The sequence below is a fragment of the Meles meles genome, chromosome 9 (genome assembly GCF_922984935.1).
Source record: "Meles meles chromosome 9, mMelMel3.1 paternal haplotype, whole genome shotgun sequence".
Classification (NCBI taxonomy): Eukaryota; Metazoa; Chordata; class Mammalia; order Carnivora; family Mustelidae; genus Meles; species Meles meles.
The window spans coordinates 26,035,245-26,179,423 of record NC_060074.1 but is presented as its reverse complement, the minus strand read 5'-3'; the positions used below and the strand labels follow the sequence as shown (position 1 = coordinate 26,179,423).

Genomic DNA, 144,179 nt, shown 5'->3' with positions numbered 1-144,179 from the left:
CCTCAGCAATGCTCGAGTTTTCTCTGCATTTTCATGGCAATTTGGGGAAAGAGAGGATCCAAACATACGTGCTCCAAGTGCCATCTTGAAGCAGAAGCACTGTATTTTTTTTTTCTGTGAAACAGGCTTAAATAATATACTCAAAAATTATTATCTGAGAAATAAATTCCCTAACAAGCAGTTGCTCTCTTCGGTTTTCTCCTACATTTCTCTCCTTATCTCTTGGAATTCATTATACACCAACAAGCTCTAACACTTTGGTTCCCTGAAAATAGGATGGAAGATATCCACCTGACTGGAAACTCAGGGTGATCGGAGACTGTGGTCTTTGTACCGCTAGCATCTCCCATAAGAATGGGTGCTTAATAAATATTCTTGAATTACTGGAAGGAATAGCCATGCAGATAACTGCTTCTTTAATGCTGGATGGCACGCAGAGACACTGACAACTCCAAGAAACATCAGAGCTAATAGTCACCTGCAGTGCTACTTATGTCCTTTCCAAAGGTAGAGGGAAAAGTGATATTCTTCAATTGCACAGGCAGAAAGTGTGATACCATAGACCCAACCTGGGACTCGGGGTCATAATGATAAAAATACATGAGGCAGATTTCATTAAAATCAGAATATAGCACACTTTGTCATTTTCCTCTACCTGAAGTCTCAAAAAGACTAAGGTAATAGTAAGGAAGGAGGGTGGGTGGGAGGAACGTCCTTATTCTAAGATGATTTGCTTCCCCTAAATCCATGAGAAACATATTTTGGAATTTTCACGAGAAGACTGAGATCCTTAGATTTAAAGCTATTTGAGTTCAGGAAATTGATACTTGGCCAGGAATTTAAAGACTGCTTTCTTTATTAGGTAAGAACATAATTTCTGAATTTACTAATGCTTTTGGAACATGAGTCCTTTTTTAAAAATCTAAAATGTGGAGAAAAAATTTCTATTTCAAAACATTTAAAATGTGAGGGCAAGCTTTGTAAATGAAACCATTAATATTCATCTAAAGTAACTGTAAAAAAGTCAGTAGTAGATTTCTGCCAATTGTCTTACATTTGAAAGCGCTGAAAATGCAGAAAGGAATTCTTTATTATAAAGAAAAATAACATTCTTACCAAAAATTTTTAAAAAATAGAACTCTAGGGGCGCCTGGGTGGCTCAGTGGATTAAGCCGCTGCCTTCGGCTCAGGTCATGATCTCAGGGTCCTGGGATCGAGCCCCGCATCGGGCTCTCTGCTCTGCGGGGAGACTGCTTCCTCCTCTCTCTCTGCCTGCCTCTCTGCCTACTTGTGATCTCTCTCTCTGTCAAATAAATAAATAAATAAATCTTTAAAAAAAAAAAATAGAACGCTGTTTAGAAAAACAACAACAACAACAACCACAACTAAGACTCATATGATGTGATACGATTTTTAAAGACAACTAATCCTTCCCTTTGGCAAATCATTATTGGGGATCTGGTATATGACAGGGACTGTTCTAGATGTTGGAGCTTAATGACAAAAAAGTTCCCCACCCTCATGGAATAACATTCTGGTAGATAGAGGCAGAAAGTAAATAAAATAAGTGAATAAAACATTTCCTGTGTCATAGGGTGATAGGCGCAGGTGAGAGGAAAGAACACAGACATGGGGAATTGTATTAGCTTCCTGTTGCTGCCATAACAAATTACCAGGTGGCTGAAAATAACATAAATTTATTATCTTCCTTTCTGGAGGTCAGAAGTCCAAAAAGGGTTTCACCAGGCTAAAGTTAAATTGTTGGCAGGATTGTGCTCCTCCTGAAGGCTCAGGGGGAGAATCTTTTCCTGGCTTTCTCCAGCATCTGGAGGCCGCCCACATTCCTTCACTCCTGGCTGCCTGCCAGCAATGGCATCCCTCCAATTCTGTTTCTATCATTTACCCTTCTCTGTTCTCACCTGCTTGCCCTCCTCTTGGAAGAATCTTTGTGACTACATTGGGCTCACAAAGATAATCCAGGAACATCTCTCCATCATAAAATGCTTATCAGGCTATGGACTCCAGGTACCCAGTAGCGACTGCCGTGTATTTGCAAGGCTAAAACCAAGATTTTCTTCTACTCTGTTTTCTTCAGACGTCTCTAAGTGTCTGTCTTCAGTCTCTAAGTACTTGGCAACGCTAAGTACTCAGTTCTGGGTACATCATTTTGCTGGGGATGACTGCTTTGGAGGGTGGCATATTATCTTGTTTCCTACAAATGATACATGTGAGGTCAGTGTTATAGAAAATCTTGTATGTCCTATTAACACTTTGGGTTCCTTAGAAAGTGAGAGATTTAGCATTAAACTAATTCAGGCTCGGATACAAACTGGCTCTGGTGTGAGTTGAATTAATCTATTTCTCTGACCCACTTCAGAGCTTTCTGGCATCAACACTACCAGCCCACTGGAGGTCTCAAAAGGATCCTCAATGGAGGGGTACTTGGTATTGGGAGGGGCCCCATCAAGGAGGAAGCAGGACTGTCCTGCAGGGGGGCAGCCACACTCTTGGCTGCCAGTGGGTTCAATGATGAATCCAGTGGGTTGACAGAACTAAGACGGAAGAAAGACTAGGAAGGAACTTTCTCCACATCCATGACATTTCCTTTCACATTGAAGTTGCTCCACTAGCAGTGGAGAAGTCCTGGTCTTTCTTCCTTCTCCTCAACCCCCACCCACGTTTTCAGAGGAAGAGTGACTTACCTGGTAAACTTGAGAAGAATAAATTGACACATTCACCAGACTAGCCTGCTCCCCGAGGTCCCTTTGGGAGGACCAGCCCCAAATGTACCCAATCCTATGGTTCATATTAGAAAGTCCATGGGGCTTTAATGCCAATGGATAGCCTTTGCCAATAATAAAGGTGATATTTGGGCCTCTTAGTGTTCATCTTATTTCTCAATTGACTCAGAACCTATGCATGAAAGAACACTGCTATTTACTGAGCCCCGAAAAGAGCTCATCAGTGGGGAAAGAGGCGTTCTTTGTGCTGGAGTTACTAAGTTAGCAGAGGAGAAACCTGGAGTTGCTGACAGACATCTCATTACCGTATTTGGAGATAGGGAAAGTCCTTTCTGAGAATAAGCCGATTTGAAGAAGGCAGAGTCAGGAGTGTTGGAAAGAGAGGGATCCTGATGCCACATATTAAGCATCTGTATCCAGCTGGATCTGAGGCCTGTGTATTTTTCAGTTAGAGGAGCCAACACATTCCCTCTTTTGCTCAGGCTAGATAGATTTTGGACCCTTGCATCAAAAGAGACATAAAAAAAAAGAAAAAGAAAGACATGGCCAATATTGTTTAGGGATGCGCTGTTTGTCTTGAATCATGGTCATGAAAACATCGGCTTTTTAATTTGTTTCCAAATTAGACAAAATGTAAATTACAAAGTTGCAAACCATTAGCACAAGCTTAAGAGGTTAATGGGAACTGAAAGCAATGTGATAGAAAAATTAAATATGCGTCCTTCAAGAAGGTGTCTGAAGAAAAGGCACATTAATTAGAAATTAATAGCTTTAAGAGTGTAAAACTGATTTCGTGTCTGTCTCCTTAACATTTGGGGAGTACCACTGTGCCTATCATCATAGGAAAGGTTCCTAATGACTGCCTTATCAAGACTCAATTGTAAAACCGAGAATTTTGCTCTGGGCAAAAGAAAATTGAATGGCACAGCAGAGGATGGGGATTCTACTAGAAATGTGTTCCACCAGCATCAGAGCCACTGAGTCATTTCTCTGAGATGGCATACCCACCATGGTACGTAATTTGGTGATCACAAGGGAAGAAGACAATAGGCCTTAAGAGACCAGGAAATCTAAAGACGGACAACTCACTTAACTGTGAAATTCGTTGCTTAATGGGTGGTATGTCTAGACTGAATCCACGCGTAATCAGGCATAGGAACAGGACGAATAAACAGAAGATGGGGATGAGAAATAGGCTACCTTTATGCCCGAATTTATGAGAAGAAATCATGTGTAAATCACATAACCCCTAGAGTTCATAAATTTTTATGTGCTTTTATAGGTTTTCTTTCTTTCTTTTAAATTCAATGGATTCTTAAGGCTATTTACACATTGTTGATCCTACCTCTGAAAGTCACTGTCAAAATTGAATGACTTCACTTCATTAATTTTAGTCAAACCTTTTCATGAATGTGCATAGTAAGAGATTTTTCATAGGGATGCTGCCATTTCGGTCACGAAGTGGATAAAATGGAAAATTAATCTACTGGAGTAAGACAAGTTGATACGAAATTGATTTTTTGTATTCCTTATCACAGAAAGTGGGAAAAACTCAGGTAGAATAAAAATGAAGCATGATGTTATACACCTGAAACTAACATAACATTGCATGTCAACTATACTCACATAATAAAAGGGTTTTAATTTAAAAATTAAAAAAATAAAATGCTGTAAGCCATAAAAGAAAAGAAAAGAAGCCAAGTAAAATGATATTAAGTACCCTGGGGAGATAGTCTGGCTAATTTGTGTTCTATCCATACCTATCAAATATTAACTGATGGAAAACTTTCAAAATTAACTTTAAAAATTAGATTCCCAAATCTCATTAGATACTCAGGGGAAAGAAAAAAAACCCTAATGACTATAAAAATGAGACAAAAATTTTGATAGCTTTTAAACTGTATGTCGAATATATGTGACTTGATATTTCACAACAGTTATTTCTTTTTTTTTTAAGATTTTATTTATTTATTTGACAGACAGCAAACACAAGTAAGCAGAGAAGCAGAGAGAGAGGAGGAAGCAGGCTCCCTGCTGAGCAGAGAGCCCGCTGCGGGGCCCCATCCCAGGACCCTGGGATCATGACCTGAGCCGAAGACAGAGGCTTTAACCCACTGAGCCACCCAGGCGCCCCCGAAACAGTTATTTCTTTAATAAAGTTCATGCCTAGTGTTAACACTAATTTTTTCCTACAGAATCTGTATTTTTTGCAACTTTTATTCTTAATGACAATGAGTATGATCCATTTTGGAGAGAATATTTTACATTTCATTTTCCCCTGAAGAATGTGCATGTATAATCTTTCAACTGGGCATCGAGGCCTTGAAGGCCAGGCGGTTCAACATACTCACAACAGGGGCACAGTGTCAGTAAACTCTCACCATTTTGCGCTGTTTCTTTATTCAGTAAACTAAACTGAGTATCTATCTGTCTTCTGTGAATTGACATCATCCTCACTGTTCTTGTATACTATATCCCATGAGTTTGGGTTCTTCCATTGCAAGCAGCAGAAACCAACTTGGGCTATTGTAGGGAAAAAGGAAAGTATTGAAAGAGTATCAGAGTTTCCTAGAATCGGCATGAAGCTGAAGAACTGGGTTTGGGGTCAGACTTATCTTTGAGCTCCAGACCTGTACCACCTACAAGCAGATTTCTTAAAGGTATCTCTGATCACTTCCTTCCTTTTCCAGACAAACGTCTTTCCTGCTTAAAACTCTTCCATGGCTCTCCATTGCCCCTAGTATAGTCAGGTATCCTCAACAAGATGTCTGTGACCTTGGTTGACCTTGAATGTGTGGCCTGCGCCAGGACTTCCCCTTCTCACCTCCCAGTTGCCACCCAGCCCTCTCCTGTCCTCCCCGTCTTTACTTTGTCAGCATCCTTTCATGCCAAGTCCTCTGTTGAATGCCAAGCTAAAACTTCCCAACTGATTTGCCAAAGTCCAAAGCACTTCTGCAAATGGATTGTAGATATGCCAAAATGGACTTGCCAGAGGCACGAACTTGGCCCATTTACACTTGCAATGGTATAAAAAAATACTAGTCAACCCTGCTCTACCCCAGCTATGCTGATCTCCCCTTTCAATTGCCGAATGCATCAGCCTCTCCTCCACCTCCAAGCTTTTACTATTCCCCAGTTCTTCAACTCTCAGTTCTTCTAGGAGGCCTTCTCTGACTTAGCACACCCTATCATTTAGTCCCGCAGACCCTTTTCCTCCGCTTTTTGAAATATTTGTGCACTTAAGATGAAATTACTTTCCTCTGTGTCTAACTTTCCCCTCTCTACCCAGTACAGCAGATCCCCAGCAGCACACTAGATCCCCAGCAGCAAGAACAATGTATTGAATGGACAGTCAATACATTTTGTGGCTTAATGATTGTTGGCAATCTTGATTTCCCAGATTTAGGCAAATAAAAAGAACAGCAATTATCGTCTTCTATGTATGTGCTCTTTTAAAATTGTTTTTATGATTAAAGTCCTACCTTATTTGACAATTTTAAGAAGTGAGGCACTGAAAACATAAAAATCAGCAACACGGCCAAGTGTAACCCACCAGGGGGTGATAAGTACTGAGAACTTGGGTTTCCTGACTTTCCTTGGTGTTAATTAGAAGTTAGGGAAAGCTTGGGGCACATCTCTGAGATTTTAAGCCTGAAATCCTGTAAGGCAACTTGAATTCTTTTTTCAGAAGACATGCGTGACTTCCACAGTCAAAGACAGACTTTTGGTAGCATGATGTACTTATTGGCCTAACAAATTTCACCAGGCCGCACATGCTCTTATCACTTGCTGTTGGTCTGTCTGAAATTTCAAACACTTAGGAGAGATTTGGTTATGAAAAGTCTTGATTATCTGTCATCTATCAGTCTTGTGTTTTGATTTAAAAAAACATCTCAAATGTGTTAATTAACTAGATGGGGGGATCTTTTCATAAATGAATATGTATATCAAATTGCCATGACGTACGCTTAAACATCTTACCCTTTTCATTGTCAATTGTACTTCAATAAAGCTGAAATTTAAAAATAAATAAATAAATAAATAAGTGCTATCAGCAAAATTCTTCCAAAAATTTAATTACTTAACTGATTAAAAATAGGAAAAATATGTTGAAAAAGGTGAGAGTTTCAAAAATAAGCTATTGTGATGGTTAGACAAAGATTTTTTTTTTTTTCTTTATAATTTTATGAACTTGCTGGCTCTCCCCTTAGGCTTTTCTCTAATGATTCCTCACAAATGGTAGAAATAACCAGTTGGGAAAAGTTTCTAGTAGGAAATATGAGGAGGTAAATATAGCAACCAGTGTAATTCTGATTTCTTCTTAATGGATCATGTGACATTTCAGATTATTAATATATGGTAGATGAGCACTGGTATGAAAACTGTGCTATTATGTAAAATGTAATACACCAGATAGAAAAATGTGAGCACTTTGACTGGAAAGTGAATTATTTGGTCTTTCCATTTGTGTTTATCTTCAAAGGATAAATTAAAAGCAGAAGAGGTACTGTATGGATTTAGGATCTAAAAGCCTCTACTGTTCTCTGGAAAGCGTTCAGTGATGTGAAAGGACAGCATCCTCCACTGACCAGACAGACTATTCTATTCTCTAGTACTGTTGTTGTATGTTGAGAGGATGGGGTTAAAGAAAAATGTACCCTGAAGTGAGGATTTCCAACTTCTAAATATTCACCATGAACCCTAGGGCTGACAGGGTTTCTTCTAATTTCTGTTCACAATGCCCTGTGAGGTGCCTCATGCTGAAAGTTTTCTCATTCAGAAAATATTTCAATCTTTCATGGTTTTGCAGTGTTTGTATGAAAGAGGACTTGATACGCAGAGAAATGATCTCTTATATGGCCATTTGAAATGTATTTATTTATTTTCATATCACCTGAATTATTTATGTGATCTATTTTGCTACTTATAGAGACAAGGAACTCAAAGGCAATTTTTTAAAGCTAAGAAACCTTTTTTTTCCCTCCCATAAACATCAAGCTAGTACTCAGAATGTCCTTATGAGCAATATAATAAAATAAAAGATGAATATTTAATATATAAGTAGAAATAGAAAAATTCACACTCACATTATTGCCATACACCTCAATGAATAAAAGAATTACAAACCGTGAAACTGAAATGTCAAGATGACAAAACCTCCAAAAGGGAAATAGCTCCATTGGCCAAGAATGTATAAATTATTTCTACTTTCCATACCAGCACAGAGAACCATACAGCATATTTTAAACTTGGAAAATAGGAACTAATTTTAAAGTTTTATATGTGATGACAGCAATGGGGAATATGAAGTACTTACCATGCCCTGTTCCTTCTAGCCCGTCCCACACATAAATTTTCAGAATCGTCTTTCTAAAAAGCACAGTCTTGAACATGTTGCTTCCCAGGTTACAAATATTCAAAGGCTTCCTCCTAGCTATAGGATAGTTAAAAACCTTTTGTTTTCCCCCTTTGGAGATATATACTGAAATATTTACAGATAAATTGATGTTATGGCTGAGATGTGCTTCAAAATAACCTGGGGGCATGGAAAGGAGGGAGATGTAGAGACACAGACTGAATAAAATTGGCCAAGAGTTGGTCACTATGGAAGATGGGTGGTAACTACGTGGGGTTTGTTATCAGGTTTTACCCACTTTTGTATGTTTTATAAAGTTTTTTTAAGGTTTATTTATTTATTTGAGAGAAAGTAAGCACGAGCAGGGGGAGGGGCAGAGGGAGAAGCAGTGTCCCCACTGAGCAGGGAGCTGGATACAGGGCTAGATCTCAACATCCTGGGATCGTGACCTAAGCCAGAGGCAGAGACTTAACTGACTGAGACACCCAGATGCCCCCAATGAAGTCTTTTTTTTTTTTTTTTTTTTCAAAAAAGAAAGAAAAACTCTTTACATTGACTTGGAAAGTTTTCCATAACTTGGACCTAATAATTTATCATTTCTAAGTTTACAGTCCACTTCTCAAGCCTCAGAAGTCACATTCAAATTCATTGTCGAAAATGTCCCTGAGTGTAAACTTTCCTCAAGTTGGTGCCTTTGTTCAAGTAGTTTTTCCTTCCTGGAAAGCTCTTCTCTTTTAACTTCACTTTTTAGACTTCATTTTCTGAGGCTGGGTCCCCTCGTCTGTAAAATGATGGAATTAGAAAAACTTGCAACGGCTCTTCCACTTTGTGATGACTCAGCTTGGTTGACGACTCACTCCCACAGAAAGAAGATGGACTTAGGAATAAAGGGCTGAGAACCCAACTAGCCACAGTCTGCATTAGGACTGATAAACACCTGCCATACCCAGTTGTTTGGCAGTTTTTTTTAATCAAATTAGGTTTCCTCCCTTTCTTATATTTCATACTTATTAACTTCTTAGAAACATATGAAATCTGTTTTAAATAGTCTCTAAAATCTACTTAGCAGCATATCAGATGAAGTCATGGAATGAGTGTGCCTTAGGGAGAGAAGTAGTTAGAGACAGTCAGATCCTAGGGACTGGCTACCGGAATTTGGCCCGAGAGCATGAGACTCAAGAGACTTCCACAGAAGGGAAGAATGACTAACCTGACTTTGGTTCTCCACATATGATCTCAGGACTATTCCCCTTTTTTCAAATGACTTAAACGTTTTTGCTGCATGAATTTCCATTATTAAACATTAACTAAAATTATTTGAAAAATAAAAACTCCTAACCACCGGATTTAACAAAAAGAGCAAGATTTTTTTTCCCTTTTTAAAATAAATGTTCTTATCCTCTGATTATAAAAGTCACACACATTTTGCTTGTTATAGTTTCATGATAATTAGAGAAAATTCCCTTTAATGATTACTCGTTTCCGAAATGTTCTTGGACAATGAACCAAATGACTTTTGATATATATCTCTGTTCCTATTTGATGAAAAGTACCTCTCCTTACCCACCCACTGGGGTAAGCACTAACAACAGGCAAGTTTGTGCTCTGAGAGCTTGTCTGATATTAAACATCACTGATCAGACCAGGAGATAAAGATTCTGTCCACCAGGGTTCTATAATTGGGACTGAAATTAATTAATCAATCTGGATGGGTGATGCAGCCATATTACATTTGAATTAGAACATGTTTGGTTGATAGTAAAAGAAATGAAAATTCAGATGTGCTTAAACAACATGAAAATAACTTACTGGCTCAGAAACTTAGAAGTCCAGAGGGATGATATTAACTGCATGGCTGGATACAGCCATCTTCAGGACTGAGTTTCTCCATTTCTGAGTTTGTTTTCTTTGCGTTGTCTTCATTCCCAGACAACCTCTTCCCCTATAGAGGAAGCTACCCACCAGGAGCTTCATTCCTATATTCTACCATTTTAGTGATTTTAAAAGAAAGCACAATTGTTAATTAATTCTTTTAAAATTGTCTGGAAAGATTTTATTGACCTAGTTCGGATTGTGTAAAATTCTCTGGAAAGATTTTATTGACTTAGTTTGGATTGTGAGTCCACAAACCAAGAGCAAAGGCTAAGGTATTTCAATGCTCTGATTACCCAGACCAAATCAAAATCCCACACTTGAGGTCAGCTACACCTGAAAATTATGGATGGAAAGCGGGGAATCAATGGTTCTACAGAGAAAAGTCAAGGTGCTTAGTCTCATCATAGGGTTATATATAAGAAAAAGAGATGATTGTTAATTGGTTAATTAGCTATTGGTTAATTGGTCTATGGACTGGCCACCTAGGGACAGTCTTGGATTAGTCAGTTCTTGAATAGGAAATATACAAACAAAAGGTTCTTAGCAGAATGAATACATTGGATGGTTATAAACTTAGGCTTTTTGTGATCTAAATGGCTGTGATGTTTTCCCAATCTTTTTTTTTTTTTTTAAGATTTTATTTATTTATTTGACAGAGAGAGATCGCAAGTAGGCAGAGAGAGAGAGAGAGGGAGGAGGAGGAAGCAGGCTCCCTGCCGAGCAGAGAGCCCGATGCGGGGCTCGATCCCAGGACCTGGGATCATGACCTGAGCCAAAGGCAGAGGCTTTAACCCACTGAGCTACCCAGGCGCCCCTGTTTTCCCAATCTTCTGCCTGGAGGTTGAGCCTTACTGAATGGTCATTGTTTATCTTGACTTAGATTTTGTTGGAAGGGAATGACTAAGGCATTTGGGCCAATAAAATGATGAAGAAAAACATATATAACATTCCTTCATAGTCTAGATAAATATCAAAACTTGGTTTATCAATTTCCTGGCTTAAGTCTCATGTACTGGGAACAAGTCTGCTTATCCAATATGACATGGTAGCCCACTGATCCAGTGGGCCTTATTGATTTATTTGCTTGTTGCTATGGTCTGAATATTTGTGTCTTCCCAAAATTCATATGCTTAAATCCTCATCTCCTAATACCATAGGTAATGGTATTAGGAGATGAGACTTTTGGGAGGTCATTAGGCCCCACTCTCGTGAATGAGATTAATACCTTATAAGAGACCACAGAGAGATTCCTGGTCCCTTCCACCAAGTGAGGACATAATAAGAAGCTTGCAGTCTGAGATGGAGAAGAGGGTTTTCACCAGAATCCAACCACACTGGCACCCTGATTTTAGAATTTCAGCCTACTGTGAAAAATAAATTATTTTGTTTATGAGTCATCCAGTCTGTGGTACTTCGTTATAACAGCCTGAATGGACTAAATAATTGTTTACTTATCTTTGAAGAAAATGAAATTATACAGCCATAGTATAATGTGTGGATTGCCTCTAGTACCATTCAGTGTCTAAAGAAGCAGATATACTCAGTTTATTTCTGCAAAATAAAAACTCTTTTTGGTAAACTTGAAATAATTTAGAATATAGATCCCTGAACAATATGGGGGATTAGGGGTAGCACCCACCACATAGTTGAAAATCCACATATAATTTTGACTCCGCCCAAATTTTATTAATATCCTACTGTTGACCAGAAACCTTATTGATAACATAAACAGCCAGTTATAACATATCTTGTATGTTACATATATTATATACTGTATTCTTACAATAAAGTAAGCTAGAGAAAAGAAAAAAATTTTTAAGAAAATGTTTTTAAGAAAATTATAAGGAGGAGAAAATATATTAACAGTACTGTACTGTATTTATGGGAGGAAAATCCACATAAAAGTAGACTCATACAGTTCAAACTCAAGATGTTCGTGTTCAAGGGTCAACTGTATAAAAATTTAATTCCATTCAAGTCAAGCTTCATCTCCTTTATAAATCCTTTCTTGATCACTCTACTGTACTCTACTGTATCAATTTCCTTCCACTTTTTCTTCCACCTTCTTTTCCTCCAAAAATTTATTAAATGTGTTACTCAATGAACAATTGTTAGGTACCAGGCACTGTGTTAAATATTTTTCATTGACAGATGATCTAATTTAACCCACTCCACAGGTAGGTTTTTGAAGATGAGGCTTATTTCCCCAAAACAGAGAGGCTAAAAACCTTGTCCTCTATTACATAACTGGTGATCAAGCCTAGCTTTGAACCCAAACAGCTTGATTCCTGAGCCCACACCTTCAGCCACTTCCCTAGACAACCTCTCACAGAACTTTAGTCTGTGCCCCTTATCTATAGCCCAATGTCCGGTATGTAGTAAGCACTCAATCAGTGATTGTCATTGTTTTCTTTATTATTACATTACAATGTTAGGCTCTCAAATGTCCTGTATTTTCTTCCTCCCATAGCACAGCTCCCTACAACTTGTGAGGCATGCATAACCCTTCATGTGTTATTGAATTTAATCTCTCAAATAAACCAGAAGTGGAAATCTGCTAATTATCATTTTGTCTACCAGTAGGAGTAATGCACACTATTTTCAAATTTAAGAAACAGAGATCTTTTGTAATTTCTTCAATTTCATAAATGTACTAATTATTGAACCTCTTGGCTACTTATTTTTTTTACTGTTAGAATTGCTCTTATTAATTATTGCATACATGTTTCCTCCCTTGCTCAACTCTTCCAGTTCTTTTTTTTTAAGTTTTTATTTAAATTCCAGTTAGTTAACATACATGTAATATTCATTTCATGTGTACACTATAGTGACTCAACACTTCCATACAACACCTGGTGCTCATCACAGCAAGTGTGCTCTTTAATCTCCATCACCTGTTTCACCCATCCCCCCTCCCACTGCCCCTTCTGGTAAACATCAGTTTGTTCTTTATAGTTAAGAGTGTGTTTCTTGGTTTGTCTCTCTCTCTTTTCCCCCCTTTGCTTGCTTGTTTTGTTTCTTAAGTTCCACATCTGAGTGTAATCATATGTTATTTGTCTCTGTAACCAACTTATTTTGCTTAGCATAATACTTTCTAGCTCTGTCCATGTCATTGCAAAAGGCAAGATTTCATTCTAGCTCTGTCCATGCCATTGCAAAAGGCAAGATTTCATTCTTCTTTATATGGATAATATACTTGGCTATTTTTTTTAATTTTATTTTATTTTCAGTGTTCCAAAATTCATTGTTTATGCACCACACCCAGTGCTCCATGCAATACATGCCCTCCATCATACCCACCACCAGGCTCAACCAACCCACACCCCCTCCCCTCCAAAACCCTCAGTTTGTTTCTCAGAGTCCACAGTCTCTCACGGTTTGTCTCCCCCTCCGATTTCCAGGTTACAAATATAAGATGGATTCTCTAGAACACATTCTCAGATTCTCATCAGATTTATTGTCATTTCATTTTATTTTATTTCCAGCTATATCAAGATATAATTGGCATACAACATTGTGTAAGTCTAAGGGGTACAATGTAATGACTCAATACACATATATATTGCAAAATGAGATTTTTTTATTTTATTGAGATTAATTCTATTTTTACCATAACATTTTCCAACTATTTTTAATGCTGACTTACGGAATAATGAGTATTATTCTATAATTTAAAGTAGAACTAAGATTAAAATTGAAGTGTGTTAGGAGAACACTGACTACATTTAATGCACTAAAAAAGTCTTTCAAGCTTTGTCATTTTTGAAAATATACCCCATCCTCTTGTGGACATCTTGTAGACTGAGAAAGACCCCAGGTTACAGATAACACAGTTATGGCCCCTGAGGACTTTACTTCTAAGACATTTGGGGGTCATTTTTATATATGTGGTAGGCAAAAGTCTAAAATGATTCCTTAAGATTTCCCACTCTAATACGATGAGCCCTGATTACTTATGTTACATGGCAAAAGGGGTTTTGCAGGTATTGTTAAGGTCACTAATCAATTGACTTTGGGTTAATCAAAATGATTATCTGGGCAGGCCCAATCAATCACATGAGCCCTTTAAAAGACATGCTTTCTCAGGCTAGTGGCTTAAGAAGTCAGAGATTTGAAGCACAAGGATTCAATACACCCCTGCTGGCTTGAGGATGGAGGGGGCCATACCCAGGGACCAAAGAACAGCTTCTAGTTTCTGAGACCAGCACTGGCAACAATCACAGGAACTGGATTATACCAATAACCTGACCGACCTTGGAAGCAGAATCTTCTCTAGAGCCTCCAAAAAAGATCCATGCCCCCACCTTGATTTAGGGCTTGTAAGACCCGAGTCAGAGAATCCAATCAAGTACACCCAGACTTCTGATCTACTGAACTGTGGGATAATGTTTTTTTAAGCTGCTAAATTTTGTGACAATTTTTTTTTTTAATTTTTTTCTTTGACAATTTGTATACAGCAATAAAAAACTAAGGCAGGCTTTTTCTTTTTTTTAATTGAATGACCCATATAAAATTGCCAGTATTCACTGGGTTTTATCCACATAGATAATAATTTCATTTGATTCAAACTAATACTATTTGTATGTATTCAATCTGATATTATTTGGCTGATGGATTCTTAAAACCTTGACATCTTAGGAAGACAACGATAAATAAATAAATAAACAAACAAACAAATAAACACACACACATATATATCTCACTTCCTATCCTTTAATCTCCAAAATGCACACATCAAAACATGTATATATGTTGATCATTTCCTCAGTCTTACACCAGAGAAAAGGTCTCCTACCTCTATTTTGAACTCATTACCAATGTTGAGACATAGTTAAGCTTTTGTCTGTTCTCAAATGTAATCTTCAAGTATTTGAGGTCAGAAACTGTATGTTCATTTCCAATATAATTTTTTTACATAATGCTCTCTTAATAAATGAACATTTCAATCTTTAGGTTTCCAATGATGACCCTTTAAAATTCAAAGGGTATATGACTCAGTTATACAAGAATGGGATGGGGAATTTTTCGTGTGACCTTGGTTGGGCATCAGATGTTCATAGATTGAAAATTAATTTTTTTGTTCTAGGAAGCAAAAGAGCAATTGAGGAGTGTAGTAAGTTCCCATGCACAGAAGCAGGACTCCAAAGAACTGTGGAATGAGCTGAAAACTCAGCAGAGCAGACCAGCCTTTCGCTACAGCTCATGAAAGCATTTAAGAACAAAAAGGGGCAGAAGAATCTTCATTGGCGGAAAGAATCACAGCAATTGTGTTTTCTTTACAAAACATGTATTTTTCTTTACTCTTTACATATGCAGACCAAAAGACTCAAAAGGAGAACTCAGGGCAAGTAGAATGTTCTGTTGACACAGTGAGGATTTTGAGAAGAGTGAAGACCAAACAGCTCCTCCTAGTTGTCATTGAGGGTGTGGCATTTATTATCGAATGAGGGAATGTGTTTCTGGTGAAGCTTAACTCTGAGAAGCTGTGAAGAAAGTTGTCTGTGTTCTCACCATTGTTGCCTTGATGACTCTAAATCAATGTTGCTCCACCCATTTAGACAAAAAGGAGCTGTGGCTAATTTATAAAACGTATGGCCAATACAACAGAATCCATCTACTTACCAAATCCTCAGGACCATACTTCCAAACAGTAGTGTCCATTCTTTGGGCAGCTTTCATACATGAGTTTCCTCTTATAAATTTTAGAATCTGCCAGGTAATTTTACCAACAAAATTTTGATCATTTCAAGTATTATTTAAGAATGATACATAGAAACTATTTTCAGAAGTAATAAAGGTATACTAATAGAATAAGATATTTGTACTTGCAAGAAACTTTTTAAATCTCATTAGAAAATGGATATGATTCTCAACACTTTAACTTGTAAAACTTCATTTCCAGTGGTCTTCTTCTTCCCCTAACCTATTTCAAATGTTCCTGATTCTTTTCTACTACTGTAAGCAGAGGCATGATAGTTTTCATATATTCTATTAACTAATAGAAAAAAAAAACTTTGAAAGAGTTGACATCACTACGTATTTCTGTAGCTCTTACAGAATATTAGAATTGGAAAATAATTTGAAAGTCACCCAACACAAGCATGAATGATTCTCCTTCAAGTATCCTCACCAAGTGACTGTACAGCCCTTTTGTGACTACGACAGCCCATTTCAGTCTTGGATAGCTCTTATCATCGAAAAGTTCATCCCTATGTTGAAATACAACGCTTTTCCTCCCTGTAATTTCTATCCGTTGTCATGAAAGTCAAACTGTACTTAAAGTTGTAGCTATTTTGTTCTTAAGTTGTTAGTTATTATTTCATTATGGGTCTCTATCTAGTCACTGAAAATTCTGGCCAACACACTCATTCTATCAAATTACATTCTACATTGTACACTGACACATATTTCCAAAGAAGCAATTCCCATAAGTAGGATTTTAATTTCCAAGTGGTATAGTCTTAAACATTGTCTCCAAAGCCATTTCATTCTTGAAATTCATGCAAAGCCATTTCTCAAATTTCTCCTGAAACACTCACATGAACTCAGACTGTGAAAATGAGTTATATAGTGCCTTTGAAGTCAAGGGTGTTTTAATTCCTCTAAACAGAAATGTTAAAACTAAAATGTCAGAATGAGCAATAGTAATGCTAATACAGTTAATACGGAAGATAAATGTTAAACATGTGCACACATTTCTTTGCAAAGAGCATCAACAAATGTAGAACCAAGAGTGGTTTCGTGAGAGACAAATCTAACTGGAAAGTGACATTAAATTGTTTCACATGCCATATATTGGCATTCTCTAAGATTTAAAAAAAATCACAAAGATTTATTTCTAGAGAATGTAGCTAGTAATGACTATGGGTGTAGATTTAGAAAAGAAGCATCTTTACCCTATTCCTGATGGTTTTCCATAAGCACAGTCCTGGTAACTCTGGTTGAATTTTTCTCATTTTTTCTCTCCTCTGGAAAAGTGGAGTGACTTATCGAATTGGAATCAAATTAATTTTGGAAAGAATAACCAGGCAAGCCTACTGAACTCTGAACCCCTAGGGACAGAGCCTGGTCATTGAGAGCTTTACTGCTTCTCGTTCCTCCATACATCTAGTCTTGCTGGGACACTCACATGCCCTCTGTGGATCACTCTAGTCCAGTGGGGCCTTCAATGGGCAGATGAGTCTCCCTAATTTCAGGCACAGTTAGCAGACCTATGTCAATCCCATTGTGAATCACTTCTCCTGTCTTAGCCCTCATTGGCCATCTCTTTAGGATGCAGGCTGGGAAGAGATGGCTGTTTTTTTTTGTTTTGTTTTGTTTTGTTTAAGATTTTATTTATTTGTTTGACAGAGAGAGATCACAAGTAGGCATAGAGGCAGGCAGAGAGAGAGGAAGAAGCAAGATCCCTGCTGAGCAGAGAGCCCAATGTGGGGCCCAATCCCAGGACCCTGAGATCGTGACCTGAGCTGAAGGCTGAGGCTTAACCCACTGAGCCACCCAGGTGCCCCCAGATGGCTGTTTTATGAGCTGCACTGCCCACCTCCAGGGAGCCCATGGAGAGGAAGTCACAAAGTAGAATAACAAAGATTTTCCGATGACTTAAACAGAGGGTAGAAATGAAGTTTCTATTCTTGCTAAAGATAAAGCTTTATTTCCTCACCTTTTGTCTTAGAAACAAAGCAAGTTAAGATACAAGCCCATATCCCTAATATTCTGGGTACATGTAAAATATGTACATGAATACTTAGCAAGTATAAATGTGTTCTTACTTTATGTTCAGCCATATTGAAAGTGAAGTTAAAAAATTGTAATTGACAAGGGCTGCTTTGTAACGACGTAATTGTTAGCCCAGGAATAAGAAATAATCGAATTCAACACACTCGTTTTACATATAAGGAAACTGAGGACCAGAGATTTTTTTTTCCTTAAGTGTAATCAAGGTGACACAGATATGTGTACTGATAAATCAAGGACCAGAGTGCCAATTATATAAAGCTGCTAATTGATAAATATGAAACCAAAAGCTACCTTACCTACCACCGTACGGACCACTGTTACAGATCTTTGCAAAATACTAATGATGTAGACAGATATAAGTTTATCCAGTTTTTACAAAAGAGAGTGATTCAGTAATAAAAATCAGTACTTCTCCTGAACTCATCAGGCAAATGAAGACTAAAATTAATAATCTAATTTTTATCAGTCCTTCCTACACCAGATTCCACATACTTAACATTTGACAGCTCGTAACTTATTGAGTAATTATCCATTGAGATATATGCCTTGTATATATATAAAACGTTGGGTTAATTTCCAACACAAAAGCATTTTCTCTTTGACTATAGATTCTTAATCCCTTGCCCCAGTACATAAAAATAAACATAATTCTAGCATAATTGCAAGAATTATGCAAATTATATATAACAATGGACCTTCAACATAGTTTGTTGTAGCTGTTGTTGTCAATATTAATGACATCTTATAACTCAAGCTTTAGGTAGCGTCTAAATTCTCATCTCACCGTAACTGAGCGAGCTTTCCGCCGCATCGCCATCCTGGTCGTGAACAGTAATAAATAATGCGCCCATTTTCACTCACATTGTTTTATGCGCTATGAACATTTGAACCCTACGGTCTTCTTTCACATTAGCAATTCTGACAGGAGACTTTTCTTCGAATTTTGCTGCTTAGGCAAGAATCCAATATTGAAGCGGCAGACGCCAAAGCATACAAATGAATCAGGAACGCTGCAGTGTCATTTGGGAGAATGGCAAAAAAGAAATACAGCATCGCAAGTCAAAACAGACTGAGGGCCTAAATTCAGAGGGTGAACGGACCTTTCTATATGGCTGTGAGAACTGACTTACCCCAGGACTTGTCACCTCTGGCTCGAGGGAGCTTCGATGTCTAACCTTTCATCAGGGGACTCTGCCTGAACGTTGGCGCTGAGCTCCCTTCAGCGCTCCATGCTTGGGGAAAGGGTACAATGGAATGCAAGGACCCCCTGCCCTTTTGGGGTTTTTTAGATGGGGCGAGAAAACTAAACAGCTGAAATAACCAAACCACAATTTCAATGTAAAATCTCCTAAACAACTTCCACTCAATCCAGGCTCCACGTTAACTTGCGCTCCGCTTTCTCTCCATAGAACATAATGGTGATGCCGCGCATGCCAGAAGCCCATGGTCCTGGCCAGCCATGGATGCTCTTCTGCTCCCATCAGTCGGGCTGTGTATTTATCAGGGGTCAGTTGTCGGGTACCAAACTGTTTATTCCATTTGTACTTGTCCTTATAATCATGCAATTTAATTAAAAGTGGGTTTTGTTTTGTTTTGGTTTTTAGATTTTATTTATTTGACAGAGAGAGATCACAAGCAGGCAGAGAGAGGCAGGGAGAGAGAGAGAGACAGGTTGTGGGCGAGGGGAAGCAGGGTCCCCACTGAGTAGAGAGCCCGGTGCGGTACTCGATTCCAGGACACGGAGATCACTACCCAAGCCGAAGGCAGAGGCTCAACCCACCGAGCCACCCAGGCGCCCCTAAATATTTTTGAACCTTTGAAATCGAAGTGTGAAGAAGAGCACTTTCCTTGAAAATTAATGTAAATTCCTTTGGAAAACCACAATAAAATGGAGAATATTTTTGAATTGGGTGTGAGCAAGACAACTAAAAAAAAATTAGAAAAAATAGTATAGTAATCTGGAAAGATACTTCACTCAGATGGTCTACATCACAGGTCAACAAACTTTTTCCTAAAGTGACAAATAATAAATGGTTTCAGTTTTGTGGTTCGTATGGTCTCTCTCACTACATAACATTGTCACTATACCAAGAAAGCAGCCATAGACAATATGTTAAAAAATGGGCATGGCAGTATTCCAGCAAAATTTCACTGAGGAACACTGAAATTTGAATTTCATATGATTGTTTCATGTCATAAAATATTATTCTTTTGGTTCTCAACCATTTAAAAATCTGAAATCTGTTCTTAGCTTACACACTGCACAAAAACAAAAGATGAGCTAGATTTGGCCCCTACGTTTGCTGATTAAAGGGAAAAAAAAGACAGGAATTTGTGATTGCTGCATTAAAAGGCATATTCATTTTGGTTTTAGTGTTTATTTAATTTCATTTAATGCAGTACAGCTATGATATAGTTTTGAATATTTTTCCTAAGTATACATTAGATCATCAGCACATTCTAGAAATAATCACAAGTCCTGCCTTTGATTTCTGACGTAGTGTCTACCATCCCCTCGTTGTTCAAACTTCCTCTTGGTCAGGACATGTTGAGGTATCTGAGCTCTAGGACAAGACTTTTGTTTCCTTCCCAAGGAGCTGAAATAAATCTTGTTTGCCAAAGACAGTTTGCGGTTTGGGCAGTGGAATTCTCTCTCTTGTCCTGCCTTCTCATTGTCCTTCTCATTTGGAAAGCTACTGAATTAGAAAAAAACACAACATCTATCTCCAATACTAGAATAATTAAGAACATTCAGTTTAAATCAAGTGTTTTGACTGTTATTTTCCTTATTATTTTACTTTTTTATAACTTTATTCTGTATCAAGATGTAATTAGGTCAAAGTCAATAATGAAAAACAGCTCTTCTTACCCAAGCACTCCTCATCTTTCCTTCTTCCGTCACGCTACCCACTCCCTCAAACACAATTCCTTTTCTCTCATCTTCTCAATTCCACCATAATTTCTAGTAAAATCAGTAGAGTTTCTGCTACCCTAGTTTTTTAATTTGAGTGTTACTTCTTGCTCTCTGAATGCCCATACACATATAAATACTTTTTTTATTCATACAATAAATCTTTTCTCTCTCTACAGTCACTGATTTTCAGGTTTTCATCGATTTTGTTTTTCATTTTCTTCTACTTTTTGCACTGTCACTCATCTAAATCTTTTTGTTTGTCCTCTGTACGTCCATTCTGATCGTTCTTCATGTCAGAGGTTTTCCTTAAATGTTTGGTGAACTTTGGCTGTTCATTTAGATTTAGAATCGAGGCACCAAAGATCTAACTGGAAGCTCTGTGCCCATGATGGAGCTTATTGATGGACTGGCATCACTGTAGGTAAATGGGTTGCCGTCTGGCTATTTCATTGTATCTACAGATCACCCTTTCCAAAGAGACTCAGTCCAGAGAGAAAGTCTCCCACCTGCCACATGGAGAGTAAGCATGCAGACTTTCAGTCAATCCTCTTGTTCCAGCCCTGGGTTTCACCTCTACCACTCTTCCTGCCACTGCGTTTGGTGTTTCTGGCTCTATCCATACAGTCAGTCAAATTCCTGGCTCCTGCCTTGATGAGGTGAAGGAGGGGTGGTTTGGTCCTTGGCTGGGTGGAATAAGGGAGAGATTGAAGAGGGTGTCAAGTTCCTGCTTATAGAGAGACGTTCAAATACTTTTCAGTCCTTTTCTTCCCCACCTTCAGAGGTATCTGGTGCCTCTACTTATTGACAAGTGTTCTTGAATGTTTCTTGAATATAACTCAGTTTTCTTCTTATTGATGCATAGCCATTAGTTCCGTGACTTTAGTTATCACTTCTCCATCTGCTTTCCTTCTTTCAAAATGTTGATTTCTTTTATCTGCTGTCTTCTTTTTAGTCTCTTTATTCTTGCAGTTTTTCGTGGTTTTGGTTTTTTGGTTTTTTTTTTTACTGTTTTTCTCTCTGAAATATGGCACTAGTGTGGTTTCAGGAGTGTGGAGAAGAAATACACATGCTCTGTCTACCATGTTTTAGTTATGTGCATTTTGAGTGTTACCAAAATGCCCTTTGAAAAGAATGCTCCAATTTATACTTCCTAAATCTGTACACATGCATAGCTTTTTTTAACAAACACACTTGCCAATAGTTTGCGAATCTTACTTTTTTCATCCCTGCCAATTTTTGTTTGAAAGATTTTATTTATTTGAGAGAGAATGAGTGAGAAAGAGCATGAGAGAGGAGAAGGTCAGAGGAAGAAGCAGACTCCCCAAGGAGCTGGGAGCCCAATGCGGGACTCGATCCTGGACGTCTGGGATCGTGACCTGAGTCGAAGGCAGTCACTCAACCAACTGAGCCATCCAGGCACCCTCCCTGACAATTTTTTACTAAACTTTATGTTCCTTAAGAGTAAGACCTATGTCTTGCCTGCTTTTGTCTCCTACACATAATGCAAACATTGTTTCCTGCACAGAACCATTTGCAGGAAAGAGCATGGACCAAAAAGTCAACCACCCCATCTCTTCAGTGACTAAGAATTTGCCTTTGGCCATGTTTTGTCATTCCTCTAGAGCTCTGGCTATTAATCTGAATTCAATGCTACATTCTTCATAGTGTTGTTATTCTAGGTGTGTGTGTTAGTTTGCTAGGGCTGCCCTCACAAAGCGCGCGCACACACACACACACACACACACACACACACGAGTGGCTCAAACAACAGATATTTATTGACTCCCAGTTCTAGAAGTCCAAGATAAAGGTATCATGGGGTTGGTTCCTTCTGAGGGCTGAGAGGGAAAAATCTGTTCCAGGCCTCTCCTCTAGCTTCTGGTGGGTTGACAGGAATCTTTGGCATTTCCTGCTTATAAATGCATCACCTCAATCTCTATCTTCATTTTCACATGGTGTTCTCCCTGTATATGTCCATCTTAAATTTCCCATTTTTGCAAGGACATCCATAGTATTGGACTGGGGCTTACCCTAATGACCTCGTTTTAAATTGATTACCTCTATAAAGATCCTATTTCCAAATAAGGTCACATTCTGGGGGACAAGGGGTTAAGATTTCAACATTTGAATTTAGAGGGAAACAATTCAATGCGTAACAGTGCACTAGGTAGAGGCTCAAAAATATTTGATGGATGACCTGAATCTATTATTTATAAATAAATGGTAAAATATCAGACGAGTTTATCATAAAAGTGAAAATTTCCGTGTACATATGGATAGCCAGAATAATAGAAGAAACAAGCCAAACTGAAAACAGCAGTGCAAAGCTGGTAAACCAAGCCCATGAAGTCACCAGCAACAGGACAACTCAACTACTGGCCATGTAAGGAAGGCTGAGACAGACCCCACCATATCGGTTAATGCGAACTGGGCTACTAGAAAAAGATGATCAACCACACTGAGGCTTAAAGAAAGGAATGCATTTCTTTTTCATGCAATGGTCTTGGTATGAATGGTCCAGGTCAGTGGCCAGGCTGTGGTCCTCATGATGATTCAGGCCCCAACCTTTTTCCAAGAGATTTTCTTCATCTGCATGATGAAATCTGGATGTCTCCCATGCCTGCATTTCAGCTGGTGGGAAGGAATAAAAGAATCTGGAGGAGGTATGCCCATTGAATTAAGTCCCAGACCCCACAGTAGGGACACGTCATTTCTCACATTCCACTGGTGAGAATTATTTCCATTGCAATTCTTAACTGCAGAGAAAGCTATAAAATGTAGTCTGGTGGGCGCCTGGGTGGCTCAGTGGGTTAAGCCGCTGCCTTCGGCTCAGGTCATGATCTCAGGGTCCTGGGATCGAGTCCCACATCGGGCTCTCTGCTCAGCAGGGGGCCTGCTTCCCTTCCTCTCTCTCTGCCTGCCTCTCTTGTGATTTCTCTCTGTCAAATAAATAAATAAAATCTTTAACAAAAAAAAAAAAATGTAGTCTGGTTGTGCACAAAGAAAATGGATCTGGATGGACAATCTCCACCATATTCCTTAGAGAACTTCAAATAGTAGAAATTTATTTATTTATTTTTAAAGATTTTATTTATTCACTTGAGAGAGAGAGACAGAGTGAGATAGAGAGCAAGCAAGCATGGGCTGGGAGAGAGGCAGAGGGAAAGAGAGAAGCAGACTCCCTGCTGAGCAGAGAGCCCAACACAGGGCTTGATCCCAACACCTGGAGATTCATGACCCAAACTGAAGGCAGATGCTCAACCATCAGAGCCACCCAGGTACCCCCAAATTTTAAAAGTCTTTTTAGTGGGAGTGAATTCAATGCCTACCATCAAAGAGTTCACAGTGCTATTGGGGAGAAAAGAAACTTATTTTTTAAGGAGCCAGTCTACTTGGAAAAGAATGTAAGCATAACCAACATGAGAAGAAAAAATCAGATTGGGTTAGAGTAATCAGTGAAGGTCTATAATTATTATCATTGCAACTAATAATCATCATTTTCTCACTGGTTTTCTCACTTGCACATAAAGACAATAATCATCAGTAACAACTTCATGCAGAACACAATTTATATCACCTTACTTACACGCTAATTATATTAAATGATAATAGATGCCGAGATGATCAGTCAATTAGCTTAATAACCATTTAATTCAACACCTAGAGAAGCCATGGTTATAGCGTTTGTTTCCTGTGGTGTCTTTTCCCTGGATTTGAACTTAGACTTTCTTCTGATTTCAGTCTTTGACATCATGTTCCAAGAGAAATAAAATTTGTTTTCAAGGAGCAAACTGGTAGAAAAGGAAATAATGTCTTATAAGCTAAAAGGAAATAATAAGACAATAGTGAAAGAGAATATGTAATATGTAATATTCTCTTGTGCTCACTCTCTCTGTCAAATAAATAAATAAAATCTTAAAAATAAAGTAACACCTTTATTGGGCACACAATAAAAGAGACACAAAACTAAAAAATGAATAATAGAACTTCAAGCTATATTTGAAAGAAGGCATAGTATTTTTTTTCAACTTATTAATAGATTTAAAATCTCTGAAAACTGAAGAGGACTCCCCACTTTCAGCTAACACAGGATCAGAGGAAACAAATTTACAACCTCACCTGAAACAAACAAACAAAAAAGGTAGGGAGAGAGGGAAATTGAGAGAGAGGGGGGAAACGTATATGAAACCATGGTCTTCAAGACACTGGGCATCAGGCAACAAAAGACAGTGATTCTTAAGAGACCCAAAACAAATGAAGTGAGAGGGAAAAAAAAACACTATAAACTGTACTTAAACAAATTTGAAAATTTTGCAATTCAAAAGACACCAGTGTAGAAAAAAAGACAAGCTAGACACCAGGAGAAAGTATTTTCAAAGCATATATCTGATAACTTCTATCTAGAATACATAGAAAGTTCTCAAAACTCAATAATTAAAAAAAAAAAACTAAACTAAAAATAAGAAAAAGATTTGAAGAGCCACAAGAGAAGATATATAAATGGCAAGTGAGCACGTTGAAAGGTGCTTCACATCACTAGTAATTAAGAAAATGCAAATTAAATCATAAAGAAGCCACTATATACTAATTAGAATGGATAAAATGTAAAAGATGGATCATTGTAAGTGTTGACAAGGATGTTAAGAAAATGTAATCTTAAAAAAAAAAAAGAAAGAAAATGTAATCTTCATTCATTGCTGGTGGGAATATAAAATGGTGCAACTAGTCTGGAAAACCATTTGGCATTTTCTTAAAATGTTAAAAAGTACACTTATGATATGATCCAGCCATTTCACTTCTAAAGAAAAGAAAGTATATGTCCAAATGGTTACATGCAAGTATTTTTGACAGTTTTTATTTCTAGTCATTAAAAACCACTCAAATGTCCATCAGCAGATGAATAGATGAATCTATCATGGTTTATCTATTTAATTGGATACTATTTAGTAATAGAAAGAATGAAGTATCAATACAAGCAACAGGAGAGATGAATCCCAAAATAATTACACTAAGTGAAGAAGTCTGGTATAAATTAATATATATGTGTATATATTGTATGGTTCTGGTTATATAAAACTCTAGAATATGCAAACTAATCCATAGTGACAGAAAACAGATTAGGTGGGCAGACAAGGCAGGAAGCGTGGGATTGTTCAAGGGAACAGGGAAACCTTTGAAGGTGATGGATATGTTCACTCTATTAATTGTGGTGATCATTTCTTGGGTGTACACATACACCAACATTTATCAAATTGTACATTTTAAGTAAATGCAACTTATTATATGTTAATTATACCATTAAACTGTTAAAAAATCTTAAGGGAACATTTTAAAGAAAACACTATGTCCATGTTTTTTTAAATTTTTAAAAATTTTGGGGGCACCTGGGTGGCTCAGTGGGTTAAAGCCTCTGCCTTTAGCTCAGGTCATGATTCCAGGGTCCTGGGATCGAGCCCCACATCAGGTCTCTGCTCAGCAGGGAGCCTGCTTCCCTCTCCCTCTCTCTCTGCCTGCCTCTCTGTCTACTTGTGATCTCTGTCTGTCAAATAAACAAATAAAATCTTTAAAAAAAAGTTAAAAAAATTTTTTTTTAAATTTTCTCACTGTAGCTCTCTCTAAATAATCTGTTATTATTTGGGAATAACCAAAATTGCAGTTTGCTGGAAGTCTAGGTTGTAACTTTAGGCAATTTTAATTAACCCACAATTTAACAATAAATTTGATAATGAAGAGACAATGGGGGTACATGGGTGGCTCAGCTGGTTGAGCCGTTGGCTCTTGATTTCAGATCAGGTCCTGCCCCATGGTCTGTGAGGATTGAACACACCCCAACCCATTCACCCTCCTCACCCTCCTCCCCCACCCGCCTGGATCTCCATGCTGAGTTGGCTTGGATATTCTCTCCCTCTGCCCCACCCCGTGCTTGTGTGCTCACACTTTCTCTCTCTCTCAAATAAATAAATAAATCTTAAAAAAAAAAAAAGAAGAAGAAACACACAATGGAAAGGCAAAGACTTTTATAAGTAAAGGAGAATACCTTTTAATTTGATATATTGTGCGCCTAAACTGAAAAACACTTCCTCAGAGAGGTTAGAAAGTACCAGAACAAACTTGATGTTCTAATAATTCATAGTACTGCTCCCTTCCAAACTGAAATGAATTTATAATTTGGGTCTGTAAGCATATTATTTTTCTTCAAAATTTAATTAGACAAAGGAAATGCGAAGATTAATTGTGTAAGTGGGTAAGCTATTGGGAATCTTTCTAGAATTGTGTACAACTGACAAAAATGTGACCACTATGCTGTAAAAAATAGAGGATAAACTACCAAGGATCTTTAAAATGAGCTGTAATGGATCACACAGAGCTGACGAGCACATTATAATTACTTTTAATTTCCAAATTAACCTAAAAATAAATGGATTTTCTAGTTTTTAAAAGGTAAGGAAATTGAAAAATCAACAAAACTTTATAGGAAATGCAAACCATTTTATGAAAAAATGTGTTTCTAAATATCATGTTGTATTCTAAAATTAAAGATATGACGGACTATTGCTTGTTTTTGATGGAGAGTCTCTGAAAGGCTTAAATGATTGCTGATCCATCAAGTCTGCCCAAGACAGTTTTGTTTCCGCTAAGGAATTTCTGTACACTAAATATTGAGAAGACCTTGGAGTTTACTGCTCAAGGAAGTAGAGAAATCCAAATAAGCTTTCCTTGACTTTGTAAGCTCTCAGCTAAATTATTTCAGTATCAAAATGAATTCAAAAGCAAAACTCATCTTTACATATATAAAAATGTGTAAAAATCTTTAGCTTTCACATATATGACATTTGTAGATTCACAAGGGACTTTTAAAGATAAATTTCGGTTTCTAATGTGGTAAGGCTCTTGAGTCTTCTTTGTATGAACAAATTTCTTGGTGGATAAATTATTTCCAAGGGAGTCAGGAAGTTACCACATGTATACTTAAAAATAAAATCTCGTTTTGTTTTCTTTATAATTGTATAATCATTAGATCATTTGTTCCAATCATGAGAGCATTTTGCTCTGGGAAAGACAGAGTAGTTGAGGGCTACATATTCAGCAGAGAGAGACCAAAAAGAAAAAAAAAAAAAAAAAAAAAGCCAAGACATGGAAAATGCGAGGAGAAAGCACTGAGTCATATTATTTGCTAAGTTTGGAAAAGAATTCATGTTCCCTAAATCTATTTGGCTATAATTTACAACTTAAACCATAGCTTATGTGAACTATTCATGTCATCGTTAGAAACCGTTGGAATCTGTATTGTCAGAGTTCATGAGGAAACAGAATTCAAATGATTTGCCCTGAAGTCCTTCAAGAGAAAATCCCTTTGGCAAAGGCCCTGGTAAAGAGGTGTGGGCATGGCCAAGGAATGAAGGGCTGTCAGAGACTCTCAGGGACGGGCAAGGAGTGAAGTTTTGTCACTTCTAGAGCTACCATCATAGGAGGAAGCCAATGAGAGCTGGAGCCTCAGAGAACAGTCTGGCAGGAGATGTGGTTCCAGACGAGTGTCCCTCCCCATTTCTTTTTAGTTATTACCTCTACCCCAACCTCCCCCCTCCCTCCAAAAGTTAAATCTAATTCGGGGCACCTGGGTGGCTCAGTGGGTTAAGCCACTGCCTTCGGCTCAGGTCGTGATCTCAGGGTCCTGGGATCGAGTCCCACATCGGGCTCTCTGCTCAGCAGGGAGCCTGCTTCTCTGTCTACTTGTGCTCTCTCTCTGTCAAATAACTAAATAAAATCTTAAAAAAAATTAAATCTAATTCAAATTCTACCTAAAGAAATAAATTAACTGCGACGAATGAGCTTTTATTAGGTAGGGTTGAGTTGTTTTTTGTTTGTTTGGTTGGTTTTTTAACTCCTACCCACACCTCAAGAACAAGTTTTCACTCTCTTGGGGCACTATTGCCACAGTTGCCAGGAGGCAACTGCCTCCTGAACTGTGGACCTGAACTGTGGTGCGGGCTTCAAAAGAAGCAGAGGATTCTGCCGTACAAGGGTCAGCCCCCAGTGGCAAAGCAGGATAGTGAAGGGCACAGCATGGAGATCTGAGGGGACTAAAAAAAAGTTACTATCCAAGAATGTTTCCAAGTCTCTTAAAACTTGTACGAGGCAAATGTCTTTGGGGGAAGCCCAGTGCGTCCTGGCCAAGAACATGGATTTTGTGTCAGGAAGACCTTGACTGAGGTTCCAGCCTTGTCCCTCCTTTACTGCGCAAGCTTAAGGACCATCTTCAAACTCTCAAAGCCTCAGAGAGAAAAATGGGGCTATTTATATCTATTTCTGGCAGTTGCTTTGACAGTAAGCTAAAATAACATGGGCAGAGCACTTCGTAATGTGACCGGCTGGATAAATAATCCCTAAATGTGAATGCAGGAGCCCTTCTCATCTGTCCCTCCTCTCCTTTCATTCATACGTGCCAAGTAGTTACCCTACGATGCCTTATGCTCTGTGCTGGGCACACATTAAACACGACAGAGCTTCCATCCCACCGTGCTTGGAGTCCAGTGGCGTCTGAGGTAATGGTCCTCCATGTGCTATCTGGAATATCAAAACATAATCAGACTGTTTGAAGGAAATCGGTTCATGAAAGAATGCCTCTGGATGCCACAGGTGACGTATCAGGGAAGAGCATTGTGTGAGACATCTTCTGAAGAAATGACTGTCATGCTGAAGAAATCATCCACTCAATTCTTGAGCCACTTGCTTGACCCATACCTTTGTTCCAGAAGGGGATCATTCAGTGATACCACAATTTCAACAAGGCTGGAGATGCAGAACATATCACTCTAAGCCTCAGACCCTTGTGTGTAAGAGTGAGTGAGTGGAGGACAGTATTTACCTCAGAGGGTTATTGATGGTTAAATGGAAAAAAAAAAAAACAACACCCTAAAAAACCGCATACAAAAACCACTTAGTACAGGGTCTGGCTCAAAGTAAGTGCTTAATGAAACCTAGCTAATTAAACATATTTCTCTTCAGGTGCTAGAATCTTTATGACCTGATGCAGGCACTTCAGCTTGCCTTTGTTTTCCATGTTTGACACAGGATAATTTTAGAATTTTCTTTTTTTTAAGATTTTACTTTTAAGTAATCTCTATAGCCAACGTGAGTCTTGAACTCACAACCCTGAAATCAAGAATCATACACTCTTCTGACTGAGCCAGCCAGGTGGCCCAATGTAGTAATGATTTTAAATATTTATTGTATCTCAATAAAATTTTTATAGTTAATGAGAGAGTATCTTAAGTTTTTATTTTTTTTATTTATTTATTTGACAGAGAGAGATCACAAGTAGACAGAGAGGCAGGCAGAGAGAGAGAGAGAGAGGGAAGCAGGCTCCCTGCTGAGCAGAGAGCCCGATGCGGGACTCGATCCTACGACCCCGAGATCATGACCTGAGCCGAAGGCAGCGGCTTAACCCACTGAGCCACCCAGGCGCCCCGAGAGTATCTTAAATTTATCTAGAAAATGATTCAGATAGATTTAGAAATATATTTATACTTTCACTTTCATAATTCAGTTGCATCTCTTTATGTATATAACTAATTAAGCAATAAAAAAAAGTCATAGAAAGAACATTAATTGACTATCATAGTATTCTGTTGTTAGCTTGCAAGTTTATTTCAGAAGTAATGTGTACAGTTATTTTTAAATATCTGACAACATTTCTGATTAGCTGCATATGAGATACTGAAAGTATATGAATGTATGAGGTTAGAAAATAATTTAAATAGTGGAAATCCTTCAAGTGTTTGAAAAATATTTTAATTTAGTAAAAAAAAATTTCAGGGGCGCCTGCGTAACTCAGTGGGTTAAAGCCTCTGCCTTCGGCTCAAGTCATGGTCCCAGGGTCCTGGGATTGAGCTCCGCATCCGGCTCCCTGCTCAGCAGGGAGCCTGCTTCCTCCTCTCTCTGCCTGCCTCTCTGCCTACTTGTAATCTCTGCCTGTCAAATAATAAATAAATCTTAAAAAAAAAAAATTCAGCCTTTCAAAACAAAGCTTTAGGGGCGACTGGGTGGCTCAGTCTGTTAAGACAGTGCCTTAGGCTCAGGTTATGATCCTGATGTCCTGGGATCCAGCCAGAATTGGGCTCCCTGCTCAGTGGGGAGTCTGCCTCTCCCTCACCCTGCTCTTCTGCTCTTGCTTCCTCCCTCTCTCTCTCCCTCTCAAATAAATAAATAAAATCTTGAAGGAAAAAAAAATCCCACAAACTTTAAAGCCACCAAACTAAAACAAAACTGGAAAAAGGAGCAATCTACAAAAATAAAAATTTTCCCAGAAACTGTCACCTGTCTTGGTAACAGGTCTTGGGAAGCTGAAATGTTCTCTATCCTAGTTTCAGTGAAATGTTACAGTTGCACAGGGGTTAGTTAGCTCCATTTTACTGGATGAATTAGACTCCTTTGCAAAGCCTTTTGGGAGTTTCTCTAATGAGAAAAGAGTCCTCCTGTTAAAAAGCAAAGGGCATAGATGAAGGCTTTTAAAAGTGCTGATTAAATAACAAAGTAACTTAAAATATAAACAAAATGCTTATTATGTAGAAACTGGCTAGCTTTCAAGGTACAAATTAAAGCCCTTATCAGGTATTTCCCCTGGTTGTAGGCGCCCTGTCAATTGCAGACAAACTACTCAGACATTCTACCCAGGAGGGCTGCCCATGGGGCAGTTTACTTTTCCTTCTCACACCTGTGTTTAATGAGTAGCAGTTTTGCAAGCTTGGCCATTTTCAAGGGAAGAAGATGGGAAGGATTTCTTGCTGAAAAAATACAATCAAGATAAGAAACAAAACTAATGCAATTTATCTCCATCCAGCCTTCCCATAGAAAGCCATGAGATAGAAAAAGACACTACGGGCTCTGAAGGCGGAACGTTCCAAAGGTCACTAGTCAAGGCCTCCCTTCTAACCAGACCCAAAGAGATTAAGAACAGGATAAAAGCCGAAGGTTTTCAGAAAAAACAGCCTGCCTTCCTTTTAAGTAAACTTTGGGTCAAGGAGTTATTTCTTCTCAGAGGTAAGATTTTTTTTTTTTTCCCCAATAGGCAAGGGTTTTGATTAGGAAGAATATTGTCTACAATGTGTGTGTTACTCAGAAAAGAAAATCATTTTTACTTGCAGAAAAATTGCCTTTTAAAATTTATTCCTTAAATTGTTTTAATTTCAATCCTTGTTAAATGACTAGGTCTGGGAAATTCTTTTTGTGCTTCACCATAACCTTGCAACTAATGAAGTCTATTCAGTTCAGATTTCCATAATTGCTCATAATCCTCAATAACCTCCTCTATTAACAAAACATCCAGAGAACAACTCCACCCCCCTCAACACACACAAATACACGTGCACCTTTGCAATACTGAAATTTTAAGTTCTTCTAAATTCTAGGGAAATCCTATCACCATGGCATTTCCATGGAGAAACAAGACATAGGTCTAAGTGAGGATTTGTTCAGTCTCAAAACACATGTTATCACACAAATACTGGGTTTCATAAGGAGTTTCAGGTGTAGAGGAAAGAATCCACTACTTATTAAAGGTAAACTTGCTCTTAAAAAAGAGAAGAAATGAAGTTGCTTTGTGTGCGCTGCAGCCTCTTGGCAGTGTGTCTTTGAAACAAAATCAGAAGAGGTACAAATAAAAAGAATGAAGAAATACTACTTTTTAATCAATTTTTTAAAACGCACACTTGGTCGACGTATAAGTTACATACCATAAAATTTCACCCATTTGAAGTGTACAACCCCACTAGAAAGATTTTTAGTAACTTTACCAAGTTGTGCACGACCATCATAATCTAGTTTTAGAACATTTATTTTCATCACTCCAGGAAGATTTCTTGTGCCCATTTACAGTTAATTCCTGGGCCCACCTCAAGCCCCAGACACCTATGAATTTACTTTCTGTCTCTTTTGTCCCACTTCCCTCTCCAAACCAAGAGGAGAAAAAGAAACTGACTCCAGGACATAATGCATAAGTAGAAGAAGACTACTTACTAAAGAGCTCACCTGTCAAAATAGTCTCTAGCATTCTTAAGAAATGCAAGGGAGTCTTTTTGTTTGTTTGTTTTTAAGATTTTATTTATTTATTTTGACAGAGAGAGAAATCACAAGTAGACAGAGAGGCAGGCAAAGAGAGGGGGGAAGCAGGCTCCCCATTGAGCAGAGGGTGGGATGCGGGGCTCAATCCCAGGACCCTGAGATCATGACCTGAGCCAAAGGCAGAGGCTTTAACCCACTGAGCCACCCAGGCACCCCAAGAAATGCAAGGGCGTCTTGAACCCCAGGCGTATCAGCTGAATTTGAAGTCAGTGGGGTATTCAATATTTAGTTATCTCTCCAGGTAGGGATAATAGACTTACATAGTTACCAGGGATTTTGATAATGAAAGAATACCAAAGTAAGCCTTGTTACCTTAACTAAGGAAATGTCTCTGTCTGCAAAATTTAAGAAATATAGAAACAAAAAATTTCAAGAAAAAGGATAAACTTCCACACAGTCCTATAAAGCTCAGTCAAATGTTTTTATATTTTTGCTTATAATTTATAAGAGAAATGCTGTTTCCTTAAATTATTTTTCAACAGGTTTGAAATAGAAAAGTTTCTTCTGAAATGTAAGGTGGTCCTTTTTCCTCCAAGCTTTCATATGTATATTATTCTAATATATTTTGAGTACAGTAAATATATCAAACTATCATGCTTTTTGTTGACAAAATATTTTTCTAACCACTTATTTCCTTCCCCCTAGAATATGTATTTTAAGAAGGCTTTAGCTTCAGGTTTATCTTGCTTACATCCTGATTTCCAGGTATCCTTCCCTCTGGCTTCCCAGAAATTTACTAGGAATTTTACAAGGGGCCCTTTTATATTTGAAAAAGAAAGGTGCTTTGTCAAATGATGATGAGAAATTTTTTTTTTTAATTAAAAAAAAAAGGAAAAAAAAACTCTAACCCAGACAGGACTCTAAATTTGGGGAAATCCATGGCACTCTCTCAACTTGAAATGTTGGTCACAAAGATTACTCATGAAGTTATTTTATACTATTTGTAAGAAACTTATATTTGCTGTGGGTTTTTTTTTAATCCGTGCATTGATAAAAACAAATGTTATTTTGTGTCTTTGATGTGTTGAGCATTTTGTAGACCATAGAGTTCTTTACCCTGTGGCGGTTACTGGAGGTGGAACTTCTGGAGAAAACAAGTACATGCAGAAATAAACATTTTGCCAGCAGCTTTCATAGGTTCTCAAAAGAAACAAGAGGTCTGTACCACTAACATAACTGGAAGGCAGAGCTTTGAGTTGGGGTCTCGTGGGAGTCGCGGAAGAAAATTGTGGAGTCCTCGTCTTGAAGATCTTTTAAAGTGTGACTTGTGTCTGTCTGAAAACAGACTGATGTGATGAGTTGCTAAATGTTCTGAGTCTGCTCAGATTCCCTTTCAACCCCCTCATTTAGAGGGAAAGAGGGAGAAACCTTAAATGGGAACTTTCCACATTCTTGGAATACAAAACAATTAAAGTATTAAAAAAAAAAAACTGGCAGCAGGGGCTGGGGGAAGGGCATTGTGATGAAACTGATGTCTACCAAATGAAAACGCCACATAAAAGCAAGTAAGGGACTATGGGAAGGAAGGCTCTAAATGGTCTTTTCTTAGCTTTTAGTGAGTCAACAAGATCTCTGCTTTGTGTGTCACGGGAATGGTGACCATGGGCAACGACATGAAGACCTTTCTCTCTCTACGGCCGGGCCAACTTTCCAAGTTTCAGATCGTCCACGACTGATTGCGCTTTGAGTGGGAACAGGCACCCCATCCCGAGGACAGTCTCCCGCACGCTTTAGAAAGCAAACTGCTGCTTTGTCCTTCCAAAAAGAAAACCTGTTTTTTGAATTTCCCCCAGATCCTCCAAGCACCCCCGCAGAACTTAGTAGAAGCTCATTAAAGAGACTTAGTAGAAGCTCATGAAAAAAAACCGCTTTCCTCCCTGTTCCCCAACTAGCCCTTCCTCAGAGCCGGGAGGTACAGTGTTCAGAAGGGGAGAGGTCTGGAACGGGAAGCTGTGAAGGCACGGAAAGTGAGTCCCCAAGCCAGTGCACATTAAGACCAAAGAAAGGGAGCAGGAGGAGAGCCAGCCCCGCCCTGGGACTGCGAAGTCTACATTCCTACAGCTGCAAGGTGGTGGCTACTTTATGGTTTTTCCTCCCCCCTCAAAAACACTCCAGTGAGCAGACTTTTTTTTTTTTTTCCAGAGGTGACGCAATTCCTCAACTGCCCTAGCCCCCAGTAAAAAAGGAAAGGAAAGGAAAACCGGGGCGGGGGGGGTCTTGCAAACCCCTTCGCCTCGCACAACTCCAACCCCTCCCTTTCCTCCCAGTCTACCCCTTTCCAACCGCTTCCCATCCCTCCCCCTCAGCCCCAAGAAAGTTTGACGACCGCAAAGGAAACCGAAAAAAAGTTCTGCAGCCCCAATCCTGGCGGGCGATCAGCATCTCTTTTGTTCGCGGCGAACCCACAGTCCCCCTGACGTCACCCGGAGTCCGGGCCAATCCGCGCGCGGTCGGCGGCGGCCCGAGGGTGGGGGGAGCCGGGCCGTCCCTCCTCAGCGGCGCCCAGGGCCTCGCGGGGGGCGGGAGGGGACCGTCCCATATAAACCCCGGCGCTCGGGGCCGTGCCGCCCGCGCCGGCTGCGCTCTGCAGGGGGAAGAGAGGGAGCCCCAGGCGCGAGCGCGGGAGAGGGGACCGGCAGCCACAACTTCCCTTGTCCTCTTCCTCCCCTCTGTCTCTCTAGCCGTCCCCTGGCCCCTGCTTTCTGGGGGGCATCAACTCGAGTCTTCCCGCAGGTTGCAAAGGGAACCAAACTTGGTGGCAGCTTGCCTTCTGGTGAGGGTGTCTCTCCCCGCACCGTCTCAAGATGCTCAGGGGTCCGGGGCCCCAGCTGCTGCTGCTGGCCGTCCTGTCCCTGGGGACAGCGGTGCCCTCCACCGGAGCCTCGAAGAGCAAGAGGCAGGCTCAGCAAATCGTTCAGCCCCAGAGCCCAGTGGCTGTCAGCCAGAGCAAGCGTGAGTACTGACCGCGGGCTTGAAACAGGCTATCGCGGGGATGGGACCTGAGGCCAGCCAAAGTTGGGCTGAAGTTTTGAGCGCGCGCGTGTGCGGCGTGTGTGCACGCCTTAATGAGAGCAACGCGCTCAGGACACAAAAGGCTCCTGGCTGAGCAGGCTAGTTTCGAGGACCTTAGAATAAACGCAAGCATGGGAGGACAGGGGTTTTGCAATGTCCCGCAGCGCTCTTGTCAACTCCGCTTATTCAAGTCGTCCTCCTATGCATTCATCCAAGCTTACTTTAAAGAGGGAAGTGATGTATGCCTTCAAACTTTCCATTTGAGATTAGTGCGGCTCTTAAGTCTCGGATTTTCTTTGTTACTAAATGATTGGTTAATATATATATATATATTATGGGGGTGGGAGGAGGGTGGCTCCATAGCTACGTGGTTCCTAACTAACTTGAAGAGATGTAATTGGTTAACAGTGCCTTGGGGCTCTTCAGGATACTTCTCCAAGAACAGAGATTGGAATTCCTCTTCTAGTTTTGCAAAGACACACCCTCCCTTAGCCTTGGCTAAAGGAAACTGCTTAAAGTCCATTTTGATTTATCCACCCCCCCAAGCATTGAAGGTTCTTGCATATTTTAAAAAGTAATCCAGGTATCTCCTTTTCAAAATGTTTCTGTTTGATGTAGACCCCTGGCCAGATGGAAATGACATCAGTTAAAAGGAAAAAAAAGGAATACCTAAATATCTATGTGTACAAATTATGGTTAACTCTAGATAGCTAATTTCTATATATTTTCGTGGAATACTGTTTTTATTTCTGATGTTTTCATGATTAAGTTATTTTTCTAGGTTTGTTGCTTAGTCTCATCGGTTTAGTTGTGCATGAAAATTCCATACTTTGGAAAAAGGAGATGCAGATGTAATTACTTTTTTCTTCAATCCTTTATAGCTGGTTGTTACGACAATGGGAAACACTATCAGATAAACCAACAGTGGGAGCGGACCTACCTGGGAAATGCCTTGGTTTGTACCTGTTACGGAGGGAGCCGAGGCTTTAACTGCGAGAGCAAACCTGAACGTAAGTGGTGGGAGCCAGGCAGTTAGTATCTTTGAATATATGGAGAACTGGTGCCTGATAATTAAACTTAGCATTGGTCATAAATTTTTCCAATAGAATTATCTGTCGTTTCCTCTTTAAACACTGTTAATAAGTTCTTCTGTTCGCCTTCCGCATGTTACTTCTACTGTTAAAACAGAAGAACCAGTGTGTCCCAAGTAGTTCCCAGAGTCTTCTTTTTGTTTTATTGTCCCAAAGCCATTGATGAGAAAAGGGAAAATTTTGTGTTCTCCCTCCAAAAAAATTGCTTATAAAATTTTAATTTATTAGAAAGGAGTTACAGATCTTAAACTGGAAGATTATGGGCCAGGAAAACTCTTTGGGCACTAAACTGTGAAATGATTTGTCAGCTGCAAAGAAAACCACTAGCCACTTAGTTCAAAGTGCCCATTCTTTTAGGACCATTGTTCTGTTTCTCTTGTAATTACAGCCCTGATGAGGCTAGAATGGAAATAGTAGCATTAAGAAATGACAGTGCCTGGTGGGCGGTGGGGCTCTTCAAATTGTTTGCTTTTCATGTGGACCTTGGTTTGACCATCTGAGTCAGAGATCAGAATCTGAAACCTTCCTTCGCAGTCTAGCCAGTCCTAAAGTAGGATTTAATTTGGCTTTTTCCTAAGGGCCTGAGAATCCTTTACAATAGAAGTTCACTTACCAAAAAGTGGAGAACTGGTCAAAATTCGAAAGCTGAGCTTTGTTAAAGCCTGGGGTAGAATCCAGATCTCCCGTTTAAGTTAGTTACATACTTGGTTGTACCATGCTGCCCAGAAGGGAAGACTGTGAGTGTTCCTTTGGAAGGGACTAACGGGATATAAAAGCTTTTACATCCTTGAGGCTCACATGGACTTTGCTTGTCTCCTCAGCTGAAGAGACTTGCTTTGACAAGTACACGGGGAACACCTACCGAGTGGGGGACACTTACGAGCGACCTAAGGACTCCATGATCTGGGACTGTACCTGTATTGGAGCCGGGAGAGGGCGAATAAGCTGCACCATTGCAAGTAAGAAAGCCATTCTGTGAGCTGATGCTAAGATAGCATATATGTGAATTTCTCCATCGCCTTTGCCGTCACTTTCTGTTATGCATGACTGGTTTACGCCCAGGGGACCAGTTGCTCTTTTGTGGTCACCCAGCTGGTCCCTGTGCTTCTGGAAGATGGTTCTGTGCACAGGGGGAAGCAGTCTGTGTGGAGTTAGGAGTACCAATGGATCTCTTGAGTTCCATTTCAGTAAGAAATGCTCAGAGGAGTTGTCCGTTACATATTATCTCGTTTTATATGTAATATAAATTTATATTTATGTTACATTATTTATAATCAAGCCAGACTGATTAAATGATTATGTGCAGTGATTAGGAAGATAGTCTGGAAGAGTGAATTAGCCATTGCGTGGTCGGCTCTTGCCTGTGAGTGAGAGACCTGTTGCCATCTCATGGATACAGTCTGGTTTGTTTGAAACCTATAGTTTTTACCCAGGAAGCTAATCTCTCTGTCCTCAGGGGAAATATAGAATGATTAGCCTACTAGGGTTTCCAAGGACCTTTGGGCACTGTGCTGACTCTTATCAATTCTAGTTTAGTCAAGGCAACTTTCCACTGTGATTCACTGGATTACCAATGGACTCTATGAACAAAGCATTTCATTTGTTTAATCCACCCTTTAAGTGTAAGTTACTTGAAAGGCTTCTGTCCAAAAGAACAAAGCAGTCCCTTGTGAACAGACCCAATCAGCTTTTCCCATATTTAACGTTAGGGTTTATTCAAATGTGTTGGCAGTCTGAAGAGTCCGTGGTCCATAGTGTTTGTAGTCTCATGGGCATTCAGCCTTTGGATGTGCCACTGTGTTAAACAGCTTAGAAGAGTACCCAGATCTCCTTACCTGAGAGGTGAGCATCTGTTTGATTTCCACCAATACGACATTTTTAACCTCTGGTAAAATATGGGCTGTCCCACCCCAGAAGGCTGGAAAGCTATGCCCGATGTGAGGCAGCCTTTTCATTCAGTCAGGCTCAACCTGCTGTGACTGTGGAGAGGGGATGCCTGCCAGCCTTTCCTTTCTGCTGCTTTAGGACCCAATTTCCTGTGATCTCTCTGAGGAACCAGGATTTATGACCTCTGGCTTTGCCATTCAGTTTTCTGTGTGATTTCCCATCGTGCTTAAACAAGACATTTAATTGAATGACCCAAAATGACCAGCCTATTAACTTTTCCCCTGCCTCTGATGGGAAGGCTGTCCTCTGTGTGCTCACTTTGTCTAACCCAAGTACCTGCTTAGTACGTGGGTGAAACATGAGACCTTTTCTTTTCTTTTCTTTCTTCCTTTTTTTTTTTTAAATATTCTCTGTCTCTGTCTCTAACATTTGCTTTTTGTCTTGAACAGACCGTTGCCACGAAGGGGGTCAGTCCTACAAGATCGGGGACACCTGGAGGAGACCGCATGAGACCGGTGGTTACATGCTGGAGTGTGTGTGTCTTGGCAACGGGAAGGGAGAATGGACCTGCAAGCCCGTAGGTGTGTGTCTCTGAGAGACGAGTGAGAGGTGGGGAGGCACAGTCACAGTGCTGGGTCAACCCAAAGCCGCGTGGCCACAAGATCCGAGTTCCAACTCAAAAAAGAATGAAATGGAAATTTTCAAATACCGAAATAGTTTATAATCCTGAAGGATTAGGATTCTTCGTAGTCCTGAAGTCCTGAAGGAATCAGATCAGAAAGTACTAAGCATTGATGGAAGTCTTAATTTTGTTTCAAAAGCACAAGATAGAATTGAAAGATTTAGGAAAAAGTCATTTCTTCTGTCTGATATCTGATTTCCCCTTGGTCAAGATGTAAATTATTTGAAAGAAAAAACAATGGTGCTTTAAAATATATATATATATATATATATATATATATATATATATATTTGAGAGAGAGTGTGTATGTGAGCACTGGTGTTGGGAGGAAGGGCAGAGGGAGAGGCAGACGCCCCACTGAGCAGGAAGCCTGTTGCAGGACTTGATCCCAGGACCCTGGAAGGCAGCTATGCTCACCACTATACCACCAACGCGATCCCAGGACCCTGGGATCATGATCTGAGCTCAAGGCAGATGCTTAATCGACTGAGCCACCTAGGAGCCCACAGTGGTGTTTTTGACATATTTCTTTCTTGGAACATGCTGGACCGAAACAATGCTATGTGCCCTCTGTCACACCTTAGGGATTTTTTCTTCACAATGAAAATTTTTTTTTTTTTAATATTTTATTTATTTGACAGAGAGAAATCACAACTAGGCAGAGAGAGAGGAGGAAGCAGGCTCCCCGTGGAGCAGAGAGCCCAATGCGGGGCTCAATCCCAGCACCCTGGGGTCATGACCTGAGCTGAAGGCAGAGGCTTTAACCCACTGAGCCACCCAGGCGCCCCCACAATGAAAATTTTTGAGCTGCTTTAACCTCAGTCTTCAGTTGAATTCTATGAATACAAATCTGAGTTTCTGCCTATAACTTTTACTGTGTTTACTTCTTGTTCATGAATTCAAAGGCTTTTATTTTGCTTTATGTTGTGGCTGTTTTTCCAGAAATCAAAGTTTCGACAGCTTTGTCTCTTTTTTTACGCATTTATAATTAAGATTAGAATGGTGCGCCCCCGGTCTCCCACAGACGAACACATGCATACATCGTTTGCACCCCAGTAATGGTGTGAACAGTGGTCCTAGCTGAATGTACCCAGTCCATGTACTTATTAGGAGAGCAGGAATTCTGCCTGCCAGCTTGGCTTGATCTTTCTTTCACTTTGGTTACTTACTGTGTGCTTAGTTACAGGGCGTGCCTTTCTTTTTGAACAGAGTACCACTTAAAAAAAATGCAGCTGGATTTTTGCTTACACGATACACTTTAAATTACAAGGAGGCTGTACAATTCAAAATAACTCTTTTTTTTTCCCCCTGTTTTTCATCCAAATTTCCCTACAGCTGAAAAATGTTTTGATCATGCTGCTGGGACGTCCTACGTCGTTGGAGAGACCTGGGAAAAGCCGTATCAAGGCTGGATGATGGTGGATTGTACTTGTCTGGGAGAAGGCAGTGGTCGTATCACCTGTACTTCTAGAAGTATGTTTTAGCTCTTTATGCTCAAGATGAGGCCAGGTATTGTGTTGTGGATTACTAGAGAGACTTGTAATGTGGTATCACTTAGCACACACCTGATACACCAGCAGGTTTTGGTAACATTTGGATGTCGAGAAAAATCCACAATCAATTTATTCTGCTTCTTCAAAGTAAAGACCTTTAATAAGGTCTTTGGCTATCAGCTGCTAAGAAAGAACCCAAATATTCATTCAAAGGCCGGATGTGCTGTGGACCTGAAGATAAGTTGCAAAAGTTTGATCTAAAGTATCACTGAGCTCTTTTCCAAGTATTAAGAGCAAAGAAATCATTAAAATAACATGCAAAGACCTCTTTGGGCATGTCGATACTATTGACATAGAATGGAGCCAAGCTCTGAAGTCTTAGGTCTCCTTCTGTGTTTGAAATTTAAATAAGGCATATTCATCGACAAAACTGATAAAAAGTACTTACAGGTTAAAACTATGTGTCTACCTGGGGTTAAAGACGGTGTCTCTTACCCAAAGCTCCGATATAGGCTTATTAGTGCCATAAAGAAGCTGGCTTCTGGTACCTCTTCTTCTTTTTTTTTTTTTTTAAGATTTTATTTATTCATTTGACAGAGAGAGCACAAGTAGGCAGAGAGGCAGGCAGAGAGAGAGGAAGGGAAGCAGGCTCCCTGCAGAGCAGAGAGCCCGATGCGGGGCTCGATCCCAGGACCCTGAGATCATGACCCGAGCCGAAGGCAGCGGCTTAATCCACTGAGCCACCCAGGCGCCCCTCTGGTACCTCTTCTGTTCCTTCCAAGTCTGCCTCTAGGCCCATGTTGCTTTGGGGACCCAAGGCTCCTTTTTTGAACTTTCAAACCAATAGCAACTATAGAATTTATTGAAGCAAAACAGCCATGAACAATTGGTGTTATAAATAAATCCTAAATCAAATCTAAATACATTGAACCTATTTTCTTTATTGAGTTTAAAGTATTTAACCATCTTAAAAGGTTCATCATCCAAATTTGAGTTCTTTGCTAATAAAAAAAGTAAGTCTTTCACAGAAAGTGATAATAATTCTGAGAGAGTCTTTCCCAGAAACTTGCTGGTTCATTAGATCTTTGGCATTTAAAATGATATTATGATCGTCAGACTTTCAAGACCTTGGTGGCAATGACTCAAACCCTCATCTATTATTCAAAGCTCTTCTAATAACAAGTTTGAGAAAAGTTCCTCAAAGCAAAGTCATTCATTCCATGAAATTTTGTAAGTCCCCACTGTGTACAAGACTGTATAGGACCACAAAACTGAACTGGACATTAGCCCAGCCTCCAAAGAGCACTTAGTAAGCTGGTCAGGGAGATGAGAAAGGCTTAGACGTATTCATCTCCTACAAGGTCTAGTATTAAGGCCTTCAAGACAAATACTGAAAATGTGCTATGGAGGTTCAGTGAAGACCATCCTTTTAGTTAGGGATTTGGGGAAAAGCTATAAGCAGCCATAATATCTTCATCCAGACCTCCCTTCTGGTGATAGATCAATGTGGGTGTGTATTTGTGTAGACTTACTTCAACCGTCTAATTATTTTCTCTCATCCAGGGCAGTGACTTTCTGATTCATACACAAATCAGATCCTCCCTTCTCTCACTGTAGCATATGGGCAAAACTGGATTATGACTGAAACAATCTATTTGCCAGATAATTGAACACATAGAATGATGGCAGTTTCGTTTTTTCCATTCCACTGAGCAATTCAAAAGAAACCATTTTATGGGTGATTTTAAGTAGGTATGTGTTGAGAAAGGAGAGAAGAGAACATTTTAGTCAAAGAAGTGGTAGTCTCCTGAATTTTCTTACATAGGAAATGAAGAAAGAGATGCTGTTATCTTTTCATAGCTTCTTTAGGGAATTGGGGGAGACCTTTTGAAACCCAATTGCCTCTATTGTTTCTTATTTTCTAAGGAGGGACTCCTGTTGAAAGGACAGTCATATGCAGTAATTACCAAGAGAAATCGGGAGAGCCTGGGAAGGAAAGAGAGGGAAAAATAGAAAGCCAAAGAATGAATTTGATCAAAGAACCAATGTGAAAACAATTTTTTTTTTTAAATTAACAACTGAAAGATGACGAAAAAGTATTATGGCAAACAGAGAAGTGAAACAAGACTAAATCAAACAAAATCACACCTCTCTCTTTCTGCGGGAACAAATGGAATCCTGTGACACCAAGCCCCGTATAAACGTATCACCAAAGTATAGCTCACCAAACTTTAAACCATGACCTTCTTCTTTTTGGATCAACCCTGGTGCCTATCCCAACTCCCCAACGCCCGCTTGACCTGATTTGCATATTTAAATGTTTCCTTTCTGAAACAGACCGATGCAATGACCAGGACACCAGGACATCCTACCGAATTGGAGATACGTGGAGCAAGAAGGATAATCGGGGGAACCTTCTCCAGTGCATCTGCACGGGCAACGGCCGAGGGGAGTGGAAGTGCGAACGCCACGCGTCTGTGCAGACGACATCCACCGGTGAGGCGCAGAGCTAGTAGGGCTGGAAATGGGAAGTCATTCCAAAACGTTTTTCTGTGAATCCATCTTTCCTTTGACCTGCCCTTTGAGGATGAGTTGCTGGGTTTCTTCTAATCATCTGAGTTCATTTACAGATTGTTGGTTGTTAGTTAAGACTTTGTTTAGTATCAGTTTTTAAATTTAAATAAAAATTAGAAAAACGTCTTGGGAGGGTGGAAGCAGTTTTAGCCCCAACAGAGTAAACAGACCTTTAAGGAAATGCTAATATTTTAAAACCTATGTGTATAAAAATACACATTCCCATGCAGATACATTTTTAATAACTAAAGGGGATTTTAATGGAAATGAAGGAGTTATGATGAGTTACATGACTACATGATTCCTCTGCTAGGACAAGGGAAAAAAGTACATTTGTTCTTTTTCAAAATGGGATATATTTCCTTGTCCTGACATTCAGCTCTCTTTGCAGCGGAAACAATCCTTTATGTGTGGTTTCCATGCTCCAGCAGACTTTGTTGCATTCCATAAAATAATGCACAATCATTTTCTTCATGTATTGGCATTCACAATTTGAGAAATTCAGAGGAGGCCTAGAGATGAGAATGAATGACACAATGTCTCAGCATTTAAAACAAAAAAAGAAGTTTTTATTACTTCTAGTGCAAGAATAAGATCTTTGCATTGTAGCTTGTTTTCTAAGAGTCTGAAGACAGAAATACGACAATCGAGGGTGTGTACTTGTTACCATTCCTAATATGTTCTCATCAGGTTTTCACTACATAACGTACTAGCATTGTTGCTTAGTGCTTTATCAGTCAGTCATTTAACTAAAAATATTAATTATTTATTTAGATTTTTCTCCTTTTGATGAGTTTTCATCTTGTTCTGAGCACTTCCGAAGGCGAACAAGATTACATTTGATAGTCTCTTTGAGTTACTCGATTATTATCAGTGAAATTACTGCCATGAAATTACTGCCAAAGAAAGAAACAAATACAACTATCAATCTCCTGAAATAGTTTAAGAGGGTAGTTCAGGTTTGACGGGGTAAAGATTCAATAAATGTTGTCTATTTCTATTAATATTATGAATAGTGTACAGAAAAGTTTCTGTTATTCAAAAAGTTTGATAAACACTGGGATTAAAAAAAAAAAAAGGAACGTCCTCCTGTAGGATCTTTACGTTCCCTTGCATTATACCTCTTCAGTGGAGTATATTTTAAAGTAGATTTTTTTTTTAAGATTTTTATTTATTTGACAGACAGAGAGATCACAAGTAGGCAGAGGGGCAGGCAGAGAGAGAGAGAAGGAAGCAGGCTCCCCGCCAAGCAGAGAGCCGGATGGGGGACTCGATCCCAGGACCCTGGGATCATGACCTGAGCCGAAGGCAGAGGCCCAAACCACTGAGCCACCCAGGTGCCCCTTCAGTGGAGTATATTAATACAAATGCCATCTCCCCCATGTGTGTGGCCTTGGGACCTGTTGTCTGTGAAGTGTCTTTGGTTCTTGTGTTGAGCAACACTTAGGTAGATGGTGAATTCAGTCTACCCATTATCCTGGCGTCAGTTCTGACTCTTCTTCTGCAGGCCTGGCCTTTGGAAGAACAGATTTTCAAAAGCTTAAAGAAAAAAAATCAACATATTCTATTGTCTTACTCTGAAAGAAAAGCTATGTTAAGAGGACTGATTCGTTTTAGAAACACACAAATTCCCAAATAATCCTGGGGAGAAACAAAACGTGGAAGGAGGGGCAACTTCTAGAGAATTCCGGGGTATTCTCTGATGAGCTCGGAGTTAAACAGATGACCCTGGGTCTCATACAGAGTGGTAGGCACTTCTCAAAAACAATATTGGGAAGAGAAATATTCAGTGATATTGAACTTAAGGGAGCTGCTAAGAGAGCAAGGGTGAGGAGAAGGGAGAGGCATGAAGACGGCGCAGGGTACATGAAGGAATGGGGAGATGAGGCATAGAGCAGAGAAGGAAGTGGAAGGAGCTTAGAGGTGGAAGATTATGAGGGAGTGGACCATGAGCTTCCTGGACTGAGTGAGGAACTGTTGAGGGCATTGGCTCTGTTGAGTGACAGGATAATGTCTGGGATTTAGAAATATAATCTCAATAGCTCCAGATGAGCTGGAAGATGGCGACCATTTGGTGGACTCCTACAGATTATTTCCTAGGCTGAGTGTAGAAGCTAATGCAGAAAGGGAGGGGCATTTCTTTCCAGTTCCAGGTCAGTAACACCATGGATTTCAGAGTGATCTGCGTGGGACCCTGAGGATCCCAAGTCCAGAAGAGGTTATTTGTTTTCTCTTATCCAGGTTTATGACTGTCCTTTCTCACTCCTAGGATCTGGCCCCTTCACAGATGTCCGGACAGCCATTTACCAGCCCCAGCCTCACCCCCAACCTGCTCCGTACGGCCACTGTGTCACAGACAGTGGTGTGATTTACTCTGTGGGGATGCAGTGGCTGAAGACACAAGGAAATAAGCAAATGCTTTGCACTTGCCTGGGCAATGGAGTCAGCTGCCAAGAGACAGGTCTGCATTGACTTTTCAAAAAATAGTACTGATAACTTCTTATTACTTCATTTTTGAAAGGTAATACATTCATCTACCAAAAAAGAAAGAAAGGCAGAAAGAGAGAAATACTAAAACCAGAAAAGCTTATAATCTTTCTACCCTGTGATAACAACCAGGGTTGGCATTTCATATATTTTCTTCTAATCTTTTTAATCTATGTAGTTTCTTTCCTATCGTGGGAATTCAGCTGCTGTGTATTATCTTTATTTGTCTAAAATGTTGTTACAAGAGGGTTGCTTTCTGAATAGCAAATCAACCGTATTTTAGACTCTTTAAATCACCAATTTCTGGAGCTTCTCAGTGTAAACTTCCCTCGACAACCTAATGCATTTTCTCTGGGCTACAACGTGGTAATAAGGATAACAGGAACAAATGGGACACTTGACTTTTTCCCTAGAAGAACCTCATGTGTTAATTATTAAGGTACCAACAGTGTCGTCGGTATATTGCTTAAGGTATACTGGAGGGATTCTTAATGAACCTGTATTAACATACCTTTACACATGGGGAAACTGAGGTATGACAGCAGAGGTGTCAACAGAGGTCATTGGGCAAAAGAACTCAGGCATCCCTCTAGGTGACAAGGTCAGGGTTCCTGAGTAACACGTTTTGACTGGCATTAACTAGGTGGTGATCTCTACTAGCAGCTTGAGGGCACACACTCCGTCTCAAGCTGGAAAGCAGCAGCTCCTGGCAGGAGATAAATGTAGCCTTATTTACCGAGAGCCTTTTGGTTATGCTTGTAGCCATCACCCAGACTTACGGTGGCAATTCCAACGGGGAGCCGTGCGTCCTACCGTTCACCTACAACGGCAGAACGTTCTACTCCTGCACCACGGAAGGGCGACAGGACGGCCACCTGTGGTGCAGCACCACCTCCAATTACGAGCAAGACCAGAAATACTCCTTCTGCACAGACCACACCGGTGAGTCTCCTCAGGGGAAAACAGAGCAGTGAGAAAAAGCCATTTCTCCTATTTCCATTGGCCAGGCTTCCAGCCGTTCATCTTGAGGCTGCCGAAGAAGTAGTGCTTTTGTTCCATCTGGACCCAAGAGATGTGAAGCTAACTTAGCTGCTGAAGACCTTTCCGGGTTCTCCAGTCCTCCTGGGAAATGACACCCAAGGGAAAGCCCTCCAGTTCAGTTCTTTTTGACACAGTTGGGATTCTGATGTGATTAAAGATACGGTGCATTAAAATCCATAGGCGACCCCACAGGGCTCAAGAATACACACGATGGACGCCTCAGAGCCTCTGCTGCTCTTCTGGTTAAAACCGTTTTATTCTCAGCAACGTTTGATCTTTTCTCTTTGGGCTGGGAAAATGAGAGTGGAACTGGATTTAAGTCTATTTTGCAGGTAGAAGGAGGATACACTAAGGCAGCCTGCGGCTCTGTGATCAGGCATGCTTGATTCGGGGGGGTGGATTCCCTGTGAATTAGCTCCCGAACCCTGGCTTGCTCGGAGCCTCCCTGTTGCTGCGCCCCGCTGTGCTCTGCTGTAATATTCGTCTTCCTATTTGTGTCCTCTTCCGGGCAGTTTTGGTTCAGACTCGAGGTGGGAACTCCAATGGTGCCTTGTGCCACTTCCCCTTCTTGTACAACAACCACAACTACACGGACTGTACTTCTGAGGGCAGGAGGGACAACATGAAGTGGTGTGGAACCACGCCCAACTACGACGCTGACCAGAAGTTTGGATTCTGCCCCATGGCTGGTAAGATGAAGCCCTGTAGGCACCCATTTACGGAGTAAGAAGAGTAATGGCCCGTTTACTCTCAGTTCGCCCATTCAGTCTTAATTTTCAGACGGCACAAAACTTCGTGAGGTATAGTTACATATCTGTGTAAGTGTATGCATTATTACATAAATGGCATGTATATTATATATGTATAGTATATATAATATATATTGTATGTAGTACATATTTAGTATATAATTATTTATGTAATTGTAAAATCCTTTCGATACAATTTCATATCCAAAAATATATAAATATATTAAAAATACTTTTTAAGACGTCTGGAAATGCACATTTTTCACAGGTTTGTCATTTGTAAGGAACACACAGCTGCGTATCTTAACACATTTCATGTGTAACTGCTGTAGTCAAAGACCTACTATATTTACACCTAACTGTGGCTCAACTGGAATACATTCTCTCACTTATGAAATACCAAAATGGCCCAAACGCTATGTTTTCTGACAAGTATGGGATCTTTTCTGGTTTCAAGAGGGATATAGTTGTTGTGAATGGCGAAAGGGAAGCCAATACCAAAACCTTTTGTTTTCACGTCTCAAGAACCCCACAGGTTACATTTGATCTCCTATTTGTAGAACCCCACTTGCACTGTCATCAAGTGTCTGTATAAGGCAATGAAACCCAAGAACACTAATTATACTCACTTGTATTTCTTTCAACAAAGAGATTGTTGGATTAAGAAGAAAACCATGCTTTCACTTGTAATTCTGTACCCAAATACATAGTTTCCCTTTGGGATCAAGTAAAGCAGAACTAGAAAAAGTTATGGGGCAGTAGTCAACATCGGTCTTCCAGAAAAATGCAGACCTGTTGTGTGCATGTGTAGGTATTATCATGGTTTAACATGCCCCCACCTTTCCTGCAATTATTCCCCAAAATATACTTCACCTTTGGACTAGGTTTGCTCTCTTTAGGACTCAAAACTCTACACATACATGCCCACAACGGCACTGAGACTTCTTTGAGGCACACCAGACTGCTTTCCAAGTGAGAGTTCTTAGGATAACCAAGCTAGACGGATAATAGTGTGTATGTTTTTAGACCTTGTGATCATTTCTCCATCCATTTCCACACAGCCCATGAGGAAATCTGTACAACCAATGAAGGGGTCATGTATCGCATTGGAGATCAGTGGGACAAACAGCACGACATGGGTCACATGATGAGGTGCACATGCGTCGGGAATGGTCGTGGAGAATGGACTTGTGTTGCCTACTCCCAGCTCCGAGGTATGCTAGCTCATTGATGAGAACATTTGCGAGGACCAAGTTTGTAGGGGAAAACTTTTACTTTACCAAAAGTAGGAGAGAAAGTAGGCATTGCCATGCCATGAGTCTCCTGTGCACGGTGAGCTGCTCATGTCCGGCAGCCAGTGGAGAAAAGCTGGCGAAGCAATTCTAAAATTCAGAAGCATTCCTAGGAGGTAAGTACTTAAATTGAGGTGAGAAGATGACTCCAAAGGCTGGAACACAATCATCTGATCCTTTTAGCTTTTCGTTAGGCCATTGGAGTCATGTCTAGAAAAGATTGGATAATTTCTCTGAAGAAAAGAGACTTTGCTGTTTTTTTGAAAAGATTTTATTTATTTATTTGAGAGAGAGAGAGAGAGTACGTGCACAAACTGAGGGAGGGGCAGAAGGAGAGGAAGAAGATGCAGGGCTCGATCCCAGGACCCTAAGATCATGACTTGAGCTGAAGGCAGATGCTTAACGAACTGGGCCACCCAGGTGCCCTGAGACCCTGACGTTCTGACATCAGACCCTTGTGGGTTCAAACGGAAGGTGACAGAAACTTATTTCTTTTGCTCAGAGCATTTTTTTTTTCCTTTGGATCCTAGTATATAATATAGGGATGATGATTTATTAAAGCCATTTTAGTACTTCTGTTTCTTTGACTTGAAAACTAAGATTTAGGTAGAACTCTGAGCTAATAAATAGTTTATGTAACTGGTGTGTTGACATTGGCCTGAACTTGTTCTCCCTTTATGAGTAACACACTCCAATAATAATAATTCCATATGAGGTTGCCGAACTGAAAGGAACCCTAGAAAGACATATAGACTAACTCTTCACTTCCCAGATGAAGAAGCTGAGAGACCTCAGGGGGAAAGTAATTTTTTCAGGATCTCTCAGAGAGTTAGGAACAGAGTTGCCCTAATTTTCTTTTTACTTTCACAAATGCCATAGACGTTATTTTATTTCCCAAATCCAAGTATCTCCCTACCCCTGCCATTCCAAAGATCAGACCAGCACGCCATGTTGGGTGTTCCATAAGTACGTTTGATCTCCTTCCTGATTTCTCAGAGCAAGCAGAGATCCGACGGACATTATCAACAAAGCAAGAACTTCTCCAAAAGTGAAATACGCATTTGTTCAAAAATCGCCTTTCCACAGGACGGGTATTTTACCACATTCTGTAGCTGTATGCACTTTGACCTCTGATACTGAAGTTTTAAGAAAGAGTTTATGAAGGAGTTATTTTTTCCAAAAATTGTATTTCTGACTAAGCTTTAACAAAGTGTTCGTTCTATGCTAGTAGAATAGTAAGTTTAGTGGGAGGTATTATAAATTAGTGGAAACAACTGTATGCTTTGAATAGCATGGTATTTTGAGGGCACCTGGGTGGCTTAGTTGGTTAAGCATCCCGCTCTTAATCTGAACTCAGATCATGATCACAGGGTTGTAAATTTAAGCCCCGCGTCAGGCTCCACACTCAGTGTGGCGTCTGCTTGAGATTCTCTCTCTCTCCCTCTGCCCCTCCCCCAACTTGTGCATGCGTGCGTGCTCTCTCTCTCTCCCTCTAAAATAAATAAATCTTAAAAAAAAAAAGGCATGACATTTTTTAATTTCATCATGAAACTTAAAAAAAGCTCTTCACCTCCCCACTGTTTCCTAAACAGATCAGTGCATTGTTGACGACATTACTTACAACGTGAACGACACGTTCCACAAACGTCATGAAGAGGGACACATGCTGAATTGTACCTGCTTTGGTCAGGGCCGGGGAAGATGGAAGTGTGATCCCGTTGGTAATTAGCCCTTGTGTCTCTAGATGGTTTTGGATGCTGGGACTAGTTAACAAGTTTCAGATAAGGAGAGCTAGTTCATGACTTCAGACTTTGATCAGTGGGTTGCTGAGAGCTTTGTAAAATCTTTTCTCTAATCATGACCCAGTATATCAACTTGATATTGGTAGTTATCTGTAGTTATGAATCTAGTAACATGCAGGTTTATTTTAATGGAATAGAATCCGTTTTTTGGTTCTGGATCGTAAAGAGAATCCATGTTATGAAGGAGAACCTTCTTTTGCTGACTGTGCAGATTCTCGCTCCAGGAAATACCTCCTTCCAAAGACTTTATTTTTCTTGGCTGCCCTTTATAATAGGTCTAAGCAAATAGCGAAGGTTGAGCCCTAACAGAGCTGTGGGCCAGCTTTAAGGTAACCCATTAATATTCCTTTACTAAGAGAGACCTGTTGCTCACTAAGAAAACAAACTAATCAGGTGAGTTTGTTTGACCTTAGATTATCAAAGCTGAGACCGAGGCCTGAGAGGTCTTTTCAGAAACTGCTCAGCAAGTATTCATAGTGAAAATCTAGTTGTTCATCCACTTACATGTAAAACTAAGCCCTCCAAAATTTAAAGAGGTATATAAAGTGATATTTTGTCCTTACTATTCAAATGGTAAGTCAGTTGCGTTCATGTTGGCAAAATATATCTAAGTTAGTTTTCTCAAATTGGTATTCAGAACGTCAGGATATCCTGAAATCTAAATTATAAAACTTTTATTTAGAACTACTATCTTTTTAGAACACTAAACATTTCTTCCAGTGGGTACTTATTTACTGCTAGCTGTCCTGTAAGGTAAAAGACAGGAACAAAATATTTTGTAACCACATATATCTGTGAGGACACCTGCAAGTTCCCATTGAAACTAAGGACATATGCTCCTTTGCCCATGTGCTGGAGCACACTGAAATTCAATTTGTAGCTCTCCATCTTCGATGACGCTTCTTTTACTTTGTATACATTTTAGACCAATGCCAGGATTCAGAAACCCGAACATTTTATCAAATTGGAGACTCGTGGGAGAAGTACGTGCATGGTGTCAGGTACCAGTGCTATTGCTATGGCCGTGGCATTGGGGAGTGGCATTGCCAGCCTTTGCAGACCTATCCAGGTAAGTAGCTCGATTCATGCAAACTGACAGCTTCCAACTGAGTTGTAAAAACTGAGCAGGATCCTTGTTTTTAATACTCTGGTCCCTGAATCAGCCTCTCTTCTTTCCCCTCTTTTTCACCAGTCACTACAATCAGATTTTTGACTCAAATGATTTTCCTTCCTCCCCAGTCAAGTAAAAAATGTGCGAGGCTGGGAAAATATGCCTGTGTGTCAATTTGTTTCTGAACACTGTAGAACATTCCATAAGGTTAAAACCTCCAGCTAATTGGATCTCCCATTGGCAAATGTAAATAAAAACCATGCAGTGAGCTACCCTGGGAGCGAAGTGTTGGGATTATATTATGACTCTTGACGGAGAGGTTGCATACAGAGATGACATGGAATATAATGCAGGGTATGTGTGTTCACTCAGCATTTCAGCCAGGGCCTTTCTGTGTCAAAACTTTCATTTGTTTGATCAACTGGAGTCTAGAACAAAGTATTCTGGGTCAAGAGTTGAGTAATTCGGTCAATTTTCTGCCCACACAGTTCAAATACTCCCAAATGATTATTGCTGGTATTTTGCTTTTTTTTTTTTAAAGTCATAGGACATAATGCCTAGCTATAGGTGTGATTAACTCATTTAGAAAAAAAAAAAAAACAGATTAATGGAGCACCTGAGTGGCTCAGTGGTTTAAGCCTCTGCCTTCTGCTTGGGTCATAGTCTCAGGGTCCTGGGATCAAGTCCTGCATCGGGCTCTCTGCTTGGGGGGAGCCTGCTTCACCCTCTTTCTCTGCCTGTCTCTCTGCCTACTTGTGATCTCTCTCTGTCAAATAAATAAATAAAATCTTAAAAAAAAAAACCAACAGATTTTTTAAATTTAATAATAATTAATTAATAATAATTAGGAAGCTTTCTTCTTTAGGTACCAGTTATTTGAGCAACTACTGAGGTGCAAAGCCTCCTAGAACTCTGTTGATTTTAGACTTGAAACATGGCCCACATTCAGAAACAAAAACAGGTTTTCAGAGCATCAGAACCTGCCTCTGACAGAAATTAAGATGAAGTAATCTAAATCCCTCCATAGTGTAGTAAGAGATTCACTATCTTGAGAACCAGATATGGAACAACTTGATCAAAGTTAGAGTTTGCCAAAGACATGGGTCCCAGGTGCACAGGTGCTGTGAAAGAGATCCATGTCAAGCTCCACTCGTCAGCTTCTCTTCTGTAAAATGGGGAGGTTAAAGCTAATTGCCTTTAAAGGTCCTTCCAGCACTAACCATCTAACGGAACTCTGATCCTAAATACTAACCACCCAGATACACCCTTTCCACAGACTTGGAAGAAACTCGCCTCTCCCCAACCCCTCAGTCACTGTCAGGGCTGTCGAAGGTGACCTTTGTCTTAACAAGCCCATAGCATAAATGAACTTGGCTCTTAAATTGTAGTTTATGTCAGATTTGGGTGTAGGAATCACTTAAAATGATTTTTTTTTGTTTAATGATGTTTTTAAAATCTGCAGAAAACCTCAAGTTCATTGGTTTTCTTCTTTAATGAGGCAACTAAAGAATAGAAACGTTTAAAGAAGTGCTGTCTAGTTTCTGTGTTTCAGATTGTTACTGGTGTAGTGGTTTGTTGAAAATCGTCCTCAATGATTGAAGAGAGAAATTTTTTTTCTCACTTTAAAACTAGCCTGTTTCTCAAAGCCACTCACTGGAAGCATTTTGGTGGACATGACAAGGGTAAAATCTAGATGGGAAGGAAGGAAGCCTTCCGCTTTGGAGTTTTACAGGTTGAGTTTGCTCCTACTTTTTAAAAAAGGGTCAGAGGAATGCCCAGTGAACACGGAGGAGGAGATTTAGAGAGGGGGTTGGTGTTTGCCCTCAGTCCGAGGTTGGGTGCTTATCTCCATGTCTGGTTTACTCAATGGTTCACGCCTAGCTCACGGGGCTTTCTGAGTGTGGGAAGAGTAAAGGAGCCACAGATGGCCAGGAGACTGTCTCAGAGCCTTGCCCCGTTGGCTCCGCCCAGGGAGGATTTGATGGAGTTGTTCAAAGGAAAAGAAGATAAGAGGCATTTGGTTTGTCAATAAACAGCTAGGAAAAACACAGATCTCAGCAAATAAAAGAGAGAAAAAAGGACTGAGTCACAAACTCATAAATATTTAACTTCCCCAGGGTCATCGTTACTGGAAATGATTCCTTTCAGCCTTATTTTAAACCGATTTTAAAAGTATACACGTCACGTCATATTTTTACTTAACTGTTTTCTGGTTAAGCCTGATCAGACTGAGTAAGAGAGGAAGTCAAGTTTTTACAATGGTAATTGCTAGTATATACCATTAGGTTAATTTTAATTTTATTGAATCTAACTGATGTAAATGATGTCGGAATTTTCAGACTTCCTGTCTTCAGATCATATGTAGATTAAGGTAGAGTGGTAATCAGAATTTAGTTGACCTTACAAATGATGGAAGATCTCTTTTCTTGCTGAACAAAAATATACTAAATGCATGAACGCACACTGCTGTTCAGTACAGCCCCCTTCAGGGTGGGCTACGGTACAAGCATGAATTTCAAAACCTACAATTTCCAACCAGCGCTGGAAGTTTTAAAAAGAAAAGACACTTCTGTAGTTTTGCTCCATTGTGAAGGTAAAGACCACTGAGTCATCTCTTCCTTTTCCCACCCTCCTCCTCACGGACCCAGGAACATGATTAGGGTTAAAAGTGATCAGTAAAGGACATTCGTATTGTCTTTCTGAAACTTAATAGACATTTTACCATCAAAACTTTTGGTTTTAATTAAAGGCTGGGGTTTTTTTGGAGCAGTTCCCAGCAAAATTGAAAAGAAGGTACAGAGCTTTCCCATGTAGCCCCTGTCCTCACACATGCCCAGGCACCTGTTACAGACAGTCCCCTCTGGCGTGTGCATCGCTTACAGTGGAGAGATCTGCATCGACACTGTTTTCACCCAAAGTCTATGGTTTAACTAGGATCATTGTTGGTGTTGTACATGCTGTGGCATCATAAACTTCTTCCTCCCTTTAAATCATGATTGCCAAACTAAATAAAATATATGTCAGGTGTCTCTTTACTTAAGGAAATCGTAGTAGGACTTCTTTAGAGAATCAATATTTCAGCAACCTTAGGCCAATTATTGTAAAGAATTTAAGGACGTGATATTCCCGCATTTACTGATGTTCCTAGAAGTCACATCTCTGACATTTCACTTCATTATATGTCTTGTTTATTTAAATTTATTAAATTAAATAAATTTAAGTACACTTATATTTGCGAGGATCTTCATGAACAGAAGGGGTAATTTAAAAAGTGACGTGTAATTAACTTCTGCCAGTTGAGGAAAACATACATCCCACCATGTTCTGTGAAATATTCCCTCCTTTAGAATGGAAAATTGATAATATTATGCATGGATTTTGGTATTTTACATTTGGTATTTTGGTTTAGAAATATGTGCATTAAATGAAATTAAGACTCAGAGAGTATTTGTTAGTCTTCCAACCACTTTGAATTATTCCCGGTGCAGAAGTGAGTATATTATCCTAAAACTTTTGAATCTACACAGATATTCAAGCTTTGTATTTATTTTGCTACAGAATATCTTGTCTGCAGAGAGGATTGAACAGCATAACAATTAAGTTCAAAGATGATTATTTTTTTTTCCTAAGAGCTTTCAGAAAACTTAGATCTGTTAACATATCGGTGAAATGCTTTATGAGACTTGCAAAGTGTTGCTTTCTTTTGATAGAGTAGCAGTTAGAAATTCTTGGAAAGGTTATGGCAAGGAACTTTATTTTTACATCTAATAAGTAGAACATTGATTGACATCATAAAAAAAGACTATTTAGGAAGAAGATGGTATTCAATGCTGTAAGCTTAAATTCTCTAGCTATTTCATTATTATCCTAAATGGAGTCTACACTACTAAGAAATTAATTCTACTTCCCTTATATTGTTTTTTCTTTAAAAAAAAAAAAGAACCAAAATCAGACTTTAAATTTTGTTGGAAACAGTCATATATATAGAGATGTGGAAATACTAAATTTAGTATATACTTCAAAATGCCATTTCAGTTGGTAATTGCTTTTGAAAAAAAGAAGTTTGATCTCTTAATAATTTGAGCACTCAGTGGTAGGATTTTAGAGTATACTTAATGAGTAAAACTAAAACTTAACCTTTCCCCCTAGTAGGATGCTTAGGCTGATAAGAAATAAAACTGAGTCTTAGGGCATCTGCCTGGCTCAGTCAAAAGAGCATGCAGCTCTTGTTCTGGGGGTCATGAGTTCGAGCCCCATATTGGGTATAGAGATTACTCAAATAAGACTTACTTTAAAAAAAAGAAAGAAAACAGTCTGTAATTTATTCATTAAGGATTCTATCCCATTTAGAAATATGTGTGTTTCACATCATGTCCTTTACAAATGAGAATTTGCTTTAAAGCAGCTCAGTATGATAGAGTTTGGGTTCTGTGTCATTTTATTTGGGTTTGAAGAGTTTTGCAATTTTCTCAAAATTCTTTGAAAATGGAGAGGAAAGCAAACTGAGTGGCATTTTTCAAATTTTATTTGCTATAAACAAGTTCTATTTTCATTTCTCATGTGACGGACAATGATCTATTGACTAAGAAAGGATTTTGTTGCATTGATTTCCAAGGTCAGGATGTAAAAAAGTAATCCCAGAATTTTTTTTTTTTTTCACTCACATTTACTGATAAGTAAAACCGTCTTTTAATGATGACCATCCATTTGCACTAACTTTTAAGCTAAAGTAAGTGAATACCCAAGATCACCAAATCTCACATTTTCATTTTCAGGCACAACTGGTCCCGTCCAAGTAATCATCACTGAGACCCCCAGTCAACCCAATTCTCACCCTATCCAATGGAATGCCCCAGAACCATCTCACATTTCCAAGTACATTCTCAGATGGAAGCCTGTGAGTATCCCACTCAGAAACTGCGCACACTGAGGCTATCGAAATTAACACGTTCTAAACATTCTTTTTTCCAGCTTTTGAGCCGACAGATCTGACTAACTATCCATGGCTTGACATAAAGATTTAGCTTTTTTGGTATTTAGAAGGATTTAGAAAGATTTGGTATTTAGAAAGATCTTCTTAACAAGGACTTAGAAATGATAATGCCAGAAACGATTCTTCCCCAATATGGGAAGAGAATCTGAAGGTTTCATATGTCTTGGAACTCTATGAGAGGAAAACAATGATTGGCATCATTTCCGTGATTTGAAAAATTAGTATTTAGCTCTTTGGATTCATTTTCATAAGGGAGCACTTCTTAAAACATTACTTTTGATCCTCTGAAGTTATTCAGATAGAAGGAAAAAGAGGGTGCAAGGGAAGAATACATGAGGAATGACGGTTTGTTTAAAAAGTGAACCTTGTGATTTTCTAATAAGAACCATCTAGAAATTGAAGAAATCCAATAGAGGAAGGTATTGATCTAGTAAGCTTTAGTTTTTCTTATCCTTCAGACCTGCCTGCTATACCTCCAAAATTCATGACTCGTAACTTGAGAAACACTATTTTAAACACAGGAGAAAAATCCTCACTTTTAGTCATAGCTATTAAATTCTAGCAATTAGAAACAAAGTGGGAGGTGGGGGGGGTGCCTGGGTGGCTTGGTTGGTTGAGCATCTGCCTTCAGCTGTGTCTGGATCCCAGGGTCTGTCAGTGCCCTGTCAGCAGGGACCCTGCTTCTCCCTCTCCCCCTGCCCCTCCCCCCGCCACCTACTCTCTCTGTCTCTCTAAACAAACAAACAAACAAATAAATAAATAACAAAATGAAACCTTAGACTGCCCTGTGCGGTTGTATTTAAACTCTTGGAGAAAAAAATTCAAGCTGTAAAATCATTTTCTTTTTGTAGTATATTCTGTACTCCTATCCATGGTATATGAAGCAGCCGTTTCCAGAACTTTGTATGTAGTAGATTTTAGTCAGTGAGATCACTATATTTTTCCCCTTAAAACCTTCTTGTCTCTCATCTTTTTTTTTCATCACCAATTTTATTTACTTTAAAACTAACTCTGAGTTGTTACGGGAGATCCCTGTAATAAGGAACATTTACAGAGAGGTATAAAATATACTTTGAATCGGAAAATCTTCAAAGAAACTGCAGTGATAAATTTCTTTGAGATTTTTAACAATTAAGAATTTTCAGGGACGCCTGGGTGGCTCAGTCGGTTGGGCCACTGCCTTCGGCTTGGGTCATGGTCCCGGGATCCTGGGATCGAGTCCCACATCGGGCTCCTTGCTCAGTGGGGAGCCTACTTCTCTCTCTGCCTCTGCCTGCTTGTGCACGCTCTCTCTCTCTCTCTGACAAGTAAATAAATAAATAAAGTCTTTAAAAAGAATTTTCAGGTTTTTCCTCAATGGATGTTACCTGAGATTTTGCTTTTGAGTATTTTCTTCTGATCGCTAACTGTCTAGAGAAGTTCACATTGAACGAAAGATTTATCATTAAATCTGAGCTAATTGTCATGACTAATTGCAGGGGTTTTTTCAGGGTATTTGAGTTAAATTTTGAATTTAAAATATACTAGGATCCATTCCATTGATTTTAAAAATATAAACGGACACTTGAGTGTTTGAATTATTGAGGAACTGGTTGATTGGATAATTTAAAGAAGTCACTGGGCATTAAAAATGTATTTTGACTTAGTTTAGAATATTTACACTTAAAAGGATCTCATCTTGTTTGAAGTAAGGCTGTTTCTTTTCCACACATTTTATTGCAATGAGTTTTGTGATCCATGACATGTTAATGAAGTTGGACAGGATGTGAAAATGTAAACTGGAATCAAGGATTAAATAAACCGAAATCACATTCTTCTGCAGTCTTGCCCAAAGTTGGGAACTACTTCTGATGGGGTAATTCATATCCAAGAATGAGTCATACAGCCAGACCAGTGGAACCTTATATGTGATGGTCCCAGGAACTGAGTCACAAAGAAAGATTATACTTTTTACTATTTCTGCAAGGCAAGAAATTTGTATCCTACTTAGTGAAAGATAGGATATATGGCCTTTGCCACTTCAGAGAAGAATATAGCTCTGTTCATGGTAGAAATTTTAAAAATGGGAGAGGGAAAACTTGGGATCTTCATCAGTCTGGCAAAAAGGAAGGTGCCCAGCACCTGTGACAGTGTGGCCTTGGGCATGTCACATAACACTTTCTTCACCTGTAACATGAAGGCAACTATACCATTAACTTGGAGGGAAGAGAGATAGGAAGTTTAAATGAGCAAATGCAAGTGAAACAGCCCAGTTCATGGCACATAGTGAGCTCGCAGTACATATTAGCTATAATAATTACTATTATTAATATTAAACTCTGCTATAGGTCCCTGTTCTCATTCCTGTTTTCCATGATTTTTCCTCCACAATGGAGCTGCCTAGGTCCCTCGTTCTTTGAAGACTAATCAGTATCATCTCTGAATGTTCATCCTTGTGAATACTTATGTGACTTCCTTTAAATCTTCAGAAAAATTCTCCAGGCCGTTGGAAGGAGGCTACCATTCCTGGCCACTTGAATTCATACACCATCAAAGGCCTGAGGCCAGGTGTGGTATATGAGGGACAGCTCATCAGTGTCCAGCACTATGGCCACCAAGAGGTGACACGCTTTGACTTCACCACCACCAGCACCAGCCCCCCCGTGACCAGTACGTATGCCACCCGTCCTCATGGCTGCGCCTGTGTTCCTCAGGAAGTGGTTCTCGTGTTCCTCAGGAAGCGGTTTGCTTCCCAAGTCCTATTCTTCCACAGATGGCACCAACCTTTTCTTTTCATGGTGTTCTGTGGATGATAGTAGTAAATGCGCTCCACGGCTGAAGGTCCCCTCTCCCCTTTCTGTGACCCTCTAGGCAACACTGTGACAGGAGAGACGACACCCCTTTCTCCCGTTGTGGCCACTTCTGAATCTGTGACTGAAATCACAGCCAGCAGCTTTGTGGTCTCATGGGTCTCGGCTTCAGACACTGTGTCAGGATTCCGTGTGGAATACGAGCTGAGTGAGGAGGGAGATGAACCGCAGTATCTCGGTAAGCTAAATGTGCCATCACGCTGGCTTTGGAACCGGTTGACGGCTTGGACTGAACATACTTCCAGTGTGAGGGAGGGAAAGAACTGGCATTTCTAGAACGAAGCTGGGATTTTCCTGAGCCATGCTCACTTTTTCCTGGTTCCCAATCTGAGCAACATTACCCATTTGCCTGGGCACAGGTCTATACAACCATAGTGTTTTCTTTTTAATAATTTTTTTCAAAATAGATTTTACTTATTTATTTATGTGAGCGAGAGAGCGGGGAGAGGAGCAGAGGGAGAGGGATAAGGAGACTCCATGCTGAGTGCAGAGCCCTACATAGGACTTGATCTCAAGACCCTGAGGTCATGACCTGAGCTGAAATCACAACAGACGCTCAACCAACTAAGCCACCCAGGAGCTCCTAGGGTTTTCTTTAGGGGAAGTGATTGCCAGTTTGAGGACCACAGCAGAAAATGTTAGCGTTTGGAGGTGCACAGTATAAGAAAAGAACATACCTCCTTCCCCCTCGTCCCCTGCCCATAACCATCACCCTGACTTTTAACTACAGAGAACTACTTTTACAAATTGGGGGTGGATTATACAAATTACATCTCTTTAGAGAAAAAAATTTAGAAAAAATGGTGAACAAAAGAAAAGTTATCCCATAATGCACTGATATTAATTGATTTCTCCATTAGAACACTTCCTTCTCGACTCGCCCCTTCCCTCATGAATATGTAGTTTTAACACTACCCCTCTTCTAGGCTGTGGAGCGAGTTCAGGGGTTGGTTTGCTCTGACTGGTAACCTTTCCTTTCTACTTTAAAGATCTTCCAAGCACGGCCACTTCCGTGAACATCCCTGACCTGCTTCCTGGCCGGAAATACATTGTCAATGTCTATCAGATATCTGAGGAAGGAGAGCAGAGCCTGATCCTGTCTACTTCGCAGACTACAGGTACGTGTGTCCTCCGCTCTGTAAAGAGAAGCTTTTTTTCTGCAGAACAGGCCTCGGGCAGTATTTCCCGACTGTTTTCACCGTGTGCTCCTTTCTTTTTCTGTCAGCTCCGGATGCGCCTCCTGACCCCGCTGTGGACCGAGTTGATGACACCTCGATTGTGGTTCGCTGGAGCAGACCCCAGGCGCCCATCACAGGTGACGCTGGCCTCCCTCTTGGCTGCCACGTTAATCTTGACAACACGGGTGGTGAGGGAGCCAGTTCTGACCTGTGGACAGGGATACCACTGAACTCTCCTGCATAACTCTAGACTAGGGTAGAGGGGTGTGTGTGTGTGTGTGTGTGTGTGTGTGTGTGTGTGTGTATAAGAGTAATTCAGAATGTGATTATTTTCAAGTCTTACAGCTCTGCTTCTTACAGATCATTTCCCGTCATGTCCATTTTATTGACCCCCTACACACGTACACACATACACACAAAACCTCGAAAGCCAGCTCCCTGACTTACTAAACCAGGCCTTTCTGAGGTCGAAGAGGGGTAATTTTTCTGAAAACCTCACTCTAGGACTTACTCTTAAAGAGGTAGCCCAGTTGCCCTCTTAGCTCATTAAGCTACTCCACTGCCTCTGAGGTTTCGGAAAGATGCAGACAGCGCTAGACGATCTGTGCTCAAGGTGGTTCGTTAATTGCTTTCATTGCCCAGAGCTCAAAGAGAAGAAGTCGTTTTCACATGAATATTTTCACCTCATAGCATCTCTAATAGACGTTTATGAAGGATCTCGGGTCTTTGAGGATGATATTTATTATTAAAAAGGATTGTAAGACTGCTCTTATTTTATTCTTGTACTGAACAGTCCTGATAGGAAGTGGGAACATGTAAAGAGAAGGCATCTCTAGTTCTAGACTAATCAAGCAAAAGGCTAAGGGCTTTTCCGAGAAGAGAGATTGAGGACTCATTAAACCTCTGTTTTCGTAAAACTGTGTGGCTAACTTTTTCCCCCTGAATCTGCAGGATATAGAATAGTGTATTCGCCCTCGGTAGAAGGCAGCAGCACGGAGCTCAACCTTCCTGAAACTGCCAACTCCGTCACCCTTAGTGACTTGCAACCTGGTGTCCAGTATAACATCACCATCTATGCGGTGGAAGAAAACCAAGAAAGTACTCCTGTTTTCATCCAACAGGAAACCACGGGTGTCCCGCGTTCAGGTAACTGAGAGCCCCCTCCTGTGCTAGCCTACCTTTCAGAGCTTACCAAAACAACACGCTTAACCTCCCTTTTGTTGGAGGAATAAAACCAGGCTCATTCCATTAGCCTGCTGGGGTGGACCAGAAGTGGGAGACCGAAGAATTATTATTTCTCTGGGAGGGTGGTTTTATCTCTGTCAACAGTTCCTGTGTGCAAGTAATCTTACAGATGAGCTTATCCCTCAGCTTAAGAAATTTGGCTGTAATGTCCATGCTATAAACTAACTTATCAAAGCTGGCTATTGGCTTTCCTGATTAAAAACTGACACATAAAACCTTCATATTTTCCCCCAGAAGCTTCAGTGTTCATTCCTCTGTTACTTTAAAGTTTTACAAAATGGTTCAGTAAAATGCAAGCCACATTTTTTCTGTTGTCACAATTAGGATATTTTTTTGTTTTGTTTTTTGGTTGTGTGTGTGTATTTTAAACTTCTTGACAGGACACTTAATACATTGGAAACGCATCTGCTTACCTACACATTTTAGGTTAAATGAAATAAAAAGCTTCAGATGTCCTGTGTAAGCAGGATGACTGAACCATGAAAATATAAACAAAAACACATATTCTCTGGTGAAGAGACAAAACTTAGCATCGCTTTGAAATGAGAGGCACCACGAATTTCCTTACGTACATCCAGGAAGTTGGCTTAAAGTAAATACACCTCAGCAGGAATTGTGAATGACCAGTTGGCTCTTGTCTGTCAGATAAAGTTCCCCCTCCCCGGGACCTGCAGTTTGTGGAGGTGACGGATGTGAAGATCACCATCATGTGGACCCCCCCCGAGAGCGCAGTGACTGGCTACCGCGTGGACGTGATCCCTGTCAACCTGCCTGGGGAACACGGCCAGAGGCTGCCCATCAGCAGGAACACCTTTGCGGAAGTCACCGGACTGTCCCCCGGGGTCACCTATCACTTCAAGGTCTTCGCTGTGAACCAGGGGAGGGAGAGCAAGCCTCTGACGGCGGAACAAACGACGAGTATGTCCTGCTCCTGACTCTCTCCACCCCAAATTCTCCACCCTGACTCCCAATCTGTGGTGAATGCACAGCAAACCGTTAAACCGTTAAATCGTCCTGGGGGCCGGGTTAGAGATAGGGAGATACCCGGTGGGTGAGGGAATGCATCGTGGACATGAAACATGTTATACTGAGACCAGCTCCATGGATGCTAAACAGTGACCCATTTCCCGAATACGCCTCCCCATGGGATGGCACCGAGAGAGGCAACTTAAGAGAACCTGATTTTCTTTGCTGACAGAGACGTGGGTTGTAAATTTGAGGATATTTTCTGTAACTAAAAATACCTAGATCAAAATGCAAATGTACGCTCTTAACCTTTTATAGAATTATTTATAAATAGTAATTGCTGAAACAGTTACTGCATATGAAGTCCCAGGGCCTCTGCTCGGTTCTTTACGAGCATGGTCCTTCCATTTAATACTCTCCTTGACCTAATGAAGAAGGTCTTCTCATCTGCACTGGGTTTGTGAAGAAATTGAAGCTGGTAGAAAATTCTGCAGTCTGTAAAGTCCCAGAGCTAGGAGGCAAGGGGGCTAGGCCACGTAGACTGCTGTCATTGTGACCCCATGTCCCGTTTTTTCAGTTACTACACTGGACTACCTTGTAAGCATTTCCTTAATCTGGAAAGTGTTTTAATTCATTGCAGGGAAAGTTCTAGCTATCACACTGAAGAACACTCAATGGTTTGTGTGATTCTTTCTGATAGTCTGATAGTACGCGCTCATCAGCATCCTGCTGTGATTCTGACGGATATGCTATAATTATTAGCTAACACGGATCATGTGAAAATTTTATTTCTCTAGCAAAGGACTATTTATTCAATACATGCACACAATTTTCTTTCCATCCCCTGTAGAGTTTCATCTTGCCCTCGTATTTTTGGGCTTGTCTCTCATGTCTTAACCTTTTCGGTTCAGAGTGCATTGCGGCATTCACAGAGGTTTATTTTTCTGGTTATTGTTTCTGTTTCGATGATGCTATCTCTACAGTGTTAGTATAATTTCAGAGGGTGATGGGTAAGTAATACTGGAAAATTGCACTTTCCTCAGGATCAAAGTCAAGTGAAAGAAAAAAAAAAGCAATTTCTCATGATTGACACCATTTTGCAAAGTTCCTTGTAGCCCTCCATCTCATACTGGCTCCACGTTTCCAAGGTTTTGAGTTTTACTGAGTTTCAACTTAAAGGAAGGTTTAGAAAATTCAGTCAAGCTTTTGAGTTTCGGGATGATCATGACTGAGGGTCAAATATTTCTTGGTGTGTTTCATCTTTTTTTCTAGAATTGGATGCTCCTACTAACCTCCGGTTTACCAATGAAACGGACTCCACCGTCTTAGTGACCTGGACTCCTCCTCGGGCCCGGATAGCGGGGTACCGACTGACTGTGGGCTCGACCCGGGGAGGCCAGCCCTCGCGGTACAACGTGGGTCCCTCGGCCTCACAGTACCCACTGAGAAGTCTGCAGCCCGCTTCTGAGTATACCGCATCCCTCGTTGCGGTCAAAGGCAACCAGCAGAGCCCTAAAGTCACCGGGGTCTTCACCACTCGTAAGCCAGTGTTTGAATGTTTTGTCTTAGTGATGTCATAGGTTCTTACCTGAATTTACATCCTCCGTGCTTCATCCAATTTTTTAAAAAAAATTAGCTTAAAATACCTTAGTACAGGTTTAAGTAAAAAGGAAGATTTAAAGCAGTGCTACTCAAAGTGTGGTCAGGGACCAGCCCGTTGATCTGTGGGAGGTTATCGGACACTGAGGAGCTCCTGCCGGGATAGAAATCACGAAGCACGTGATTCTGTTCAGTTGATCATTTTCAGAAGCAAGATTTCCTTTCTTTCTTTTTTTTTTTTTTTCAAAGATTTTATTTATTTATTTGACAGAGATCAAAGTAGGCAGAGAGAGAGGAGGAAGCAGGCTCCCTGCTAAGCAGAGAGCCTGATGTGGGTCTTGATCCCAGGACCCTGGCATCATGACCTGAGCTGAAGGCAGAGGCTTTAACCCCCTGAGCCACCCAGGTGCCCCCAGAAGCAAGATTTTCTTGGTGAAGGTTAAATTACAAATGTGGCCAAACTTCTTATTTTCTCTGGGACCACTGTGAGTAACGCAGTCTAAAGCACCCAGTTATTTGAAAGTCGAATGCTGTTGTGTTGAAAGAATTTACAGCAAACACCAGTTGGGGGAGGAATCCAAACCAGCATGGGGGTCTACACCCTCCCACTTTGGGTGTCCTATGATAGCCGTCAAGTGCAGAATGAAAACAGTTACCAACTGTTGGAAACCAACAGAGCAAGAAGCTAAGGAAAGGATTTCTTTATGAGACTGTAGCAGATTAAAGTATTTCTGTAGAAAAGAATACATTTTTTTTTCCTTTTCATCTTCCTTAAATGACTCTTGAAGTTCCTCAGAGGGAAGAAGACTGACAATTTTTGGTCACGTCTGTCCTTTTCTGCTCCACACTTTATGGAAAGTGGCCTTAAATCTCCTACATATCTACATCACAATAAAGACATGTATAAAGAACTCATAAATTGAGTTCTATTTAAAACATTCTCATTTACATTACAAAGAATTAGGAGACCCCCCAATTTCTACCTGAGTTTCAGTTGTTATTTTTAACTCGACATTTTGAAATATAGAAACACCCAACGCTTTTCAACATATACTACGACTGTGAACTAGTTTGCACTTTTCCAGAAGCGTTTTAAAAATAAAGATGTTGAAGAAGCCTTCAAAAAGTGAATGTAGGTTTGGCGCTAAATAACTATGGAATTTACTTCCCAAAGAAAATTCTCCACAAACTTTTCCCAGTAAGAATTCATAACTTACCAAAAATGTATTTCTACTTAAACTGGGTATAGGATTTTGGGCTAGCGAAGTCATTTTCTTAAGTAATTGCTAATTATGAGCAAGTAAGATCTGCTTTTCATTCATAAGTTAACCTCTTAATTTTGCTGTGTTATGTTATGTGTTACTAAGATACTCTAGAATCTATTAATATGAAATCGGTCAGTGTATTTCTTGTAAATATCTATTTTTATAGATGCCTTTCATGAATTAGGATAGAGATTTCAGTAGATTAAGCATTTTACTGACCACATCTAATTCCGCAAATTATACTTTTTACTTTTTCACTCCTTAACATGAGACCTGTTTTATGTAGTTTCTTTTGTTGGGTAGAGTGCCCATAAAAGAAAAAACACTTTTAATGATACTACTAATAATTAAGTATCATTAAGTAAGTAGCAATAATTAAGTATAATGAGTCAATATAGACTATTCCAAGTACTTTTGCAGATTCTGATATATTGGTCATGTGATGTTGATGCATTGCACCGTATATTTCTATAAAATACAATTCTACTTGAGTTAAAGTACTGATTTTCAAAACAGATTTTTACCAGATAAAGGCTAACATAGTGCCTGCACGCAGTCTACCTTCAAAAGCTGTTCACTGAATAGATGATTGAGGAAAGAATGAGAACGAAAACAGTTCAACCAAGCAAAGCTTCAATTTAAATAAACCTACTTAAGTAGGCAGTTCCACAACTTCATTTGAACTTAAAGTACTTTCTGAGGCTGTAAACATTAGTACGGCTTGCATATTTCTGCCATTGCTGTAAGTTTCTGTAGCTTTTTAGCATCTTACCAGGCTTAATTGTGGAAATAACTTCTCTGAATTTTATACTTGTGCTAAATTCTTTAAAGCAAATGTGGGGGGTGCAGTGGTGTGGGAGGGGGGCTAGTTTGCTGTTTCTGGGGAAAATACAGCTTGCTCCTTTATAAATAGGGCAGATTTTATTTCTTTAATAGCCAGGCTGTTCTTCACCTGACGAGACCTGCCAGAACCCATAACTCATACTTACAGTCACATCCTTTGTTTGACATCAGTTTGTGGCTTTGTGGTTTGGAGGTTTTCCTGTAATGGTCTTCCCAGGCAGAGAGCATCGTCTTAAACTTGGGAAGATGCTGGCTGGCTGGCTGGCTGAAGCAATAGAAAACACCCAGTCTTAAAGCCCAAGACAGTTGAAGAGAATGTAATGTGTGAAAAAGCTGTGGCTTTCACAGAGGTTCTGTGCGAGAAGCTTCTTGCTCTCGGAATTTTATTTATTTATTTATTTATTTATTTATTTTGTGGCTATTAACATGGTCCCATGGGACAAGCCGTGGCATGTTGGCAAAGTCAGCAGCCATCAAGTGGTGTATGTTTTCAGAGACTCTGGGAAGGCATCATGGGTCACCCATCCTGGTTCTCCCGAAGTCACCATCGAAATAATAGCGTAGTTAGGAAATGGCTCACTAAACAGTAGAACGTCAGGTCAGCCGTAGAGGAGTCATTACAGAGTAGCCCACACACATATTTTTTTTTTTCCACATAGTATTTTCAAAACAATTTTTTAAAAAGTCACACATTCAAGTCCAGCCTGGAAACAAGCGGGAGAATCGTCCTGGTGCCCATATCCCTGCATGGTCGAAGGGAAAACAAGGGACTGGAGTTGAGGAGTGAGTGGGGTCTTAAGATTTTGCATCTCCATCGTGTACCTCCAGAGGATAACTGTCTGCCTGGCCACTCATAATTTAGCATAAATGTATTTAATAGGGTTTTTTTTTTTTTTTTCCCCCGGTGGATGCAGAATTTGGTTGGGACATAAAAAGGAAGGAATTAGGGCGCCTGGGTGGCTCAGTGGGTTAAGCCGCTGCCTTCAGCTCAGGTCATGATCTCAGGGTTCTGGGATCGAGTCCCACATCGGGCTCTCTGCTCAGCGGAGAGCCTCTTCCCTTCCTCTCTCTCTGCCTGCCTCTCTTGTGATTTCTCTCTGTCAAATAAATAAATCTTTAAAAAAAAAGGAAGGAATTATGAAGGCACCAGACATGTGACCCGGGCTGGCAACACACTCAAAACCCTTGAGCTTGACTCACCCTGTTCAAATGTCTTGGCAATGCTTATTTCCCCTTATTGCAAGATTTAGTTGTTCAGCCAATTATATTTTAGAGGTTCTAAATCTGTAATAAGATTTGTAGACTCTTGAAAATGTCTTAAGTGTGTGTATGCATACTCCTTTTTCTTCTTCTCTTGTTTTTTTAATTTTAAGTAGTATTTTCACTGAGAGAAATAACAACAGTGAGGTTAGGATGCTAGGTGACGCCAAATTAACTTGTTCTAATTCCCAATTCCAGTGGCAGAGTACCAAATCTTTGTAATGCGATTATCCTAAACAAATAATCACGTATTTAAAGAATCTTTAGGATTTCTAAGTAAGCCCATTAGTGGCAGATTTTGTTGAATTTTCATATGGTATTTCTCATTGCAACCAAAAGTAATTGATCATCGTTATGAAATAATTCAGCACAGAGCTATTTTCAGATCACATCTATGATTTAACAATTGTTTTCCAACTAATGATTTAAAAAGCAGAATGATAATCAGTTTGTGGAGACCAGTTTTACATTTCAACTGGGATTTTATACAGACTGTAGAGGGAAATTTGTTATCATAAAACTCAAATCCCAAACTTGATAAAAAGACACAAATCAAAGAATCCAAGGTCTCAAAAATGTCTTTTGAGGTCATTGAGGCCATTGTTACTGAAGTATGACTCATGGACCAGCAGCATGGGCATCACGGAAATGCAAAGTCCTAAGCCCACGTTGGTCCCACAGAATCAGACCCTACATTTTAGCCAGCTGTCAGATCATTTGTGTGGCACATGAAAGATTGGGCAGCACTGACCTACTCCAGATTCCCACCCAGTGAAGGCTATTACACGTAGGACCCACTATCTGGGTAAACCGAGGTTCTCCGTAAAAAAGCTCTTTCTGTACGTTCTCTGCCATCGTCTGTGACTCCAAGGTTTGAACACGTGCATTGGTTCTGTCTCCCAGTGCAGCCTCTCAGCTCCATTCCACCTTACAACACGGAGGTCACTGAGACCACCATTGTGATCACATGGACACCTGCTCCAAGGATTGGTTTTAAGGTAAGTTGCACGTGTTCCTCATCTCTTGACCGAGTCCCAAAGTGCCCTTATGTTTCTGGATGTGATAGAAACGGGGTGTTTGGGAGTCAGGAGACCTGTGGTCTGTTAGCTGCCTTCATCTGTGTCTCTGTGATGCCCATTGTGCAGGTATAACATGACCATCCCCTTACTAAACTGCTGGAAGGATGGACCAAGGCCGGGAAGTGCTTTGTAAAGGATAAAACATTCATCTAGAACTGTTGTTGTGGTCTCATTTTTCTCTTGTCCTTTCCCCCAGGGAACGGCATTTTAAAATATACAGGGAAATGCCTTTTGTTGTGTTGTTGTAAATGGGTGTCAACAAGTTAGGGAGACCAATTAGACTCAGAGTCACTAAAAATCACATTTCCATCCAGTCATTTTCATCTCTACTTGTTCAAAGCCCCTTGGGTGAATCTCTTAATAGAAGCTAAGATTTAGGTCTTCCCTGTAGATAACTGGATTCATGTTCTTTAAAGTAATGATATTAGGGAAGTGATGAATACAAATGAATATGTTTAAAAGAATTCCTTTCCTTGGCATTTAGCGTGTGGGGAGAGAAATATTTACTATAATTGGAAATCAAGACTAAATCCCTCTGATTGCTTGTGTAAAAAAAATACACCAAAGGTCACTTGTTTTTTGAAATACACAAATGGCCATGTTGATGATTATGCTACTTAAATATAGAGAAGCTCTTTTTGAAGACTGCTGTTTTAAATTTCCCTTAATTGTGTCAGTCTGATTTTCAGAAGCCTTATAACCTACAAAGGACATCTCTGGAGTTGAACACTGTTTGATGAGAGATTTTACCTAGGTTTTGAAACAAAATATTAAAAAATTGAAAATTATGGGCACCTTCATTTTAATTCTTCTTTTGTAATATATTGTCCTGCAGTTTAAGCTATGAACACCCTTCTTCAAAAGGAATGTTTCTGAAGTAGACAATGTTAAAAGGGCTGCTTCCATTAAGTTGAATGTTCCTAACTCATTAAAGAGAGCGCTGGGCGATTTCTTCCAGCAGCAAAGAAAGTAGAACTGAACTGCCACATGGCCCAAAACCCCTGTGTACTTCTGGTTTATATCTGGAGATTATTGATCAAACAAAACAGCACATAATGCCATTTTTCCAGAACCTTCCATGACAAGCCAATGTCATGGAGTTCTGGAAGACGCCTCTCCCACCTTAGTCCCCCAGCCCAAGGAACTTCCCACTAAAGTGTCCAGTAGAGCTAAAGGCAGGCCCCAACTCATCCCCTAACAAAGCACGAAATGCAGTGTGCACGAGAGTTCCCGTTACATACAGCATAACCGCAAGCTCTCTGCAGTAATCCAGCTCTGGAAATACTTGACCTCGGTGTTTATTTTGCTTTCCTCCTTCTAGCTGGGTGTGCGACCAAGCCAGGGAGGGGAAGCACCACGAGAAGTGACTTCAGAGTCAGGAAGCATCGTGGTGTCCGGCCTGACTCCCGGCGTGGAATACGTGTATACCATCTCCGTCCTGAGGGATGGGCAAGAGAGAGATGCTCCGATTGTAAAGAAGGTGGTGACACGTAAGAGGAGTTCTTTGCCTCTCTTAGTTCTTAAAACTGGTCCGATTCTTAAACATAGCTGCTATTAGTATCACTTTTTGCTTCTGATAACGGCGCGAGGGGAAGCTCCCATCCCTACTTACCTTATTAGCTATTGCTGGGTTTGGAGCAGCAAGGTCATCTCATGTCATATATTCTGTGCTATCAGAACTGTTCTTTCCACGTCAAAAATATTTATGAACTGGCAAGACAGGAAGAACTTCAATAGTACTGCAAAATCGTTAACCATAAAAAGAAATGTTCTCAGGGAATCACCGTCCACCTTTGTTTCATAGTGTAACGTCTTTATTTTTACTGACTCTTGAGAAGGAAGGGAAGGGGAAGGGAGAAAGAGAAAGAAAGAGAGAGGGTCAGGGAAGGAGGGAGGAAAAGAGAAAGAAAAAAGTACTTTCCATAGGTCAGGTGCTTGGTGTTAGCTTTAACTTTGAACTTAAACAATTTTTTCTGCATAGCGTTGTCTCCACCCACGAACTTGCACCTGGAAGCAAACCCGGACACTGGAGTGCTTACCGTCTCCTGGGAGAGGAGCACCACTCCAGGTAAGCCTGGGGTGTATCAGAGGGCAAGCCGTTGGTCATCGCTCCCCTGTTCCAAGAGCTTCTTTAAACTGAGGACATTAATACCCCAAAGGGTCGTTGTGACATTGAATCACAGGGAGTCCTCAATAAATGCCGAGCCTTCCTCCTTTCGCCTCCGTGGGTCCGTCACTGGAGTCGGGTTTAAGGTGACCTGGGTCACAGATGCTCTGTGCAGTAACTTCCTCCTTCCTGTTTTCTCTAGACATTACTGGTTATAGAATTACCACCACCCCTCTAAACGGCCAACAGGGCTACTCTCTGGAAGAAGTGGTCCATGCAGATCAGAGCTCTTGCACCTTCGAGAACCTGAGTCCCGGCCTGGAGTACAATGTCAGTGTTTACACTGTCAAAGATGACAAGGAAAGTGTCCCTATCTCTGATACCATCATCCCAGGTAATGGAAGAATAAGCTATTATCCTAAGAGTGGCAGTTTCGATTAGAGTAGGGCTTAAGATCTTAATCCCCAGGTGGTTGAGGGTGTCAAGTACATTTGGGATTTACTTCTGATCCCCCAACCACACTCTCCAAAACCGTGAGGTCAGAGCAACTGTTTGGACAAGTGCTTGCTGTTTACACTGCTTTCCTGTCCGCTTCACCAGGATGCTGTTTGTGGCGATGGGGATGTCACTGAGTGCCCTTGACGGCTTGAACTCTGTATTGTCCGCTCACGTGGAAATATTACTAAAATGATGTCATGTGTCTGTCCTCAGTACTGACAGGCTAAAAGTAATATGGTAAATGCATCCCATCAGCACATTTGTCCCTGATTTTACAGTCCATGTCAATTTTCAACAGCTTTCTATAAAATCATACCTGTGTCCATACGTGAACATGGACATAGCATTTGGCTAATACGTTCAATTCTTCATCTTAAAGTTTCAAATCCTACCTTTATAAAATTGAAAAAAGAAATGAAATAAAGGCCACACTTTCAGGTGTTCTTTCTTGGTGGACTAAAGACAACATTGAAAAGGCCAACTGGGGGTAGGTTTGTTTTTTGTCCAAAATTGGACTGTGACCCAATGAAAGCATTGGACTGATTGTGTTCTCCTTTGCACTCTTTGGGAGAATGCTTTTAGTAATGCTGATTAAATAACTTCGATTATGAGTTAAACAAAATATTGGCAGTGGTCTTGGACTCCAGTATACCTGTCTTCCTCCTAAATCTTTCACACCATACATTCATAATGCGTCAGCATTATGGCCGCAATGTTGTCTTGAGTTTTTCTACGGGAAAAGAAAGAAAAACTCACCGACCGATTTTTTTTTTTTAAACCTTCTTCATGTAAGCTCTGTTTTCCTACTAAAAAAAGTTGTTGTTTTTTTTTAAAGCATTGCTGATACTTACTACCGATAATTATGTCTTGATTCTGAGAATGGTTTCGACATCCTAAATAACCCTGTAACTTATAAGAACCTGAGAGTTTCAAACTCTGCTGTTTAGAGATTCTTTTCAAATGCAAGAAGATCCCTAAGAATATTGTAACCTGTTTTACTCTCCCAGGGAAGCAAGCTATATTCACGGTGCTTAGAACGTCTTTTCGGAACATTGGGAAAAGATCGCATATTACCATCATTGCTTTAACATTCTGTCAAGTTTGCCACTAGTAACCTGATGTACACTGCTTTATTTTTTCCTCTTTTTTGCCTCCATCTTCCTTTTGCCCCCCACCCCCTTGCTTTGTAACTCAATAGAGGTGCCCCAACTCACTGACCTAAGCTTTGTTGACATAACCGATTCAAGCATCGGCCTGAGGTGGACCCCGCTAAACTCTTCCACCATTATTGGGTACCGCATCACAGTAGTTGCGGCAGGAGAAGGTATCCCTATTTTTGAAGATTTTGTGGACTCCTCGGTAGGATACTACACAGTTACAGGGCTGGAGCCGGGCATTGACTATGACATCAGCGTTATCACTCTCATTAATGGCGGAGAGAGTGCCCCTACTACACTGACACAGCAAACGGGTGAATTTTGAAAACTTCTGTGTTTGAGACATGGATGGTGTTGCATGCTGCCAACAGTCACTCTGGTTAAAGACGGATGTTTCACGGGGAAAGCCAGCAATTTGGCAGCCATTAGGAGAGGGAGGGTGGGTTGGGGGCGGGTGAGGAATCGGACGTACAGGCTAAGCCGATGGGTCGAAGGCATATGCACGTGGTCTTAAATACACTTTCGTTTAAACCACAAATGTGCAGAAAGCTAGAGGGAGCTGATCTGCTCGATGCAAAATGGCAAAGGTTAAATGAATTTGCACACCTGGAGTTGTTTTATTTTTTTAACGTATCTTTCATGAGTACCAAATTGTGTAATGAGCACCAGTTAATACGAAAGGTACTTTCAAAACGTACCAGGATGCCCTTCCTTCTACTCTTCGAGAAAGCCCACCATGTTCCTTTTTTGTAGTTGAGTAAAAACCCAGTCAAATATAGGGTGAATTGGAATTGGAAGAGGGGTGTTTTGACAGAGGAGAAAAAGAAACTTTGGAGCATGGTGGATTGCCTTGCCATGGCTAGGTTAAAAAAACAAACAAACAAAAAAAACTCCTCTTTAACCAGTCTGGGGCTGAGCATGCAACATTACAAAGGTTCTCTGCCCTGCATGGTAAGAAACATGCCGAGAACCAATTTGCATGAACCTCTTCACTTGTAGGTAGAGTTCACGGAACTGGATTGTAGCAATGCCAGTAGCTGTAGTCACCTCGGGTCAGGGGAAACTTAGGACCCTCTTGTCTTTTTGTCTGTGTGCATGTGTTTCTTCAGAAAGCACCGCTGTGTTTCTCTCTGCTGTGTGGCAACTTAAGCCTCTTCAACCTGGGATAAAATAACTGTCAGTGGTATTAATAATGTACTTCAAATCCACATATTTGGAAGCAGATGCAAATTATTCTTGGATATGTACTGACGGCAGAAAGGTTAAAGGGGCCTAACAGTACTGTGGGTAGTGTTTTATTTTTAACAGTAGTTCACTATGATTTAGTTTAGATTTAGATTAGATCATTTGCATGATGGTGACTCATTTTCTTTATGCATGAATTATTGTTTTTTAGTTTCCCAGCTCTTTGGGTTAGCTTTCATTTTCAAACTATCTTAACCTGGTCTTCCTCCTTCTTTGAAACCAGCTGTCCCTCCTCCCACTGACCTGCGATTCACCAATGTTGGTCCGGACACGATGCGTGTCACCTGGGCCCCACCTCCATCCATTGAATTGACCAACCTCCTGGTGCGCTACTCACCGGTGAAAAATGAGGAAGATGTTGCGGAGTTGTCGATCTCTCCTTCAGACAATGCAGTGGTCTTGACAAGTAAGCAGTCAACCGTATCTGTTCCATAAATACTAAGCTAGAGCCCCAGGAAAGAGTTCCAGGTTCTCAGGTAGGAGCAACTAAGGCGAAGACAGCTACGACAAGACTAGAAGCTGAACTCCACGTCAGCTATGCAGCTCTGTACATTTTGAAAGCTGTCATGTTTATTGCTATTTTCATGTCTATATCTCTGAGATCTACAACTTTTTAAAGATCATAGTAGAAAAACACCAGCAGCGAAATTCGAAGACTTCTAACAAATTCTGCTTCCAGATGAACACATAAAAATAAACGAATGTCAGGAGAAACTGTATGACTAAATCTAAATGTTTGGAGAGGGAAATGATGAGGATTGAAAATAGTGTCACCATATCTGTTTTACTCTCATTTTTTAAAAAAGCAGATTACCTCAGCAGGTAATCTGTGGCATTTGAAAGCATAGAAACAGCGACTCAGGATAGATCAGGACGCTGTTTTGAAGAAAGAGCCAGAAGTGTAACTGGTACTTCAGGAAGAATCTGTTGGCAGGATTTTTCTGAAGGCTGAGGACCTGGAAAAACAGCAACCATTTACAAAAATTGTGTCTTTCTAGATATTACCTTTTTGAAATAGACATCGTTGATTGAAGAAAATAGAAGGCTGAGACATGGTGCTGTGTTTCCTGTCAGTGTCCCTTCTCATCCTTCTCACTGGAATAGTAAAATAAACACAGGAGAATGGCATAGGTTTTCCACACAAGGGAAGAAAGAGCTTTACATGTAGTATAGTACCAAAGGATGGTCTGAAAACATCCTCCATATTGTGAACATGTCTTAGAGCAGGGAAGGCAGTTCAACATGACCACAGTTCCGTCTTCTCATTTCATGACTGAGGGTGAGAACACCCTTATATCTGTATATCAACAGAGCTCTTATTTGTCTTCTGGAGTACTCTGGGATCAGTAGTTTTGGCATCTCTCAGTACGCAACCCCTGCTTCAGGACCAGGTCTGCCCCACAGACGGGCCACATGTTCATCATGTGTTCTCAGATCTTATTCTAGATCCTGCTCTAGATTGCAAAGTAGCCATCTCCCCCCCAGAGAAACTATTATTACCCAGTTTTATAGACGAAACAACTGAGGTCTGTAGTGGTTAAATAAATTACCCCTGGGCAACCAGGAACAAGGGAAAGGGAGTCTGAGCATCCAGGCCTTGCAGGGGCCTCTACAGAAATGGTATGGGGAGGGGGCGGGAAACGGGGTCTAATGAGGAAGAATCCAAAGATTAGAACCCTTATTCTGTACTTTTTTGGAGACCTCAAAATGAGAGAAGAGGATACTTAGGAAAGTGTTTGTAATTTTGTTAAGTATTTCGTTCTTACTTTAATATGGCAAACCAATCACTTTCCCCATGGACTATGACTCTTTTCCACTAAAGATTAAGACCACCCATCTTGGCCTGGGTCAAACTGTTTATGATCTCGGGCAAGGATATCAAAGAAGACAACTTCTCTGTGCCTCCGTTTTCTCATGTGTAAAATGGCGGTAATTTTAAACCAGAGTTTTGGAGGTGATGGATACGTTCATTGTCATAAATGTGGTGATGATTTCACAAGTTCATACATAGTCCAAAACCTGTCTAAACTGTACATTTGAAATATTTGCAGTTTATCGGATGGTCACAAGCCTGCTTTAAATAGTAGCAAACTTCTTCCTAGTGTTGTTGGTGACAAGTCAATGACAAGCCACCGTGATTTTTATCACATGCCCTCAACAGACGTAATATTGAGTGGCTGACAGAGAGAATGCTATGTGGCAGCAACCGTCTTACTGCAGAGCGGGGTGAATCATACTCTCCGAAGTGCGTCTGAGGGCACAGCTTAGAGACATTAGAAGGCAAGGGGACCTTTCCTTAGCAACTCATTACAGCCTACCTGCAGGTAGCGACACTCACGTCGGAATGAGTAGGTCAGGGGACTCAACTTTTGTGCATGTTATTTTATCCATTGAAATAGTCCTAAGAGTGCTTTGCTTTTTTCATGCTTTTGAGCACAATTTAAAAATAAGTCCTCCTTGCCTCTTCAGATCTCCTGCCTGGCACAGAATATTTGGTCAGTGTCTCCAGTGTATACGAACAGCACGAGAGCATACCCCTCAGAGGAAGACAGAAAACAGGTGAGTCGTGTTGGCAGTATGCGCATCAAATAGCTTTGACCTACCAATTTTAAATAGCAGAACGGAATGCTGCTTCTAAAAACGTCCCTCCACTTCCGCGGTGGTAGTGGTGCTTACAGCCTTGTCATTTCTTTCTGATCACTGGTCTTAAAAATTAAATGACACTTCGGCAAGTATCACCCCGACTTTCAGTCACGAAGATTATACTCTTGGCTTCCAGAGACGACTCAAAATAGTCCAGAAACATTATTGTCTGTCCTTTTAAAAAATCTCCCAAGAATAATATCATCTCTGTTGTTTAGAGATGGTGACTATTCCTTCTCATTAGGTGGCTCTGTCTAAGGCTGATCCAACGCTGGCATTGTCATGGAAGTCTTTTCCTTCCTTTGTAAGCCAACAAGTTTTTTTCTGCAAATATCCATTTGCTGTGTGAAGAAGTTTAATTGAATCCTGGACAACTATCATATGATCTCCCTGATATGAGGACATGGTGAATCCTGTAATATACATTTCTTCTTTAACATGAGGGCTTCTGTTCATTTTTCCCTTTTAAAACAGTGTGATGTGGTGTATCCATTAATTTGTTTATTATAGTCCCCTTGGTTCCAAAAAGGAATTGTGATATCTCAATTTATTATTACTAAAATAAAAATTTTGGCGAGGCCCAGAGAGATTAATTGATTTGAATTTGAGATATACTCTCAATTCTTACTAATTTTTCTGCAGTACACTAAATTTTCAATTCAAGAGGATTTACTTGCTTGTAATCTGTCCAGGATGATGTCTTATTTTCATTTTTGAGAGTGTTATGTTTGGCATTATTACTACCCTGTTGACCTAACGATTTTCTCTTGAGTGCAGAAAGCTTCTTTGTGAACCAAACACTTAACTTGAAAGTGGGCATATCTTGCTTTATTTCAAGAGACACACTTACAGGATAGAAACACAGAATACTTGAACACTGAAGCAATTGAAAAATAATTTCCAGATTATCTTAAACACCTGTCTACAAAAGTGAGGCAGAAACCTTTGGTAACAACACGTAAAAATAACTCGGATTACTCAGCAAAAGAAAAAAGAAAAAGCTTGAGTTGGCCACTTGGAACTGGGGCAGTTTATGATTTTGAAATTTATGTGTGGCTTAGAATCAGCACAGCATTTTGCTGTGCTGAGTAGAAAGGACAGAAACACTGGCTGTGGGTTACCTTCCCTACATTCTTCCTCACCTCCTAAACTGGTGATGTCTTTCTTTTTCCCCCTGGGTGGGAACAACAGGTCTTGATTCCCCAACTGGCATTGACTTCTCTGATATCACTGCCAACTCTTTCACTGTCCATTGGATTGCCCCTCGAGCCACCATCACTGGCTACCGGATTCGCCATCACCCTGAGCACAGTGGTGGAAGACCTCGGGAAGATCGAGTGCCCCCCTCTCGGAATTCCATCACCCTCACCAATCTCAATCCAGGCACAGAATATGTGGTCAGCATCGTTGCTCTGAATGGCAGAGAAGAAAGTCCTCCCTTGATTGGCCAACAGTCAACAGGTAACTTGTTTTTTGGTCTGCAAAGACACTCAGGAGGACTTTCTGGGCAGGTGGGATCTTCTGGGAAGCATCTTTGTGTTGTCTGAATTATCATCGCTTAAAAAAATGGATTGTGCTTATGAGGCATGGAGAGAGAAGTGAGAGAATATGTGGAAGAAATCTCCTCTTTAGACACTATTGAAGATAACTTTATCGCAGAAAATTTCTCACTGGATTTATGTATTTTTACGTTTCTAATACCTGAAATTTTATTCAAAATATTAAGAAATCCTGTTTCAGAGTTCCTTTAAAAACAGAATTATTGGGCACCTGAGTGGTTCAGTCATTAAGCGTCTGCCACCTTCGGCTCAGGTCATGATCCCAGGGCTCTGGATTCGAGCCCTGCATCGGGCTCCCTGCTCAGCAGGAAGCCTACTTCTCCCTCTCCTGCTCCCCCTGTTTGTGTTCCCTCTCTCGATGTCTCTCTCTCTCTGTGTCAAATAAATTAATTGAAAAAGATTAAAATAAAAAAAAACAGAATTATTAAATCAGACAGTGTTGGTATTTTTAGGAGACAGATGCTGAGGTACTTAGCAAAGAAGTAGGTATCATCATGATACCTGTACCTCAGGCTCAAAAGGTTTAACAAAAAGAGAAAGACACAGAAAGAGAGATAAACAACTGTGGCAATTGTTACTAATCAGCAAATGCCCGAGAGAAGGGAATGTCGGTGTTCATTAAATTATTTTTGTGACTTCTCTCTTGTTTTAATATTTTTAAGTAGTTTCCATGCCCGGCGTGGAGCTCAAACTCATGACCCTGACATCAAGACCTCAGCTGAGACTGGGTCAGACACTTAACCAACTGAGCCACCCAGGCGCCACTGTTTTAGAATTTTTCAGAATAAAAAGTTGAAGGAAAAAAGTGCTTCAATAAATTTGTAATTGTCATTTTATCGTAATTGGAATTGCCTCCTTAAACCCTTACCTTGAATTGTTTGTAATTTTTAATTCTGCAAATTTTGCATAATACCTGCATTATTAAATGCAGGAATTATAAAGGTAGTTATCTAAAAAAAAGAGCAGAATGAATCTGGGCGTCATTTGAAAGTTATAGATGTGGAAACTTTGCCTTGTTTTTCTAGTTTCTGATGTTCCAAGGGACCTGGAAGTCATTGCTGAAACCCCCACCAGTGTGTTGATCAGCTGGGAAGCTCCGGCTGTCACAGTGAGATACTACAGGATCACCTACGGAGAGACAGGTGCGTCAGTGGCATGCTCTTTCACTCCCATCGAGCCAGATTCTGTTGTGGGTAACCTCAAAGCCCCAGGGCAGATGCATATTTAAAGAGACTTTGGCAAGTCCATTCAGTGGAGCCTTGTCTCTTCCAAGAATATGTGAAAAAAAATATGTATGCTCTAATTGGTGGCCAAACCAAGATACAGAGTTGTTTGTATCCTACTAAAGGAGGAACAGTAGAGCTGAGGAAGAAAGAATTACAAATTCACAAATAGATTATCACTGGTGAAATAATAAGCGATCTGTTTTTTTTTATTTTCCTTATTTTCAGAATTTTATTTAATGTGAATATATGACATTAATGTTTTGAAAAAGGAACCCAATATACGCCATCCTGGGTCGAGGACTTACCTTCTTTCTCCTTCTAATGTTAATCTACAACTCAGTGACATTTGAATGCTAGAATGTTAAAATAGCATTAACTGCAATTTTCTCCCAATTTTTACACACTTACTAAGGTTCATTACGTGCATAAATAAATGTGTTTCCATGTGGGCCCTACTAATAATTCTCTTTTAGAGGGAATAATCAAGGGTGTGACTAAGTGTTTTCTCAGTATGTTAATGTCATTGCTCAGCAGTCCCCAACTATTTCTCAGCCCTTCACGCTCTGAACTAACCCCTTTTCACACAGGAGGAAATAGCCCTGTGCAGGAGTTCACCGTGCCTGGGAGCAAGTCCACAGCCACCATCAGTGGCCTTAAACCTGGAGCGGACTACACCATCACCGTGTATGCCGTCACTGGCCGTGGAGACAGCCCCGCAAGCAGCAAGCCGATTTCCATTGATTATCGAACAGGTACTGACTCCTCCTCGCGGGAGACAGAGGAATATTTACTTCGATAGGTTTGTGATGTTCTCCCACGGTATTTTCCGCATTGCAGAATTGCTTTTCTTTTCTTTTCTTTCTTTCTTTCTTTTTTTTTTTTAAATTTAATTTTATTTTTTTCAGCATTCCAAGATTCATTGTCTATGCACCACACCCAGTGCTCGATGCAGTACGTGCCTTCCTTAATACCCACCACCAGGCTTAACCCAATCCCCAACCCTCAGTTTGTTTCTCAGAGTCCACAGTCTTTCTTGGTTTGTCTCGCCCTTCGATTTCCCCCAACTCACTTCACCTCTCCATCTCCCAATGTCCTCCATATTATTCCTTATGCTCCACAAGTAAGTGAAACCATATGGTAATTGACTCTCTCTGCTTGACTTATTTCACTGGCATAATCTCTTCCAGTCCCATCCATGTTGATACAAAAGTTGCGTATTCATCCTTTCTGATGGAGGCATAATACTCCATTGTATATATGGACCACATCTTCATTATCCATTCATCTCTCTCTCTTTTTTTTTAAAGATTTTATTTATTTATTTGACAGAGAGATCACAAGTAGGCAGAGAGAGAGAGGAGGAAGCAGGCTCCTTGATAAGCAGAGAGCCCGATGCAGGGCTTGATCCCAGGACCCTAGGATCATGACCTGAGCCAAAGGCAGAGGCTTAACCCACTGAGCCACCGAGGAGCCCCTATCCATTCATCTCTCAAAGGGCATCTTGGTTCTTTCCACAGTTTGGCGACTGTGGCCATTGCTGCTATGAACATTGGGATACGGATGGTCCTTCTGTTCACTACGTCTGTATCTTTGGGGTAAATACCCAGTAGTGCAATTGCAGGGTCATAGGGTAGCTCTATTCTTAATTTCTTAAGGAATCTGCACACTGTTTTCCACAGTGGCTGCACCAACTTGCTTTTCTTTTTTAACAAGATGAAGCTAACAGAGCTTCGAGCCAGATATTCAAAGAAGCACCTCAAAGGTTAGAGATTGTGTCTGTTTTGTTAATGGATATATTCCATGGGCCTGCAATAGAGACGGGCATGAAGGGTGTTCAGTAAATATCTGTTAATGAATGAATGAATGAGCTGATCAAGTAAGAAGACAAACACCTACTTGGCATATAGTTTCTTTGTGTATAAAACAGCCATCCTGAGAATAGGTAACGGTATCTGATACAGGTCCCACCTCCCAAAGGCCATCTGGGTGTTTCTGCAAAAGGAGTACCCGGGTGTCACTAATGGTAATCGAAGATCTTTCTGTGCCTACCAGGACTGGAATCAGTCCTTGTCCATTCTTGTCCCCACCGACTGGGGCTTCACTGGTTTCTCCTTGTTTTTGTCTGTAGAGATTGACAAACCATCCCAGATGCAAGTGACTGATGTTCAGGACAACAGCATTAGTGTCAGGTGGCTGCCGTCAAGTTCCCCTGTCACTGGTTACAGAGTGACCACGACGCCCAAAAATGGCCCAGGACCATCAAAAACGAAAACCACAGGCCCAGGTAAGAATAACCAGCATCTCCCATTCATCAGGATAAACAGAAGAGGGCCCCACAGTATGCTTTTTAAAATACATGGCCACCTAGGTCTGAGTACCGTACATTTTTATGTCATATGTAAACATTTCCCCATTTGTGAATTCGGGGCTTGAGATTGTTACAGACTTCCTCCACCGCAGAATTTTTTGGGGAAGTGCACTTCTCCTTTCACAGGCAAAGTTCTGTTTGATGGTGTGGACATCTTGCATTATTAGATATCTCTTTGTGGTTTTATTTAGTCATGCACCTAAAGTAGAGAGACGGCCCAACTTTTTAAGATCCTTTTAGCTCTTGTCTTTGTTTTTATATACAATCCTGGTAAAACTAGGATTCTAAGGGAATATCTTAAAGTTAAACTAATTTTCATGTTTTCTAAGAGCGGCATCCTTCAGTGTTGGAGGCATCATATTAGAGTGTTGTATCCTTTAGTTTGACCTTCCTCCAATATGAGGATTTGAATATGACATTAGCCATGAATTTATCTGTCCAAGAGAAATCATATCTGACTCATCCATGTTTTCGTGATAGTTCTACAAATGAAAAATCCAGGTCGCCAGGCTTTTATTCCTGAACGCAGACGGTCACATCCGCGGCCTACACAGCGGAGGATACACGTGCTGCATTTACTTTTTCCTCCCTTTGCAGATCAAACAGAAATGACCATTGAAGGTTTGCAGCCCACAGTGGAGTATGTGGTTAGTGTCTATGCTCAGAATCGAGACGGAGAGAGTCAGCCTTTGGTTCAAACTGCAGTAACGAGTACGTAATCTATGCTTCTTCCCCAATTTCAAAGTCAGTTTTGTTCTTGGGCCTCTGAACGCCCTCCACGTGTCTTTTGCAAGTACACGTAGAGACAGGCCCCTTGGTTAGTTTGTTATCTTGAGCTGAGTCCTTTACAGACATTTTTCCTTCTTAGTGCCAAGCAATGAACATCCAGGGAAAGAAGTTATGGAGCTCTCATAGTTGCTGTGCTTTGAATTTCGTTCGCTCAAATGGCCTCAGCAAAACCCTGTTTGCCTATAGCCAAATCTACAAAATATTTTGCCTGGACCTTCTTTTCTATGACTGGATGGTAAAGTTGATGGCAGTGTGCTTCATGAAGCTATTATGTTCAGAGCATTTGGAAAACTGCCTGGAGCAGCATTTAATGTAAATAGTGGGGGGCGGGGGCTGGGGAGAAGAGTTAAAGAAGGATTATAATAATCTGACTCAAACATTGAAAATCAACCTTACCACTTCCAAGGTATAGAAAATCCAGGTCTGTGAGACTAACATCACACTGCAAAAACGAATCTTGGTAGAATACTGGAAAATTAATGGCAAAAAATCCTCACCTGTGGGGCTATTTTGCAGGGTGCCTGTGTGTCTCACATACACCTACGTCTTAATAAGTGATGTGACCTTAAATCTTTTTTAAACCCAAAGAAACGTAATCAAGTGTCAAGTAATTTCCCATTTGCTAGTGGGTTAATTGGAATTGAATCCATCAGAGAAAATGATATCTGCGGAACTGCTTTGCACGTTATAAAAATGCTCATTTCACAACTTGCTTTTCACATAACCTCTTACCATTAATTTGCCTAACAGACATTGACCGCCCTAAAGGACTGGCATTCACTGATGTGGATGTCGATTCCATCAAAATTGCTTGGGAAAGCCCACAGGGGCAAGTTTCCAGGTACAGGGTGACCTACTCGAGCCCTGAGGATGGAATCCGTGAGCTCTTCCCCGCACCTGATGGTGAAGAGGACACTGCAGAGCTGCAAGGCCTCAGGCCGGGTTCTGAGTACACAGTCAGTGTGGTTGCCTTGCACGATGATATGGAGAGCCAGCCCCTGATTGGAACCCAGTCCACAGGTATACCGTCCACTGCAGCACGGGTGCTCGCGGGCGCCGCGGCTGTACGCCCCACTGAGTGACTTAGACACTCTATCAGGCTCTGGAGTCCCTGTAAGGGGGTAAAACAAACCCAAACGAAACAGCCTCTCTATTAGGACAGATCCTCTTTAGAAGGGAATCGTCATAAACAGTAAAGTTTACGTGATACTCAGATACAGTTTAATAAAGGGACCTTTTAGAGTGGCTTGGCTTATAAATAAGGCCATAGAGTGAGACATCCTATAATTGTGGATTATTCCTTAAACCCTGACTCCCTGTGGTTATGCTCACTGTGCATAAAGGAAAGAAGTTTGGCATCCTAGAACTTACTCTAAAAAAGGAATCCAAACTGGGCCATTTCCTAGCGGCACGATTCTGAGAACATGTAGGTAAGACCTTCCTTCTCTGGGTGGAGATCGCGTGCTGAGTGTGTGATGTGCTTAAAGGATTGAGAATCAGGCACATAGGACGCAGTTTAGGGCAAATGCTTTCCACAATACTTGATCTGCTCGTGCTTTGTTTCTGAAGCAGAGTGGAATGCTAAATTTGTGTCCTTGTGACAGCATCAACCCTGGGGGTGGCTATCTGTATTATTGCTTTTCGCTTCTCTTTTCTGCTTCTGTTGTGAGCCAGTTTTCTTCTTACGCTGCACCACGGAGAATACTTCAAATTTAGCAGCACTGTCTGCTGTGGGGTTCAAATAAACAGGATAAAAACATGCTTCTGTCTTTTGGGGGATGGAATACCCCTGAAATGGTTTTCCACGCAAAGATTGCTTATCGAGGAAAACGGCTATTGCTCATCTTTCCATACAAATGGAAAATCAATCCTAATGGCCAAGAAAATATTTGATTTTTTTTGTTGTTGTTTTTATTTTTTAAGGGAAAGCAAAAAAACAAAACAAAATAAAAATGACTTCTAAAACCTCAAGTGTCTCAGACTTCTGGCATTTACCCAAGTGCCTCCAGTGATTCTGAGAATTGGTGGATATAAAACACATTTTTTCAGCAAACGTTTTCTTTATTTTGTATCCCTTCTTGTACTTTCTCATACTGAATCTTTGCCTGAGGGAACCCACCCAACCCAACAAGCACATCTATTCTGCTTCTTGGAATCCACTGTACTGTCCCTCTTCCCCAGTTCCTATAAGATAATCTCTAACCAATGGCCATCCCGACAGCCATTCCTGCCCCAGCCGACCTGAAGTTCACTCAGGTCACACCAACAAGCCTGACCGCCCAGTGGACAGCACCGAATGTTCAGCTCACAGGATATCGAGTGCGGGTGACCCCCAAGGAGAAGACTGGACCAATGAAGGAGATCAATCTCGCTCCTGACAGCTCATCTGTGGTTGTGTCAGGACTCATGGTGAGAAGTGCCCTTTTTCATTGGAATAAAGTACAGTTGGCCCTTGAACAATGTGGTTTTGTGGGTCTGTGTGGGTTCACTTCTAGATGCTGATTTTTTTTTTAATAGTACAGGACTATAAATGTATTTTCCCTTCTTTATATTTTATTAATAACATTTTCCCTTCTCAAGCTTATTTTACTATAAGAATACATTGTATAATAACAAATAACGTACAAAGTATGTGGTAATCAGCAATGTATTAATAAGGCTTATGGTCAACAGTATAACTTTTACTAGTTAAGTTTTGGGGGATTCAAAAGTTGAAAGCAGATTTTCAGCTGTGCAGGGGTTCTGCACTGCTAACCCTTGCTTTGTTCAAGGATCAACTGTAGTTCCCTCTTTTATAGTTTAAGGCGGTGAAGATAAAAATACCATAATAATCTAATTAGTGTTCTCTGCCTCTGTCCTCAAATAATTTTATTGTAATTTTATGCCAAATAGAATTCTCTATATTGACCTAGCTCTTCCAGGTGACTGTCTGGGATGGACTTATATAAATAGTGTTGGCTTTTGCACAGCTCTTTATATATGCATTTTGTTTATTTTAAGAAGATTTCATGTGCGTATATGGAGGAGGCAATTCATATGTCCATGGACTGAATGTATAACTCCATTTTGGTTATGCATTTTCTGAGCTCTGTTGCCTTGGCAAGGAATATTTTCCATTTTGAACCCAACCTACCTGACCCTCCCTTCATTGAAACATTTTTAATCCTTTAGACGCGCATATGGAAAACTAGCCAGGAATCTAGAAATTGATGTACTTCTTAACATAGGGCCAATTTCAAAAGAAATGACAGAGAGAGGGTTCAGAGATAGAACAGAGCATTCTCTCTGCTTCTCCATGATCAGACAAAGAAATGCTTGGCACCTGCCAAATAAAGGAGAAAAACAGGCTAATACCCATTTTCCCCGTTTTTAATCGGTTCGGTGTAAGTATGTAAGTTATAGCTTACTTGGTGTTAACCCCAAGCACATTTTTAAATTTGTACAATTTACATGTGCTGTCGATCATCTGCAGTGTAGGAATGAAATTCATGTAGGAATTCATAGGGCTATGGGTTTTGCTAGTTTATTTTTTGTTTGTTTTGTAACCATTGTGTCTTTCTAATGCTGTAGTGAAAACACCTGTGCTTTAGAAGATCCCGTTGCTAAAGTTTACTGTGTCCTTCTTTCTAGGTGGCCACCAAATACGAAGTGAGCGTCTATGCCCTTAAGGACACTTTGACAAGCAGACCAGCTCAGGGAGTCGTCACTACTCTGGAGAGTGAGTAATCGAGCCTTTTAGTATCAGCAAACATTCTCCATCAGTGGTAAATGATTTTCTAGATCACCAAGTTGATCGAAGGATTCCCACCTTGGAAACTGATTTGCTTGCCCATCTCTTGTTGACTTACTATTGTCACCTTTTACGACCCTCCAGAGAGAGGTATACTGGCCCATAAATGGCGTCACTTCCCAATGTTACCATGTTTGTGTCAGGAGCTGGGACTGCCACCTAGGTTATGCTCTACTTGGTGCAGTTTGGTTTCATGATGTTTGGGGAGGACACACTGGCTTTGCTGTACCTTAACAGTAGAGTAAGTATTGGACAAAATTGGGCCCAGATTCCAGTTTGGTGCTGTATCAATAATTTATGTATGCTCTTTCAGAAATCACAGGAAATATTTAAGTTTCCTCATCTACAAAATAGGGATGCCATTGCCTATGCTGAAAGGAAAAAAAATGAAGCTGTATAAAAAAAGCCAGAGAAGTAACAATACATATATATATTATTGCCATATCATTATAACTCCTCTACTACACTTATATTATAATAAATTAATAATTTTAATACTAATTGGGGTATTGGTAGATAGTCTAAGCCAGGCTTGGGAACCACTGGTAGTATCTGTCAAGGGTTTTAGTTAAAAAAAAAAAAAAAGTGTGTGAGCTGAGTCTTTTCATATTTTTTAATTACTGTCAACTTTTCTTTCTGGATGCCATAGGCGAAAATCTGTACGTTATTAGTAATGCACAGGAATGGATATGTTTGGTGTATAATAAAGACACGTTTTAAAACATCAAAATCTTCCCTAAATGAATCAGCGGGGCACTAATCTCTAGTTGTGATTTGTGCAGATGTCAGCCCTCCAAGAAGGGCCCGTGTGACAGATGCTACTGAGACCACCATCACCATTAGCTGGAGAACCAAGACGGAGACGATCACTGGCTTCCAAGTTGATGCCATCCCAGCAAATGGCCAGACTCCAATTCAGAGAACCATCAGGCCAGACGTCCGTAGCTACACCATCACAGGTCAGGGAACTCACTGTACTGACCATGTTTGCTGATAGCTATTGCCAACGTGAATTCCTTATCTGTTACTCTACCACTTTCACTGATTAAATTTATTGTCAATATTTTACAATAATGCAGCTGTAATTTTTAAAGACCTACTTTCATACTATAATTAGAAATAGTTGTATTCTGTGAATGCCTGATTTTGTTTAATGTTTGCCAGAGAGATGGCATAAGTTCCATTTATTAAATTTAATCTTTTATTGATGTACCCTTCGTATCCAAAAAAAAAAAAGTAACATAATGCTTAAAACCAAAAGAAATTCAATAGTGGCATACTGTTCTTAACGTTAACCTCGATGATAAAACATAATTAAATTTTAAAATAAAATAAAGATCCAAGTTGTAGTCAGAGAATATTCAATATCCAGCTCAATTTAGGTCTTTCTGAGATTTAAAATTCTTTTTTTTTTTTTAAAGATTTTATTTACTATTTGGCAGATAGAAATCACAGGCAGGCAGAGAGGCAGGCAGAGAGAGAGGGGGAGGCAGGCTCCCTGCTAAGCAGAGAGCCCAACGTGGGGCTCAATCCCAGGACCCTGAGATCATGACCTGAGCCAAAGGTCAGGTGCCATCAGGTGCCCTGAGCCACCCAGGTGCCCCAAGATTTAAAATTCTGATTCCAGTTACAGTGACTGGTGTTAATAAAAGGAAAACACTCAGTAGGTACTTGCCCCTCATTCTCCAAGATGGCTACCTCTTTTTTTTTTTTTTTATGATTTATTTATTTATTTTAGAGAGAAAGGGAGAGGGAGCAGGGGGAGGGGCAGAAGAAGAGAATCCCAAGCAGACTCCATGCTGAGCTCAGAGCCCATTGGGGGCTCCGTCTCACAACCCTGTGAGATCATGACCTGAGCCAAAACCAAGAGTCAGATGCTCAACCGACTTCTCTTCTTTTCTACGTTTAACATAGTATTTTTTAATTTTAAAATTCCTCTAGCCAGTATCTTTGTATGCATCAGTGATTTCCTTTGAGATAATGTTTCTCATTAACAGTTAACACCCATGCCAGGCGCTAATTTATTGCTCAAATGTGGACCACTTCTGTGGTCTGTATATGTATGGGATGATAAAGGAACCACGAATTAACAGATGAGTTTAAAATTTTTCCTAATAAATGAAAATCAGATAAAAAGCATCTCTTCACAAATCATAGGTTTACAACCCGGCACTGACTACAAGATCTACTTGTACACTCTGAATGACAATGCCCGGAGCTCCCCCGTGGTCATCGATGCCTCCACTGGTAACTAGTTTTTTCCTGAAGAAATGCCACTGACTTATATGTGATGGGTTGTGCAAACTTGAGAAACAAATAGGCTGGTAGTGAATCGTTTTTACAGTTATTAGAACTCTCAGAATCTCTCAGGTTCTGTTTCTCAGGGTGAGAAAAGAGTGTGGGAATAATTTCCCTGGTTATTCACTTTCTTAGAGATTTAATCTTGTTTTCTTTTAGCCATCGACGCGCCATCCAATCTGCGTTTCCTGGCCACGACACCCAACTCCTTGCTGATATCGTGGCAGCCGCCCCGCGCCAAGATTACTGGTTACATCATCAAGTATGAGAAGCCTGGGTCCCCTCCCAGAGAAGTGGTCCCTCGTCCCCGTCCTGGTGTCACAGAGGCTACTATCACCGGTATTGCTGCTTTGCTGTCACCATTTTCCATGGGACTCCCTAGGACACACAAAATGCTTAGCAGATTCCAACTGTGTCTTTGATGCTGTATCATGAGAACAAGAGGCCCCATTTCTGATAACTTCAAAAAGCATATTCTGTTGAGGAGTCGCAGAGCTCAGTATATCTCAAAAGACAAGAATTCATGAAAACACAGTAATTTTAATACTGTCATAATGGCATAACTAGAATCTTTTTATTGGCTGTGTGTTTGCCGGATACTTGTAAGTCCTGTCCTAGAAGAAGACATTTTTTCAAAACAAACTAGCTAATTGTGGTCCTGTCCTCCCACTAGCTCTCTAAAGATCTGATATCTTATGGGCCTTGCCAGAGGGCCACCTGCCACCACTCTCATTACCCAGGTTTACAGAATGGGTCTTGAGGCCAAGTGATTCCCAACCACCCATACTGGAGAGCATGCCTGGAATGTGAAAGAAAGATTGTCCATTTCATTGGGAAAGATCATAAGCCTCTGGTATTATATTTGTCCAGGAGATTAAAATTTTTAGACTCTGTACAGGATATCATCTAGACTTGAAAAATCCTAGAGAACACAGAGATACCAGAGAGAAACTCTGCTTTTTTAGAAAATTTGGAGACAGAAAAATAGAATCACTTATGGAAGGAGTTGAATTGGGTACTTCCTACAGGGACCACACAAAGATTGGCCACTTTCTCCTACAGAGTACTTACCTGTAGTCTAACTTTTCATTGATCCTGCCACTGAGGACCATCTGGTTATTAAGCCCTAAATAGATTCATGTATATAATCTGCAATGATCTCTCCCAAATGTATATCCCACTGGTGGTATATGATCCTGATAGATTTTCTTGAATTCAAAAGGACAAATAAGACCACACGTTAAAAGAAAACCCACAAAATATTAGACTAAAAGTACTTTCTCAGGTGCCAGATTTGGTAGAGAAGTTACTAATTTACTAAGTGGCCATCATATGTGGACTATTTGGGTTTTGTGGGAGAAAAGTGAAGGAGATTTTACCTTTCAGGAGGCCAAAAAGGCCAGCTAGAGAAAGGATGCTTGCTTCTCAGTAGCATCTGCTGGTAAGATCAACTTCCATTTGACTAGCTGAGTCCACAGACGTAACGTGATGTCTGTCCTTCCATCAGGTCTGGAACCGGGCACCGAGTACACCATCCAAGTCATTGCCCTCAAGAACAACCAGAAGAGTGAGCCTCTGATTGGAAGGAAAAAGACAGGTAAAGGGCACCTTCTGGGTACTAGGAAGACATTCGAAATAAAACTAACTAGGAGTGATCAATTTTGCAGTGAAAAGTTTCTCCAGGTTTTCATTCTTCTCTCATGGAAATTTTTCTTAACAGCTTAGCATACATACGTTGTGCTTTTGGATAGTCTAAATAATGTAACGTAATCGGCCGAGTTCTGTTTTATTTTTTTCTTAGCCAATCAGTATAAAGACTTTATTCACCTTTAAAAAATCTAAGCCAAATATTAAAATGTAGAAACCAGATTGCTATTATTACTATTCTTCTATACGTTCTGTTGAAGTTAATGTTAAAAAAAAGGAGGGGGGAAATTAATCCTTCCCATTATCTTTATTTATTATTTGGTTTCTGAAACTCGAACTAAAGAATCTTATTTTTTTCAACTGATTTCAGTTTGATTTGAAGAAAATTCTATATTTATACTAATAGAAGAAGTTTAGAAACAAACATGGATGTATTTTTATCTATTTTTACTGTTTGAATTCATGAAAAACTGGAATTCTCATACTTCAGATGCTGAAATAATTAATCTGGATTCTAGTCCTTGTAACATGAGTCTCAAATGAAGAAAAGAAGAAAAGAGCCTGCACATTTCAGTTCCATTAAGCTTAATTTGAGCAGAAGAAGCTTCTATGGGGCTTAGTGGTTCAAAGCTTTGTGTGTATGATAAATTCATACTAACGCTTTTTTCGTTCTAAGCTATAAAGAAACCTTTGAGAAAAATCTTGAAGATTTCTTTTTTGGAAAAAAAAATGTCTTGTGATCTAAGAACTGCTAATGTTCTAGGGGCTTTGATCAGATTGATAAACAGTCATTGTTGCCTGAATTGGTAATGACTGCTGCTGCTACTTTTGGGAGCTTAACACGCTTTGCTTTTTTGGCTCTAACCTCTCTTGGCTAGATGAGCTTCCCCAACTGGTAACCCTTCCACACCCAAATCTGCACGGACCAGAGATCTTGGATGTTCCCTCCACAGTTCAAAAGACCCCTTTCATCACCAGTCCTGGGTATGACACCGGAAACGGTATTCAGCTTCCTGGCACTTCTGGTCAGCAGCCCAGTGTCGGGCAACAAATGATCTTTGAGGAGCATGGTTTTAGGCGCACCACACCGCCCACAACGGCCACCCCTGTAAGGCATAGGCCAAGACCATATCCACCGAATGTAAATGAGGAGATCCAAGTTGGTCACGTCCCCAGGGGAGATGTTGACCATCACCTCTACCCTCACGTTATGGGACTCAATCCAAATGCCTCTACAGGACAAGAAGCTCTCTCTCAGACAACCATCTCTTGGACCCCATTCCAAGAAAGCTCTGAGTATATCATTTCATGTCATCCGGTTGGCACTGATGAAGAACCTTTACAGGTAATTGATTTTTCTCTTTACTTCTGGGCGGCCTAGAAATAAGTAAGCTCGGTAACGGAAGTGACCAGAGCTCTAATATAAATATTCTAGGGTCTCTTAGAGAGGTAGTATACGTAACCCCCGGGTGTTCATTTTTAAATCTCAGTATGGCTGTACTTTGGGGGTATGCCAAAGAGTAGCATCAGGTTTTGTTTAGTAGAGAGAATAAAATAATTTCATTAGTCTCACACATTTGCGGCTCCTTTGTAATATGGACAAAGAAATGATCTGAAAAAAGAGAGAGAGATTCTGCCTGAACTTGCATTTGTTCAGGAAGGTCTTGGATGCCGTCCTTGGGGCTGCTGGCTGGTTCAGTTGGAAGGGCATGTGATTCTTGATTTCACAGTTATAAATCTGAGCTTCACATTGGGTACAGAGGTTGCTTAAAAATAAAATCTTTAAAAATAAAGAAATGAAATGCCATCCTATAGTTTGTCCTTGAAGAATCCCATTACCTACGGTATGTCTGAGGAGAAGGAACTTACATGAAACTGTGCCCACATCAGCTGTTATAAGTGACTGACTCTTTAAAACCTTTATTCTTTAATTTGTTTTGCTGATACCAGTTTTTAGTGGGTTCCTATTTTTAGAAAGCATCAGAATTTTAAAAAAAAACAACAAAACCTGACTGCACTGTGAAAGATTTATGAGCTTAGAAACATGAGTTTGGGGATTTGCCCAAAGGCTTTAAGGACCCCACGTTGGGGTCACAGGGCACCTTGAAGAGGATGAGGATATCTGCCACGTAGTGCAGTGTCTGCAACTGATGTGAAAGGGGCTTGGCTCAGGGATCCCAGCGGCTTGCACAGACCTGCAGCCACTGCAGGACGAACGGGATTGTCTGTTGACTTACTGAGTGCTCCTGATAACTATGGAACACAAAGATCTAGGGCAGGAAAATTGGGCAGATTGAAAAGATGGCCGCTCCCTTGAGTTCCGTGTCTCTCCACGGCTGGTTTGGGATCTGTCCACCCTCCTCCGTCTCCCTTTGCTTTATTTACATAGTGCAGGTTGTTGGTAAGACAATAGGGAAAAGTCACATCAATCCTCCCTCATAACACTTTCTCCCTCACTTTGGATGTGCCAATGACTGCAGTTCCGAGTTCCTGGAACCTCCGCTAGTGCTACCCTGACGGGCCTCACCAGAGGGGCCACGTACAACATCATAGTGGAGGCCCTGAAAGACCAGAAGAGGCACAAGGTTCGCGAGGAGGTTGTTACTGTGGGCAACTCTGGTATGTGAAGGCCTGCATCCTCAGGCGCAGGCTCCCCTCTGGACTAACCCCAAAGACACCTTTTCTCTTGACTGTTCCTTCGTTGCTGTTGTCTTTTAACTTCGGGAAGTGATGGCATGAAGTCAAGGAGCAACTTTCAATTCAGTTATTTTTCCCTCATAGTACCCTAGCTTCTTTGTAAAGTAGTCTCAGTCAGGGATACGATAATTGACCTGGAAGTGACCCGAAGCATGATTTAGTCCACCATTCTGACTCCCTGCTAGCGAGCGTCTGAGTTCACCCAGGGCACAGGTTTCCCGATCTCTTTTCCCAGACCCTCCGCTCACCACGTTGCTGTCCTCTTGAGTGATCCTTTAAGTACCAAAAAGGATTACCTATAAAGGAAATTCCCTATCTGCAGACAGGAGCGACTGCTGGTTTTCGTTCCTGATGTAAAATGCAGCCAACATGGCCCATTTCCGCTCAAAGAGCTACCTTCTTCCAATGTTATTTCAATTTCTTTTTCTAATTACACAACCCTAAGGCCAAAATAGAAGTTAAAGGGTCACTGACTCCTCTTTGCAGCCCCTGCAAAGTCCTTTGAAAGCAGTAGTGAAGCGCCTGGCTTTTCAGCCTGCATCAGCTGAAGATTCACCAGGGATCACAAGAGACAGGGAATCATCAAAACCACGAATCTTCAGTCTGCCCAACGGAGGATTCTCTATCCCACAGCAGCGGGGAGTGCAAAATTCTTTCGAGTGACTGGCTTTATTCCTAGGGCCGGTTACTGAATGTAGGGTTGTAGGGTCGCAGATGACCGTGCTGTTTTACACGTATACATGCCTATGATTTTAAGCAGTTGCTTATTTGATGCGGGGATCGTTTTGTGCTTGTTGTGTTAGGTTTCCATGGTAATGCATGCCTTCTGCCTTGTGTGGTTTTACTAGTAGAAGGCCACGTGAAAGGAATTTTCAAAGCACAAAAGTCTTTGTGCTTTTTTCCATATCATTTTTTTTTTTTTTTTAAGATTCCATCTCCATAACTTAAGTCAGGTGGAATTTTAACTGGTGGCTGTTTGGGGAGGGTTACTGAAGTGCCTAGTAAAACCATAGGTTCCTTTCACTTCGTTTCCGACCCCATATCCCCAGCAGCAATATTCTGCATTCCAGCCCTGTTCTCTGGGCTTTCAGACATGTCAGACTTGTTAGTTTCTCCCAAACTCTATTTTCCTCCAGGGTGATGCCTTTGAAACTATTACACACTTCAAATATCTATTGTTTTGAGCTTTTGATTTTTGCACTGTAAAAAGAAATACACATGGTGGGATTCAAAGTCACAGACATTAGTTTATATAATTTTTAGAGACTCATTGGAAGGATGCTTTGCACAGATTGCTTTAAGCTTTCTCAAAACATAAAGATCCAGTGTATTAGGCAACACGAAGAGACTCCGTTATTCTTAAGTCATTCGTATCCCTTGCTTTCTCTTATTTGAAACAGTTGATGTTACTGGTAAAGTAAAGCTGTCCTACTGCTGTCATACTAATGTACAGAATCTAGCTCTGATGCAAAAAATGCAATGATAAAAATGAATGTTGCGTTACAATGGTATATAAAAATGGCTAAGTCTCTTGCATTCAAAGCAAAGGATGCTCTCTAATAATTATTCTTTACTTGGTGGGCACTTTCTAAGTGCCGGCAATGGACCAGTGCTTTGAATTCATGGTATCTATGTAATCTTTACAAGATCCTGAGCAGGTAGATATATTTTTATATTATATTATATTTTATTTTATTTTATATTATATTACAGATGAGGGAATTAAGGCACAGAGATAGAAAATAACTAGGTTAAGGTCACTCAAATATTGATGGAGAGACATTCCAGCTTTTGCATCCCACTCGAGTTCTTAACTAGCCTAAAATGCCTCAAGATATGTTCCATATGCTATAGACTAGTTTTGCCAGAAATGATTATTTTTTTTTTTTAGTACTAGTGGCAAAAATGGAAGAGGGGCTCGTTTTCAGGTGCTTGTGGCAAATGTGCCCTGGCAACATCTAAGTATTGTTTATCAGAGCAACTGATGCTTTGGTAAAACAGATGAATGGTTCTTAGTGCTGCTGGGATTTCTGTTTTAGACTAGAGTCATTGTAACAATAATTCAGTTTTCTTCTTACGGTTTCAAATCACCACTAAGCTGTCTTTTTTTTTTTCTCCCCCTCCTTTTCTTCGTGTAGTTGACCAAGGCCTAAACCAACCTACAGATGACTCATGCTTCGACCCCTACACGGTTTCCCACTATGCGGTTGGAGAGGAGTGGGAACGGTTGTCTGAGTCCGGCTTTAAGCTCTCGTGCCAGTGCTTAGGTTTTGGCAGTGGTCATTTCAGATGTGACTCATCTAGTGAGTAGCTTGCTTTGTCCATCTCCTCTGGTTCCATGCATTCGCACAATGTGCCAAGGAAGCATGTTTGGCAGACACAGGCTCTTCCAAACATGAAGCAAACGAGGGGAGACTGCTTGACTCAAAGTAACATTTTGCATCATAAAGAATGATGGGAAATTTTACTTGTTGAATATTTGCTTCATTTCAAGGGTTCTGTGTCAATACGACTAGTAATTAAAAATACATTTGTGATGATATGATTTTTTAAAAATTTTCTATCAACATAATAAAGTCAAACTCTCTGGAGCCCAGTTTAATGAAGAGTAAGTATCAGAAACACAAAGGAATCCCCAATCGCTTTTAATCTTTAATGTTGAATGAGCACAGAGGCGACTCAGAGGCGAACATTTATACTCACATTCTCCTTCAACACAAACCAGTCATGCACATAACTTAATATATCCACAATGTCCTATCACACGCACACATGCACACATCAGGTAGCTTGAATCTTGCCAAGTAATGTAGAGAGTACCGATAATCATCTACAGATGATTAAGAATCAACTTCAGTGGAAAAATATTTGATTTTCAAACTATAAAAAGATTGTAACATTTTTAATGATATTTTCATTTTAAAATGATCCTAGGGATAACTTATTATGCTTTGATATTTAACATTAGAATTTGTAAAACTTTTATTTATGCTTTGTTCTTAGGGGATGTGATTATTACTGACAATTGGTCTATTTTTATAGGTTTTACCCATTTTGGCTTATGATCAAGCCTCCTACAGATATATCCTGACATTATATTTTAGGGAAATCCAACATAACAGATTTTTTAAAGACTTTCACACTAAAATATGAAATGGTTTAATTCAGACTAAAATATGGAGACAACTCATTTTTTTCAATGCAGACTACTGTGCTTGACCATCTGAAAATGGAAAGATGGAACAGATGTGTCCTATGACATTTAGGAGTTGGAAGTTTTAACATTTGGCATCAGTTAGGTAGTTTTTCATTTCTGAAACTGAACTATTTTAAGTTTGCATATTTATTACCAAGGTAAGTACTTAGGCACAATTTGTGGGAACAGAGCTATAAGGTGATTTATGTGATTCTTTGGCTCAACTGACATTTTCTTTGCTTAGATGTCATAATTGTCAAATAATGTTAAAGTTGAAGAATGGGAAAAAAAAGTTTAAGGAATAGCTGCCCTGTTACACAAACTTCTGAAGTGTGTTTTGTTTCAGTAAAAACCTTGGATTAAAAAGTCATCTTTTATGGATAGCAGTTAAAGATATAGAACTGTGACTTTTAGATATTCCTCAGAATCAATCTTTTCTGTTGGGATAATAACCAGTGATTTATCATTTTGTTGGTTTTTGGTTTGTTTTGATACACAGATCTGTTCTTTCACTCTTTCCACTTAGAAGAAACAGGTTAGGGCATGTAGAGGCCAGCTGAGGTTTGTTTTTTGGTTAATAGAACTACTTTGTATCCAAGTTCTCTGTAAATCCAAAAAGTGACTTTTCATCTATGATCCATTCCCATGAGACTATTTAAATCCTACTTTGGTTTTCAATAATATTAAGCCTTAATAGAATGCAAATGAAGGTCCCTGACTATTCCTGTGACATGGTTATGGTGGGATGACTTGCATCTTAAAATATCCTAGAAAATGTTAAATGATAAAGATAATATTTTAAAATCCAACCAAAAAGTGGTCTCTCGTGGAGATCATGATCCTCACCTTTTCTTGCCACTCCTACCAGGTAGCCAGCCTTTAAAATCCCATGGCCATGTCCCAGAGCACCGTCTTGTGAGTCAGAACACACTAATAACTCTTTGCCTCCGGTTTTCTCTACCCCACAGAATGGTGCCATGACAATGGTGTGAACTACAAGATTGGAGAGAAGTGGGATCGTCAGGGGGAAAATGGCCAGATGATGAGCTGCACATGTCTTGGAAATGGAAAAGGAGAATTCAAGTGTGATCCTCGTACGTCCGTTGCCACAGATCATTTTTAGTGCCTTATTAAGCAGTCCCGCTTTTATTACTGAGCTGTAACTCTCATTCACAGAGATGATGGGAGACTTTAGGTCTCCTAGAGGAGTGAACAGAGGGTTTGTTAATCTTTTGATTTGGGAAAGTGGAGACAGGCTTCCAAAATAAGCCATGATTTAACGTTAGTACAGGACACGTTAGCACTTTTTCGACCTGAGTATTTTGACCATAATTTGCTGTGAAATATTACCAGAAAGCTTTATGGGTTTTTAGATCCAACTTTTAAAATATGGTCCTTTCCCAGTTTATCAGATTTAGTTTTTGGACGTGCTGCCCTAAGATCCATACAGCAGTACCTCTACTACCAATGGTTCCCATAAGCCTGTGGGATTTTGGCTGTGAGGATGCACATTTTGGAGAGAATCAGAACGTACCCTATATAGAAAGGTGAAGTCCGTGTTGTTTTCAATCTTCGATGAGCTTCTGACTTGTGTCTCCACATAGATGAGGCCACATGTTATGATGATGGGAAGACATACCATGTGGGAGAACAGTGGCAGAAGGAATATCTTGGTGCCATTTGCTCCTGCACCTGCTTTGGAGGCCAGCGGGTAAGGCCAGCCTCCCTGTAACTGAGATAACATAAAGGGGAGACCCCTACCCTTGGTGATTGAGAAGTCAGCTTCTTGTGTGTGTGTGCTGTACACAAAGTGTGGTAATGCCCCTTAAGAAAGTCGAAATACCTCATTTCCTGTTGGCCAGAGCTGCCAGCAAGAGGCTACCCTACACCCCTTCTCAGTTCTCCCCTTCCATGGCAGCTTCAGCCACTCTCACACCTATTATTCTCAGGCTGTCGCTACTCTTCAGCAACTAAAGGGTTACATGCTGGGTAGCATTAGACCTTGAGATTCACAGTGATGGTTAGGTGCTCACATGGCATTGTTGTTAAGATCCAAGAAAAGGTCTAGAAAATATCCTCTCGCGATCCAATAATAGATTCCTGATACAGATCTAGCACTGGGCTTAAGGAATATGGGACAAAAGAGGGAATGAGAAATGGTTCTGGCTGTTAAGGAAATAATTGGCGACATTAAGTTAGCATACGTTGAAAGTTAAGCTAATTAAGTGAGTTTCTTAGTGGGTCTGACAAATAGTTCCCAGGTAGACTGGAATCCGCAAGAAAGTTTCCATGGAAAAGACAAACATACCCTGGCTGGGGTTTCGGATATTTGACATAGACTGAGGGACGAGGAGGAAGCAGAGAGAGCAGAGTAAGCATATCACCGGGGATGGGAAGCAGCTGGCCCATGTGGGTTCCAGTGAGCCCAACCTCTGCCTGGTGTCTTGTAACAAATCAGATGAGAAGAAATGGGGGGCCATTTACGGAAGGGCCTGGAAGCCCATTATTTAAGCCAGAAGTTCTCAATGATTTCTAATCTGTGCCCCCTTTCACTATAATAAAAAATGCCGTGCTTTCCTCTAATGTTATTTGAAATTTCAAAATAAGATGACTCATGCAACTCAAGAGCAACAGAACATAATATTCCTTCATTTTTAATGAAAACACACCCTCCCCAACAGCTCTTCTCATTCTGATACATGAAGACTACGCTCCCCACCCCAGGGTAAGATGCACTGGCCAATGCCTTTTGCACTGGCCAATTGTAGGTACCCAAGAAGAAAGAGAACATGATGGAAGGTGGTTTTTAGGAAAATTAGTCCTGCAGCAGGGAAGGGTCTTCAGGGGTCTGGCTCTGCACCCATCCAAGGACCTGGGCAGCCCCTGGAAACTACCCTGATCTCTTCCACCCCTAGTGGTTAGGTGGGGAGGGAGGGAGAGGCTTCCCATTCTGACAGAGAGAAGCTCCGGAGGCACTCTCCCTGTCTCATGAACACTAGGAGGCACTCTCCCTGTCTCTCATGAACACTAGGAGGCACTCTCCCTGTCTCTCATGAATACTAGTAAAGACCGTGATGGTGAAGCATTTCTGGTAAGTGGTTGGTATAGAAATGTGTGATGGAAAGTGCATTTGTAAGATGTGGTCTCACTTCAGCATCTCCTCAGTATTTATGCACATGAGACCTTTCATTTGTGACACCTCTTCTGTTCTAAAGAAAGTGCTAAATGAAACACTTAAGACAGCAGTGGAAACTGACATTTTTATGTGAAAGCAAGATTCAGTGACTCTGCGTAGTATTTACCTGTATTGTATGAGGTGTTCTGGGGAATACTCTTTTAAATGGAGAAGTATGTCTGGAATATTTAAGTGACAGTATAAGAAAGAAAGTGATTGTATTATTTCAGGTTCTTCTGGGTATACGAGGAAAGCTCAACTCAGGTTGACTGAGGCCAATAAAAAAAAAAAAAGAACAAAAAACGAAAACACCTCACATAACTGAAGATTCCAGGGTCACATAGCAGAAGAGTCAGGGCTGCTCCAATAGTGGCATTCTGAGTCTCTCACTCTCTTATATGCTTTGTTCCTGTGTATTGGCTTTGTTTTCCAGAAGCTTCTGCTGATAGTGAGAAAAATGACTTCTGTCAGCTCCATGTTTAACCCCTACAATCTTAGGAGCAACCATGAAGGAGGACATTTTTCCTCACATTTCTAGCAAAAATCTCAGGAAGAAGTCTTAGTGGCCCAGCTCAGTCCCTTTCCCGTCTCTTATCCCAAGTCTGGCGAGATGAAAGGCGACAACGTTCACTGGCCGTGGCCATGTGGGTAGGAAGGGACAGCCTTCCTACCTTCCTACCCACATTAGGAGGAACGTGGCCAGGCATCATTCAGCAGGTGACAGTCCCAAATCCACCAGCACTTCACTCCGTTGCTCTCCCTCTCGCTTCAAGCAGGGCAGTCTTTGGGGCTGGGGGCTGAGTTTCCTATAAAACGAGGATGTTTGTCCCTGTGATCTCACCTCCCTTGTAGAAAGCTCTAGGATTCTGGAAAAACTTCTCCGTGTCTTCTGGTACAGAAAGCATACTTCGGAAGTTGGGGCTGGAAGGAGCCTTTAGCAGATGTGTGGGGTTTGAATGGGAACAGAAAGGTGGACGTTTCAGGAAAAGCATAAATAGACAGGGGTGATCAGAAGGTATGAGTAATAAACCAGAGTGTATTCTGCAAGTTATAAATGCATAAAATCATCAGAGCTTCCTTCGTGATTAACTGCTCATACGTTGCCAGTGGGTAAGACCTGAAATTCTTTAACGCAAGCACTAATGGTTACGTTAAACTAATGCTCTCAGGTGATTGTAAACCCTGTTTGACTTCATGCCTGTGTCCTCTCAGGGCTGGCGCTGTGACAACTGCCGCAGACCTGGGGCTGAACCCGGTCACGAAGGCTCCACCGGCCACTACAACCAGTACTCGCAAAGATACCATCAGAGAACTAACACTGTACGTGCACCTGTACCTTAAGTGTTCGTCCCCCACATGCCGTTAGATACCTAGTAGGGACACCCTGTAGGCACCTTTCTTCTGAATGAATCAAATGTTCTTTGTTGTTAAAAAATCTTTTAAATACCTTGAGCAGAAGACTATACCCTGGAACATAATTTAGGTTCAATTTATCAAAACTCTTGGATATCTGTTGCCCAGTACATATGCTAAGTTCTTGAACCTGGAAATACTCTCCTGTCTGTAAGGGCTTGTCATAAAAAGCTCCGCTTTTGTTCCCTACATGTCACAGGATTTTTTGGTAAATTTTGCTTCTATTTTAACAGAATGCTGCCTTTTTTTTTTCTTTTTCTGTTTTCACAGAATGTCAACTGCCCGATTGAGTGCTTCATGCCTTTAGATGTACAGGCTGACAGAGACGATTCCCGAGAGTAATATTTTCAACCCAGAGGAACGAGCATGGATTTCTGTCAACGTCCATCCAAACCGGAGTGATGTTAGCAGACCCCCATCTTAGAGTGTTTCTTTCTTAAGCCCTTTGCTCTGGAGTAACTTCTCCAGCTTCAGCTCAACTCACAGCTTCTCCAAGTATCACCCTGGGAGTGTTTTGAGACTTTTCTCATAAATGGGGGCAGTATATTGCCTGTTCTGCTCTGAAGTATTCAGTACCGCTCAGTATTTTAAATGAAATGATTCTCACTTGTGATTTGGTTTGGGATCGCTAGGGAAGCACAGACACCAACCAGCGTAAAAATGCGTTGAAAATGATATCCTCAGAATTTTAAGTAGGAAAGTTATCCAAACACTTCTGCTTCCACTTAACTGGCCTGCAATATTGTACGAACGGCATGTCCTTGTTACTGTGGTATTTAAAATATCCACAGTATCCACCTTTTCCAAATGAGTCTAGTAATATCTTTCTCTTATCTGTTATTTATCAATTTTTCCCAGTATTTTTATACGGAAAAAATTGTATTGAAGACATTTAGTATGCAGTTGATAAGAGGAATTTGGTATAATTATGGTTGGTGATTATTTTTTATACTGTATGTGCCAAAGCTTTACTACTGTGGAAAGACAACCGTTTAATAAAAGATTTACATTCCACCACTTGGAGGTCATGGCTTCTTTCTTGCATAAAGAAATTTGGAGAAGAAGAATCCCCATGAATGTTCCTTTTCAATTCAGCAAACATTCGAAAACCTATGATGTGTATAGCTCTCTCCTTGAAGATTTAAGTACAAAATTTTCCCCAGTCTGTCACTACAAAAACAGATTCATTCTTGATATTTCATCTCTTCAGTAATGAAGCTGGTTTCATAGTTCTGCTTTCCCAGATTTTAGTGGATTGGAATATTTGTTGAACTCGCTAGCCAGCTCTTCAAAAGTGGGATTGAAAGGAACTTCTGTTGTTCTTTTTCCAAACATCATTCCCTCTCCCTGCCTTCTTCCCCTCCGTGAATAAACACCTATTAAAAGAGCTTACCTTCGGAGGAAGAAAAAAAGATGGCAGAGATGTTAAAACTACTTGAACAGCACATCCTAGAGGAGCTTTGTCTTAGGAAAAAGGTGTGCTACAAAGAACCTGAACCCCACTTGTCTTGATAACCTGCCACTAACACTTTCAGGGTGCCCCAGCAGAACAGAGTGTGCAAAACTCCTCTACAAAGGACATCTCCTTTTCAGTTTGACTTTGGGGAAACAACAAACTCTGAGATTAAATCTGGCATCTAGAATAGTAAATAATGGCACTGGGAATAGTTGATTTTTAATGAGTACAAAATTAATAATTTATAATATACAATACTTTTAGACATTGTTGTATAATGGAAGAAAATATTTCAGTAAATAACCTGTCAGTGAATATTTAGATTAACTATAGAAAGAGATTTCCTCAGGATTCATTTGTTTAAAAAAAAAATAGAAATTTTACATTTGAATTATTTACAGTTTACAAAATGCCCTGATATTTATTTAGTATGTCATTGGGAGATTTTGCAGTCTAATTTGATAAAGAATGCAGCTCAGATTAGTTTTCCTTAGCAAGACACAGACCCAAACCCCAGATTTCTACTTAATGTTCCCAGTCATTCAGCTTTATTAGGCTAGTAATGACTGAGACAGCAGCAGCTCATACATGCTTAACAAAAAACAAACAAAAAAGATAAATCACAGAAGAAACACATCGTGCTGATGTGACTGTCTCACATGTGTCATCACTGATCACTGAAGAGAAGAGGCAATGTGGTTCAATATAAACCTATACACTGGGGCACCTGGGTGGCTCAGTGGGTTAAGCCTCTGCCTTCGACTCAGGTCATGATCTCAGGGTCCTGAGATGGAGTCCCACTTCCGGCTCTCTGCTCAGCGGGGAGCCTGCTTCCCCCGTCTCTCTCCCTGCTGCTCTGCCTACTTCTGATCTATCTCTGTCAAATAAATAAGATCTTAAAAAAAAAAACCAAAATAACAACAAAAAAAAATCCTACACACTGCGGTGCAGTGGGGACCACTGAAGATGCAGTGAGCATCTGCGGTGCAGTGAGGGACCACTGAAGATGCAGTGAGCATCTGCGGTGCAGTGAGGGACCACTGAGAGAAGGCAGGCTGGCCCCCTCGTCTCCATATGTGAAGAAGAGGCCCAGGTAACGTGGGTGAAGGTCTACACATTAGCTCCATCTTGCTTAAAAGTCTTTGTGTTATAAAACATAAGGAAAGAACAGCTATCGGCTGAAAATGTGCTTCAAGCCACTTGCCTATCTGCAAACCTGAAACTCTCTTCCCAAACGTGAGCTTAAGTAAATCCACTTGGACTGTATTAATTAAATGAAGAGCAAGCCTTTCTGACAATTTTAAATGAAATCTAAAAGACACAGGCTCCACATGTTAGATTTTAAAATATCATTTTTTCCAAAATGTCTTCTAGATTCTCAAAAGCAGTTTATTAATCTTACAAATTAAACTTTCAATAGTGAATCAGTAACTACATTTAAATAATAATGAATTAAACAAATTTAAATGGCCTTTCATGTTTTGGCATCAAAATGCAAGAGTGGTAAAACTTTCTTTTTTACTATTTCTCAGTAAAATCATCCAAACCCTAACCCCAGAGGTCTTCCAAAGTACTTTATAGTTTTTACTGACTCATGATACTTCTTCCCCTGAAAATTTTGCTACAGTCCAGATTGAAAAGGCGTAATTAAAAGACCAATCTCGATTCAGGCAAGAAATTGCCAATTCAAGAAAAAATCAGGTAAAACTAATAAATATATCAGATTTTAAAAAGAAAAATTGCAGATTTGAAGCTTTACTTTGCCTTGCCGAATTTGATTTGTAACAAGATTTATTGTGTATTTATATTGTTTTCAGCTCTAATGACCTAAGTGAGTGACGCAAATTGGTGTGTATAATAATATCACTATAAGTCTGTGAGGCACACTTTCTCTAAGGCGGTGAATAAAGAAATGATCAGGTGGAAATTATAAGTATAGGAAATGACTTTTCTATTTAATTATATTTCCATTGAAAATTCTATTCCATTTCTAGTTGCATGAAACTCATTAAAGTGATTAAGAAACATCCCATCAGCACTTTTAAATGCTGAAATTGCTTCCTATTCAGTAAATTCCCATTACTGTGGTAGGGAAAGTAGCAGGCTACAATTAAAAAGTCCCATTTTCAGGAGATACATTTCAACCCTTAAAAAAAGGCGGAGGGAATCCCACTCTTGGGACCTCTCAGGTTGGGAACATTTAAAGATAACCATAAAGGCTGATAAAGCAGAAGCAGCCCAAAGTTGACCATGCACTGCCCTGGGTTTTTCAGACTTTCTTTCTAAAGACTATATGGTGCTCATATTTGAAATGAAATGAGAGTTATTGTCATTGCCACATTGTCTCGCCCTGTATCTTCATTAAAATAGAAGATTAATTTGAATTGCAAACAGAAACCTATATAAATTACAAAGGAAGGAAAGAAAATGCTGCAATAAAAGAGCAGAGAAACAGTGCTTCAGCTGAAAGCCAAAAATGGAAATTCCTTTTTTAACATTCCTCAGCAGAGTCAGGTATGAGATATTAAAGCATGTTTTACATTTCCTTGAATTCCTTTTTACTTACTCTTTAGAGACATGTGGGTTTCAACAATCTTAGCAGCCAAATTTCTCCTAAAATAGCTCTGGTGTGGAGCCCCCGAGACTCATGATTAGCACAGCTTGGAGGCTATGGGAGGCAGCCGGCGTGGGCAATCCGTGGCATCCTGGGCTCACTGGGATTCATGCTGGAATCCCATGTCCTGCGTGTTGCCCACCAAAGTAGGCTCCTCTCACGTAAAATACAGCGAAGGCCAAGGATTCTCCCTTAGCCTTCTCTTTTCTCTCTTTGCATTACGGTACTTTGGAAATTGCCATTTTCTTCCAGAAGGAAACATGGCCTCTGCCAGCAAACCACCGGACAGGGCTTTACAATGAAATCTACTGATCTGTATAATTCAGCATTAGTTGTAAGATGCTGAGCCAAGCGCTGAAAGCTGTATTTGACTCAAAAACATGCCGCTTTGGTGGAGAAATTGAAACCCTCATACATGGAAAAGTAAAATGGTCCAGCTGCTGTGGAAAACAGTTTGGTGGTTCTCCAAAAAGTTAAGCCCGGAATTACCATAGGATCCAGCAACTCCACTCCTAGGTATATACCCTGGAGAACTGAAAACATATGTTCACAAAGTTGTACACAGGGGCACCTGGGTGGCTCAGTGGGTTAAGGCTCTGCCTTTGGTTCAGGTCATGGTCTCAGGGTCCTGGGATGGAGCCCCACGTCGGGCTCTCTGCTCGGCAGGGAGCCTGCCTCCCCCTCTTTCTCGGCCTGCTGCTGCCTACTTGTGATCTCTGTCAAATAAATAAAATAAAATCCTAAAAAAAAAAAAAAAAAACTTGTACATACACGTTCATCACACCATTATCCATGATAGCTAAAAGGTGGAAACAACCCAAATGTTCATTAACCGATGACTAGGTAAACAAAATGTGATCCATCCCTACAATGGAATACTATTTGTTAAAAGGAATGAAGTTCTGAAACATGCTACAACATGAACCTTAAAAACACTATGTTAAGTGAAAGCAGTCAGGCACAAAAGGCCACATATCATATGAATCCATTTATGTGAAGTGTCCAGAAGAGGCAAACCAATAAAGAAGTAGATTAATGGTTCCTAGGGGCAGGGGAAAGGATAGGGAATGACTGCTATGGGGGATGGGCTCTGTTTTGGATTGAGGAAAATGTTCCAGAATTAGTGGTGATGGTGATATAAATTTGTGAATATACAGCACTTAAAATGACTGACCCATACACTTGGAAATTGTTAAAATGGTCAATTTTATGTTACGTGAATCTTATTTCAATAAAAAAGAAGAAAATGTCACTTTACTCACAGAAAGTCTCTGTAATATCCTTTGGTTTAATGGTAAGAAGTGAGGTGTGGGGAAACAGAGTAGATGAAAGGTTGAAAGGACTCAGAAATCTTTTGGCTACCTATTCAGAAACTGGAAAAGATCTTCCATAAATATACAGTTTTTAAAGCAATTTCCATGCATTAATATCATCCCCCAATACCTTCCATGCTTCCATATACACAAGGCATTATGAATAATAACTGGCATTTTTTTAAAAAGATGTATTTTTATTTGAAAGAGAGCACAAGCAGAACGGGCAGGGAGAGGGAGAGAGTATCCCAAGTGAACTCTTCGCAGAACATGAAGCCTGAAATGGGGCTCAATCTCACACCCTTAAGATCGCGACCTGAGCCCAAACCAAAACTCAGATGCCTCCCCCGACTATGTCAGCCAGGTGACCCTAGCATTTTTTACAAACAGTATTTCTTGTGTCCCGGATGGTGCTGTAAGTGTTCTTACACACTGTCTCCTCTACTCTTCATAACCACCGTACAGTGGATGCGGTCACCTTCGGCTTACAAACAGAAAGTGAGGGGAAGGCCGTGAGCAGCCTAACATCATGCCGCTCCTAAGTAGTAGAGTTGAGACTCGAACCTGACAAACTAGTTTTTTTTTTGTTTTTTTTTTTAAATTTTTTTTTTAAATATTTTATTTATTCGACAGAGAGAAATCACAACTAGGCAGAGAGGCAGGCAGAGAGAGAGGAGGAAGCAGGCTCTCCACGGAGCAGAGAGCCCGACGTGGGGCTCGATCCCAGGACACTGGGATCATGACCTGAGCCGAAAGCAGAGGCTTTAACCCACTGAGCCACCCAGGTGCCCCTGACAAACTAGTTTCATGTGGTTTTAGCCAAAAGTGTTTTTAACTGAGAGCTACTCGACCTCTCCAGGAGCAAATCCATCCCTATGTTATAGGTGAGGAAACAAACTGCAAGAGGTCCAACAACATGCCCCAAACCAACCCACTGGTGCGAGGCAAAACAAGTCAGTGGTGACCACACGAGGCACAAAGTAGTGTTCTGGAGGGAAAAATGGGAAAATAATCCAGAAGAGGCATCTTAGTGGGTATGAGAGCTGCTGGCAAAATTATTAGCTGCTGGCTAGTGGCGACATAGGTGTTTGTTTACAAATTGTTCTTTTTTTTTAAGTAATTTTTAAATTTTTAATTTAGTTGACAGAGAGAGAGAGATCACAAGTAGGCAGAGAGGCAGGCAGAGAGAGGAGGAAGCAGGCTCCCTGCTTAGCAGAGAGCCCGATGCCAGTCTCGATCCCTGAGATCATGACCTGAGCTGCAGGCAGAGGCTTTAACCCACTGAACCACTGAAGCACCCAGGCGCTCCTATAATTTATTTTTTAAAAATGAATTTGTGCCTAGCAGACCACAGTGCATATAGTTTCTACCTGAGGAGAGAGAAACTCAGGAGAAATGCCAAGAGGTATGTGAAGTAAAGGTTAACAGAAACCTTGGAAAACTTGTCTTAAAAAACAACAACTAAACATGAGAGAAAATCTCTCTCTCTAACCTAGAACTGAAAAGTCTAGGAATCGACATAGGAGTTTGGGGGTAGGAATGGAGAAACGTTCCTTAAGCAGGCGGAAGTTCTTATTATGGGAAGAAATATAGCTATCAATTTAAAGCAACAGTACAAAGGGAATCAAAAGTGGTTCAAACTCCATAGGATGGTAGAAATAGAGTCCAAATACATCAACAATTGAATGAATGCAAATGAGCTGAATGCAAAGGTAAAGGTTGGCAAATTGTATTAAAAACAAAAACAGATTCCAGATATATCTACACCTAAAGCATAAGAGTACCAAAGAATGAAGAGGTATTAGACATATATAAACCAAAAAAGAGCTGGTCTAGGTCTGTTCATATTCAATAAAACAACTTATTTTTTTTTTTTTAAAGATTGTATTTATTTATTTGAGAGACAATGAGTGAGAGAGAGCATGAGAGAGGAGAAGGTCAGAGGGAGAAGCAGACTCCCCAAAGAGCTGGGAGCCCAATGCGGGACTCGATCCCGGAAGTCAGGGATCATGACCTGAGCCGAAGGCAGTCTCTCAACCAACTGAGTCACCCAGGCGCCCCAAAACAACTTATTGTAATTATTTTATCTAAGACAAAAAGTGTTAGTAGGATTGGAGTACATAAAATCACTATGAAAAATAGTAACTTAATGCATGCAAGCACTTTTTTAGCTTCAAATATACATGAAGCACATTAGCTTCATTTGTTTACCATCTTCTCATCTTCACAGAGGGAGGTTTCAATCCATCTTTCTCTACTGTTGATAGATCAAACTTTAAAAAAAAAAATCACTAAACTACAACTATCAGTTTGAAAGAAATATAGGGAACAGAGGCACAAATGAAATAAAATGACATTATAGGAATCCAGTTAACAAAATTCAGAATACTGGAAACTCTATGGAACCTAAAACCTGGTATCTTAAATAACTGCTTGCAGAAAAATAAAAATAAAAACGAGGAAACAGTCAACAACTGACTTCAGATGCACCAATCAAGTGCAATCAATGTGTGTCTCAGGCTTGGATTTTTTTTTTTTTTTAATTTATTTGACAGAGAGAGACAGCAAGAGAGGGAACACAAGCAGGGGGAGTGAGCAAGGGAAAAGCAGGCTTCTCATCTACTGGGGAACCCGATGCGGGGCTTAATCCCAGGACTCCGGGGTCATGACTGGAGCCAAAGGCAGATGCTTAACTGACTGAGCCACCCAGGCGCCCCTCAGGCTTGGGTATTTTTACCAACAAGCTCAGGTGGGAAAAAAAAAAAAGTTAATGTGTAAGATCTGGACAGGGTCTGGGTATTTGATATTCTTTTTTAATTTTTAAATTTTTATTTTTTTAAAAGATTTTTATTTATTTATTTGACAGAGATCACAAGTGGACAGAGAGGCAGGCAGAGAGAGAGAGGAGGAAGCAGGCTCCCCACTGAGCAGAGAGCCCGATGCGGGACTTGATCCCAGGACCCCAGGATCATGCCCTGAGCCGAAGGCAGAGGCTTTAACCCACTGAGCCACCCAGGCGACCCCGGTATTTGATATTCTGTTATGACTTTCAGTGTGCTACTTGAAGTATGGTTATTATTTTTTAAAAATAAACTTTTTATTTTCTAACACTTGGATTTACAGAAAAAATTAAGTTGTATTGAGTTGCCATATGCCCTACACCTAGTTTCTCTCCATTTATCATGTTACAATTAATGAATCAATATCGATCCATAACTAAAGTGCATACTTCAATGGGACTTTTTACCTGGCATCCTTTTTCTGTTCAAATGGTGTATGCTGGAGACATATTTGGTCGACTTGTCTCCTTGGTCTCTCTAGGCTGAGGTTCTCAGACTTCCCTCATTTTTCAGGATCTTGACAATTCTCAGTACTGTCCTTCAACTGGGAGTTGCCTGATGCTTCTCCTAGGGCTACACTGGGGTTGTGGAGTTTTGGAAAGAAGACCAAATAGGTAAAATGCCACTCCCACTTGGAGGTACATACTATCAACGTGACATGCTTGTTTAACCCTCAGCACCTGGCTGAGGTGCTGTCAGTTTGGTCTCTCCACTGTAGTTACTTTTACTCCTTTATCTCCCTTTCCATGCCACACATCTTGGAAAGAAGTCACTAGGCACAGCCCACACTTAAGGGGTGGGGAGTTATGCTCATCTCCTTGGAAGTGGATTATCTATATAAATTACTTAAAATTCTGCAGATTTATTCTCCATTTATTTATTCAACCATTCATTAGGTCAGCCATGAACTCAGATATTTCATAGGTTCGGTTATAATCCAATACTACATTGTTTCACTGCTCAAATGATCCCAGCTTTGGCTATTGAGAATCCTTTGAGTTGGCTCCTATATCCTTTGACATAGTCCTATGATCATGTGTTTGTTTTTACAGTATGTCCTGACTTTCTGGCTGTAAGGTGCTCCAAGGCATCTCATCTTGTATTATTTTCTGCCCCAGTCCTAGAGTCAGCTATTCCTCCAAGGAGTGCTGGAATCCTTCTACTGGAGTGGCATCAGAGACCAGCAACTTGCATTAGGTATGATCATTGCTACTGGGGTATCATTATTTCTTGCCTCTCACAGCAGATAGGCATGATTATGTATTTTAAAGAGTATATATACTATTTTAAAAATTTGAGTCACTTTAACTAAAATATTTACAGAGGAAATACCTATGTCATGCTTCACAATAATCAGTGTTGAGGAATGGTAAGTGGGGAAACTGTAGATGAAAACTAGTGATCATGAGTTGTACTTGGATGGCAGGTAGAGTTTAACTAATTTGTGTCCATCCCAAAACTTCCATTAAAAAAAAAGATCCTTTAAGAATTCAGAAAAATACTACTATGTGCCAACAATCTTGAAAACTTAGACAAAATGGTCAAATTCCTAGGAGAAAAAAACATATACTTTGCTAGAATTGACTAAGGGAAAAAAAAAGAAATGGGAACAGTGACTAGAAATTTTCCTATGATATTCATATGTGTTCCTGATTCTCTTAAGGACAGAGTAGAGTATACTGGACTAATCCTCCTACAGATAGTTATGAACATGGAACAAAAATGTTACAAAATCTGTTTGAAACCACGAGAGAGCAACCAAAAGGTGGTGGAAACCAGACAGAATCAACCTTCAAAGGGAAAGAAGGAGATATGTCAAATTAATCTCATTATACTATGGATTCAATGCAATTTCAATCAACATCCCAACAAATATTTTTATAGAAATAGACTGTATTTAGTTTCAAAGTTTATATGGAAATACCGAAGCCCTGGAATAGCCAAAACAAGTTTTAAAAAGGACAAAGACGAAGGCCTCCCATTATCTGATTTCAAAATTTACTACAAAGCTACAATTTTCAGGACAGTGTGGTATTGGTGTTAGGACAAACGTAACTATGGAACAGAACAGAGTCCAGAAACAGACCCATGGCAAATAACGGTTAACTACTGAGGGAACTGGCAATCCAATAGTTTTTTCAAATGATGGTGAAACACCTGGATAATGTTTGGAAAGAAAGTGAAACTCGGGGGCGCCTGGGTGGCTCAGTGGTTTAAGCCGCTGCCTTCGGCTCAGGTCATGATCTCAGGGTCCTGGGATTGAGTCCCACATCAGGCTCTCTGCTCGGCAGGGAGCCTGCTTCCCTCTCACTCTCTCTGCCTGCCTCTTTGCCTACTTATGATCTCTCTCTGTCAAATAAATACATAAAATCTTTAAAAAAAAAAAAAAAAAGTGAAACTCGACCCATGCATCACACTAAAATTCAAATATCTCAAAACCGTGTTTAGAAAGGAGACAAGCAAGCTTTTTAGAACTCTGACTAAAAGAAAAGCTGCATGAGCAGAATCCCCTATGCGAAAACCAGTGAGACTGTAGGATGCTTATGCTGTCCAACTCCAGGGTCTGCTCAGTTTCTCTGGCTTACTTAATGATTTTTAGATGTTTCACACAGGCAATGTTTTGGGATGAGCTGAGCTCCAGGAGGCAGGGATGTTCCTGTATTTCTTACACACAAATATTTATGGGTAATATTTGTCATGCTAGAAAGCCTGTAACTTTAAGAAGTTAAATACAACCAAAAGCTATGGATCCAAGATGACTAAGACATAATGTTTTATTTTTTAAAAAAGATACTGTCAAAATGTTACATGTGATTTTTTTCACCTACACATAAGCAAACCATAAAATACGGGGCAATGAAATCAGTGATGAAAGAGCCGAAGATTCGTATGAGCAAGGATTATTCCCAATTCATCGCAAGCCTCAATCACAACTTTGTCAGCAGCAGAACCAGAAGGAGCAGCAATGTAGGCCACACCGCTCTGAAGGAAGAAGAGACATTGACTTTCAAAACACAATTTTAGGTTAAGATATGCAAAAATCAAAATCCCCCTCCAGAAAGCATAAGCTAATGAGTCACAATGCAGACTGATTCACCCAGTCAAAACAGGAAAATGATAGGATGTGGGTTATTCATACATCAAATGGAAAAGTAAAATAATTAAATATTATTGATATATCACACTGCCATACTTGGATATAGAATTCACAGAACTTGAGCAGGATTTCTGAAATAGTTGTTTTTTTTTTTTTTTTTTTTTTTTAATGATTTTATTTGTCAGGGTGGGGGGAGAACATACAAGTAGGGAAGAGGGGCAGAGGGAGAGGGAGAAAACACCCCCTACCCCCCTCACTAAGCAGGGAGTCTGAAGAGGATCCCTGGGATCATGACCTGAGCCAAAGGCAGAAGCTTAACTTACTGAGCCATCCAGGCAATAGTTTTTACATAATAACCAATTCTATGCAAATACACATCAATTCCATACTTACCCTTTTAGCTCTGTCTACATTATCCCTGAAAGGAAAGAAGGCATCAGAGCTGAGAGAAACTTCACTAAGTTTGTCCACCCATTCCTTCTTTTCTGCTTCAGTTAATAATTCAGGCACTTCTTCAAACAATGCTTTCCACTTTATCAAATCCTCATCCTAAGAGTAGAGGGCAGAGACAGGAAAAGATTTTGGATGAGATCTTTAGTACTTTCTGATGCAAATCAGAATGCCAGAAAGCACTTGGGTATTTCTCCCAGGATTTAATTACAACAGCTCATTACAGTTTACATGTCTAGAATCTTTTTTTTTTTTTTTTTAAGAATCTATTTTTTTTTATGCTTTTAGCATTTCATTAAGAAAAGTAATTCTAAGTGTACCAAATAAAAACTATACTATTTACTTTGAAAATCAATTTAAATATATTTTGCTTTTTAATCTCTGCCTAAGTAAGATCTACTACTTTACTTTATATCTCTATGTCAAAGCAAGCAAGCAGATGATGATGAATGTTGCAGAACTACATTTATACAGGCTCAAGTCTACAGTAGGCCTAACAGAATCAAGGTATGATTCATGGTATTCGTATTTAAAAAAGATGCTTCCATTCTGGATGACTTTTTGGCTTAAACAGTGTACTTCTAACTCCTGTTCACAGAACTATGAACAGGATTTTGTTCCGTAATTTTAAACATTTTAAATTTTAAATACAAATATCAGGGTAAAAAAAAAAAGGTTTATATGTTAAATACTTTATGGTTATAAGGCACACTCTTCAATGACACTTACTATGTCATGGATTCATGTCCCTGAATTTATAGACAAGGTAGAGTGGTCAACTCACTCCCTCAGAAGACCTTCGAGAATCTGATTACCAGACTTCTTTCTTTTGTTTTCCATATAGGATTAAGCAAAAGTGGGGCTAAATTCTGTATTTTGGGCAGGCTACTTGACATTGTAATTTTATTATTCTCTTATGCCTTCCTGAAGACATTAAAGAACACATAATGTAACAAAAATAGAGTTGTTAAAGGCACTGGTAGAAAATGTGGGGGGAGAAGACCCCGATTATGTGCCATCAGATTAATTTGTATTTCGTGTTGAATACACACCTATCATGTAGCAAGCATCATGCTTGGCAATGTGACAGAAACCTCAGGATAGGTGACGAAACAGTCCCTGCCATCAAAAGCTTAAAATCAGTATGAACATATAAAACTAAAGTACAAACATGTAAAACTAAACCAATGATTATAATTTAAGACAGGGAAGGTCTATGGTGTCAGAAAGGGATGAAGAACTGTGAACAAAGTCAAAGGTAAGACAATGAAGAATTGTTGAGAAGTTTAGAATTACAATTTTAGACAATGTAAAATTCAAGAAGAATAGTATTTTTCTCTCAGTAGTGATGAAAGTGTCTGTTACAGAAAAAGGTGAGTGTACCAATATACTCTACCCACAAACTCAATGACAAGACTTTTACCTCGCCAATGGTTCCAGTAACATACTGATCAATAGCATTGGAGATTTCTGCTCTCTTCACTCCAGTTTTAAACTTCATTGAAAGGACTTGTGGATGATGTCTAAGCCACCAATAATTTGCTTTATCCCCTGCAAGGCGTGTGCAGTGTATTCGAGACTGCTGTCCTGCTCCAATGCCGATAACCTGAAGAACATGAACATTAAATGACTATCTCTTCCAACAACATATTTTTCTTAATAGATCTTTTGTGCAAATTCTCTAAAATCTATCAATTTAGTGGAAAATTATCAGTCCAAAATACAAGTAATTTTTAAGGCATTAAAAGGTAAGGGAAGAAGTTTATAACTACTATTTATACATTTTACCTCTTCAGTGACATTTGAAATATGGTTACTAATACTGTGGAAGTTTCTAGAACTCTTGAACATCAGTAGTGAAGCACAATTTTACCAGAACTTCTTAGAACCTGAGTCAAAGGAGGCCAGTAGCCACAATCTCCCAAGTTTTCATTATTAGAGACAAGCAATCTTTTTACAATTGACAATCAACTAAAATTCTGAATTTTAAAACTCTTCCAGATCACATGCTAATTAATACCCACTCTCTCCCTCCCCTACTTATGGGTCAAATAATTTAACAAATGCTAAGAGAAGAGCTCAAGACACAGTGAAAAGGGCTCCCAATGCTGCTGAAGTTATGGCAAAACCAGAACCAGATTAGTCCAGAGTTAGGAAAGGCCCCAGTGATGAGCTAGGTCGGTCCTGCATTCTATGGCTCAGTGCACTAGGAAATAAGTTCAATATCTTGCTTAATTAACATCAGTAATCAGTATCTTGATTGTGGTTGTGGTCACGTAACTACGTAATTGGGGAAAACGGTTCAAAACTCGACACTTAAAAAGTGAATTTTACTGTACATAAATTATGTCTCAGTAAACTGGATTTTCAAAGATCACATTAACGTGCAGTCTACAGATTCTTGGTAAAGTAACCTTAGAAATACATGTGAAAATACCCAGCAAGCTGCAAAGACATGGAATAATGGGTGGCAGTACCCTTCACTAGTCTCTCTTCACTGGAAATACCACACCAATCAGGAGGAGGGGAGCAAATGAACTAGTTTTAGAGCAGCTATTACAGTCCCACGAATCCAAATGTGTCAACTCAGTCTGAGCAAGAAGCAATACGACCAATTTTAACACATCGTTCCAAAGACAGTCTATGATCATCACTAGCTTTAACAGTCCTCTATGTTACTGAGTAAATACTGACAAACCCCAAAGAGAAAGACAGGACAGATTTTCCTTTCCAAGCAGTCTAGGACTTGAGGGATGGGTATCATTTTGTAAAACAGTCTGCCTCAAGTGGGTCTGAGAGCTTGGTTACCTGACCATTCTTGGCATAGCACACGGAGTTAGACTGCGTGTACTTCACAGCAATGGTGGCTACAATGAGGTCTCTGAGCGCAGACTCTGGCAACTGAAAAAACACAGGATGGTCAATTGCATCAGACTTCGTAATTCCCTTTAAGTTGAAGCATCTTACATGTTATTTATTTTAACAGACCTGAGATGTAGTATCTCTCGAAGGACATAATGAAATGAACTGTTCATAGGAAACTCTACTGTGTTTTACTAAAAAAACAAAACCAACATTCAGCATACTTATGGAACTCAGCAGTGCCTAATGCAGCACAGACTCAGATTAAAGGCATTTGCAGCGACTCAGGCTTAAGCCTGTTTACACATCACACTAGTTACAAAATACCATATCCACCCAAACTGACAAAAAATACTTTCTCAGCCACAGAATAAAGAAACCTATATGGAAAAATGATAAAAATTTATGTTCAGAAAAAACACTGAGAATCATTTTCACAGACATTACAAACAATTGTGATGCCCATACACAGCCAAGACTGTTCAGGAAAAAAAAATAGGATCATTTTCTGCTTTGTCCAGAAATTCTAAGTAGGAATTGTTCAAAAATACTTGTGAACTACCCCAGTCCAAACAGAATAGAACAATTATTAAAGCCAAAAATGTCACTATGTTTAATAAAAATTACAAACTGAAAAGAAAGATGATCTATATAGCTATGCTGAGTGAACAAAGACTATAAGCAGCAGCTGACTGATCAATTAGCTAAGTGAAAACCTAAAATCAGACTTTATCAAAAAAACTTCTGTTCTGCAAAAAACCCTGTATTAGGAGGATAAAAGGACAAGCTATAGACTGGGAGAAAATATTTGTTAACCACATATCCAAAAAAGAACTAGTACCTAAAATACGTAAAAGACCTTTTAAAACTCAGTGACAAAAGCAATCTAAGGAGAAAATAGGCAAAACACACAAAGAGACGCATCAGTAAAAAGGATATGCAAATGGCAAATAAATATGAAACAACATCATTAGCCATTAGAAAATGCTAACGAAAATCATGAGATAGTGCCACATACCTAACTAAAGTAACAACAGTAAAAGCGAGTTAAGGATGCACAGACCTGGATCACTCATATATATGTTGCTGTCGCAAAATGTAAAATGGCACAGGCTCTCTGGAAAACAATTTGGCAGTTTAAAAAACTAAATATGCAACTATGATACTACCCAGCAGCCACCATTACACTCCAGGGCCTTTACAACAGAGAAATGAAAACTTATGTTCACATAAAAACCCACTCATGAAATGTACACTGAATGAAAATTATAAAAGGGGGAACAGATAAGATGTTACTCAAGGTTGAGGGGTGGAAGGAGAAAGGAAATGAGTATGATTTTAAGAGGGCAACCGGAGGGACCCTCTTGGTCATGGAAATGTTCTTTCTGTGCCTTGACTGTATCAGTATCATTATCATGGCTGTGATATTGTACAATGGTTTTGTAAGATAACCACCAGGGGAAATGGGGCAAAGGGTACATGGGAATTCTTAACAGTGCATGTGAACCTGCAATTTTCATTTTAATCTTAAAATTAACAGCTCAATTAAAAAACACTGTTGGGGGCGCCTGGGTGGCTCAGTGGGTTAAAGCCTCTGCCTTCTGCTTGGGTCATGATCTCAGGGTCCTGGGATTGAGCCCCCATCAGGCTCTCTGCTCAACAGGAAGCCTGCTTCTCTCTCACTCTCTCTGCCTGCCTCTATGCCTACTTGTGATCTCTGTCAAATAAATAAATAAAAAATCTTAAAAAAAAACAAAACAAAACCCCCACAATGTTAGAATTTAAGAATTTATCATTCTAAGGTAGTATTAATGTAGTATATCCTTTCTTATCTGTTATCTGCTGTTTGAGACACCAACTATATATTTTAATCTTTTGTTCTAAGAAAGATTAATAACATAAACCAGCTTTCCTACAGGTCTGCCTTGAAATGCAACTCCGGTATTCTGAGTTAGGATCACGGAATAAGCCATTTCAAGAGGGGGGATGGGGCCGGAGTTGGAGTGAGGGACACAGTTAAAACAAATTTAAGCTTTATTTAAGAAAAATGAAGAGGTAATAACTCTGTCACATGTTCATTAATGCTTACTACACACTTCTGCTTCTCCCACTGTTCTAAGACCTAAAAGGATTTTGAGGCTGACATGTTAACAAAACATTGCTTTAAAAGAAGAGAGGACTATAAAGAGAGATAAAATCATTACTCTTAAGCTTGAGCTTCCAAATTTCTAATTAAAAATACATATGAAACAAGTAGAGAGGAATTTAGATAAAAGATGAATTAAAGCCATATCTCACTCCTTGTAAAAAAAAAAAAACTCAAGTTAGCACAGCCAGGGGTATAAACCCTATCAAATACTGCTAAATTATTGATCAGTCCAATACCTATAAACCTACAAGGAAAACTTACAAAAGTAAGAGCCTCAATAGTTAGGCAGAGCTGCCAACATAGGTACCACGTAATCTAGTCAACACTGTTTCAGTATTTTTTTTTTTTTTTAAGATTTTATTTATTTATTTAACAGAGAGAGACTGCAAGAAAGGGAACACAAGCAGGGGGAGTGAGAGAGGGAGAAGAGGGCATCCCGCCAAGCTGGGAGCCCAATGTGGGGCTTGATCCCAGGACCCTGGGATCATGAGCTGAGCTGAAGGCAGACACTTAATGACTGAGCCACCCAGGTGCTCCCTGTTTCAGTATTTTAAAAGATACACTAACCAGCCAGATTAATAAAGTGTTAAAAAAGGAGGGGGGCACGTATTACTGTGAGCTGCTCATATACAGTAAGTAATATTGGTACAAAACACTGCTTCCAACTGGAAATCCCAGTACCTTACAGCCTTGACCACAGGAGGAGATGGCAATGAACTTACAGGTATTTATTTCTATACATGATGCCTACACCATGTTCCTTTACTTCAGGGCACCATTAATTTTCAAAAATAAAAGTGAAAAAATATCTATTAAATCAACAAAGATCACATCTTCATCACTATACACTTATAAACAGACTGAACTACCCAATAAAGGTTTTAAAGCTTATTTTCAGCAATTCTACTTAAAGATGATGAGAATGAAGTCAGGCCTGGGACTCAGACCTGGAACAACTGCTCCTCTTTATTTTCTTCCTCTGTTACAAGGAATGACTTATTAACAGACTAACCTTTTCTAGGAACAAACAAGAAAGCTCAACACCGAGGCAGTAAAATATCAAGTACTGAGAGGCAAAGATCCCAGAGACAAGCAAGAAGAAATGAGTGTGACCATCTCTGCTTTTCACCTCAAGGCACTGTCCAAGCTGCAAGGCTATAATAAGCTAAATGGTAAAGGAACTGAGTACCTTTACTCTACACAGCTTTACTCTTCACCTCTACTCTACACACTGCCTGCCGGTGTGGCAGCACTAAGTGGCAAAAACGGAGTTCAGAGAACACCAAGGAGAAGTGACACTAGCCGACACCGGTGCTTTCAGCAGAACAGGGGTGAACCCTAAAAGGACCAGTCCTCACAGAGACTTAAGCCCAAATTCAAATCAGCTTAACTCCTGCCAGGATAAAGATGATTTGACTTCCACCTCCTCTGCCTACCAAAAGTGGAAGTCAGTTTTGGAGTGAAAAAAAAAGACTCCATCCAAACACTCAAAATACCTCTACAGTTTTTTCACATTCAATGCCCAGCATTCAACCAAAAATACTAGTAGACAAGGTCACAAAACAATGCAGCTACACATCTGAAGTGTGGGGGGCGGGGTGTGAGGGGTGGGAGTGAGGGGAGAAGAGCCAATGTTAGAACCGCAAAAAAATCCTTCAAAACTGAAGGTCCCAAAAACAAAACAAAACAAAACAAAACAAAGAAACCCGAAGGTCCAATTAAGAGATTTCAGAGAAATACTAGCTTATCCATTTTCATATTATGTAACCTTGACAAATTTCTTAGCCATAACTTACATCACAATTTTGTGATCTTTATGAGATGATAGTAGTCATTCACCGCCAGTCACCATATAAAAGAGTGCTATGCATAGTAAATGATGGAATACACATATGTGTGTGGAAAAAAAAAATCACACTATCATCCTAGGATTATGTCCTTCTTAAAAGACGACAACAGTCTAAAAAGCAAAAACTTGATCACATGAAAACACTGACCACAGTACTGAAAACGGAAACAAAATACCTATCAGAGTACATCTACACATGACTTGCCATGCGGCCTTTCTATTTGTAGGGACGTCTGGGTGGCACAGTCAGTTAAGTGTCTGCCCTGGGGCTCAGGTCATGATCCCCGGTTTCTGGGATAGAGTCCCGTGTCAGGATCCTTGCTCAGTGGGGAGCCTGCTTCTCTCTGCCTCTACCTACCACTCTGCCTGCTTGTGCTCTCTCACGCTGACAAATAAATAAAATCTTAAAAAAAAAAAATATATATATATATATACACACACACACACACACATATATTTGTAGCTTAGTGCATGGAAAAAATTCAAATCATTGAACAGAATTATGAGAAACATGATCCCACTTAGGCATAACTTAAGATAAATACCTCTAAGTACATACAAATGCACAGAAGCTCCTAATATGGTCATTTATTCTTTTTTTTAAGCTCTTAAACTCAAAGATGAGCCAGACATTTGCAGATCAACCAGTTTTAAATATGGGTCTTAATAAATGCAGAAGCTTATAAATATTAAAAACAGACTTACTGAATTACTAGCATTCAGTTCAGATGACTTTTTTTTTTCTTAAAGATTTTATTTTTTTGTCAGAGAGAGAGAGGAGAGCAGCAGGCAGAGGGAGAAGCAGACTCCCAGCTGAGCAAGGAGCCCAATGCAGGACTGGATCCCAGGACCCTGGATCGTGACCTGAGCTGAAGGCAGATGTTTAACTGACTGAGCCACCCAGGCGTCCCCAGTTCAGATGTTTTTAAACTTACATCTTTATTCTTGGTCACAACGTTGCTAAATAATGATGGGTCGATGACACCATTATTTCTCTTCTGACTTAAACGAAGACCAAAAAGAGTTCGAACTTCATTTTCATCTGGATTATAGGACTGATCCATCTAAAACAAAAATTTAGAGTCAAAACCAATATATCTACAATCTTCAACATTTTTCACTTAATTTACATACAAAAAAAATCATCATAGCAAGATTATATGCATTTTTTTTCTAACTTAAGCCTGTGTAAGATCACTTCAGTAAAGGTACAATAGAATGGATCTTTGACTTAGAAAGCACTGATATCCATAACTTAAAACCAAGCCCTCATAATTAATGCCTCCTAATTTGTACTTTCTTGAATTCCAAATGTTCCCTTTTCTTCCGTATTATCAATTTTTTTTTAAAAGATTTTATTTATTTGACAGACAGAAATCACAGGTAGGCAGAGAGGCAGGCAGAGAGAGAGGAGGGAACAGGCTCCCTGCTGAGCAGAGAGCGCGATGCGGGGCTCGATCCCAGGACCCTGGAATCATGATCTGAGCTGAAGGCAGAGGCTTTTACCCACTGAGCCACCCAGGCGCCCCCTGTATTTTCAAATTTCTAAAACTGGGATGTGCTCTCCTTATTAACTGATGTCAAAAGAAACTTACAGCCAGCCAGAGGAATAAAGCTATTTCACAGCTATAATTATGTGTCCATGTGCATTTGGCTAAACTCTCAAATAATATATTGGGGAAGGCCCGGTGTAGTCTTTTGACATCTTCAAATGTAATGCTGTCAGGTGCTGAAGAGGTCACGAGGAGTTCAAAGTTTGGAAAAACAATCTCCTTTATGACATATGTAAGTATTAAACAGAGCTTTAAGTACTTAATACCCTTAAAAAAGACCACTGGATCAAGAAACTGAAGAATACAGCCTCTCCTGACTGAAGGGCTGAACTTAAATGAAGGGCCTTAACAGAAAAGTATGTATACTTAATGTAATATTTTTGTAATATTTTTCTTCTCTCCTTGAAAAGCTGACATTGAATTTGTGGTGTATCATACAACTAACGGTATCTTACAATGAAGGCTATATACTTAGAACTTCGATTATACGGAGTTAGGATTCCACAAATCTTCTGACATGAGCACTTTCTGTAAAACAGCGTTATGAATTTTTATTTTAATTCAAATAACTCTGCTTTATGCATTTATAATCTGAGACAATGGGCTAGTTTCCCTAATAGAAAAGAGCCGGTCAAAATCAGTAAGGAAAAAATCTCAACAATTAATCAGAAAAACAGGCAAAGAATATGGTCAGATACTTCATAAAAAGGAATTAAAAATACTCTTAAATATGAAAAGATGTTCACCCCACACATAATGGGAAATTAAGCTGCATTGAGATGTCACTTTATCTATCATATTGTTAAGATGAAAAAGTTAAAGGACACGATGATGGTAAAGTTATTAGGAAATCAGCACCCTTAACATTCCCATTAAGACAATAAAATTTGTTGGAACACCCTCAAAGAGGAACAGGACCTATCAAAACTACCAATACCCACTGATTGCGACCCGGTTCTAATTCACTGCAGGGTGTGTGCAGTAGCTAAAGACTCGTGACTGCCTGCACATGCTACACAGACATGGGGCAAACTTCCAAGACGGTGAAACTATATGCATTTGTATTAGTGGGAAAAAACAACAAAAAAGGAAAAAGAAATACAAAAGTATTGTAAAGTATCAAATATTTCAGGAAGGATGAGCAAAAAATTAAAAATATTAGTTACTTTTAAAGACAACAGTAGCAGAAGGGAAGGATGGGGAAACTTTTCATCAAATAACATTAATACCTTTTGAACAGGAAACCATGTATAGGCATTAACTATTTTCTTAAAAATTTAAAATTTGAAACCAAGAGTAAGGAAGCTCTCCTCACCTACAACCTAAAAATTAACAGTAAGGAAAAAGAAAATTGTAGGATTTAGAATTAAAGAAACCACAGTAAAAAAGGATAAATTAAAAGGTTGTCATCATAAAAGAAAGGTTAAAAATGGGGAAAAAGCAACACTAAACAGAAGAACAAATTACTGGTTTTTTTTTTTTTTTTTTTTTTTATTTATTTGACAGAGAGAGAGGTCACAAGTAGGCAGAGAGGCAGGCAGAGAGAGAGGGAGAAACAGGCTCCTCACTGAGCAGAGAGCCTGATTCGGGGCTCGATCCCAGGACCCTGAGATCATGACCTGAGCCGAAGGCAGAGGCTTAAACCACTGAGCCACCCAGGCGCCCCAAAAATTACTGTTTTAAACATGAATTAAACTAACCTGAAGAACACAGTAGTTTCCATTTTTTTTTTTAGAAAGTATTTTCAAAGCTTCATCTTCATATCCTGGGGCAACAATACCATCAGATACCTATAAAGATATTCAACATTAATTTCTACTTTCAAAAATTAGGGAACACTTCTTAACCAATCTAAGCACAATTGTCTGTCTTAATACAGCAGTTATTTTCCTGTTTCTACCTCCAACCGATATGTTAAAACCTACACTCGGAAAAGATGAGCCTATGTTAGAATCTACAGCTTTGTACAGCTAACCTTATCTCATTTGCTATCCTTTCATGGTTTCTGGTTGTTTCAGTTTTAACTAAGAATATATAAACAATTCACTCTAATACGTGTACCTTAGGAAGAAAAATGATTTCTCACTATTCTGCTCATGGAGTGGTGTTTTGCACCAGAAAAAGTACGTTCTAGTAGTCCCCACTCTGCCAGTACCAGGCAAAATGACCTTAGGCAAAGCTAGGTTCACAAGAGCAAGACATGGGGTTCAGATTACATCTCTGCTAATAACCTTAGGCAAGGCAAGTACCTCAGCAGCAAGTCAAAGGGATCAGATTTAACATCTCTGAAAGATAGACAAGTCATAGTTCATACTACAAAGCCTTGTGCTACATCATAAAACGGAGCAGGTTAGCTTCACTGTGGGTGGAGATGGTAGTGGTCATGGAAAGAATCTCTAAAGCAATTAAATTATCAAGGCCTTGTAGCCTTCAGTTCTACCTATTTATTTTCCCTCCAAGCTAATCTAAGCTACCTTCTTTTGTCTTTCTGCCTCCTCGCCCCAAAATCCCACCCTTCTGGAATGCTTTTTTGGTATTCAACTGATGGGGTTAGTTTTTCAGAGTAGTTTATTATCTTCCCTTACATAACTCTTCTCTAACAGACCTACAAAGGTTTACCGTAAGGTTCATTATTACATATCTAAGATAGCATCTTAGAATAATAATTTTGAAATTATTTAGAAATAAATAATTTAGAAATAATAATTCTGGCATTAAGATAATGACTACTAAAAAATTTAAAAAACCCTAAATATGTAAATTAAAACATAATCGCAAAATATCCATTTGAAACATTCACTAAACCTCAGAATTAAAATTCAGTCAAGGATTCATGTTCTACATAAATTATAAACATGTTGAACAATAAATTTAATTTATAAATGGTATAAATAAATATTGTATAAATAAATATTGTAAGTTATGCCTTCAATGAATGAGTACTAGGCATAAATAGAGCTTTACTCAGTTATGGATGGATCAATACTCGGGAGTGTCCACTAACCTCTCTGGAGATAATTTTGGCAGTAGGAACATCACAAACATCAGATAATGCAACAAAGTCACCAAATGAAGACATCCTATCAGCCCCTATAAATAAAAATCAAAATGAGGTATGTGTTACAAATATCTCTGCAAAGAAAAAGATGTTTAAACAAACCCCAATGCGATCATATAAAATCCACTTCTCTGTTCAGAACTTTACTGTATTATGTAAGATCTAAATAACAGATTATTAGTAAGTCATTTAACTGAAATAATCAAAACAGAGTATTCTTTAATTTTACGCTCTAGGCAAACTTCTGGAAGAGCCTGATAGCAACTATATTTTAAGTTTTGCAGGCACCTGGTCTGTTATACCTACTCAGCTCTGCAGTTGTAGAAATCAGCCACATCAACAAAGGGACATGGCCCTATTCCAATCAAACTGTATTTACAACAACAGGTGGCAGGCTAGATTTATTTAGCACATGTGCCATAGTATGCTAACCCCTACTGTGGAAGGTCAGTGGTGCTATCAAGTTTCTTGATGATCTTCTGAAAATGTTACAATAATATTCACAGGTTATTAACCTCATGAATTAGATATTCCCGACATATATAAAATACAACTCTAACCATATTCACTGTAGTTAAAAATAACCACATAAGGGAGCCTAAGTGAGTCAGGGGGTTAAGCCTATGCTTTCGGCTCAGATTATGGTCCCAGGGTCCTGGGATTGAGCTCCGCATCGGGCTCTCTCCTCAGCGGGGAGCCTGCTTCCCCCACCCACCTGCCTCTCCGCCTACTTGTGATCTAATAAATAAAATCTTAAAAAACACCCAAACACATAATTTTAGTCATAAACTAAACAATACAAATGCTTTCAATAACCTAATGTGAAATCAGATGCACCAAATTCTAATTGTGTTTCCATTTATTACATGAAAATACAAACACACACTTTTATAAACAAATTAATTCCAAGGTACTCATATATTCATTTCCTAAGTATTACAAAAAAACAAAAATAATCTGAAATCTGAAACAAAAGATATACTACTGTATTCTACTTAAGATAAAATATTCTTTTTTCTCTTTTAAGAACAAACGAGAACCCTATTACTCTTCTGACCTCTTGCTCTTGCATATGCGGTTGATATGGGTGTAAGGGTTTTATACAGATCATAGACCATGCAGACTTTGGCCTCGTCTTCACTGAGTGGAATTCCAACAGCAGCACCTGGTACAGAAAACCATAAAATAAACCTCCAAGTCTCAAGTTACTACTTATCCTCTCCTAAGTCAAGACAACACTTTTCTTAACATCTAAGTCTATGCAGCATAATTTCTTGTGCCTGTGCCAAATTAAACAAACATCTGGCCAGATAATTAAACATCAAAAATAACAGTTTCAGGGGAGGGGAGAATCTTTTCTCTCTGGCTTCCAGAAACAACTACTGTCTGAGTCTGCCACCATGCATGCATACAAAGCAAGTTTACTTCACTAAGGGCTCTCTACTCTGTTTGATATCACATACCACTTATTTCTTCCCTGTTTACATCAATTTAATATCAAATAAACATCAAGAACTATGTAACAGAGTTGACTTAGACATAGAAGCAAAACGTATCTCATACAATGGCTATTACAGATAAGGTGTCACAAGAACATCCTTATGTCTACTCAGTTCCATTTTCAACCATGTGGAAAAATATTTAGTCATACTGAATTAAGCCATTTTACTTTTTTATACATTTCCACTGCAAAAAAGTGATTTCCTGATCCTATCTCACAGTAATATTATACAGTTACATATATGTAAATAACACGTTACTATCAGACTTTATCATATTACTACATTAAAACTGTCCACAAAAGTGGTTGAGACTTTAGAGAATGTCTATATTCACATTAGAACTTGTCAATTCTTTCTAAAATCAAAAAGAAGGCATTTTGAATAGATCCGGAGCATTCCAGAGAGTAGTGCTTTACCTGCTGGGCTGACATGTTTGAAAGAGGCAGCGGCTGGAATGCCTAAAGCTTCTTTGAGTTCCTTCACCAGCTGCCAGGCATTCAAAGCATCACACAAGTTTATAAATCCAGGGGCTCCATTTAGAACTACATATAGAAACATTATATAACACATCATCAAGAAGGATCAACAAAATCAGATATATGTACATTTCTGAAAAAAAACATGCCAAGGTTCACAAATATGTTTTCAGAAAAGTGTAATTAAGAGACAAATACATGTACACAAACATAAATAACTTGATGAAAAAAGAATAACACCAGAACCTAAGCCTGCCTCACCAAAAAAGAAAAAAAAAAAAAAAAAACACACACACACACATACATATGCTACTGGAGAAACCAACTTCAGCCAATCTAGAAATAAACCAACAGAGAACTCAGGAATGGGAGAAAGAATGACAAGACCAGTGATCATAGGGATCCACTTCACTATAGAACTAAGATAACACAATTGTGGCAATTACAGACAATACAAAATCTAAGTTATAAACCTTGTCAATATAAGGATATTATTACAAACTAATGCAAGAGCTGTGGATGGAAGAAAATAAGGGGAAAAAATGAGTTGGATTTTTCCTCCTTTATACCAGACTCAGAAGGCTCTGCCTAAAGTTGAAATGCACTTAAAAAGACTACAACCTCCAACTTTCTCATTGTCTATTTTCTTAACAATGGCAGGATTTTTTAGGGGCTATTATCTCTTGTGAATAAATTATAAACTCCGCACATACAAAAAAAATGGGGCCCATTAATTAAAAACAAATTTATAACTGCATTTCCTTTGTGTTATCTTGGATAGTGCATACTTTTAAAAATAAACTTCAACAAATACTTACTGAGTGCCTACCACAAAGTTGGGCACTGTTAGGTACTGGAGATATTACCAACAAATAAACTAGCCCCTCCCACACAGGGCTTACAGGAGAGACATAGGAGAAACAAAATAGGCAATTAATAGTAAATAATAAGAAAATATTAAATACTTATATGAAAGAGTTAAAAACATACCCACAGAAAAACTTGTACTTGCATGTTTTTAGCAGCTTTATTCATAACTGTCAAAAACTTTCTATTTCTGATGTCCTTCAAGAAGTGAATGGATAGGGGTGCCTGGGTGGCTCAGTGGGTTAAAGCCTCTGCCTTCCGCTCAGGTCATGATCTCAGGGTCCTGGGATCGAGCCCCGCCATCCGGCTCTGTGCTCAGTGGGGAGCCTGCTCCCACCACCCCCTGCCTGCCTCTCTGCTACTTGTGATCTCTGTCTGTCAAATAAATAAATAAATAAAAAGAAGTGAACGGACAAACTAACTAGGGTATATCCATATACAACGGAATATTATTAAACAGGAAAAAGAAAAGAGCTTTTGAGCCACCAAAACCATGGAGGAACCTTAAATGCATATTGCTAAATGAAACAAGCCAGTGTGAAAAGGCTATATACTATATGATTCCAACCTTATGACACTATGAAAACAGTAAAAATATAAGTGGATGCAGGTGTCATGGAGACACAATACAGGGAATTTTTAGGGAGTGAAGCTATTCTGCATGATACCATCAAGGTAGATACAAGACATTACGCGTGTCAAACCCCAAAGCATATACAACACAAAGAGTGAGTCTTAATGTAAACAACGGACTACTGGTTCATCAATTTTAATAAATGTACCATATTAATGCAAGATATTAAAAGGGGAAACTGGGGGGCACCTGGGTGGCTTAATGGGTTAAAGCCTCTGCCTTCGGCCTGGCTCATGGTCTCAGGCTCCTGGGATGGAGCCTGCATCGGGCTCTCTGCTCAGCAGGAAGCCTGCTTCTCCCCCTCCTCTCTGCCTACTTGTGATCTCTGTCTGTCAAATAAAATCTTAAAAAGGTTGGGGGGGAATTGGGGAGAGGAGATCCAGAGGGAGGGAATGTCTGGGAACTCTCTGTACTTTCTGAGATATTTTTCTGTAAATCTAAAACTACTTTATAAAGTCTATTATAAAAAACAAGGGGATGCCTGGATGGTTAAGCATCCAACTCTTTTTAAAAATTTTTTACTTATATTCAATTTAATTAACTACACTATATTATTATTTTATATATAGTATATTAACATGTACTCTATTATATTGGTTTCAGAAATAGAATTTAGTGATTCATCAGCCGCATAGAATTCTCAGTACTCATTACTTCAAGTGCCCTCCTTAATGCCTATCACCCAGTTACCCCATCCCCCCATCCACCTCCCTTCCAGTAATCCTCAATTTCCTACAGTTAAGAGTCTTTTATGGTTTGCCTCTCTGTTTTTGTCTTATTTTATTTTTCCTTCCCTTCCCTTATGTTCATCTGTTTTGTTTATTAAATTCCAAGAGTAAAATCATATGGTATTTGTCTTTCTCGGACTTATTTCATTTAGCCTAATACCCTCTAGTTCCAACCATGTCATTGTAAATGGCCAAGATTTTGTTCTTTTTTATGGCTGAGTAATATTCCATTGGATGTATATATGCCTAACTCATGATTTCAGCTCAGGTCATGATCTCAGGGTCATGGGATTGAGCCCTGCGTCGGGCTCTGCATTCAGTGGGGAGTCTGCTTCTTTCTCTCTCTCTGCCTCTCTCCCCAGCTCGTGTGGGAAGTCTTTGTAAGTAAGTCTTATAAAGTAAGTCTTAAAAAAAGACTTATAAGTCAGTCTTAAAAAAAACAGAAGTACCTAAAAAAACAGTTCCTTTGACCAACACCAATGAAAGAGCTTTGAAAATGAAAAACATGGGAAATGAAAGTACATGGAAGTATTTCTTGCCTCAGAATCTAAATGGGAAACAGTATAAGCAGGAAATAACAGCAGATAAAACAGCAGAATTTCCTGTTTTAAGAAATTCTAAAAGTAAAAATTCATGCAAAATGTCTGACTACTCCTTCAATAAATACTTAGGGAACACACCAAGCAATATTCTAAGTACTGAGAATGCAGCAATGAACAAACAAGAAGCAATGAACAAAGACTGACAAAGCTTCTGCTCTCAGGGAAAGATAATCAAATGGGAGAGGACTAAAACATAAGTAAATGCAGCAAAATAGTGTTGTGATAAAAGTGTGATGGGCAGCTACTTCAGTCTGGGCGATCACAGAAAACTTCTCCAGGGAGGTGACTTAAAGCTGAGATCTGAATGACAAGTGAGTGAGACCTTGAAGATCTCAACAAAGGCCACAGACACTGGGCCTGCTGACCAAAAGGAAAACGGGCCCTGGGGTGCAGGTATAGGGGACATTATCAAGGAAGAAGAATTGTCAGATAACAGTGTCTGCAGGGCATGCAGAGGCATCTAAGTGGGAGGGAAAGCCAAAGAATGGTCTCAGGGCATACCATCATCTGATTTACATGTTTATGATTCCTCTGCTGTGAAAAGAAAAGACAGTAAAGCAGAGAGCAGTTAGACTACTGCAGTCTGGGAGACTTTGGGGGTCACTGTGCGGACTTCCACAGTGTTAGAAAAGATTCAAAATGTATCTGAAATAGAGAAATAATAGAACTTGATCCAATGAATGAGAAGGGGAAGAAAGGAGTATTTCAGATTCTCCTCAAATCTCTGACATTGCTCCCTGCTCCCCCTCTCCCTCAGTTGCTAACAAGGAGAAAAGAGACAGTAGTACCTACATCTTCCCACCACCGAATGTACCAACCAGTGAGCTCTGTTTTTGCCTTCACAGTACCTGAAGAAAGCTGTCCCTGCTGTCACCCAAGGCCAGCCCTCCTACCAATGCTTGGACCTTGAAGGCCTTGGAACCCACAACTCTCTCCCTGCCCTATGCACCCATTCCCCCCCACCAAGAGTAGAAGAGAACAAAAAAGTGAAAAGTGTCTTTTAATTCTATAGACCCATGGAAGTCCTAATTAACTTTTTTGTCCAAAGAATTACCTTTATTATTATTTTCTAACCTCACATTCCTAATCTGGCCCACTTCAGTGGGACTTCCAGGTCCATCACTCCAAGGTTAATTGTTCTTGCAATTTTTCCCAATCAAACAGTCACTTTTCTGTTCTCAGTAGCATTCCAAACCAGTTGAAACCCTGCAGGTTTTCCAGCCTTGTTTTCCTCTGCTGGTTCCTCCACTGATTAACCTCAGTCTATGAAATCTATCCTTCCTGTTCTACATCTCTAAAATCATCTATATGCCAAAGACATTCCAAACTGTATCTCCACCCTGACCTCTCTCCAGAACCCCTAATTATCTCAATAGTTTTCATTCACAAGTTTACCTGGCACCTCATACTGCAGATGGCTATAAAAGGCGTTTATGTAACTTATTTTATCTTCTCAATGTGAAACACATCAGATACAATAAAGAGAAAGACATGCATACCTCCCTCCCCAGACATAGCAAACTATGCCACATAATACACAGCCTTTACCTGTGATTGGAAGCTTGGGCTTCAGCGTGTATAACTGGGCAGGAGTTTGATGAGGGTTCATTCCATACCTCAAAGGCATCTGAGATATTCCTTTACTATACTGTCTCCTGAAGTAATCTGAAATTGCTTCATCATATTGTGCCGTATGAGTGAAGGCCTACAAAAAGTGTAAGTTTTGTGGAACACCAGCAGCACTTACCAAAGTGGGAACAAGAGGGTTTTAGGTAGCACACAACAAACTACACTCCTTGCCTACACATGACTGTGCAGGAAAGACACTCAGTAACACTAAAAACACAATGAATCATTCCCTCCGAGGCTCTTCCAATTTTTCTCTCTGAGGATCTTTCAATCTTTTTGACGTTACCTCTGTAATACCTGGGTCTCTTTGTTTATAGGAAAAGGATAGCAGCTCCACGGAGACCTACTGAAAACTGAATATCATCTGGTTTGGCACACACTGCACTGGATAAAAGTGCATCCCTACCTTCAAGGCTAACTGGCGTCTGGTCTCCAAGGAGGTATCTTTGCTGTCAGAGCTCTGCATCTCTGTGGACACGGCCGCATAGTCCTCGGGTTCACATACTACCGTCACCCGAGCATGGTTTTTGGCTGCTGCTCTCAGAAGGGTTACTCCGCCTTGGGAGAACAAAAGACAATTTGCATTTCCATATGAGCTTAACCTCCTTCAAATAAAGTCACTGTACACATACTTCTAATTTTTGACTCAAAAAATGTAGAAAACATACCCCAGATGAATCTCTACACAAAGAAATGGCTTAGAAAATATAGACGAATTACAATTACCCCAAAACACAATCTGGGAGCAGTAATGATTTCTTGCTCCCTCAATGTTCTGATTCTCGGCGAACATCAAAACAAAATCTATTTTAAAATATAAATAGTGTTTAGGGTGTGTGGGTGGCTCAGTTCGTGAATCTCAGGGTTGTGAGATCAAGCCCCATGTCAGGCTCTAGGCTCGGGGTGGGGTCTGCTTGTCCCTCTCCCCCTGCTTCTCCCTGCTGCTTGTGCTTGCGCGCACGCTCTCTCTCTCAAATACATAAAATCTTTAATAAAAAATGTAAATATTTGAAAAATAAATAAATTAAATAAAATGTAAGTAATCCTCCCATATCAGTCTTCAAATATGGTTTTGCTGACTTACCAATATCAATCTGCTCAACAGCCTGCTCAACAGTTACATCTGGAGAAGCCACTGTCTTCACAAAGGGATACAGATTGCAGACGACAACTCTAAACCAAAAAGGAATTCAGCTGTTGTTAGAAATGCAAACTTTATGGGGTTTACATATAAGTTAGTCAATAGCTTTAACGTGATCAGAGTCTAAAGATCTAAAATATAAACTATAATCCTAGCATTTTAGAATTCTAAAAAATATAGTGAAATGTCAGGAGCTCCCACTGTTGCATAACACAGTCAATAAAAGTGGCTTTGGTCAACAAGTGTTCTCAAAACATTACTTCCTCCAAATCATACCGCAACATTACTGCCTGGGTAAATCCGGCCATCAAAAAACCGTATTTTAAAAATTTTAACAGAAGTGCAAAATATAAGGCTACAGATAACATCCTCATTTTAGAATATAATCACTTTTATCTACAACATTCAATTTTAGATTCTATTTCTGATGGGTCATGTACAATGATGAAAAATGACAGACCATTCTAAGGGTGAAATATTTGTTTCTTTGCTTGTTTTGTCTTCAGAGAGATCATACACAATGATGTTAACAGGATGTTCAAAAGAATAATTTAAAATACAGAACTAATATAAAATTAACACCTAGTAGAGTTCCATGCCTAGGCCTGCAATGAGGAGCTCTGTGGGCAAGTTTACTCCCAGGGAAATAAGCACAACTAGTAAAAACTAATTAAAACAAAACAAAAAAACAGAAGAGGAACACTTGCAATGTCTACAACCCTGATACCAAAACCAGACAAAATGTCACAATAAAAATATAAACCAGTATCTTATGAATACTGAGACAAAAATCCTCAACGAAATACTAGCAAACTGAAACCAACAAAATATAAAAAGGCACATACACTACAGCCAAATATGGTTTACCCGAGGAATGTAGGCTTAGCTTAGCATCTAAAAACCAGTTAATGTAAGAGCCGATTTCAATAAAACAACAGACAAAAACCACCTGAGCACCTCAACAGATGCACAAAAAGCATCTGACAAAATTGAACACCCACCCATGATAAAAAGACTCAAAAAATTAATAGAAGAGAACCTGCTCAACATAATAAAAGGTATTTAAGAAAAAACCCCAAACCTACAGCTAACATTCTAAAGGTGAAAGATTGAATGCTTTCCCCTAAGCTCAGGAGCAAGGTAAGAATGTCTACCCTTACCACTGTACTGGAGGTTCTAGCAGGTCAATTAACAACACAAATTAAATAAAAAGCATCAAGAATGGAAAGGAAAAAGTAAAGCTATCTCTATTAGCCCATGGCATGATCTTGTAAATAGAAAATCCTAAGGGATTTAACAAAAAAAACTATTAGCGCTGAGTTCAGCAAGGTTACAGAACATATGATTAAGTGAATTTATGTACATTAGCAACAAACAACCCAAAGAGAAATTAAGAAAACAATTTTACTAACAGTAGCATCAAAAACCACAAAAAAATGTTTAAGAATTTAAGCATACAACTTGTATGCTAAAAAGTAGAAAACATGGTTGAAAGAAGTTAAAGAAATCTAAGCAGATGGAAAGGCATCCCTGTTTACCAGCCAGAAGACTATATCCTATATTAGGATAGCAACCTCCTCTGAAATTGATACACAGATTTAACACAATCTCTAAGAAACTCTTATTTGACAGAGATCATAAGTAGGTAGAGAGGCAGGAAGGGGGAAAGAGGAAGCAGGTTCCCTGCTGAACAGAGAGCCCGATGTGGGGCTTGATCCCAGGACCCTGAGATCATGAGCTGAGCCAAAGGCTGTTTTTTTGCAGAAATGGGCAACCTGATCCTAAAATTCACACTGAAATGCAAAGGACCCTGAATACCCAAAACGATCTTGAAAAAGAAGCATGTTGGAGGACTCACACTTCTCAATTTCAGTATCTGTCACAAAGATACAATGATATAGTGCCAGCATGACAGATACAGTTCAACTGTGCCAAGACCATTCAATGGGGGAAAGAAGTTTTTCAACAAAGGATACTGGGGCAAATGGACAGTCAGTCACATTCAGAAGAATGAAGTTGGACCCCTAACTTATATATAAAAAGTAACTTAAAAAAAAAAATCAGGGGTGCCTGGGTGGCTCAGTGGGTTAAGCCTCCGCCTTTGGCTCAGGTCATGCTCTCAGGGTCCTGGGATCGAGCCCCGCATCTCATTCTCTGTTCACTGGGGAGCCTGCTCTACCCCGCTCTCTCTGCCTGCCTTTCTGCCTACTTGTGATTTCTCTCTCTGTCAAATAAATAAAAATAAAATCTTAAAAAAAAGAAAAGAAAAGAAAAAAATAAAGAAAAAATCAAAGACCTAAACATAAAAACTAAAAAACTCTTACATCTTCACTATCCTGGATTATGCCATTGCTTCTTAGATACACCAAAAACATAGGCAACAAAAGAAAAATAGATAAAATGGACATTGCCAAAATTTAAAGGTTTTATGATGGTCAAAGGGCACCATAAACAAAGTAAAGATAAGCCACAGAATGGGAAAAAAATGAACCCTTACAATTCAATAATAAAATGAGAAATAATAAAAAAATGGGCAAAGGATTAAAATGCACATTTCTCAACAGGTACAAAAATGGCCAATGAACATATGACAAGATGCTCAGTCACTAGGAAAGCCAGTAATAATCACAATTACATGCCAGCCATAATGAGAAAAAGATGTTGGTGGGGATGCGGGAAAACTTCCTATACTACTGCAGGCAATGTAAAATGAGGCAGCACACTGGAAAATAATCTGGCAGCTGCTGGAAGGGTTAAACATACTTATCAGATGACCAGGGAATTCCACTCCTAGGTATATAACCAAGAAGAATGAAAATATACGTCTGCACAAAAACTTGTTACATGAATGATCATGGCTGCATTGTTTCTAATATCCAAAATGTGGAAACAATGCAAATGCCCATCAGCTGATGAACTGACAAATAAAATGGGGTATATCCATACAATGGGTTTTCAGTAATAATAATAAAAGTGCTGAAACATATTAGAACATGATGAACCTTGAAAACAAGTAAAGAAGTCAGTCACAAAGGACCACACATTATATGAGTCCATTAGTATGAAATGCTGTGTACAGATAAATCCAGAGAGACAGAAAAGACGATGGTTGCATAGGGTTGGAGGTTTTAGGGGAAATGAAGAATGAATGCTAACGGGTATGGGGTTTTTTTGGGGAGGGGGTGATGAATATGTTCTACTATTAACTGTGGTGATGGCTGCACAATTCTAAATATACTAATACTACTGAATTATAGATTTTAATTTGGGAAATTATATGGTATATGTGCTATATCAATGAAGTTATATACACTAAAAAGAAATAGTATTTTTATGCAAATAACTACATTGTTAATATGTACCAACATTTATGTCATAGCTTCCTTAAAAAAAGGTTCTTTTCTGGGGAACCTGGGTGGCTCAGTGGGTTAAGCCTGTGTCTTTGGCTCAGGTCATGATCTCAGGGTCCTGGGATTGAGCCCCACGTTGGGCTCTCTGTTCAGCAGGGAGCCTGCTTCCTCCTCTCTCTCTGCCTGCCTCTCTGCCTACTTGGGATTTCTGCCAAATAAATAAAACCTTTGAAAAAAATTCTTTTTTTTAGTTTAATTATGAATTTTACTAATATAAAATTGGCAAAAGTAAAAATGCTTATGTATGTACAGGGCGCCTGAGTGGCTCAGTGGGTTAAGTCTCTGCCTTCCTCCCAGGTCATGATCTCAGGGTCCTGGGAACAAGCCCCACATCAGGCTCTCTGCTCAGTGGGGGTCCTGCTTCCCCCTCTCTCTCTGCCTGCTGCTCTGCCTACTTGTGATCTCTCTCCCTCTGTCAAATAAAATCTTTAAAAAAAATGCTTCTGTATGTACAATGTCATACAGAGAGTATTCAATAAATGTTTATAGTGAGTGAATAGGAAATTAAGCCTGATGTTAATCTTGGGTCTTAAAAGGGAGGGCACCAGGTCTAGCATACTTATTGCCTCTGATCCTTTATGTATTAAAATTTTAACTTCCAATTTTTACCTTATAAGACTGAAATCAAGTCTGGCCATGTCAGCATTATCTTCTGGGATACTACGAGCCAAGATTCCTAATTTAACAAAGTTAAAGTATTAGGTTCAAAAAACACATCAGAGTAAGATACTTCTTTCCAACACGGTCCCACCAATCAAGTTAAAGCCTCTAATACTGCCTAATCAAGAAGACTAAAAAATAGAGAGTTAAAATTTTACAGTATGTTTTAAAAGCTCTTGTGTCAGTTCTTTATTACCCTCCCCCCCTTTTTAAAAGATTTTTTATTTTCAAGTAATCTCTATACCCTACGTGGGGCCTGAACTCACAGCCCCAAGATCAAGAGCCATATACTCCAATGAGTCAGCCAGGTGCTCCCCCTTACCTTTTTTTAGGCAACAAAACGTGGAAGAATTTTCACTTAACTGTTACCAGTTCCATGCATCTATGTGCTCTCATAAGTATAAGTAAATGGCTTATCTGATGATCCTCCTCAGCGTAACAGCCTTTTATTCTGCCAAATTTTACTTTAACTGGTAAATTAGCAATATACCTGTTTCTCACCATTTTTGGCTGATGTATAATTTGTTCTCTCAGATGAGCACTATGAAAAAGAATTCTTTTAAAGTCCGTTACAAGGGGACCTGGGTAACTCAGTCGGTTGAACGTCTGACTTGTGATTTCAGCTCAGGTCGTGATTTCGGGGCCCTGGGACTGAGCCCAGGGTTTGGCTCATGCTCCTTGGGCAGTCTGCTTAGGATTCTCTCCCTCCTTCTGCCCCCTCCCCCCACACAAGCACACATGTGCATGCTCTCTCTAAAACAGATAAATCTTGAAGTCAGTTACACTGTAATACTTTAATCTAAGTTTGCACTGTAATAAAAGTCTTCACACATGCAACTGAAATATTTTCATTAACTCCAGCAGAAAATATCACTCTAAATTAGTTATCAGGTCAGGACTAATAGAGAGGCGAGGCAAACAATGTGATTCCATTGCATAATAAGGCAAACTAGATTTTAAACAGGTTCTAATGAATTATGAACTTTAGCAGCAAATGTGATGAAACCAATACAGACTCACAGATAATTTTCTGAGCTTATGACCTGCCTTTTTCCTCATTAATTCTACAAAGTGATCAACCAAAATATTCCTGAAGACCACTGATTGTTTGAAACTGAAAAGTACCAAACACTTACCAGCATGGACTGCAGGATGCAAGGTTTTCACACGCCCCCCTAACATTTCAGGAAATCCCGTCAGCTCAGAGACATCTCTGAAAATAGATGAAAAGAATATAGCTGTTTCTGCTGAATTGTCATTATACACAATTCTAAAGCAAATCTTCTAACATTACATCCACTGTCCTCATTTGGAAGAATTTTCCAGAGCCTCAATCTTCAGAGTTCAGAAGCTGAATCATATGCCATACATTCAGTTGAGAAGTAATTTATAGTAATATATACAAAAACCACTAAAAACATTTTTGTTTCAGAAACAGACTAAAGTAAAAACAAGCATTTATCTTCATGATTAAACAAATGTAAAGATGGCAAATCCAATGAATGGGGAAATAAAAGACTATGTTTCAGTAAGGTGTTGTTAGTACTAAAATACTGGTTTAGCCCATATAAAAATAAATTCCCAATGAATCAAAGGTTTGAGCATTTAAAAAAAAAAAATCACAGAACTACCAAAATTCAATACATGAGGAATGTGCTCAAAGCATTAAACAAAAGATTAGTAGATCTATCTATGTAAAATGTTAAGTTTTACACCAAAAAAAAATTAAGCAGGAAAAAATAATTGCAAAATATGACAAAGGGTCAAACACAAGGCAATACTTAAATATCGATTCAGATCACATGAATTGGCATGAATTCCCATGTGCCCAGCTGACTTACAAACAAATTTTAATGACATGAAAAAATGCCAACAATGTTAGGTGAACAAAATCAAGAAGCAAAATTATCTTCTGTAAAGCTAAAAAATAAATATATGTTTATAAGCAATTGGAAGAAAGCACATCAACATGTTCAACAAAATTATAAGCTATTTATTATCTTCTTTACAATTTTCTACAATTTTCACAATTTCTACAACCAACATATATGGACTTTGTAGTAAAAAAAAAAAACCACCAACAAATTTAAAGCAGCAAATTCCAATAGGGTATAGAATTTCCTGGGTAGAGTCTCCTATTAAGACCCATTGGCAGATGACTGTATCTGACCAAGGGTTCACATATTTCCAATAAATGAAAAACTGGTGACAGCCTTGTGTCCAATTCAAAATTCCCTTTCCTGGCATTCATGAAATAAACTCCAGTTCCTCCAACAGAAGATAATTGCTAAAATCAAAGAAGGGAGATGTACTCTTAGAATGAAAAACCAGGTGGGGTAATTAAAAAGCTTGCTGCATCTTTAGATTTCAGAATCTGCATGCAACAGGTGCAGTCTTCAGATAATTCTGTGTGCTCACTGCTGTACAGTCACCAACTAAAACCTCATCAGTTTACCTCACACCTCCAGGTTAACTTACTAGGATAGAATCTTGGCTCTGCATTTTATTAGCTGGGTTAGTTGTATGAAGTTGGGCAAGTTACCTAACCTTTTTGTGCCTCAGTTTCCTTGTTTATAAAGGGAGATAATGCTACCTACACCAAAAAGTTGTTGTAAGGATTACATGTGTGTGCGTGTATTTGTGAACAGTTTTATACTTTAACAGAAGAGAAATTCATTTACATTCCCAATTTTTAAGAAATACATAACTACAATGGGTAAGAAGGAGTCAGCAGAAGTATAGATCAAACAAGACTCAACAGTTTATACATTTTTAAACTGAGGAATGGATATGCAACAGGAAGGCTCATTGTATCATTCTATGTTTTATTATATCCGTAATATTTCCATAATACAGTTTGGTGGAGGAAAAAAGGCTCCAGAAGGAGTTTGCTTAAACTGAAGGATCCGACTACAACAGCATCCAACATGCTCCAGTCTAGATTTTGGATTCTCACTCTGCTGCTCTTCAGAAAAGACTGACCTGTCTCTCATGATTCTTACAGGGCTCTTAGGAGAATATAAAAAAGATGATGCAAGAAGACTTTGGAAAATATAAAGCCTTTATTTAGTAAGTAAAAGTAAGGCATTCTTGCCATTTCAACTTGTCAACTTTAGGAAAGCTGTGTACTGCCCACAGAAGGCGGAATTATACGAATAAATAATCTGACCCAGAGGGCAAGCAGCAAAATTTTTCAGTGGCAACAAAAGCAGACAGATCTTTCACTTCTTTGCTGAAATAAATTTCAGGAGTGGGTGTGTCCACTGAAGTGTCACTGCCATTCATTAGAGCTGGCCTATAGCCTTTTTCATTTTCTACCCCTCAGTAGTGACTCCCTCTCCAACCAGAAGGCCAGCTCCTTGAGGTCAGGAATGGCAGCCTGACTTACCTTTTGCTCATTCCTTCTTCCCATCACTTAGCCAGGTAACGAACAGCTTGGGGGTAAGGGAACAAATGACAGACTTGTGCCTTCAAATAATTTACAGGGATAGTAAGGGAACACAGGGAGCCTTGAATCCTAAAGCTGTCAACAGCTTCACTCAAGAGCCAGTCATTTAACTTGAGTTTTTCTTTAATCACAAATGGCCCTCCTAAATTAACATGCCACAGGAAGTGGCTGAGAAAGAGGGCTCTGAAATGGGGAGTCCTGGGGATCCAACCCTGAACTTAACTCCTCACTGAACTCTGTAAACTTGAGCACGAGTTACTACACCTCTCTGAGCCCCACCTTCCTCTTCTGTAACGGGGTTAAGTGGAGCTGGAAAGGGGAAATGACGTCTTTTTACTCACTGTGCCCGGGGTGCATGACTTCCCGGTGGACTGAATCACACTGCGTTCCGACTGGACTGCGCTTAAGAACTGCGCTGTGCCTTACCTGACTGCCAGACCCGCATCCCTGAGAGCTTTTGCGGTCCCTCCAGAGGCGATCAGATTCAAGCCAACAGAAGTTAGGTTTCTGGCAAATTCCACAAGGCCCGTTTTGTCAGAGACACTAAATAAGGCTGAAACAAGACATTTTTCCTCATCATGACATGACATTAAGACCTACAAGGCCTTGGCTGGTGGGGGCGGCTGGGAGGACAGTCGCGAATCTCTAGGCCATGACGGCGAGCCACAGTGGCCAGGCCCAGTTTGGGGCCTCCCTCCGGGTCAGACACCTGCAAGCCAACGGGCCGCGGGGCTCACAGTCACGCTGCACCGTTCGGCGCCGCCATTGCGGACTCGGGACGCCGGGGGACAGGGGCGCCGCGGGCGGGGCTCCGGGGGGGCGCGTGGGGAGCTCACCGAGCTGGCTGGGTGCCATGGCTGCGGGCGGCGGGGTCGAGGCCAAGCGGGGGCGGCAGCGGCAACGCCACGTGCGGAGGGGCGCGGAACGGCTAGGACGCGCGCGCGCGCGGGCAGGCAGCGGGACGCGGCGGGCGGTCACCTGACCTGTCACGTGACCCTGCCGCCCCGCCGGAGCCCCGCCCGTTCTATCTTGGGCGTGGAACTTGAGCCTCGGGGCTGAAGGGAAGGCGGAAGAGAGGTTGCAGCTGGCTTTCTTAGGCTGGAACCTGAAGAGATCTCCGCCCCAAGCTCCCATTCTGAGCTTGACTTGCCTGTTCTCGCGGAGGTGAGGCGGCTGCGGGACCTCAGGGGCAAGTTCCTGCTTTCCAGGGCGGGCTGGCCTCTGAAGCTGGAATGCAGCTAAGAAGTATCAAAACACTAGTGCAGAAAACAAGAGCAACACCAGAAATGATTCCTACCGCCGCGGAGGTAGAAAGCATCTTGCCAATCATCCACTCCCATTTTAACAGACTAAAGAATAAATAAAACGAAGATTAGGCCCACAGCTCACGTAATAGAGTAAAAACAAAGTGAAATTGATATTCGTCTAAGTTTTTGATTCCATGTTACGGAATAGACCGAAATCTGCTTAAAGATGGTGTCTTGGATCAGTAAACAATATTTGACTCGAGCCTGGGTGAAAGGAAAAATAATGGTTCAAGGGGGAGAAGGGAACACCTTTCTAAATTCATTAAAAATAGGAAAAGGAAAACTGCACGCTTGTTTCTTAAAAAAAAAAAAAGCACCACCACTTTGCCACAAAATAAATACATATTGTTGTTTATGGAGATTTTAAAAAAGTTCCTTGATAGAATTCTATTACAAAATAGTACTGTCTTTTGTTCTTAGTCTGGGGCTTGCAGCTGCGGAAAGGAGTCTGTTTTCCTATTACCTGTATGTTACTTAAGTGTTTTTTCTTGTTACCCTCTGTAATTCTTCCAGTCTCTTAAATTCCCCAAATGAATATTTATTGGCTAGAATCAAGAGCTCTGTTTTATAACTTCTGAATTTGTGAACTTCTTGCTCTGAATATTTCTCATTTCCTAAAGAAAAATTATCAGTGTCTTCTGTTTGTGTTTGCCAACTTTGAATTTCCCTGCCCAGTCACCATTAGGTTTTTATAGAAAGTAGAAAGCAGAGAAAAGAAGCTGAGAAAAGTGATAAGAGGAAAATAAATAGTGTTTAGGCATTGGACACTTTTCCTGCATGTGAATTTCAAATATTTAATTTAATGAATATTTATTGAGACCTTTCTGCCTAAATGGCAGAAATACAGTGTCAGAAAGAAATAGATGAATATTACCTATTCACTGTCCTTAAGGGGCTCACGACGGAATGAAAGTATAGAGACATAGGTACAATGAGAAAATATCAATATAAAGAAAAAATGGGTTTAAACCTATTTTTAAAAAATACTTTTTATTATTTGGCAGAGAGAGAGAGAGAGAGCGCGCGCGTGCAGCTCGGCAGAGAGGCAGGCAGGCAGAAAGGCAGGTAGAGGGACGGGGGAGGTAGGTTCCCTGCTGAGCAGAGAAGCCTATGTGAGGCTGGATCCGAGGACCCTGAGACCCACTGAGCCACCCAGGCTCCCCAGGATTAAACCGATTTTTGCAGGGCCTTTCGGAAAGCTGTCATATATACTAGGAAAGAATGAACTGTGGGTTCCAGACCAACACACAACTTTTTCATGTAAAGATGTTCACTGAAATGAATTCATGTAAAGATGTTTACTGAAATGAATTCTGACAAATCCCTCCATAGTTTTAAAGTTCAGACCTGATAATTACCTTGTTAATGGCAAGATGAGTAAATGAATTTTTTTTTTAAAGATTCTGTTCATTTATTTTGACAGAGAGATCACAAGTAGGCAGAGAGGCAGGCAGAGAGAGAGAGGAGAAAGCAGGCTCCCTGCAGAGCAGAGAGCCCGATGCGGGACTCGAGCCCAGGACCCTGGGATCATGACCTGAGCCGAAGGCAGAGGCTTAACCCATTGAGCCACCCAGGCACCCCGAGTAAATGAATTTTTGGCTAACTTTGTGATCCTGGCCACATCATTCCAACTTTAGGGACCATAGTTGCCTTGTCTGTAATATGGACATAATGTTTGATCTGGAAGCTTCTTCAGATTGTAAGAAGTAAATTAATCTATTGAAAGTATAAACTGTGAAGTGACTGGTAAGAGTAATAAAGAACTTGTAATCTCCTTCATGGTTCATTCCCCTGATGTAGTTGAATAAATGTTTATCTCTCTGGGCTTCAGAGTACATCCTCCTTAAAAATGCTGGTCATAAGCAAGCTAGTATATAAGAAATGGAAGAAGCTCCCACAAAGACATGAATTTATCCCTCAAAGGGTTATCACTAACATTGCTGTTTCAGATAAAAAAGAACATACATGCACTATAGCGAGTACATTTTCATTTCCTCACTTCTTACTTCACATCCCTCCCAAAAGAAAGTTAAAGTCCCAGAGATCATCTTTTTAAACAGTAGTTCTCACCTTATTTGTGGTTTCGCTTTCCGCAGTTTCAGTTATCCTTGGTCCACTGCTGTAGGGAAGCCGATGATCCTCCTCATGACGAATCAGCTGAAGGTCAACAGTAGCCTAACTCTACATCAGGGTTGCTACATCTTCGTCCTCATGTTGTCCCAAGGCATTTTATCATCTCGCATCATCACAAGGGTGAGTATAGTAAGACACTTTGAAAGAACTAGATTTATGTAACTATTATTACCATACAATTGTTCTATTTAATTATTAGTTATTGTTGCTAATCTCTGTGACTAATTTATAAATTTAACGTTGTCATTCTTATGTAGAGGAAAAAATGTATTATATACAGGGTTCAGTAAATACTATTTGTGGTTTGAGGTATCCACCGGAGGTCTTGGAACGTTTTCTCTGCGGATAGGAGGGGACTACTGTATCTAAACATTTAACATATTTATAAGTGATTTCAGTTCCTCAACTGTGCTATAATCTGTTTGGCCTATATGTTATTTGTTCCATGTGTAAACTTATCCCTTTCTCCAATCCATCTCATTACTAAATCTGGGATTTCCTACCAACTTCTAAGAATTAGTAAAACTGCTCCTTTTTGGGCTAACTTATTTCTAGGGTTTATCTACTCACGTGGGTGTGGTTTGCCATCTGAAGTGATTCCCAGGAGTTTGGATAATAGGATTAAGTGTTGTCTACCAACACCCTCTCTATCTGAAGGTTAGAGTATATTATGGCGTATTAAGAAATTGGAACATTTTCCTTGAAGGGAAAGGAGCTGTTTGGAATTGTAAATTTGGGAATGATACAAAAAAATGAATCGAGTATCTGGAAGCAGGGAAACCAATTAGGAAGGTTTTGCATTAACAAATTCCTAACCAGAGGGGGCGCCTGGGTGGCTCAGTGGGTTAAAGCCTCTGCCTTCTGCTGGGGTCATGATCCCAGGGTCATGGGATCGAGCCCCACATCGGACTCTCTGCCCAGCGGGGAGCCTGCCTCCTCTCTCTCTGCCTGCCTCTCTGCCTACTTGTGATCTCTGTCTGTCAAATAAATAAATAAGTAAATCTTTAAAAAAAAAACAACAACAAATTCCTAACCAAAGACTTGAAAACGTGGAAAAGGAGAGATTTGTGTGAGACAAAATCAGGTAAAACCGGCATCCTGGAGATCAGTTGCATAGAGGAAATATGAAATGGAAAGAAATAAGGGAAACTGCATTGTTTCTAGCTTGGTCATTTGAGTAGCCTGTGAAGCAAATAATTAACATTAAAAAATGAGAGAAAACATTTTTGGCATGTGTCTATTTTTATTTGAAGTCAGTGTGAGAGTTTGAGTAGATAAATTTGAGTTTCTGAATGTTGAGTTTGAAATATAAATAATGATTGACATCAAAATGAAAATATACAGAAAGTTTT

The 144,179-nt window shown here is 39.9% G+C and overlaps 2 protein-coding genes across 13 annotated transcripts; one reads left to right on the top strand and one right to left on the bottom strand.

Moving 5' to 3' along the window:
• The first annotated feature begins 35,286 nt into the window (after positions 1–35,286).
• FN1 (fibronectin 1) lies at positions 35,287–102,066 on the top strand. 12 transcript variants are annotated; one of them, XM_046018247.1, is made up of 46 exons: positions 35,287–35,695; positions 36,637–36,765; positions 37,668–37,805; positions 39,183–39,314; positions 40,751–40,888; positions 43,246–43,404; positions 45,752–45,943; positions 46,732–46,911; positions 47,523–47,699; positions 48,821–48,973; positions 50,644–50,772; positions 51,779–51,922; positions 56,740–56,861; positions 59,426–59,606; positions 59,808–59,984; positions 60,796–60,924; positions 61,032–61,121; positions 61,936–62,130; positions 62,875–63,147; positions 64,468–64,734; positions 69,066–69,160; positions 70,563–70,731; positions 71,223–71,309; positions 71,551–71,742; positions 73,045–73,317; positions 74,472–74,654; positions 76,718–76,807; positions 78,083–78,352; positions 79,476–79,592; positions 80,264–80,428; positions 81,805–81,960; positions 82,642–82,755; positions 83,584–83,853; positions 85,055–85,242; positions 86,464–86,551; positions 87,406–87,582; positions 88,781–88,870; positions 89,081–89,260; positions 90,429–90,518; positions 91,807–91,913; positions 93,049–93,187; positions 95,404–95,568; positions 97,430–97,555; positions 98,066–98,172; positions 100,849–100,956; positions 101,320–102,066. In XM_046018247.1, the coding sequence occupies exons 1-46, from the start codon at positions 35,548–35,550 to the stop codon at positions 101,389–101,391; spliced, it is 7,071 nt and encodes a 2,356-aa protein (XP_045874203.1). In that variant the 5' UTR covers positions 35,287–35,547; the 3' UTR covers positions 101,392–102,066. The 12 variants fall into 12 exon arrangements, with proteins under 12 accessions (XP_045874203.1, XP_045874198.1, XP_045874197.1 ...); XM_046018242.1 differs by having other exon boundaries at positions 91,522–91,913; XM_046018241.1 differs by having other exon boundaries at positions 91,447–91,913.
• A 9,955-nt stretch (positions 102,067–112,021) lies between these two features.
• Positions 112,022–140,383, bottom strand: ATIC (5-aminoimidazole-4-carboxamide ribonucleotide formyltransferase/IMP cyclohydrolase). The gene is made up of 16 exons (XM_046019570.1): positions 140,224–140,383; positions 139,814–139,940; positions 137,076–137,152; positions 135,889–135,955; positions 131,813–131,901; positions 131,135–131,286; positions 130,648–130,804; positions 126,209–126,334; positions 125,348–125,455; positions 124,237–124,322; positions 122,933–123,022; positions 120,615–120,743; positions 115,628–115,720; positions 114,243–114,425; positions 112,763–112,918; positions 112,022–112,254 (listed from the first exon to the last, which is right to left on the bottom strand). Exons 1-16 carry the CDS (start codon positions 140,240–140,242, stop codon positions 112,135–112,137), a joined length of 1,779 nt encoding a protein of 592 aa, XP_045875526.1. The 5' UTR covers positions 140,243–140,383; the 3' UTR covers positions 112,022–112,134.
• Between the last annotated feature and the right edge of the window lie 3,796 nt (positions 140,384–144,179).

Coding starts and splice junctions, on each gene's coding strand:
- FN1 (XM_046018241.1), top strand. CDS start 35,548: ATGCTCAGGGGTCCGGGGCCCCAGCTGCTGCTGCTGGCCGTCCTGTCC. Junction 80,429..81,804: donor TTCCATTGATTATCGAACAG/GTACTGACTCCT, acceptor TTTTGTCTGTAG/AGATTGACAAACCATCCCAG. Junction 93,188..95,403: donor TGTTACTGTGGGCAACTCTG/GTATGTGAAGGC, acceptor TTCTTCGTGTAG/TTGACCAAGGCCTAAACCAA.
- ATIC (XM_046019570.1), bottom strand. Junction 135,956..137,075: donor GCATCCTGCAGTCCATGCTG/GTAAGTGTTTGG, acceptor TTGTTAAATTAG/GAATCTTGGCTCGTAGTATC. Junction 131,287..131,812: donor TGTTGAGCAGATTGATATTG/GTAAGTCAGCAA, acceptor TGTTCTCCCAAG/GCGGAGTAACCCTTCTGAGA.